Here is a 121896-nt window from a genome sequence, read left to right as displayed (position 1 = left end):
TTTGTATAGGTATCGGGCACTCGCGGGTATGATACGCTAAATATCTTGATTTATATATTGATATTTTTAAGTTCTGGAGATTTTTCTGAATCCTGGATGGGAAAAACATTCCTCATTGCCATCCGTTTAATAAGCGACTAGATTTTTTTTTTTTAATTTTTTTATATAGACGATAAGGACAGGTCGAATAAACGAGTAGTCACAACGCGGATAACCGGCTCAGATCTAACAGGCCAATCCGAATCCAAATTTGTGACCGTCAAATCCCAAACTCGTACCCGCGTATTGGCTCCGGGAAATATTTCGCCCCACGCGGCCACGCCCGCCTCTGAGCTCTCTGACGCCTCTTACGTACGGGAGCCGTGATCTTTTCTTTGTCCCGTTACTCCCCCCCCCCTCCCCCACCCGACGTTGAGGGCAATGACGGTGGAGTGACTGGAGTCCGCCGGCGATCCAGCGAAGGACGAGGTATCGGCGGCGTCTTGCCCGTCGGTGCCCAAATCGGAGATGAGCCCGGAGGACGAGATCCGTGCCGTCGCCCGCATGTTCTCGGACCAGCCCGTCCAGAACCCCGACCCTGGCGTCTGGGCCGTCCTTACCGCCATCTCCAAGAACGCGCGCCAGCGTCCCCAGGTATTCCCCATCTCTCTTTTTCCCGTCCCCTTTTGCGAAGAACTCCTCTAATCTTGGCCCTAATCCTGACCCTAACCCTAGTTTCTCTCCGCCGTGCATCGGCATTGTGCTGCGCTGGTACGCGTGCAGTAGCACCGGGAATCTGTTTTTTTTTTTTGTTTTTGTAAATTACTCGAACCAATCTTTGGTTCTCCGGAGATTCTGAGACGTGGCGGAATAGTAGAAAGTCGCTGCCTTTTTTTGACTACAATATGTTTAGATGTCATGCTATAGGTGCTAAAACTCTCAGCCAGCAGCTTTACTAACTATTCTCACGATTCTTGTGGAGAAATGGCAATCATGTGATTCGGTAATGAGTTTTGGATTTATCATTCCTATATTGATGCAAACATCGTATACTTGTTTTGACGTTAGGCTACAATCTTCATACCGTATACTTGTTTTGACGTTAGGCTAATATCTTTATACCATATACTTGGGGACTGACTTCATATAAAATCCGTGCTTCTGAAGGGTCGTATGCTTTCTCATATGCTTTTCTAACACTTCTTCAAAAGTTGCACCGTAAACTTATTTGGTCCAACAACAGTTGTTTCCGAGTCTGATGAACAAAGTCTGATCTTTCATTTTGTTCAAGGGGCAACCTTTGTTCCTCACACATGAATCAATCATCTTTATCAGTTCTGTGTTGCGTTTTCTCCAACTAATGCAACTTTTTGGCTTCCACAAGCTCACAGTTTTACTTGATCTTTCTTACTTTGTCAATGTTCGTCAAAGAACTATGCTTTAAAACTTCTGCACTATATTAATTGTCATCTCTTGACAACCCTTGCTGATGGAGATAGTTTATACAAGGGAATGAACATTCTTTTGAGTGCGGATGAGCATTGCCTGGGCCGATGTGTAGAGGATACGCGTTTCCAGATTGGAGCACTTGCAGTTAGTGCTAAACATTGCAGAATTTTTCGGGACAGAATAGCGGCTGCAGATGGAGGGCTGGATCCCAATTTGCCTGTGCCAGTTTTTCTAAAAGATACAAGGTTGTACTCATAATTGATTTATCAGATGATTGTATGTCTGTAAATTGATCTGCCCTAGCTTTGCAGCACAAATGGGACGTATCGCAACTGGACAAGGCTAAGAAAACATTCTTCTCAAGTTAGACTTCAGCATGGGGATATAATATCTTTTATTGCTCCTCCTCATGATGGTAATATACAAGAATTTTTCCCATAAAAGTTGCATTACTATTTACTAATCTGTCTTTTATTATTAATAACAGTGAAAACTTTTAATAGATCTCTAAGAACTGAAATATGTTTTTTTATACTTAAATACGTTGTTGCCAATCCTGATTTTGAAATTATAAACTATTTATACACCTTTACCAATCAGGATGCTATTGGCATTATGACCCAGTTTTATGTTTCTGAGATAGCTGGAGCCCTCCATGCAATCAGGGCACCTTTATCGATCTTTATGTTAAATACCAGGGAAAAAAATGCAACACAGTGAAACAGAATGAGGTGGACATTTAGATCATGTACATGCAGAATCATCCCCTTTTTGTTTCATTGAATTGATATGGTGAAACTAATGAATTTTATTGGATATTGTAGTTTGAGATCTTGTCAAGATTAGATATTTACGAGGTGCACAATGAGTTTTATGTTATAAAAATCAATTTTGAACCTCCTGATGCAATCCTAAAATGCTTCTAGTTGGACTGATGATACTGGAAGAAGATTACATAGGGCAGATGGAAGAGAAAGGAAGAGCTACCTGCATTTTGTCACAACAATGAATAATTAAAACACAATTAAATTAGTAATTAATTAATTTGTATATTGTCCGTTTACATCAACTCTACCAAGCGTAACCGGAATCCCTCTTCTATTCTCTTACCCTTTCTTGCTGTTTTCTCCTTTTTCTCATCCAACTTGTGAAGAAGGTTAGGAAGGGTTGTGCAGCTTGTCCCATGCAAACCATACAGAATCATATACAGGAAAAAAAGAGAAGAAGAAAAAAGAAACATAGACATGCTTGTGTACATGCCATTGGGGCTGGCTGTACTTGTTCATTTTCCACTCAGACCACACACAATAAGTGGAAAGGGAGCATAGCCTTTTGTGCTGCTCCCTTTTATTGTCCTAGTGATGATGATCTTAGTTCAACTAATGGAATCCAATGGAATTGCTTACTTGTAATTGTACTTTATAGTTGGATATTTGGGGAAGAAATCATAACTTAAAGTTATTCATGTGTGAAATTTTTGTATGATCAATCCTTTGATAAAACATCCCTAAATGGTTATGATGATGAACTTAATGATACAACCCAAACTATATGCAATATGAATCATGCCCCTCAGGATCTCAAATCATTAGGCATTCAAGAATGTAATCTTTAAGGAATCACTCCTTTATGCCTTTCTTGTATATATAGGATTATGTGAAGAGGGTTAGCCTTGGTATAATGGTAAAGTTGCTCCATTATGATCTGGGTACGATAATTTTGAAACATGAAAATAGCCTCTCCACATATGGGGGTAACATTGCATATATCTGACCCTCCCTAGTCCCTAGGCATCTTAGTTGCAGGAGCCTCATACACTAGGCCACACCAATTTGAATACTTGAGATAAATATTTTGTGTATAGTCACATCTAATTCCTAAAATGGAGAATGTTGATGATGAATTCCAAGTTCCATCCATAAACCCTCCTAGCCATTAAGGGCACCTCATTTGAGTACTATATGCAGCACTATGATTTGCACACCAAGCAATTTGACTAAAACTATCATGAACAAATTTTTAAATTTTTGCATAGAGAATATGTCACATACATACACTTAGTCATGAGGTGGATTCTTAACATTGACTTTTTGGTGAGAAACAGACCGGTTTGTCGGTGTGAGATCCTTCTTTGATGGGTCAAGGAATAACTAGTCGTTGTTGACCAATGGTCACTGTTGCAACGATATGCCTTTGACCTTATGTATAGCTAAGAACATGGTATGCTGTACTATACTGAACCGGGCAGTATAGGGTGTACCGCACCGGTTCGGTACTGACAGTCGGTAGACTGAACTAGCCTCGTACCGTACTGTTCCGATATAGTGACAACGTAGCACCGGTATGGGGTTTGGAACCGAGATAATGTACTTTGGCAAGAATGCAGGTGTTATAGCAATAATCATGACTTGCTTTGAAACTAATCAGTTAATCGCTGAAGTTGTCCCAAAAAATGAACTCTTTTCAGTTGCCCCAATAGGGGTGAAACAAGACATGCCAAGCTGAGTAGGCTGCTTAGGCTCAGCTTTCTATAAGAAAAGGGGCTCAAGCTGAGTTCCAGCCAAGCTTAACTGAGGTAGTCATGCTCGGATTAGATCTCATGAGCTGAGCTTGAACAATCTTGAACAAACTTCTTACCAAGCTAATTTGAGCTCTTATTTGTTTCTGCAAACCTTAACTGTTGACAGTCTTTATTAGTCAAACTTCATAAACTATCTGAGCATGTCTTGTTTCCTAGAGCTCAAATGAGCTTATACCAAGCCAATCCTGAGCTGTTCATGAACACCTTGAATCTTGTGCAGCCCAACAATAGATAATAATATAATGTGGTTGTAGGCTTTGTATCCTATCTTCGTGGCTTTGCTATATGCAGTATATACTTGCAACCCTAAACGTAATTTAGCTGATATGGGTGCTGATATATTGATGTGTTTTTAGGTGACAATTTGATTGTTAATATATTTGATAAAAGTATATGCTGATTTAGAATAAGGTCATCTTACCTGCTAACCTTTTGCATGAATTTGATATGATCTTCATCCAACATTTCTAATAAAATTTAATTTTTCCCTTTTTACCTTGCAGACTTTTTCCTATAAGAGTCATTCAACATAGTGCTCATAACTAAACCCTTCAAAAATGCGGCAGTTATAGTCTATTCTAATATTAAGCACATGTTCTGGAATGTATTGCATGAGGCTGTGGTCATTCCTTTCCATATCTCTCTCTCACTGCTATAATTACTTTCATATATTAAATAGATGAAACACTTCGTTTGGTTTTGTTTTGAGGAGAGATGAGAGAAGTGCACCTCCCATAATTAAGATTGTTGCTATGAAATTGCATAAAGCATAAAACATCTTTAATTAAAAATGGAGGATCACAGCTGTCCAATCTACTTATGCATTGCAAGGTGAGATCACAACCACTTACGATAACTCTCCCATTCACTGCACAGGCCAAACTCTTATGTCTTTAATATGCGAACATACTATATGGCAAATTAAGATGCCCTCACTTGCAGAATTGCTACCATCTTTTTTTTGTTCCAACTGATCTTGCTTTCTTGAGCTGTTGGATTATCGGAAATTTTGTATATGATAGTGGCTGTTAGCTATCTGGCTTCATTGATGTATTATTTGTATCTTCTGCTGTGTCATGGGCTTTCGTTAATTTTATATGGCTACCCTTGTTTTATCTTGTTTCTGTGCGTTACACAACATGATTCTTTTGCACCTTCTTAACTTGATTAATATCTCTTTATATGTTTGTTGTGCTCTTTTGTCTTAATTTTTTTTGTTCTTGTCATATTTTTCAGATAACTCTTATGCATTTGTATATCGAGAAGTGCAAAAAACCACTTCCTTAGCAAATGGTGCAGTTTTGAAAAGAAAGTCAGGTATAATGTTAACGAGCCACATGTATGTATGTAAATATGCTGCTTTGTCTGCTTTCTGATTCACATGCTTTTAAGATTGGGGAAGGCAATTGTTTTTTGGAAAAGTCAAACTCACACATACCTATATTCAGACACATATCCATCCATCCATCCGTCCGTCCGTCCGTCCATCCATCCATCCATCCTTTCCCTCCTGCATTTGCCACTTCCCAAATCTCCTTCCCCCTCCACTGCACCACACCTCCCCTTTTTCTACTACTTCCTTTGCCCCCTAATCATCCATGGTGTCTTTACTCCACCTGTTGGCACTCCCTCTCTACTGCTCTGGTGCCTGCTTTAGAGGGAGGAACAAGGTTATAAGGGGAAATCATGGAAGACAAGGAGGATAGGGGTGGTAAGGGATGGTATATGTGCCTTTTCGACGTCTATCTCCAATGGATTTAGCTACTATTAAGACTCAACCCTCCGATTAAAGTTAGTACTAGATTCTTTCCTCTTAAGAGAAGAATAATCCATCATGCAGACATATAGTACGTGTACACACGTGCAGACATAGATGCCCACTTGCACATATGCATGCATATATATGCACACATAAATATATCATGAAATCACATGTACACACCAGTGTTAAATTTGACATCAATCTATTTCTTTCTGGACTATATCCAAACCCAAGGTGGTAAGATGGAGAAGAAAAAGAGACTTTCCATAGTAATATCAAGAGTTTCTTTTTTGTCAAATCTAATTCTCTATTTGATAATAGGTCATGCTCTAACATCAATGAATCCTATGGTCCTCCTAAATGCCCCTCACAATGAGGTGATTTAGCCTCTAGTAAACAATGTTGGTTGTGGTGAGAGAAAAATGTGGGGCATCTTGAAGTTGTGTTTGTGGAGGTCCTTTTGCCAGACCAATTTTTTGTTTGTGATCTCACATGGGATGTGGGGTGGTAGGATGGTTATTTCTGGAGGTCCAGCTATACTTAGTGGACCCTTTCTCTATCATCTTAAGCTTTTGGGTTCTAGTGGTTAGTTAATAGGTTGTGGGATGTCAGAATCCATATTACTCTTTCACATTTTTTGATCATGGATATTACTCTTTCACATGCATCAACATGTGCTTCACCAACATTCTTGTTCGCGCCAATTCTGCTTAGAATAACAATATTCTCAGATTTATTGAAAGAAAAATCACATGAGAAACAATTATCAAACTATTCATGGTTTCTTCTTGGTCGAATGACTCTCCGAATTATTCTTCTTTGGTTGAATTGATTGAGAACCATTTTCGGTTGATGATTTTTACAACTTGTGCACAAAATATTTGCAACTTAGAAAAGAAAAATCACGGATTACAAATTAATAAATATTGTTGCTGGTGTGTTTTTGGTCTTGACTTTTCCTTTTGTCCCTTCCCATATATGGTGCACGTGTATATATTGATAATCTTAAATTCTTTTTTGTTTTGTTATTTTCATCTAAATACCTGAATTTTTTTGGTAAAATCTGCATTCTTTCAGATTTCTAGTTAGGCTGTTCTAGAAAATCAAACTTTTGATTATGTTTGTGCTCTTTGAGCTTAATTTTGGTCTCACCACTACTCTTTAATATATCTCATTTTGTATATGTAATCCTGAAGAGGATGTTGTTGCTGAAAGCAAGAGGCTGAAAGGTATTGGCCTTGGTGCACCTGATGGCCCAGTTTCACTAGATGATGTACGAAGCCTTCAACGGTCTAACACGGTATCCATCACACGGAATTATGATAACCCTAGTTTTAATCAAGAGAGCATGGGGATGATATTCTGTTCGAAATGGTTTTGTCTTGATTATTTAAAATATATGCAGGAGCTCAGGCAGCAATTGGAATCTCATGTTCTCACAATTGAGAACTTGCGTAGTGAAAATCGGGCATCCATTGCTCGACACGAAAATGTATGATTTCTCATTGTTCTCTAGCTCCATGTGACTTTTCCTTTCATTCTCATATGCACAATTTTGTGTGTTATTCTCGTATACACAGTTTTCTGTGTTGCAAAGTTACTATAGTTTATCAACATTCTCTGATCTTTCCACATTATTTTTAATTTAATATGAGCTGCACACATCTTATAAACTGAATTTAGTCATATTAAAACAAACATGGCATCTCATATGATTACTGAGTGACATGAAACTTTCCTGGCACTTGTGCTCTGAATGGGGCAGCATACAATTTTCTTGCATACAATTTTCTTGTTCTGATTGATTGTTTCTTAATTGGGACTTGTACATCAAATCTTGAATCTTGAATGGACAAATCTTGTCTTGGAGTCCAATTAAAATAACATTTCTCCCTGGAACTTGTTATTCCATTTATCGTGTGATTTGCATTAAGACTGCTTTAAACTTGATTTATAGCTATGTGGGTGCTTGCTAATTTGCTACCTGACATGGAGATACAGTCTCTAGACATTGTTTTGGTATATTGAGAAGTTATGACAATAAATTAGTAATGAGCATGCTGAACTTCTTATGTTAGCCTTGACACACTTATATATCAAGGACTTATCCATCTAAATGTACTTGGGAGATATTCCCAGTGGATGCTTTACGAGTGTCAGTGACATACTATGTGTGTGTGTTTGTCCCTGTTCCCCTGCTGCCCCACCTTTCTCTTCTTTCTTTTATTTTTTTATTTCCTTTCCTAATCTTATTTTTAACATATCTATGTTTTATCCACTATTGTTTTCTTCTTTTCTTAGTGTTTTTTCCTACTTTCCGTTACACTATTTTATATTTCTATTGGTGTGGATCAGGAACTGTAACTGTCATTTACTTGAGACCATCAATTTGTAACTCTTGAGTTTCTTTCTTTTTTTTCATCTTCTTATCTGATCTTCCAAGGTATATGGTTTCTTTTATTGCTTGTAGCTGTTTCATGTTCAGGAGGGAATGAAATATTTGTGCTCTTGTCTGCATCAGGATAAATAGAGATGCCTGTCCAATAATGAGCTGTGGCATGAGTATAAAGGATAATCCTCATATTTTAGGATGGGTATTATCGTTTTTCTGTCATGTTTGTGACAATTGTAATGTGAGTATGGTGACTTTTTCATTTTTTGAAAGGGCTACCTGGAGTCTATTTGATTTGATTTGCTTTCTATGCATTTAATGTTGTTATTCTTGGATAATCATAGTTATTTGGTTGTCTACTTGTACATTTTTTTTTATGTTAGTAGACTTAATACTTTATGTGAGCATGGCTAAAAGGTATTGTGATCCTTGAGAAGACCTTTTAAGTTGGATAGAAATACAATGAAGTTGTTGAAAAATCTCATGATGCTTAAAGAATAAAAGATGAGATAGCAATTCGGAGTTCAATAGAGAGAAAAGGGATAGTTACATTTGATTCCTGAGATGCGACCAAATACTTGGGGATTCCTTATCTGAATGAGAGTCAAAGGGATATGGAAAAAATATGTGAAAACACCATGAAGGCATTTGAACACCATTTTTTGGATTAGTTCAACACTCCAAAACGAGTTGGAAAGAGAGGACAGGCCAAATGGGAGTGGTCGGGAGGTGGGCTTGCAGCTTGTGGATTGACATCCCCCATCCCCTTAAGTGTATCTAGGAGATTCAATTCTCTAACTTTTTAATGGATATCTCTAGCTTATGAGTGAGTTCCTTTTGGAGAAGTATTAGCATTAGGTGTAAATAGGGTCTGTTTGTTTTTAGTTTGCAGATTCTTTCTTTGTATGTTTTTGCACACATGCATGCTGGATTTTCCTTTTTTTTTTTTTGGGGGGGGGGGGGTGGGTGGGTGGGTGGGTGGTGTTGGAGGCCACCACCAGAAGTGAGAGGAACAATTAAGAGTCCTGAGTGAGTAGACTCAAATTAGTTTTCATGAAATTTATGGCCCAGTCAATCTTCCTCTGTGCATGATCTAGCTAGCTATTGAAGAAAGAAAAGTAGTTATCTAGAACTTGTTGATGGGATGAAGTGAAAGTTGTAGATGTAAAATAAGATCTACCTGCACCTCCTGAAGCAGATACAAAAGCTAAATAAGCTGCATAATTCCTCCACTAAGTAGGTGAAAGATAGTGATTACCTCAAGGCGCCATTAAAAGAGGTCATTTATTGCATCTGCAGAACAAAATTCATGAAGCATTCTTTGAGGAGACAACCCAACAGCCATCTATCCAGCCAAAAATGATTTTCTTTGCTATTTTCAATCAGATCTGTTCAGAGACATCTGATAAAATTTGCCAATTTCAGTAGGAAATTGATATCACAAAAAATGGATTGCCAACTTCATAAACCTTTTCCATATGTGGGCAGACAATTGGATTAATTTTCGATATTCCACCCAAATCCCCCTTCACCAAAAGAGACTAATTTTTCCTTTTCTTAAGTAGGGATTATCAATATCAACATCATATAGTCTCTACAACCACTTCCTAAGAGGGTTATGTTTGCAACAGGAGATATGCTTGGAGCTTTCTCCTTGCACATGTACTAGCAAACTTTTGTTCTGAGGAATTAAATTATAGCCTATTAAGAAGTCTAAAAGAGATCTGATCGTGAGGAAACATGGATTGACTATGGCATGATTCTCTCATAGTTTTGCTTAGAAGCTTGGCGTAGAGGCTTAAGGACATCCACTTGAGGTGATACTTCTCAATTTATCTATCTTGTCACTTATGTTTATTATTTTTCCACTTTCGTTAACTTAAATCTAAAACTTTTGAGGCCATAAGTTTTTGTTTGGCCAGGGTAGAAGCCCCTTGATGCGGATTCAAGCTAGTTTAAGATAGTCAAATCCCCTAGGTGGTCCTGCAAATGCCTAGGTGGAATATCCAGGCTGCTAGGCATGAGCCTGAGTGAAAAGAGAAACTATTAAAAATCAACAAAATTGTATGTTTTCATATTTAAATCCTTAAAATCAATTAAAGCACATCAAAGAACATTTTATTGATTAAGGTTTCTTGTACCAGCCCGTGCTGCCAAGTACCGTAGCAACCCAATAAGGTACCATACGAGCACCTATGGTCTCACTTCCCGCAGCATACCATGTATCAGTACAGAGTTGTATCATATAGTCCCCAGTACCAAGACCGAAAATCTTAATATTAACAAAAAGTAAGTTTGCATAATTAGTTACTTTATTTTTGCTTGATAATTTTTCTGTTAAGTGATTTAAAATATTTAAAGCTCCTTAACATGTTTAAGCATCAATTAGCATCTAAGGGGACATGCTATTGATGGACTAAACTTACTTCTCGCTTGAATAAATACTTTTTTACTTAAAGAGGGACTTAATTAAAATTAAATATCTTCTTCATAATTTAACAAACCAGGTACTTGCTTGAGACGTGGGCAGTCCTTGGGCAGTGAGGCACCTACCTAGGCACCAACCTATGTACTTGGGCAGCTACCTTGCTTGAAGGCCTTGAAGGCGCTAGGTGCCTATGCGACTGGGTCGTCCGCATGCCTAGGTGGGACCACCATGTTCCAAGGCATTTGTCCCTGACAACCTTGAGCTAGAAAGGTCGAATATCTTGAAATTCTTGAAAATGATGGATGTTACAATATGTATGCTGCTATTTGATGTAATATTTGAAATATGAAAATTTTTTGCCCAACTTTTAATTTGAGGATCACATTTAGTGTCTCCCTACATCACAGAAATGATATTTCTACGTACTAACAGATTCATGACATGCACTATTTTTGTTGATTAAAAGTGGCATTTTGCAATTCCTGTGCTACATGAAACATTGGTCTTTGCTGGATATTGAGTTCCATGCAGATGGTTTTCATTCCTGATCTACATCTACTTTAAACGTTATTCTACTCTTTCCTGTCTCTTGGAGGGTTGCTGCTGTAATAATGACCAAGTAGCTTTTGCTACTCTCCTCCCTCGCTAAAACGGGACTAGTCATTTTAACTCTTTGGTACATGTTTTATTAATGGAATTGAACTCTGCAGGAGATGAAAGAGCTAAAGGAGGCGGTGTCAAATTCTTTTCTTGATCAAATTAAAGAGCTGCAGCATGTGTTAGATGAGCAGCAGAAAGAAGTAGAAATGCTCAACACATTGTCAGCCGAACTACGAAATTCAGTAAAAGATCTTAATGAAAGACTTAGTGCGTCCATGCAATCACGGGTTGATGCTGATGAGATAATTCAGAGGTACAAGCATTATGTTTGATATTCTAACATACAATTTTTCAATCCAGGTTAAAATTGCAGCCTTTGGTTTCTTTGCTGATTTAACTTTTTGCCACAGTTCTTATATGCATGAGTATCAGTGTTTGTTACATTTCCATCCCTGTTATGTTTATGAATTTTTATGCAATATGTCCTGACACATGCTTAGGGCAGGATGGAATGAGGTGGCTGTTTGTGTAATTATATTATCAAGTCCTGGGAGTCTTTAAATGGATGACAACCTTAAAAACGAGGTCCATGCAATATTTAAGGGGATGATTGAATATGCTAATACATTTTTTTTAAAAGTACCAGTGGTTTGTACCAAAAAAAGTACCAGTGGGTTCGTATTATGTAGTTAGCCATGAGAGAGTGCCGGTGTCACCAGTTTCTTGAAGCGGACCTGTTCATTTAGACTCCAGTTTTACTGTAAAATGACTAGTGTCATACACCTAACGAATTTACCTTTTTTTTTTGTTTCCTGAGTAGTTACGAGATTTCTTTTATTGTTTTGTTAACTTGTACTCTTCGCTATATAATTATTTGATTCTTTTTAATATCCAATGGTTCAGAAATTTGGCTCTCCATGCAGCGATTATCAGTTTATGTATTTTTTCTGTAGCATATATATTAATAAGGGTTTAGTGCAAATAAGATAGTTAGGAGAGGTTTGCATGCATTGATCAAATTACCTAAATACCCTTGCTTTTTTGCCTGTTAGTCTAAAGAGAGTTTTCTTGTAATTTAACTGAGTTGGTAAATGCACCCAAAAGAAATAGTTTGCAAGCTATGATGATATGATCACTGTGTTATGAGAATAACTTTGTTGCTTTCAAGTGCATTGGAATATTGGAAAGGTATTTAGATAAATTAGGTGGTGTGTAAACCTCTCCTCTTAGCCCTTTTGTGCTATAAGCCTATGAGCCTGCCCATGGAGGTGTTTCATTGTCTGTCTGTGCGTGCATGGTGGGTGCATTTGCATGATGTTATATGGTCGTGGATGGAGGAAGTCTTAAAGTTGTTTAGTTTTTCTACTTCACATCATGTATTCGTCACTTTGTGCATCTTCCTTTTCCTCATAATGACATTCTCTGAGACATGCTTGCTTGTGCCTCACATCGACTTCAGATCATTTTCTTCGTCACTGAGTTCTCCCTGGCAGCTACTAGTTCCCTTCCGTTCAATTTACTTGACTCCCTTTTCTACTTTCTCAACTGCACCAGCACCTTATTGCGCTGCCATAAATGATATGTACATAGAAGTTCAATAAATGTGGATGTAGTTCAAACTTCAAAGTGAAATTTAGGCCGTCAAACTATCATCAGTGCAAAAATGCTGCCAGGATGGTTGCTGCTCATGAACAATGTGATAAGAAAAATATGCAAGCTGTCATTTATTATGCAGTTAAACAGAAATTTGACAAGATGATTTTATTGCATCTCGTATACGGTTGAAAACCTGAAACTGAATTTGTATGCAAATTCAAAGCCAAACTCAACTGTGAATTCATTTTTAGATGGTAATGATCAGCCATTTCTAGAAATTAAAGATATTTTAAAAGCTAGAGCACACCTAAAGAAGATCATGCTTCTGTTAAAGATGATAATTGTTAGATGGAAGAACTACATTGTCAGATTTGATCAACACAAAAGTTGTGTATGAACCTATGTTAGGATTTAGGAAGACTTGTTCATCAATATAAGTATTTGGTGATCATGTTTCTTGTGATATTTATCTTTCAATCTATCATAGAACAATTGAACCAAGAGAATAGTATCATCGCATGATTATCTATCATGTTTACCGATCGACAACCATTTAATCCGATACCAATGTGTCTGTTTTCAGATCATATTTGGAGTGCCATCGGTTGGCAATGTTGAAACCTTCATTTATGAGAGTTAACATTCATAATACAGATTATTGTTTTTAGGGCTAATATTTTCCATATTTTACTTGTGTTTCTAGGATAGTAGCCTTATATAAAATAATCTATGGATTTTAGATTTGAACTTTTGAAGAAAAAGTCTAGTCATCTTAGAAGTATGGAGCCATTGATGTAATTGTACACCCTTTTTTTAATGAATACGGATGTTAACAAATGCTGGGAGAAGTGAGAATCTCTTTGAGACAGGAATGAATTTTCTAATTCATGAATTAATGGGTGAATATGTTAAGATGGAGCAAACACCTCTCAGAGTCCTAATGAATAGCGAGCAGTACCATTCTAAATTAAATATGATGGGTGAAACATTTTTATTTTTTAAATCTTTCTTTTTTAGAAAAAGAAATGGTGGGGCATGTTTTGATTTTGTGGTACTGATATTGGTACTTTTTTTTTCTTGCTATATTTTTCTGTACTAAGCTTTTCTTACATCTTTTTTTTGCTGAATCATGCAAAAACATAAAGCCTGACCTTTTCTTGTAGTCAGAAAGCGACTATATCTGAACTTGAGTCTCAGTTAGATGAAGAAAGAAACTTGAGAAGGGAGGAGCGAGAAAAGGCTGCAGCAGACCTAAAATCTGCATTACATAAAGCTCATTCAGAGGCTCAAGAGGAAATTAAGCGACAAGCTGATGTTTACACAAGACAACATAAAGAACAGCAGGAAGTCATCAGTAAGCTTCAGGTTTGTAGACTATTCTAATAATATTTATGTGATTGTAAAACAACATGTAGTCATACCAGTGAAGATATATTATAATATTATATATTTTTACAGTTACTTTTTTCCCCTCTATGCATTCTCAGGAATCAGAAAAAGAAAGTCGTTTGCTTGTGGAAACACTAAGATCTAAACTGGTAACTGCACTGCCTCCCACTTTCTTTTAACTTAACTGACATCCTGTCATGTTTATGGTACTGTTTGTAGTAATCATTTTCTTCTCTTAAATAGGAAGATGCAAGGGAAAGCCTTGTGATGTCCGAGAAAAAAGTGAGACAACTGGAAGTCCAGGTTCAAGATGAACAACTAACCTTAGCTAACTGTAGAAAGGTATGCTGAGCTGCATATAACTTTTATTTTAATGAGATTTGGAGATAAGCATGAGAAGGAATACTACTTCAGCACTCCAATTGATTTTAATTACTAATAATAAAAATTAAAATCATTTTTTGAAAATTAGGAAATGAGACAAATTTTACTCCTTGGGAGACATTACTTGAGCCTTGTCCTGATAGCAGAGCTGTTCACTTTAGTGGCTCAAATATATTTATTGTTGCTAATTGTAGCACTATCTACTGTCAAGGGAAGCCTCATGCTCGGTTATTTACTTCTATTGTTGAACAGAAATCAGAAATGCTGGAGTCTGAATTAAAAGGACTGAAGAAGGAACTTGAAAGTGAAAAGGTAGACATGGTATTTTGTGAATATATTCTCGTCTAAGGATTCTGATGGTACAGAGTTTTCCTTTTTACTGATTCATATAAGAATTTTACAGAGTTTTCTTTGTAAGGATCCTTTGAAATGGTAAGAGGTTCATTTTAAAGAAATATTACCTCATGCATGCATATGTAAACAGTTGCATGCATTTAATAACACCTGTCTGTTCTCTCATTGAGTTGGTCTTGGTATCACTGAATAGCAGAACCAGCAGGTTATATCTTATTCAATGATTTGATTGTCCAATGGAACAGCATGCTCTGAGTGCTGTAAGATGTGCAGCATGTCTACTCATGATATAGTGAGCCATGGTCCATGTATTATGTGATTCTTGGATGGGATGTGTATTATGCATTTCTCTGGATTTTGTAATTGTTCACCAGGCATAAGAGCTATGTCAGTCCAGTATATTTTTCACATTATATGTGAATATAATTGGCAGTCAGACATCTGTTTCTTTCTTTGTTCTCTTGAACCATTAAAAGAGATCAAAAAATTCAAAAAGTTATGACAGAATAAACAAACATATCCAGAAAAATAAGGAACGGTGCATTCTTGTTTTTTAGCATTGAAAATGGACCATACACAGATATCATAAAAAAAGAAACAGAATGGTAACTTTATAAAAATTGGGGGAATTAAAACATGAAAGATGCTTTCTTTTCCATGGTTTGCTGTTGAAATATTAGAAGAAAAGGTGAAATTGGACAACTAATGGAGATTGGAAATCGGAAGCTTAAAAAATACAGAAAGTAAATAGCAGCAAAATAAAGGAAATAGGAAAGAAAAATCTGTCTTTACTAATGGAGATTCCTTTCTAAATTCCTCCTTTATTCATATACTCTTACTTATACCTGCCATGACTTTGTCTGACACAGTTGGCTTTCTGAGCATGCACCATTGCTTATAACTGCCCCATACAAATTTTCCATCTTCATGGAATGTCCTTTCGTGAATGGAACATAACTACATAGGTAGGATATCTACTTACCAATATTGTGTTGTCATATTCTTAAAATAGCATATGATTGCACTTTCGGCTGGATCCCAGTAGACTTATCCAATTTTATGATTCAAAGATATACAAACATGGGGAAATTGCCTCCCGCTGTTCTTGCTCCACCCATGGTCTCAAATGTGTCACCCTTCAAGTTTTGTTTATCAGCTTTACAATGTTCTTTCAGCTGCACCTTACAAATATAGATGTCTGTGTAACACAAAGATAAGAATCATAGCTGTAATCTTCAAGCTTCATCTTATTGATCTTTCTTTGCTGTGCATTCTTTAAAGGCTCCATGTGTTGTTAGGTCTTCCCATCCTTTCTGACCATACTGCATTTTCCAGCCACTCCTTACAGGAGCCTTCTTGAATCTTTATTTCATGTGCTGATACACTATCATATGGTTCTTCAGTTTTTATCAATTTGTTTTCCCACTCTTCTGCTCCTTGTGCACCACCCCCTGACATGCATACTTTTAGACTCTATCCTTAGGTTTTACCAGGCATCTACCTTAGTTTTTTCATCTCCACCACTCCCATCCTACATGCAACTCAAGGAAATCTGTTAATACTAGTTCTGCTGATGGCCTAATTAACCATGTCCCCTAGTTGACCCTATTATGTTCAGGAGGCTATCAATGTCAATGTTTTAAGTTTTGGTATTAGGGCGTGTACTGGTACCTAAATGGTATGTTATGTTATGCCTCCATAGTGATACATGGTACGCTCGGGGAGTTGGAACAGCACCTATACTATGTGTTGGTGTGGTGGCATACTGAGCCTTTACCAGTAATATACCAGGTTGGTACAGAACACCATGCATCACCCAGTATCTTTGACACTTAAAAACCTTGATCAAAGTAATTTACATTGTTTATGATTTTTAGATCTCATTGATGCTTGTTTGTATTCATCTTTATTCATCATCTATTGTGTCTGACTAGTGAACCACTGGAAACCAGTCTCATCTTCTGCACACAAGTTCTGATCTAAGTTAAGATTATCCTCAAAAGTTGATGGTTTTAAATAGCTCGATCTTGCTTCTTCGAACCAAAAAAAAAGAAGTTAGATTTTGCTCATGCTTGTGATCTATTTTCAATGTGAATTCCATATATATCAAGTTTTCCATTTCCCATTTCCTAAATTATGACCACAATATGATTTTTCTTCCTCGAAGCTGATTTCTTTTTGTTTCAGGTTAGTCAGCATTCATGATTTTTTTAAAAGAAAAAATTGATGGAAAGAATTGAAAACATGGAAACAGCCTCTCCCTACGTGGGGGTAAGGCAGCGTACATTCAACCCTCTCCAGACCCAACAATATATGGAGCCTCATGCATGGGGCTGTCCTTTTGTATTCATGATTTATTTAATGAAGTATTTCATGCTTCTATTTCTTGTACTTCTAGATACCAATACAGGCTTGATATCTTATATCAAATGCCTGATACTTTGGTTGTATTGGTCATTTGCTGCTTTTCTTGTGTATATTGAGATGGATTCTTTTTTAGCCACATCATGATATAGTACAAATCGAGTAACCTTAAGGCCTAAATGCATTTCCCTTCTGTGTCTGAGAATTTTGTATGTTATTCTTAGCAGGTGGCCCGAGAAGAGGCATGGGCAAAGGTCTCAGCCCTTGAGCTTGAAATAGCTGCTGCGATTCGTGATCTTTCTATTGAGAAACAAAGGTTCCAAGGAGCGAGGGAAAGAATAATTCTGCGGTAATCATAGAAGACATTTTTGTTAAAAAAAATGGATACAGATTTTGAAATGTTCTTCACAGTAGTCTGAAAGTGGAACATTTTGTTTCTAAATCTGCATCCATTTTTGCACATACAAGTAAAACAAAACAAGATGATAATTTACATAATTTGCTTGCTTTTGAGACAGTAGTAATGCATGCTAAATTTGTTATAAAATTGAAGTGCACAATGAAGTTTAGCTATAGTTTTGACACATTCTCTTCCTATTATTTCTATTACAGAACAATGGGGGACATATAAACTGTGGTACAGCAGTAAATAGAAACTGTTCAAATTTGTCTTTCTTCATTCCGGATTTCTTATAATCATTAGCTCCTATATCCTTTTATTATCTAGGTGAAGCATGGCTTGAACTGATGATGATACTTACCATATTATATTATAGTTGCGTGGAAGCACGATCTTGGCTCTCTTTTGTTTATTTGAACTGTGAATCATGTGTTTCCAAAAATAAATGACAATGCAAGCTAATGCTTTCATGCGTGCTAAATTCAATGTGATAATGTGATGGATGCCAAAAGTCATGAAGTATACCATTGTACCCCAGCTGCTCTAATGAGGTTCCAAGGTGCACTGTTATCCTTCTAACAGCAAATTTTAGTAGAATTTTGTTCCGCCCTACAATTGTTTTCTATATTTTGCACCCAGAAAAACTTCAGATGTGTAATTGTTATTGCATTTTTATTATATACCTTTTTTTTTGGCACTGATGACATACTAGCCAAAATACTTCTTAGTTCCTATTATCAAAATATTATTCTGTATGGACTTAAAACACAATGGAGCCAATCTGTAGTACTACTTTTACTGTATGGTCCGCTGAACCATAATTGATATATCTAAAACCAGTCTAATAATACATGGAATTTGATGTATGTTGAGGTCCTATTGATGCTGCCTAGTATTTTGCGTACAATGGCAATCACATTCTTTTGTGAAATCAGGTGCCAATATGAGCTATGATAGTTTGACCTATAACACTTATATGGCTTATAGACACACACACATACAGACATGCATACTTCATTTGCTGCACGCACACACACACATATATATTAATTGTATCTCTACCTTGTTTGCTGCATGATCTGCCTACTGGCTGGTTGCAATTTTTAATCATTGATTCTGACATAAGTTAAAGAAAAACCATCTGTTGTTGAATGGACCTATGATACCATTTTGTTTGGTGAACTTTGATGTCTGCCTCACCATAGAATGGTTGTTTGGTCTTTTAGTAAACACTGTGCATGTTATTTCAATTTTTGGTTTGTTAGAAATGATTTGCTAGAAAATGATATTTTTCTTCTCTTTGGTATAGTTAATCTCAAATGAGTCATTCGAAGAGTGTCTCAGTTTTTCTTTTACATATGTAGAAATTTTACTGCTAATTACATTTGGCTTTTTTCTTGCATATAAGATTTACTTTAGTCCCTCTGCGACCCACTTATGGCTAACATAAAGGGTGACCCTATTGCTTAGGATATTTGGATTTTTCTCTATATAATAAATTACATTGTCTCCTCTGTATATGACCTTCTTATGGCTGACATCCAGGGAAACCCAATTGCGTGCTTTCTATTCAACAACTGAGGAGATTACTGCATTGTTTGCGAAACAGCAGGAACAGCTGAAGGCAATGCAGAAGACTTTGGAGGATGAGGATAATTATGATAATGCATCAATAGGCATTGATCTGAATGAACCAGCACTGAGAAATGTAAATGTGGCATTTGTCAGTCAAAGAGAAGAAGCAGCTCAACCGAGCAACAAAACGAGAGAAGCTTCCGGTGCTTCTACTCCAAAGAATGCCCAAACCATGAATGACAGTTCTGATGATGATGCCAGCACTACAGAGAAGCATGATTGTGACCTGGGAAGCCAAGATGGCAATACCCAAGATTTAGAATGCACGAATGCAGATCGATTGGTTAAAGAATTTGGTCCAGACATGTATGGTGTTAGCCCAGCAGTGGTTCCTGATGGGGAGCCTACAGACACTGAGCGAGTTCTTGGAACAGAAAGCCAAGCTGGTGATGCTTGCTTGGATGAACGAAACACTGCCTTGCAAGAATGCGGCAATCTGGGAGGAGACACGATGCAGCTTGATGATGAAGCCCAGGTCCAGGAAAACACGCAACCTACTGGGAAACTTGAAGGCCTAATTGGTGGTTGCTCCAAGTCAAGACTGGAGGATGCAGAGACTGGTACAATCAGGACTGCTGATCTTTTGGCCTCTGAAGTTGCTGGGAGCTGGGCAGTGAGCACAGCTCCTTCTGTCAATGGAGAGAATGAATCGCCATGGAGCATGGGTGATCCTGGAGCTGGTGGCGAAGACGCTGGAACTGCTGCTGCTACCGCTGCACTGTTGGCTGGCTCTGATGGCCAGGCAGCAAGGAGCCAGAGGAATGGTGTTGATGCAATCCCCAAGCTGAGAAAGGAACATCAGGTGCTGAATGCGATGATTGAAATAATTGCCCCTGATTTTAGGAAACAGTTCCAGGGTGGCAGAGGGGGAGAGAAGAATGAGTCCATGTCTGATGCAGAAACTGAGGGTAGCAACAATGGTGATGCATCTAATAGTAATACGGAAGATGCCTCCGAGGATGGTGCTGCAGATGATGACAATGAAGTGATGATTGAAGATTCTGTTGGGTGAATATGAAAATGGAGATGAGACAATGGGCAAGGTAATCATGGTTCAAGTAGGTTTTTTTTTTTTAATTGTAGATATGTGAATAAATTTTTGCCATATATGTAGCTGTCAGAAGGCAAGACTTTTTTTTGCAATGAAGTGAAATTTCTCATGCTTTCAGTGGTGTGTTTTGGCTCGACATAAGATGTTCCTAACCATTCAAAGTGAAAAATGGTGATGTATGAGCTGCAATTTTCAAGTATTCAAGCAATTTCAGATCTTGATAGTCAGGTTTGCTGGCTGATCAGATATGTAACAGCTCTAACCTAGGTTCATTTCTTTGGGCCCAAGCAGAATATATCTCGGTTGTTTAAGAATATATTGCCCCGGATTTGAGCTTTTGTTTGCTGTGAAATTATCATCAAATTTCTTCTCCTTGCTGCTTGTGATTCATGAAACTAATTCAAGCAGAAGGAATATTTGATCAGTCGCAGGTTGCATGAACTGGTGGAATGTACTATTTTACAAACTTTTTTGCAATATGTATGTTGTGTGTTTTACGTATGTAAGAGGTGCTCGTGATATAGTGCGAAGTCTTGCATCATGCACGGGGACAGCATGCAGCGAAAGTTATAAAAGAGACAAGTCGAAATGGAAGCAATCAAAACTTCAATAAACCAGTCCTAGGAACTCGGTATTTGGTTGTGCTCCGTATGTATATATGTAGGTACGAACATACATACATACATATTACATACATATGTAGGTATTTATATATGTATGTATGTATGTATGTAAAAGGGTGTTCTTCGAATGGTGTGAAGTCGGGCACTAGGATAATCTGCAATGAAAGTTGTGAAGCCATAAGTTTTTTTAAAAATGATCAAACATCAATAAAACATTGTTTGCCATGGGAGGGCAAGTGCTTTAAGAACAATGAATTTGGTTGTCTTTCCATGGACGCTCAGCTGTTGGGTTCGGTAACAGGGGTAGCCTACCTGCTTGCCTGATGGAAGTTGAAAATGATTTTCTTTCGGAGATCATGGCTTAACTAGGTCTCTAAATTCCAAACAAATCAGTACTACTACCTTATGCTACCATTCTGATGTAACAGTATGATGGAGTTGTAATTTTTTTCCCAATGATCAAGTCAGGACTATCAAGTATATTCGAAAAATTTCCATGCAAGTAAACATGATTTCTGCTCATCTTTTACCCTTCTCATAATTTTTGGTATTTTTTTGGGTATATATATAGCTCTATTTAGCAACATTCGAGTGGGTCTCCACTTAAATTTAGTTAGGTCTAGATTGGACAATAGGGGTCTCATATTGATGGTCCGAGTTGTTGAATGTAACCTATTATCTTTAAACAGCTTACATATCGAAAATCATATGATTTGGGAACTTCTAACCTATAGATAATTAAACTTTATTAGCCACCAAATCAAAAATATTATAACATGGAATATAAATACGTGGTACTTCAATTATTTCCTCTCTTCGAAATTTTTTAAGAGCTATACAAAATTGCATAACATTGCAATAGAATAGATTGGATAGTTGCGTATCCATAGTTATACTTTTTTGATAGATGCAAATTAGAAATATTTATCATATACTAAAATTTGTAGTCATGTCAAGAAAGTTTGAAATATGAAAATGGATTCAGATTGGATGGTATCCGACCATTTTTCACCCGTCAGTATTACTGAACCTTTTTCTTTTATCAGTAGATGCTGGCCTCTTGCTAGTTTACATGGACTCCAGAGTAAATTTTATTGTTGCCATGCTTCCATCTAGGGGTTCTGATTCAACAAGCTTGAATAAGCTGAGATATATCCAAAGGTCGATTATAATTCAACTCCCAAGATCCAAAACTTGACTCTGGATTTTGATCTGATCAGCCAATTCGATCCACTCACAAGGGGCACCAAAAATTTGGTGTGACCGAAACTTATAGTTGCTAGAATTTGAACCTAATTCCCTAATTATGAATATAATACAAGTAAAATCTGAAAATCAGTATTCATTAATTATTTTATGCCGTATTGTTCTAAACCAGACGGTACGGGGCATACCGTATCGATTCGGTACTGATAATCAATATAGATAGTGTACCAATACTCGATACGTCAAAAAAAAAAATCATAATGTACCATATTGATACTGTGCTAGTGTGGTACCGATATGGAGTTCAACAAACCTTGACCGATTTACATGCTTGTTAAAGCTATTTAAGCTATTTATATAATAAAAGTATAAAACTTCGATTTGAGCATCACACTTAGATGCATACAACATAACTGCGGTTATTTGCACATATTACACTCAAATAACAACAAAACAATTATTAGTTGGTGCCCCACAATCCGATCTAATCGTTAAACTTTATCAGATTATAATTGGACTCTCGACCAATATCTAGTATTAACCTTGAATAAAGAATTATATCATCCAATTCTAATTTTATCATAATTATGATTCAGTTCAGATCGAGACACCCTTATTTGTGCCACCTATTGTTGTATCAAAGGCAAGCCAAACTAGTTGACAGAAAACCACCTAACCTTAAAATTATTTTGGCAGTTACAAAAAGAATAACAGATGTTAGTAGACAGAGAATTCAAACAATTTTTTGATTAAAAAATCAACTTTCATAAGATAGTATGAGAAAACATTTGGCAGTGATTTTAGTTTTAAAATAGGAAACAACCAACACGGATATCCCAGTTTTACCAGAAAATTTATAGTCATAAGATCAACATTACTGAGAAATTTAGACACAACTATAGTCTGCTTTCCAAGATCAGCAAGAGTATTCAATGCGCTATATTAAATAAATTGCATAATTTCTCTCTCCTCTCTCTCTCTCTCTCTCTATCACTCTCTCAAAGCTTCATAAAAAAGATCATATACCTCAATTGACAGTTAGGCTGATGATTTCCTCTGTAGTGCTAGGAAGTATGAAGCACTTCCATACTACAATTTATCAGCGATTGATGAAGGGTCAGGGAAGATCCTTGATAAGAAAGCAATGTCCAAAATTCTCACACCACTCATAAGATAACATTTTAATGGTGAGGAGTATTGCCGGCCAGTTCAAGTCTAATCAGTTTCATTTGTGATTACAAGTCATACAAGTCTAATCAGTTTCATTTGTGATTACAAGTCATACAGCACTATTATCCAGTCATCAATTTACCAAACAACAGTTAAAAAAGTTGTCAAAATGCCAAGCATAATAAAGCATATGCTAATATCGACCCACCAGTATAAAGTCATCATCATCGAGGACTTGTACATCCTTATCTCCAACAAAATTCTCCCTTCCAATGGCCTCCACTATACCGACAAATTCGACCCTTCTTTCAAGGGGAAGAGGAACATATGGCAACCTGAAAACGGGTCTTATTACTCCCAGTTGAGCCAGAGCAGTGTTAAGGCCTATAGGATTTGGCTCACAAAACAACCAATCAATCAAAGGCATCAGCTTTGAGTTCAGAGAAGGATTTTTTCCTCGAAACATAAGATCATGCATCAGACCTGGAACAAGGTTGCTAACAACAGATATCACTCCATTCGCCCCATAAGTCCACCTAGAATCATGACATTCATTGTCGTTACCACTCCATATTACTATCCCCTTGTGCGTATACTCCTTAACTCGGTTATTTCCGACACATTCCTTGACACCTGCCATGTTAGGATTCTGTGAAACCATATGTATAACGGACGGAGGAATATCTTGTCCAGTTCTTGACGGCACATTGTAGATGATGGTTGGGCCCATGGAGAGAACAACCTCAAAATGTGAGACTAGTCCTTGGGTGGACGTCTTCCCATAATAAGGATTGATATGAAGGGCTGCATGCATGCCTACAGCAAAGCCCTGTTCGGATGCATGGATTGCCTCTCTTGTTGAGTTACTTCCAGTGTTCCCTATCACTTTAATTGACGTACCAAAGCAATTGACAGTATGCCCGATGAGCATGATGTGTTCATCCCAGCTCATGAGATGGCCCTCTCCTGTTGTACCTCCCACAATGACACCCCCAACACCATTGACAATCTGCATGTGCATCAGGGAATCATAAGCTTCAAGGTCAAATCTTCCATCAGGCAAATATGGGGTCTTGATGGCTGTGATTAATCTGAGGCTCTTAATGTCATCCACCGATGTCCTGAAGCAGCAAATACCAAGAGAATTATTAGGAGCAGAAGAATATGCATTTGGCCATTAAAGCCCTTGAATATTATGGCAACTCAAGGCAAACATTAATCCCTTGAACTACGAGGGAAAATGAAATAAGCGAATGTCAAGCTCCAAGACAGTATCTTCCAACAGACCTATAGGAAAACGAATAAATTGGTACATATCATGATCTCACAAAACTATTCTTCCTTCATCAGCTACAAAGGTATCTGATGATAAAGAGGATGTTAACCAGGTCTACCTGAGTCACCATAATTGATTGTGCTGCTTATGTTATGATCAGTAGAACTGTCAGATTGGGATCAATGATTATGCAGTTCTCTTTCACATAGAAGCATGATTATGAAACTATATTGAGAAGGAAAACTCTTAAACATGAAACAAGAGGGGGCAAGTTTATCCTTTTTGTCAAGGCAGGCAGGCATGCATGTGTCTTTGAGAGAGAGATTCCTATTGGTAGCATCGGAGCCTAAACCATATCAATGCAGAGTACACAACTGGCAATCAGAATTGAGAACCCTTTAATAATGATCCACAAAATATTTAAAAATATAAAATAACAAACCAAATGCTCTAAAGGTTTCCTACCACCATATCAAGAGAAAGCCAAATGGATCACAATTGTAGATCAATCGATCTGTAATGGCAAAATGCTTGGTAGTTCACATAAATTTAAACAGTGATCAAGAACTGCACATCTTGGAAAAGATGAGGACCCAGATTCCTGAACTTGTGCATTTCCAGAGCATAAAAATATTATTCCATTCCAATGAAAACTTTTCATTTTGTCTCAAGTTAATTCAAAGCAAGAACTTTTGGTTCTTAGATATTTTAAGTTGAAAATCATGATTGATGGTTTGGATTCCAAATATACATGACCTTCACGCAATTTAGACATATAAGATTTGGCACAAAGCCTACTTAATGAACAGTAGCTTGACCCCACTAGTTAATTGTAGCTCAAATTGTACAAGAGAAGATCCATACAATTACATGGTACAAGCAATATGGCAACAGATCTTTGTCTCATAAAGCATTAACCTCTCTTAAATTTTATATTTGCTCAAATTAAAAGAAACTGTAAAAGTGGACAATTTGGTGGATTGTGCCCTTAGAAATATCGCAGGAAGGAGAATTTTTTAACAGATAATGAAGAGAAAGAAATAGGAATAGGAAAATATCAGAATCATAGTAATGATGTGTCCACATGTATAAGATAGTGTTAGTCCCTTGGAAGGAAATATATGGGCAACTGAAACAAAATAAGGGTGAAATGGATCTCACAGATAGTTAAGTTGATCCATGCAAACAATAGGTGGAAAGAGTATATTATTGACAGCCACAATTCAGAAAAGGTGATTTACAGAATTGAAACAGCAATAAAATTGTTGTCTAGAAAATATAAAGCTGGAAGACATGGAAGGAAAGGTGAAGACAACCTCAAATGTATGATATTGAAAGGTAGGACCTACCCGAACAGCAGGAATAAGTGGCATGAGCGGAACTAATAGAAAGGTGGGTTGTGAATTACTCTGACTATTCAACATGGCTTGCATTGTCAAGTGGGCATAAATGCCGTAAAGGTGACTTGTCAGCCTCAATCATAGAGAAGGTAGAACATTTTATAAAGCAAATGGAAGTCAGGCATGCATGTCATGTTTGAAATTTATTCTTTGTATAAATTATAAGTTTTGAAAATCATATAGTGGAATTTGCCTTCCTAGAACCTTCAACTACAGTCTTTGATTCCAGTTGAATAGCACAATCACAAACCTTTAGCAGTTTAGTGGACAGACTGGCAGAATATAGTTAAATAATAAATACATAAGAAGACTAATCATTAACTCCATATCCTGGACAGATGGGAATATATATATATATATATATATATATATATATATATATATATTATAATCATAAATATATAAGAAGACTAATCATGAACTAATCATGAACTCCATATCTCCATGCATAAGCAAAACCCTAACATATTCAGCTAACCTGTTTTTATCTTCAAGGCTCCGCATAGGAAGATAATTTGAAACAACAGCTGCTTCTGGAGATCTCCATCTTCCTGTCCTGCATGTGTACATATATGGAAAACAAAATATTAGTTGAGACTTGGGAATATGCACAACCAGTCATCCATGCAAATGAACTAGAGCTGCACAAACTGTCTTGTAACAATAAATAGCCTTAAGAGCTTCTGCAGTCTCATGTAACCACTGCAAGTATTATGTCCATCAATGCAAACACTGCAGAATTTATTTTGGCTTCTGTAAACAGAACACAAACAGACAAAAGCTTTTATTTCTTCATGAAGAGCATGGTGAATCGCATGTAAAAGCCAAATTCTCCACCAGTCCATTATTATCATGTTTCCGTATTGGACTGGACAAGCAACAGGAACTTTCCTTCAGGTTTGCTATTGATGTAGAACAAGAAAAGAAAAAAAGGGCAGCAGTAAAAACAGATATGGAATAGGGGGAAGAAAGAGCAGCAAAACAGTTCTCAAACCCAAATATGTGTTTTTTCTTTTAAATTTTTTAAACCATGGTTAGCTTTCAAAATGAATATGAGGTTTGCAATTTACTCGTAAAATAGAACTTTATATTCAATATTTTTCCCCTTCTTGACCATAATTTTCCTTTTTGTTTGTTCATTCTGTCTGCTAATTGAAGATTTATCAACTGACATGCCCACATGGTTGCATTTCATTTAGCTATGTAACATAAATTTTTCATATTACTAGATTGGTTGTAGTTCTGGAACAAGAGTCACAACTTCATCTAACACCATTTACATCATGCCACAGCATAACTACAATGACAACTTCATAACCTGATTTTTGTAATAAGGACCCCAGCAAATTGCACTGAGTTCTTGGTGCTGAAGTTAATCAACAGATAGTTGATGCCTTCACCTAGTCAAGTATGCTTGAAGCTTGTTATCAATTTTAGCAATGTAAACATCCAAAACAATCAAGAACCCCATTTACTTCCATACAAATTTGGCAATAACAAAAATAATTTCCCCTCGTTCACTCTTTATATAACAAAACTGTGGATACACTCCAACACCTCCCTATCCACTTTGTTTTGTATGATGCTCACCACGATTAAAGTGTATCCTTTCTTTTGCTCCCTCCCATCTCATTTTCTAGAAGCCGAATGAATCGTGAATCTTGGTCATATAATCAATTGGAAGCCTAATCTTTTTCACTTAATCTAGTTTTGTACAAGAGACTTACAAACTCACGACTGTGACTAGTTATCAGCATTTCTTAGTTGCAACCTTATCTTTTGCACAACCAGGAAAAAAAACAAAAGACAAACAAGCTCCAAGAATCCATTCTCTTCCCTAATATATGAGCACATTTTGGTCATATAAGAAATATGTTCAATCTCTAAGAGCACATTTTGATCATCCATTCTCTTATCCCTATTATTCATGGATAAGATAAATCACTTAATTATCAGAATTTCTTATCCCTATTCTTAAGGATGAGCCTTCAGCAGCCTTTGGGGATCATCGGAGTTTTTTCCCACGCAGGGCTGTTGCCCTCAACAGCTCCCTTTCATGGGGAGAAGCTATTCTAAGATAGGTCAGTTAGGCATCCAATAGGCCCTTTATGAGAAAGTAGAGACCATGGGTCTTGTACTTTCATATATTCGTTTCGATGAGCAACTAATTGGTGCATGCACAACACAACTTCTGCAAGCTTATGTTTATCCCAAAAACACTGCCTTAGCTTGAGGATCAAATTATACCATTAACTTTGCCATCTAAAGTTGCCTATTGCGACATAGCTGTCATTTTGCTCCTGACATACATATGTGTCTTATCTAATTTTCACAAATTTATCATTTAACCTCTTCTTTTTCATATAAAGAATATTTCAAAGCTTATCAACTATACATTGGTGCTCATGTATTGCAAGAATTATGTCCTCCACTCTGCCCTAAAGGTCCTATAATGGAAGGATTAAAGTATCTCATCCATGCCAGGTCGACAGTGGCATGGTATGTGCCATGTTTGCACCATGACATGCCAGTCCCTGGCAGCATTCCCAGCCACTGATACAACAGTCTTCAAAACACGAGCACGCAGCCATGTTGTATGCCGACAAGGCACTAGCAAGATACATCCAGTCCACTAGCATGGATAACACTTTAATCCATGCCTCGATTAATGTAATAACACCTATAAAGCTTTCACTACCAACCTCCAATAATGCTCATATCAGTTCAATCCATTGGAAGCCTCTAAACAAAGCCATCTATAGCAACACTTCAGTTTTGGAGTAGTTATACACAAATGAATACTAGGTTCAACATCCTATTCTACATTGGTTGAGTTCCAAATTTGAATAGAAGTTATAAATACATGTGACCTGCCTCGAATAGTCTCAGATAACTAGGCAGACCCAACTATTGGGCATCCAATTGCAAGCTAGCATGGATAACAAAATGTAGGGCATATTTTGCTGTCCGTAAGTGAATGGGCGGGAACTCACTTCATTGAAGAGCTAACCGAAGTTAATTATTGTATGTACAAACCCAAATTTTCTCACAATGGGAACTCACTTCGGGCCACTTTGAGACAACCAAACGCCTGAAGTGACTTCTCGCATACCTGAAGCGACTTCATGTGCCCACTTAACGGCAACCAAACATGCGATTAGTGATTTTTCTTTCATTACTCGTGAATCTGAATCGTACATGAACTGTTGAGCCATTCCAAACATGCCTAATCCTATGAAAACTATAAAATCAAATTTTCACTAAATTTGCTAAGGACAAATTCATTGGACATTCTCAAAGTCTTCAAGCTTTTATTTCTATCTTGGTTTGAGGTATATATACATACACATACATTTGTACATAAGTACCATGATATATATATTATATATGGAGAGAGAGAGAGAGAGAGAGAGAGAGAGAGAGAGAGAGAGAGATCATCAATCTCATAATTGTACAGAAAGTCGTCTTAGTTGTTAGCACATGTGGCAGGGAAACCTCAAAGCATGGAGGATGGTTGTGCTATTCACTGTACACACACAGATTTGGAAGCAGAGGAACTAAAAATTTTCAGAACAACCTCTGTTGATAATGGTGAATACCTGGTAGTCAATCATTCCATCTATTTCTTTATTTTTCCAGGGAAGAAGCCCTCTCCTTGCAATCATGACATGATGTCCGGTGTTGTGCTGTTCGAGTAAACTTACTTTTAGTAGTTTTCTCTTGTTCTTACTTTATTTCAACCATCACCGTCCCACATTCTCTTGTTGAAGAGGTGATGCAACTTCCTTACCTTTTCTCTTCCATTGATGGTTGCTCATGGCCTCTAGATTAACTCGTTTTCCGATGGAGCTGAGAGTATATCACTTGTAAATATAATAAAGTTTCTCACTCCAAGACCAAACCCATTCACTTATGCAATTTCCCATTTTCACCAAGACAGAACTTTGCTCTCCAAAACCATCATATTATCCACAACATCCCCATCGCTCACTGATCTAACATCACTCCCTACAACATCAAACGAAAAACAGAGGGGGGAAGAGAAACTTCTAACCTTGCAGAGCACCTTCACACAGCAACCATCACATGCTACCGCCAGCAAAGATTTTTCTTTTGCCCCTCATTATCTTCCTTTTTTAAAAAAAAGAAAGGGCGCACTCCTCAAATAATCCGGGTCATCTAAATCTTAAAAGGATTAAAAATGTAATTTTTCTGCCGCACAGTGGAACCGTAAATCTTCAAAAAACAAAAAAGAACATAAGAGAGAATTTTTTTTACCATAAAGTGGAACCACACCGTGCCATGATTCATTGATTCAGTTCAGGACCTTTCAGTTCAATGGCATGAAAACATTGTGATCAAAACCAAAAACTAACCTTATATTGGTCCCGGCGGCCGGACGGCGAAAATTCAGGCCAAAGCTCAGCGCCGCGTTCCTGGAACCCAGCCCTTGGTTTATCAACAGCGACGACGCCATCCCCTCCCTCTCTCTTTCCCTTCTCGTCAAGTCGAAGACCGGAGCAAAAACCAAAAAAAAAAAAAAAAAGAAAAATCAAAAAGCTATCGACTTTCTAACAGCCAAGTGATCAAACAGCTAGGCGACGCGAACGATTCAGCGAGCGGTGATGGCTGTGGTGGTGGCAATACAGATGGAAACGATAATACTAATCATCAAGAGAAGGTTGGCGGCGGCAGCGGAGGAGGAGGAGGAGGAGGTCCGGTCCATGAGAGGGTTCTTTGAGGTGGCAGAGTCAGAGGTGGTGCACCAGGTAGAGAGAGCAGGGGAGGTGGCTTTTGGCTGTCTAGGGTTTTATTGGCTTTTGCAGCGTGTGGGAAGCCGCAGAGAACTCGGGTTGGAACAGCGTTTTGACGTATTAAGAAGAAGGGCCCCGCCCATGGGCTGCGCGACAAACCGCATGTGCTCTGGTGGTGGATTCTTTTACGTTGCAATATGTGGCTGATGGTGGATTAGGAGATACCTGATGAGATCCGGTCCATGTATCGCACCCGTCTTCACCGCACTCTGAAAGTCGTGCAATACGAAGATGCATCAGACCTCGTACGTAGTGGTGCGAACCATTTCTTATAATTTGACTAGAAAAGTAATAAATTTGCACTACTATTCCAGCATTAGATACGTTCTAGTGTTATGCATATGCCGTACGTGCATGCGAGGAAGAAACATGCATGGTTGTCATCACGTCGACCAAAGAGGTGATGGTTGGAATCCAACTAATGAATTCACTTAAAACTTTTTTTGTCTCCCTCCTCCAAGCAAGAAATGGTGCTTTCTTTTTCAATTAAACTAGCTGATGGCAACGTCTCAGCGTGGATGCAGGCCTCCAAGACCATGGACAAATGGTAGAGATGTAGTATGCATTATAAAATCGTGATTTTTTTAGCTCATTGCCAATAATATAATAATACATGCAGAAGTGAGACATTTGATGTCATCATCCAATCAAGAATTTCTTAGTACAATATTAGATCTGCAGATGTTATCTTAAGTTAGCTCACGTGTATTCTCTAGAAGGTATATATATAGGTATGGATTGCACTACTGCTTTATGGAATATAGTTTAGCAAACGGCTCATTAACTTATCCTATATTTAAATATAAAATAAAAAAGAAGACTTTAGAACTAGACTTTATGCTTAAAAATTTCTAAAAGGTGGTGATGGGTGAGTTCATGAAGGCTTTATGGTGGAGGAATAGGACCAAGGGATCTTTGCTTCAAAGCAGCAACCCCTTGATAATCCAAACTTTGCTGCATTGTGCCAGTAAATAGGAAATAGCAAGAGTGATACTACTTAATTTTCCTCAGAAAATAAGAATGCTACTACTACCTTTGAAACTGTACAAATGGTAGACATGTTTCGTGAGGACAATGAGGCAGCAGCGAAAGAAGATAAGCTGACGACAAGAAGTCATAATAGTATCGCAACAGCAGGTCACCAAAACAGGCATCAGTGGCTTGATCTAGAAATTTTATCAGAGAATCATCATCTAAAGAACAACACATAAGCCATGCAACCAACGCCACACTATACCAGCCTTTGTCACCAAAGTAATTGCCAATAATAATAAGATACATCATCCTCAGCAACCTGGTCATCCATGGAAGGCATGCAGGAGCTGTTTTAAGTTACATGTTACAGTGTTTCTTAGGGACAGGCCAAATTCAGGGAAATTCTTACACCTGAACAACAAGCTAAAACTTAGCTATTTCCTGTAACAGCTTGAAGCAGAGATTTCAGTTATGCAGGCTAAGCACCTCAAGAGAAATAAAACAAGTCTGCAAAGAATACTGCAGATTTGTTGAAAGATAAACAGTTATATAACTAAAATAATTTCATCCAGAAGAACATCTTTTTTTCTAAGTCCTCTCTTCCATGACATATAAAGCAAATGTTGTAATTACAAAAGATATAAAAAAAATCAATACCCCATATCCATATTAAAATCCAACAAACAGAAAAAAGGCATGTCTGAAGAAAAAAAAATATAAACGGGATAATCTGCATATGACCTCCTCCCAAGAAATCAGATTAACAAATGATCAAATTTCACTTCATTTACCTAAAATGGTGGAATAAATGCTTGGATGATACTTTCATTAAGTTCTGCCTTATAATGCCTTCAAGTTGTCTGATTCATGATTCTTGCCAGCACTGCTGTTCTGCTTCTGCTGCAGCTGCAATTGGTAGAGAGGGAGCTGTGCAGGTTGCTGCTGCTGCTGCTGCCCCCGCAGCTGAAACATGTGACGGTTGATTGAAAGTTGCTGATTCAAGTTGTTCGATGCACAACCATCAACCAGCTCTCCAGTAGCAAGTTTCAGTCGCCGAACTTCCGCAGTCAGTGCCTCGTTCAAAGCTACATGATATATTACCAAACAGTTTAGTTGTGGTATTCAAATGGAGGACTCTTATAGCGAAGCATCTATATGGTAGGGAGGGGGTAGGGTGGTACTGAAAATAATCTTGCAGATGTTCGATTACAAACATAGCTATTGAGTACATGTTGTGCCTCAAAACATGACATTATTCTATTCTGTATGTGTCTATATGTATTATCCTATTAAGTGTATGTATGCATGTAATAATCTTATGTCTGACAAATTTTAAGGTTTAGTTGTGCCCTATGTAGTCGACATGGACATGGTGTCATTATGTCTTGGGGTTGACATTCATGCAGGTAACTAAAATAAAGGCAGTGGCACTGGTAAACCAGGAAGCATGACATGACCTAAGCAAGCAGACATAGCATGTAACCAACAAGCTTTTGGTTCTGAGATTTGAGAGAAATGCAGATAGAAATAGCTGAATCAAAAGACAGAATTTTGGTTAAATTACTGAGAATCAGGGAAAAAAAGGACTTTTCTAGCTTGCTTAATTCCAAAAATGCTGCAGCTACTACAAATGTTTTTCAGCATTGGTCAAGAAAAGGTGAACAGATTATAGACAGCATGAGAAGCTGCTGGGACTGGAAGAAGTTCTCTCCTGACAGTCAGTGCACATATGGCTTAATCCAATTCAACTTTTATCCAGAAGAGGTTAAAATGGATCGGTGAAAGAAATTAGTGAACACAGCCCTAAGAATAAAAGTAGGACAAGCAGAAAATTCAGTTTGCACACGCAGCACTGAGCCTGTGACAAAATGCAAAGTAAATATTCAAGTTGGTAATCCACACTCTTCATCATGTTCTCCATATCCTAAGACATGTGGACCAACTGAATACTTTCCAACCTTGACTCATGTTCCTGTTAATTTTTTGACCACAGGACGCATCAGTAACAGCTAACAAATGTTTGGAGACTTCATATTTAGGTATTTTGAACATTGTGGTGCGTACTATGGATAATTAGTTTATATGTTTCTCCATGCATTTTAGCACCAGGGTATAACTAATGCAGTCATGCTCTGAGAACATCAAAACCACCATCAAGCAATAACAAGATACATTACTCATCTTTCTACTAATGCTTCCATAACTGCTATTCCTCACCATTGATATGACGAAGCAAACTAAGAAAAATTCGAGCAAAAACCTTAAAGAGCAATTTTCAGAAGGTCAACTATCATCAAGTCATAAAAGATGGAATAAGAAGGCTTCCTTTGGAAATCCCAGGAGAAAGAAATATAAGCAGGGCAAATAACTATATGAAGAACATATATATGCTGTATTATAGGAGAATAAAGCTTGCCCCTAGGCCAGGACCTATCTACATGCAAATGACTACAAGTCATGAGCTACGAGGAGGAAACAGAGACCTGAAAACAGGAAATGAGACCGAGTTAGTGAAATGGGAGAAGATACGATGAAGCACGCTGTAACTTTTGTCACATTGCAGCACAAAACAAACTAAGGGGGGTGATTAGAGGTGACAGATGACCCTTCCCCATAGGCCAAATGCAATTGGTAACACTACACATCAAGTATCAAGAATGGAAGTTCTATGAACCTATTAGGGAAGTTGTGCAGAATGTAGACCTTTGTACGATCAGTATAAAGGCCAGCATTATTATGTGGACAGAGCGCCTACTCAATTCTCCTTTTGTCCCTTACTACGAGTGAGGATTTGATGCGACAATGCACCTGTCACCAACGCATATCCTCTCGGATTACTACGAGTGCAGACTTGATGTGAAGCAGTGTCCATCACGAAAACTCAAGGATCAGTTTGCATTTGAACAAGATGTAAATAGAAATGAAGCATTTTCTCAAAAAACAAATTCGTTGGAGCTGAATGATTTTGGTTTGGATGATATGACGTGACTGGGAGAGGACAGCTTAATAAAGCCAAAACGTCGGACTGCTGAATGCAAGAAGATAAATACCATGGTTGGTTCTAGCTAGTTCTCACAAGGAATCAAAAGTTGAATGCCTATTGCTTTGAGTGGTGGTACAAAATTTAGCTGATATTTGATATCAGGTGAAGATTATATTATCTAAAGGGCCATAAGAACGAAATATAAGATTAGTAGACTCATACGTTGATTGACACCATTTTTCAAAGTAATCACCCTCTAGGAGCAATTGAACCATGTTGGGTCACATACAGTGCCTAAAATTTCAGTTGTTAAAATCATAAAATCAACTAAAGTAGGATTTATTTTTCCTTTTCTACCAAAAAACCAAACTAGGTTTTTTTAAACTACATTCTAAACCATACGTTGAACAATGTTATGATGCCTATTCCGTGAGTGCAAACATCCATTTTTCCTACTTTTTTGAGTAAACATCCACAAAGTTAATCATTATCTCTATTCACTCTAATTTCTGACCCTTCTAATGCAGCCAGCAAATACTACGATTAGCTGGATTAGGCCAAGCTTTGGCTCATAAGTGAAGAGTTCGACAAGCAAATAATTTTGCCAGAATTTTCCATGAATTTTTGTCATTGGAGGTAGTATCAATTTTTCATTGGGTTTTTATATTTGTAGTTGAGGGTGATCTTTGATGCAATGGTCATGTTGCTCCATTTTGACCTCAAGGTCACGGGATTGAAATATGGAAATAACTTCTCCATATGCAGGAATAGGAGACCCTTCCTAGACCCTGCAATGGCAAGAACCTCATACACTAGGCCGCTCTTTTTTTCTATATCTGTAGTTGAATAATTCTAGTATGTTTCATTATTACTAAGTTCTATTTATAGTATGATTTCATATTGAATTTAATGCCCAAATTGGGGGTCGAGTCCTATATATGCTGCTAGTGCATTGTATATAGGGGGTGGGCGAGTTTTACATATTAATAAAACTTCGGAGCGAACTTCCTCCATCCAATTTCCCTTCGTTTTTTGTGGTAAACTCTGAGCACTAATATCAGCGATCGAACCACCCTTCACTCTGTACTCTGCATTACCTTCCCACTCCCAATCCTAATTTACTAAGGTCCTTCACATGTCCATTCATCATTGCGACTTAAGAATTAAGACTTCAACATTTTTTTTTTATCAACTAGTGTGGTATCAATACCAAACATCTCTGGTGAGAGTCAGAGAGTATTATTACCATCTCTTAATTGTGCCTGTTGCTCCATGGCTTGAAGCCGAAACTTCAACTCATTGTTCTGACTTGTAAGTCCAGCAGAGTCATTCTGGAAGCAGATTAGAAGAAAGTTAAAGAATGCATCATATATCTCATATATTCGATCTGGGGTTGCCACTATTTTGGTTTTACCAGTAGTTACCAATAAAAAAAGATTCAGATAATTGACCTGTAACAAAGTCAGCTGTGCGGATAACGTGGTTGCCTCAGTTTTCAAGATCTGCACCTTGTGCTCCAATTCTGCGATATACTTGAACTTGCGTTCCTTGGAACGCGCCGCTGACTGCCGGTTTGCCAGAATCCTGACATCAAGAGAACAAAAAGCAAGCAGGAAGTTTTATCTCCATCCACGATCACTATCTCACTTCACTTCTCGCTTGCAAATAGAAAATCTACAGAAAGAATTAACGTATCAAAGCACCTCTTGACGCGCTTCGGATCCATCAATGCCATCTCAGCAAGCTTTTCATTCGCCGCGATCTTCTTCATCTCAGCTGGACTAAACTCCCCATTTCCAAACTCCAAGCTAAACACGTTCGATGCCCCATCTTTTAAGTTGCCGGTTTGAGCCGTCAGGAATCCCGGGGAAGGTGGCAGCTTCGGCGAGTCCTCCCCAAAGTTCAACCTGCCGATGGAACCATCCATCGAAAGTCTCATGCAATGCCGATTGCTGGTTCCAATGTGGCCGGGGTCGCCCGCCGCACTGTGCTTGGTCCCTTCCGTCGTCTCCACCAACGGGCTATGATGTGGCGGGAATTTGACTCCGCGACCACCACCTTCATTCACACTGCTCTCAGCTTCGTTCTCACTGCTATCGCCATTCGTCTTGGTTCCACTAGCCCTGCTATTCAAATCCTCGCGCTTGTCCTCGGAAGAATCCAGTGTATCCAAGCTATCCAAATCCAAATAAGCGTTGAACAAATCGTCGCCTGAATCTCCTTCTAGTTTCTTGTCACCGGCTCCCTTGGCATTCGTGCACCAATCCCAATCGTGCTCCAGCTTCACTAGCTGCGGCGCCGCCGCCGACGCCGGTGGCAGCAGAGGAGAGGTCGCCAGTGAGGATGAAGACTGGAAGAACGCGAAGGGGATCTCGCTCTGCGAGTGGCGGCGGGCCTTGGGGGGAGGGAGGCCATCCCCGGCAGCTACCGCCCGGGCAGCGCGGCCGGCCTTCGGGGGGAGCGGTGGGGAGCGGGAGCTGGCATCGTGGTCCTCCATGGAGACGTCGGCGGACACCAAGTCGGAGTGCGAGGCTGTCGGCGTGGAGTCCCGGCACGGCGGATGGCTCAGCGGAGACAGGGAGTCGAGAGAGAAGAAGGCCGGCTGAGAGAGAGACCGCGAGTGGTGGAAAGGGCCGCCGGCGGCGAGGGACGGCGGCGAGCGAGCGGCGGAGGGCGGGAAAGGGGAGAAGTGGGAGGCCCGGGGAATGCCGGGCCGGCGGCCGGGCTCCGTGCTGAGAGGCGGGCCCAAGTGGCGGTAGGGCCCACCGATTTGCGGGCCGTCGGGAACATTCCGCTGTGAATTGGAAATAGATAGCGAAGGATTTCTCCAGAACTGCCGCCGCGTTAGATCGTTTCTACCAGCATCTTCCATTTCTCCTCCTCTTCTATTCTCTCCTCCTTCACGTATCCAAGTTTCAGCCAAAAGTCTATAATAGCCAAAGGTGGAAGTAACATGAGCCTTGGTGGATGCACGGTAGAAATATTACATAGAAGAAGATAACAAAATTTAAGCAAGAAGGGAGCGATGGGTACCTGCTACTGCTAAAGTTACAGCATTGACGACCAACTGCAACTCGTAGAATGGCCTCGCGCTTGGTTGGTCTTGCAGTAGGTTGCTTTGCCTCTCAGTCGGAGAAGAGCTTTAGATAGACCGCGTGGGGCCCAAAATAAAGATGGCGTGAGCTTCGCGATTTGATGCAAATGGAGAAGAAAGGAAGCCCGTGATTGGATCTCCAAAGGAGGAAAGGAGCCCGTAATGACTTCCCTTCTTAGCTCCAGAGATGCAAGCATATTTTAACGTCGTATCTTTAGTTACCAAAAAGAAAATATCGTATCTTTTGGATTTTAGGGGGGTGAATCTCTCGAAGATGCAGCGATAGTGATACGGTAGCTTGGTGAGTGGTGGATTTCACATTAGATCGATGTGGGGTTTGGCATCAAGTAAAGATAGGTAATTATATACTTAATATCTTGTAGGGTGGTGGGTTTGATATCCTTCGGCTTTATTATTACAGAACATGGGCGCCTCGAATCGGTTCCCTCGGAGTCACCGATGCCATGCCGCTGACCTCGACGCGAAGGAAGCATGCATGTTCTGGGGACACGTGGCGGGCGGCGAGAGGAGCCGTCCTCGTGAATCTTCGTGCGAGAATATGGAGAGGGTGGGCCCCGGGGATGGCTTTATCTTTACCGAGGCTTGCGAATGTGCTGTAGAGATGGGAGGGAGAGGAATGGCATCCATGCATCAGGAGGTCCGTATGATTCGGATAAGAAAACTACGGATAAGGCAAGTTGATGCATGAGAATAAAAATAAGGGGGGCCACCTTAATTGCTGTTGCTAATGTGAGTTATGAGGCGGATTTAGATTGGCCCTACTAACTAAATATGTTGGATTATGATATCATACTTTTGAGTTCTCACATCTTTGATGATGGTGGAAACAAAATGAGCATGATCCTACGTGGATTGCCATTGAGAGGAGAAGGTATGAAAAATTTGTAAGCAGGGTTGTATATAGAGATTAAAAAGCTTTCACAGATGGAAGTTCATTATAAGTATCCGATCGCAATAAAATGCGTATATCTGTTTGATTATTGACCTTTGTATAAATGAATGCTCTAGATTATTCATTGATTATCTAATGGTTTTAGACATTTAGTTACTTTTAGATGAGGCATAGTTTAATCGGTCGGTCTATATGAAATCGAAAAAAGTTGGGAGTACATAGCTTGGTTCTGTGCTTCATGTGCAGTTATTTCGCCACTCAATATGCCAAAATTGTTTGTGACGCTTGGGCTGCACATCTAGTTTAGGCTAAAATCGGCCTTGTCCTACCCTAACCTCATTTTGGCCGGATTAATTTCTTCTTGTACTACCAGTCTACCAAAAAAAATTAGTATGGTTTAATGACACAAGAAATAAAATATCCAGACAATCAATCTGGGTTGGACTTGGACTGTAGATCTAGCTTGAGCTTACGCTGGATAATTACGCGATCTTGTTTGCATGTTTTAGTTGCAAACTTGGTTGGACATCTTCCATGGATTTCAACTCTAGCGTACAGTCAGATCCACAACGTATTTCTCTATGGAACCAAGACTGTTTCCAAGGGAATGGTTGGAATTGGTTTGTTACATAAACTCGAGAATCGTGCATGGGCCCAAACAAGATATAGGATAGGATTTTGGGAAGGAGAGACATTACCTGCACACTGATATAGTATTTGTATTTTATGATTGATGTTGGAATTTATTAATAATTATGGATTGAGTAAAAGGTACGATTCTCTTCTCCACCTCTTAACTCATGAGCCGCAAGCCCAGTCTAATCATAGCCATTGTGGCAATCACATAGAGTAATCATTGTAGAAATAGCCCTCTCCAATTTATGTACGAAAATGGAGAGGATCCCGACCCAGCCCTTCTCAGTTTCTCCAAAGGACATCGATCGCCGGGGTAATTCTGTGTGTTCCCTTTGAATTTTTAACAGTTTGATCTTTTCGGTCACCTCTCACGGGATTTATTTGTTATTGATCATTGTTTACAAATTTTTCTGGAACTTCACTGATTAAGTTTATTGGTAAAGTTCAAATTAGGGCTTGTGGAAGGAATTTTTGTTGATGAATAGTGGGCATCATCGCCGGCCAAAGTTGAGCTGAATCCATATGGTTTTTGAGTATCACCAAAGCCTATATAAAATTCTAACAGGATCGGATGAGATTTGAAAATTTGAAAATTTAGACGGGGCTACGCCGATGTATAAAATTTATCATAAAAGCCATATAAAAATAGATGGAAGAACAAATTTTCCATTTTCCTAGTCATACATAGTATCTACAAAAATTTTAGTTTAAATAGATGAAGTCTCTATATATTGCTTTACAAACTATGAACTTACAAAAACATCCGTTATATTATTGTGCTAAGTTCAGTGAAATGACAACATGCACTTCACAAATTCTCATACAATTATTAATATTAGTTAATACTTTAATACAATCTCATATAATTAAAATTATAATAATATAATTATTATATTGAAAAACTCATACTAGAATTATAGTTTAGGTATTTATTAGATTCAATGTTTGAAGTCTATCGCAATCTACATGGAATCCATCATTTTTAGCAAAGGTGCAACTTTTCATATAAATATCTAATTTAATTATATTGAATTTTTTTTTCTAAGACCTACAAATGATATTTCGTGGCCTCTTACAAAAGATAAAAATCCATTGAAAGCCATAACTCTAATTTAGCGACAATTTTCTTGTAACCTTTGAAAATGCATAACTTTTCACAGAATGATGGAATTTTGATAATCTTGAAATTATTCAATCGAATTTTTCAAGAACTAAAATTCATAATTCACATCCTTGGAAAAATTCTGAAAATTTTTAAGTCAAAAAATGATTGAAAACTATAATTATATTTTTTTAACATTCTTTTCAGTTTTGAAATTTTAATGATGGTAAGAGTCCTTCAGAATGATGCCTTATATCTAGCATAGGTATATTTTAAATAATTAAGACACTGAGGAAGAGAATTGCTCAGCTAGAAGTGAAAGCACATCTTTTAGAAGTGTAATCCAACGGTTAATGCTGCTTCTTGCAAGATCATGGCCACAAATGCCTCCCCCCGCACCTCACATGCCAAATACTATTGAATGTACACAGACCGAATCCGTTCCTTGGACATGGGGAGATAATGCCTGGTTCGATCAAAAGCAGGATTTATAAATTCTCCACCAAAATGACTAAAATGGCATTTTTAAGTTAAAATGAAGAGGTAGCATTTCTCAAAAAATATCCATGACTACTGTACCTGATTCATTGATAACACTAAAGAAGACGCACCCAATCTTTGAATTGTGGATCCATGCAAACCTCTACTCACGCCTTTCACGGCAATCTTCAAACCAGACTCACATCTTGCAGAAGACATCTATGAACATGATCACCTCCCATCCAAGGCCCAAGCAGGCCCTAAAAATCCCTGGAATAACATATATCAGAGAAAAAGTAACACCATATCTTAGAAGGAAGAAAACCAATTCTGCACATTGTAAACTTGTAATGTATGGATGAGGTGAAAAGGTCCTTGGAAAAACCTGCAGTCATGCATGTAATCCATTTGAAACATCCATCTGTCAGCATACTCTGCATTGAAAGCAAAATTACATACAAAAGCACTCCAGCCGCTAGATATCCTAGATTCAAACGGAATAAAATACGAACAATCCTGATTATATAAAATATTTGACATCAAAAAATTTGCCCATGGATCATGAACTGCAACTTTCATATTAATTCCATCCAGCATATGCTTTCTTGAAATACCTACAGGCATCCAATTCCGATGCTAATGTCAAAATCAATTCAGCAATAACTAAAAGTCAAAATTTCCATTGCCTCATCTTCCAGAAATTCCGATTGCTTTCGCTTTGATAACTTGGAAGGTCATGCATAATCAGGGGTAATGTTTATCTGGAATTCAGCGCCAATGCACAATTTCTTCGCATATATTGCAGTGTCTCACAAGGCCAGTAGTGTGAGAGGGAGCCACCTCTGAGGATTATTGAGGGTCCATCTTTCTTTTCTTTGATTGATCCTCTCCATTAACCTTGTTTTTCTTGGCTTCACGCCGCTCCCTCTTCAGTCCCCTTATGTCATTAGATAAAGGCATATTTCCAACCTAAACAAAAGACAGCATTCATGAAAGGAATACAAAGTGTTGATAATGATACTGGATATCGTTGAACTAATTATCGAACATGGGAAACTTGAATTTGAACCTGTTGATCCGGAATGTAGATTTTCCCTATCTTTCCTTGCACAATGTCGCTGCTCACATTTTTGATCTGCAGGAAAATCAAAGCATCAACCTTGAGGAATAAAAGTACTATGAAATCAGGTTAAAACTGCAAATAATGCAGCCTGTTTCAGAATAGCGGTAGCCCACCAATTGGTGTAGGATTTTGCAGAGAAAATTGGCAAAATATGCAAATGTGGCAGTCAATTTCTTGCAATCCCATGAAACAACCATTAGATCTTAGCCACAAAGTGCAAAGTTGGAAAACACACATCATGGGTTGCCCTGAGTCCAGTATATCCCATATAAAAAGAAATTAGGATTGAGGAACCATTTTTATTACCTTCTTCTTAGGCTGATCGGAAGCAGTTTTCATTGCTTCTTTCTTTAAGCTGTCATTGGGAAGACTGTGACGCCGAACTACCAAGTCCATGGATGGCCCAACTTCTACCAACTCCATTCTAGGAAGAGATGTGCCTGACCTTTTTAGGCGGAGAGCACAATGCATAAAGAGGATTGTAGTCGACGAGGTGGCTGTGCATACAAATACGCGGTCTATACCACCAAGGTTCAAATTTTCCACAACCTGCATGAGCCAAAGCCATGAATTTCTATAATTTGTTCCACAGAACCAAGTGATTGTGATAATGTAGACATGATATTGAAAGACCAACCTCTCCTCCAAAAAGATCAAGCAATACTTCCTTCAGGTGTTTTAACTCTTCAACACTCTCAAAGCCTTCTCCTATAAAAGCAAAGAAAGGTTTTGACCCAATACGTGGTGTTATTTTCTTGTCATACTCGAAGGACTCAATGGGTCTGAAGTTCTCCACTCCTACTTCAACAAGATCATAAACGTGATGATCATACATCCGCCCAAGAACTAGATTATTGGGTCTTTTCTTTGAATGAGAACCAAACTGCAAAGCAAATTACAGTAGTTATCTTTAGGAACAGGGAAGAATAATATGAAGAAATTAAGATAATGTATTTGAAATAGTTATTTTCATGCAATCATAAGGTCAGATAGTTCCCAATTAGCTACTAGGGGCATTCAAAAATTTGCATTCGATTTGCAACAATTTCTCTAGGCCAGATATTAATTAGGACTATTCCTTTGGATAATGAACTTCTTTTTGCGTGTGATTGTGCACATGCATGTATGCATAAGAGAGGGGTGGGTGGCCAATGTGGAAGCCAGAAGAAGAACATTCTTAACATTTTGAGTGCCGCTGTGCCTTAGTTGCTGAGATTTCAAAATTGACATACCTATTAAATTAAAAGAGTGACACGGGCTTACACAAAAGGATGACATCACCATATAGAAAATTGATGAAATGATGCCTGACAGAATGGGAAAATACAGTACAGTAGCCACAGGGAGAAAGTTCTAGAAAAAATTATTAACTAACAGTTGCTAATAGCATGTATCAAGGACCTTGAAATGCCACCAAAGGCCATTAACAGGTATTTTGCTCTTTCTAGCGAACTTGTGAATCTTATGATATTATAACTGAAGGAAGCAGGATAATGGATATGGAACAATCAGATGCATTTCAGTAATACTCACAAGACATGCTAGGCAATCTTGAGATCTGAGTTTTAAATGTTGAATTATGTTGCACAACAGTTGTTGACAACCAGAATTACATGAGAACAGTGATATAAAAACCAAATGGAATACAGGAATTGGAGGATAAAAGGACAGCATTTGTAGATGAAAAGATCTTTTAAAATGGTCTTTTGTACTTAGCTTACCACAAAGAGACTGCAGTCAGTTTTGAGAGAGAAAAATTCCAAAGATGTTTCGCCACCACTTTCAAAAGGTCTGATGTTTTCATTTTTCTTGGTGTAGTTTACAGCACTATCTCGTTTTAAATGATAAATCTGAGTTAACACAGAGTTCAGTAAGTTGCTGGTCTTGGTACCATGAAGAATGAGTGTTTTCTTGCCATTCTCAACCTGCAGAAATGCACAAAATGACCATCAACAATCAGATTCCCCTTAAAAATGCACCCATGGGACCGTACAGATATACCAAAGAAGACCATGCAAAGATGAAAACATTCAAGAAGAACTTACGAGTTTAGGGGCGCGCTTTTCAAGTGCCCGTTGAGCACGATGTGTTCTTGGAGTTTTTATTTTCAACATTATCAGCTGAAACCAAGAGGACACCAATTTAACTGCCTGAGAAGCATGTAACAAACTTGAAAAAGAAAGAAGACAAAAAAGATCAACAGAAATAAATAGTAGACTACCTGTTTCAAAGAACCTCAAGCAAACGAGCAGTGAATGCCAACAACTTGTGTGAAGGCAAAGAGCTTTTTCTTTTCCAGAAGTGCAATCAAGAAAACTTCTTCCCCAGCTTGCCTCCCAGTTCTTATAACAGCCGTGTGTGAGCTTCCAACCTGGAATTACTGACATAAGAAGGAACAACCGAATTTTAATCCTAATTGAGCATATCCAACATAACATATGCTGAAGAAGAGAGCAGAAGGAAAAACGAGCATGATTAAACATAGCATCCATGATAGCATTTTAATTCAGCTTTTCTTTAAAACTGTATACAAGTATCACATGACATGAACAGAATTATTAGTACAAGCTAGCACACCTAATCCATTGTTAATTTGCTTAGAGCTTGTTGCACCTAGAGGATTGCATCGACATTCAATTTTCCCTTTAGAATTAGAAACAACTTTTAGACAAGAGTAGATAAAATTATGAGGAGAATGAATACTGCACATAAGATGAGTAGCGCAGGGTGGTCAAGGAAGACAAGTCCCATTACATGTGAGTTTCCCACAGCATGACTCTATACGGGTGTCCACATGACTAAACATAAATACCAGTGGGATAGACCCTGAGCCGTACAAACAAGTCCGAAGGTCCCCTCCTGCCAGTCACCCACGCTTTGACATTTTCTTGAGTCGAATATACAATGAACACAACCCAGATATCTTAATCATGTAACAAACTTTTCTTGACATATCCAGTTTCAATTTTGTTGTAAATGATTTTTGTCGATGTCCCCATTTTTCTATTCCTCTAAATTTCAAGAGAAGCCTCAGACTTTTAATGTGAACATAATCCATTTGTCGAACTTGTCCACAAGTGCGGATAAGAAACATATGCATAAGGAACCAAATACTAGAAATTTTAAAGTGGAAAGACATTGCTCCCTAATGAGTTAAATACTAATTTTTTCCTTAAAAAACAAGTAAAACACTGATGCGCTTAAAATTCCTCTTGCATTCCCAAACTCCTCTCCATCAACAAATTTCATCTTTAAATAACTGCCTATTTGGCGTTCTAACCCCAACGTGAAGCCTTAATCCATTTGAGATAACTGCCTATTTCACAACATAGAAAAGCCTCCAACAGTACATCCAATTCAACCAAACAAGAATGTTGCACAATGACATGGCTGAGAAACTTGAGAAGCCACAATGAGAACCAGAAATACACCTAAAGATTCTCAAAATTTAAGCCACAAACACACAACTATGCAATCTATCAATTCAACAACAGCAGACATCAACTAGTAAAAACAATAAGGGAACAATTAATAGAGCAAGTACCAACTGGCCATGATAAGCAGCAACACAAACAGCAAACAAGTAGCACAAACATTACTAAAAGTAAATGTTCATATACAAGAAGAGATGCTAGCAAGACCACAAGGAATGGTCAGGGAAGCAGGAGGGGGCATAATCAGATTTTAGAAAAGGAAGAAAGGAAGAGAGAAAGAAAATTCATTCAAAATGCACAGGCACTCAAAAGTCCAGCCTCCACAGAGAACATTTAAAATATCTGCCTCCACATCCTATACAATTAATTTCAAGTACCATCTGCTCTGAAATCCCAAACAAGTACTCTTTGAACTTTCCCCCAGTGTAAACCTTATAAAGATAAAGAAGATACATAAAGATCTATTTGCAATCAATTACATGAATCACCTCCTTTCTAGTTGCTGTATAAAAGAAGTTCATATGTAACTTTAAAATCCAAAGTGGAAGGTTAAAAAGAAACAGTTACATATAGGAAATAGACCAAGAGTCTTCGGTGGATAAAACATTTTATGTTTATTCCATCAACCATAGGATCATGATCACCTTCACTGATCTACCTGCAAAAAGCTGCAAATCAAGAAATTGCTGACCCACCTCCCAACCTTTGAGTCAATATAATACAGAACCTATTTAACTAACTCATTCTCCAATCTGGTAACCAGTAAAGAAATTTTATCCATATTGACCCTTTTGCATGAGATAAATTTCAACCAGTGAAGGACAGCGCATAAACTACCCAACTCATGAAATCATCCTTTATACAGAACCACTAATATCATCCATAACCAGCATTATAAATGTCGGTATTGAAATATTATGAAGCTTAGAGTCATTTATATGTCCCATTGCCTTACGTGAACTCGATCTAATACTAAACAAACAAACAGTCATAAGAATATCAACAGAAAAAAATATACGGACATTGAAGTATCACAAAACTTAAAGTCAATAAAATGTCCCATCACCTTATAATATAAAGAAAACCACACATCAACCTTATCCACCTAACATCAAAGACCACTCAGCCCAAAAAACAACTATGAACTCACAATCAAATCAACCTCCAAGCTCCCTTCCCCTAGTTAATTGAGATCAAACTCAATCCCTAAATAAAATTTCTGGACACCCCTTAAACCTATGAGCAAACTGTATCTGTCAAATTGCCAAAGGGACCCTAGGCAATTGACACTCTTATAGCCTAGCCAATTGCCTAGGTGATTAGGCACAACCCAGGTGACCGAATTGGTACAAATTTATAAAATAATTTACACCTCCATACACTTACATTATTAATCAAAATTTGCATTTCTTACAATAAATTATCCATATTACATGAATCTAGTGTAAATTGCTAACAAATCTCTAACAAATCAGTTTTGCATGGAACAGAAATGCGAATAGGATTCAGGCACATGCCAAAGTATCTAATTTGACAAGATGAGAAAAAAGATACATGTATATGCAGGAATGTAATTTTCATTGATGTATATTTATTATCGAAATGATTAATATACATTTTTAAATATCATACATAAGAAAATATTAAAACATTTTATTTATTGAGTTCTTCCAATGTGCATGTTTCTCATCCAAACTTATCAATTAGTTTAGGTTTTTTTTGCATGTATACCTTCCAAAATATACAAAATTATATGAATACCCTCATAAATTTGTATTTTGCATATATACCCCCATAAAATACTTATTTTGCATGTATACGCTTTTCTTTCTTTCTTTTTTATATATGTACCCATGTCATCTAACATCGTTAAAAAATAAACGATTTAAATTTGAAATGACAAGAAAGTTTCATAAGGATACACATGCAAATAACAATTTTGTGAGGGTATTCATGTAATTATGCACATTTAGGAGGGTATGCAGTTAAAAAAAATAAAAATGATCAAAAATTAGTAAAGATAATTCAATTGTTCTTACTAAAAAATGATGGCAAAAAAAGATTAATATTATCATGTCACATGATCTCATGTTAATATCAACTCTTACAAAATGAATCATATTGCTTTTACGAAATTCTTACCTCAAATGCAAACAACTCGACATTTACGGATCACTAAAAAAATATTTTACTAATCGAAGCATCTATAATTAATTTAAATTTGATATACTTTATTTTTAAAAAAAATAACGAAGAATATATAAATGTCATATATTCAATAATGATAATTATATCAAAATCAAATGAAAAATAGTATTACTAAAATAATCACCTAATATTCTAACTTGACCGAGTCATGATCTTAAAAAATAAAATTGACATTGTGGCTTAATCTTTTTTTGAGTTGTTGATTCAACTGAATCATAAAACACTGAGCAAGTTCCAGCCGAGTTTTGATCTTTTTTTCTAATGAATTTTTTGAATGTATACACTTCTAAATATGAAAAATTGCATGAATACCCTTATAAAGTTGTTATTTGCACGTATACCCATATAACTTTTTTTACATATCTACCCATAAGGGTATTTCAATCATTTTAGTTTTAAGCCGCTTATTTTTTAACGACGTTAGATGGTACGGATATATATATGCAAAAAAAGGACATACATGCAAATAGTAATTTCATAAATCTACATTCTTGGCCAATCTCTAAAAAGAACAAAAGCTTACTTTTGACAGTATCATATTGGATCAAACGCTTTGTTGGCCTCCAACTTTCTAGCAATTTCTAAAAGCGAGAATTACAAAAAAAATGATGAAAGTATTCAAGCATTTGATGCAAATCCATCTCAGATACACACTCTAACACGGTTCTAGGAGCTGGACACAAGGGTCCAAGTAAGATAGTCAAAAATTCATTCCATATGGAACTTAAAAAGTATACATCATCATCATTATCTTGGCTAAAGTGGTAGAGTAAACATTCTTTATTCGACGTTTCTAATATGATAACGGTAGTAATGGTAGAACATTACTTCTATTAATGAATTACAATAAAAAGCATATGAAAACAGATGATAATACAAGAGAAAAGGTGTAGAAAATGAAACAGATAAGCTCTACTTTTATGAAAACATCGAACAAATAGAATCACATTAAATAGCTGCAAGACCTGTGGAAGAATCATTATGCAGCATAATCAGATGAAGATAACCATGAAGACAAACCCATCTGAATGTACATCGCAATTCCTGACTTTAACTGTGGACTAATATATCAAATCATTTTGGAAGACTGCAGAGATGTATCAGCTAGGAAAAGCAAAGCAGATAATGAAAAATTATAACAATTGCAGCACTATGAAATAAAAATTCCCATGCCGACAATAACACAATAGCACAGCAAACAGCTAATAACCTCAAACATAATAAACAACAGCTATAAAAACCAAACTGGAGACCGACCTAGCCAAGGGTCCTGGTCACCGGGTCGCTGACCAACCACTGGGTCAACTGGTTAGGAAAAAAAAATTATATAAAAAAATGCATAATTACGTATAAATTATCTTTAACAATAATTCATATTTCATAAATAAACTAAAGAGGCCGCTCATAAGCTATCTCGAGAGGTTCAAATAACAAATCCATCACATTTTATTATACAAAATGTAAACTACAAAGATATCATCAATGTTGCAAAAAGAACAAAATAATGAATCATAAATGGACGATGGATCTACATTGTAAAATATAAAGTACTCTTAATTGCCACATAAACATGAAATAATCATGAACCATCTATTGTAAAAATGTAACAAAAAAAAACTAAATCACCAATTGAATTAACAAATATTTAATATCTCTATTTAGCTAATAGACCAATCTCAAATTTTCTACGAAGGCATTATAACTAAGGAGTGTTGTCCCCCACAGTTCCACCTGTTCACGAGAAGAGAACATGATTGTTACTCTGTTAAAGATGGATATACCCGAGGGCGGGGTGAAATACCGGGAAGGATGGCGTGGAGAGAGAGACGCCGCCGCCGCCTTCGTTGCCGACCGTTGGAGAGAGACGGAGCTCAGGGTGAGAGCCCAGGGTTTTCGGCGGAGTCGAAAGAGGGATCGGAGGAAGGAGAGGGGGGTTTCGATTAGATGTAGGGATTTCTTTTTTTCTCTTTTTCTTTAGTGTTATTAAATTATTTGTAAAGACGTTTACCCAAAATCCACCGTAAAAAGATTCTTTAAAAAAAAAAAAAAATCCATTCAAGCACGTCAATTGTAACTCGGAAGAAATTCAAATTCGTTAAAACAGGGCGTTTAGAGACTCTACTCGCTTTGAGGTCGAGCGTTCGTCGCCGTTCTCCGTCGTCGGAGCGTCTCGCGGGGCCCTGTTCCACTGCCGTCGCCGCCGAGAGGGGAGATCGGAAGGGAGCCCCTCTGTCTTGCCCTAGGCTGAGGTCTGAGGGAGAGCGGAGGGTTTAGTTTAAAGATTTCCTTTTTCATTTTTTTTATATTTTATTTAAGTTTAGGTTCAGCTGAGTTGGTTGAATCGAGCTTGGGCTCGACAGATTGGACATCTGAGTCATGTGAATGTCGACTACTTGGGCTGGGCTGGGGAACGGTATATAAAAAAGGGCCGGCCCAGGAGCAACCCCTCTCATTGGATTGGGGTAACGAAATGGCAGATCCAAGTAGAGTCAAAACTTTTGATGCACGCCTCTCGTTTTCAGTTGGACGGATCCAGCATTCTCAAGTGTTCATGTGAGGATCCGTGCGGACGTGTGTTTAGTCTCACATCGGTTATTCGCTGGGTAGATCTTGGGTACTTATACAGGATCAAGGAACCCAAATAATAACTTCCGGCTAGCCATTCTGGGTGAGGTCCTGGGTTGTTACAAATGGTATCAGAGCGGACCCAGCCCATAACCTATGTGGACTAGGGGACACAGCAGCACGGATCCATTGGGGCTAACCACGGGCCAATCATGGTGTTTGTGATTAGATTTGAACCCTTAGCCTGACGAGGACGTTAGGGCTTGAACGGGAGGAGTATGTGAGGACCCGTGCAGGCGTGTGTTTAGTCCCACATCGGTTATTCGCTGGGTAGATCTTGGATACTTATATAGGATCAAGGAACCCAAATAATAACTTCCGGTTAGCCATTTTGGGTGAGATCTTGAGTTGTTACAGTTCATGAATGCCCACGTTTATGCAATCAGTGGTGCTGAAACTTATGAAGGGACCATTACTTTTTTTTCATTTTTTTTAAAATATAAAAGCTTTTATTTTTGGTCTTTGTTTCATTCTTTATTCCTCGATATTACTAGATCTATATGTAATTAGTATCTTCTATGGATGGTTGAATGGATGGTAACTATTGCTCCTCCCAAAATGGAAAAAAAGAGAACTCATTTGTGGAATCCTTCTCTATCCATGATTAGAGAAATAAAGGTAAATAAGTTGCTTAGAAACCTTTCTAATTCCTAAACAAAAAATAAAAAATTAACCAGTGCAATGATAGGAAAGAGATAGGGTAACTACAATAAAAAAGAATTGTTTTTTTTTCAGTTTTTGATGCGACGCCTATCTAGATGATTACATTCAATAAAATCAAAAAATAGAATATTTCGAAAGAGAAATATTGGCGTGACTCTTCTGCAACATACTACCTAAGTGCGCCACGATGAAGGATGCAACTCAATCGGCTGCTCTATCTGCCTCATAATGCACGCCAGTAATATTGAACGAACCACTGTTCGAAGCTAGTTTTCAAGTGTCCAACGGTAAAGGATAGTCGCGCCTTAACTAGAGCAGTATAGATGATCAATGAATCACTGCTGCAAAATCATCTTCGAGAGGGATGTGGTTAGCATGCAGGAGTTTTGCATATCGGACTCCGTGCCACCCTCCTCTCAACTCAACACTAGAAACAAAGATATCCATCAATTAGCCCTTTAACTACAAACCCTACTGTTCCTCTGCCTCCATCCAACATAAATTTGACCTTAACAAAGCTAGACAATAGGAGCTAGTATAGAGGCAATTATAGGCACAACCATTGGATGGTGGACACCATAGAGGTGGCTTGATGGTAGAAGTTGAAAAACAAAAAATCCATATAAAAATTTGTTATTCAGAAGATTTGGGCATGTTGAAAACTAGATCTCATTATAGTAACAGGATCCATGGGCCATTGGTTGAACTACAAGTCTGATTTTTCAAATTAAATACTCAGAGAAATTGCATCAAATAATACGGAAATTATACAAAACCAATATTGCCAGCTTTGCAATTTTTGGGTTCCGTATCTGGACAGAGATGGGTTTCCAAATATAGGCTCATTTCGGCTCATACTCCAACCCGATCGTTTTAGGCCCACAGAGCCCGTTAAGTAAAACCATCATCGGTCACTGGCCATTGGATCGCCCTCACACGCCGCTCGACGGCCTAGATTAGTATCTCATCAAAGAAGAAACCCTAGGTCCCTGATATCGCCGTCTCCTCTAAATATCGATATCCTCCTCCCCGTAACCTGCATTCGCTCCGCTCGCTCTTCCTCTCTCCCTACCATCTCTCTGTTTCTCGGCTGCCAACTTCCCATCCCAAAGATATTGCTGTGCCCGCTTCTTACGTGCAGCAAAAGCTCGTTTTCTCCTTCGCTCTCCACCATATTTTTCTTTGATCCGTTTATATAGCAGATAGTTGTATGGAGTGCCTAAATGATGAGCAGTCATTGGAAGGGATGCATCCAATCCATTGATTGGGTGTGATGATGCTCACTTTCGCATGAATAGGAAGATCTGATAGGCTTTCCTCCATTTTTCATCCTGTTGCACCTATATTATTTTTCTCTTTCCCCACTGCGTTTTTTAAAAAATTTCTATTTGTAATGTATTTTTATTTTATGGAGTCTGATCAATATGATATGTATAGTTTTATATGCAATAACAGCAGTGTGGATGATGAGAACATGAAAAAAATTACAGTTATCCCTGTCTGACAAGTTTACATGGATGCTGACAATGTTCGATCTGACACATCTCTGCTGTTTATTTTTGATTTTTTTTTCATATTTTTATGTTAACCGTAAACCATGCTTGAACTTTTATTTTTTTTGTTATTATGAATTTCCTTTTCAGTGTTGGTGAATGGCGTAGTGTGTGTTTTTTTTAATTTAATTTGTAATGCCAATGATGACAAGTTTAATGGCTGAAAGCAGGTTCTTTCACTTGCTTCTTGTTGAAAATTGCAAGAACTAGGACGGTCTGAGGCATAGATTTTCCGAATAAAAGAAATTGATATGTTTTAAAGAAATTTTGTTTTATAAAGAGAGGAGAAGTTTATATTTAAGCCTGTGATTGTTGATACTAACACCAACTATTCCAAACATTGATCCTGGAGTTATTTTTCTTCGTATATGGGATCAAGCAATCTCACCTTATGACCTGCATTGAGTACAGTACAGTCATGGAGTTGGCTATGGATTGTCTTTTTTGGTTCTGTTAAATTGTTTAGATTCTTCATTGAGGTTTTTCTGTTTTTGAAACCAGCGAAAGAGTCAGAATGAAAATAGAGAGAAATGAGGTCTGTGCACCTGTTGAAGACTTCTGCTATTGAAGAGCTTTGTAAGAATGGACCAAGAATATAAGATGATGCAAGCTCGCGAAGGATTTTATGCTGTAGGCTATAATTTGTTTTACTGTTTTAACTTGTTGCTCTAAACCTCTATTGGTATCTGAACTGCTTTTCCCCTGGTTGATGGTTTTGATCCTGCTTTTTTGTGGGAGAAATTTTAAACCTGTTTATTTTGATGCTAGAAGTAATAGGTAGTGCAGAAATATGTTTAAGAACCACCTCTTCACGACAAAGTTTCCCTCTAGAATCTAGCTATCATGACCAAGTCAGCTACTACAAAGTTTCCCTCTTTTTCTCTCTTGAATGCAAATCTTACATTCTTTGGTGAATTGAGATTGCATCTCTCTCTCTCTCTCTCTCTCCCCCCTTCATCATGGAATTTACTTCATGCTTCACTCTAGATAATGAAGATCAAACAATTCTGGTTAATTGTTGGAATTGGAGAACAAACCTTGGCCATCCAAGATATAAAACAAGGAAGCCAGATGCTTGGAGAGAATGTTACAATCAAGCAGAGCCTGCCCCCCCCATGTCTTTCTCCACAAGGGAATTATTTCATCTTTCTTACCTTCTGATAATGGCTGAATCTAGCCATGAAAAATTCTTGTCTATTTATTCTAAATAAAATGAAACGCATGTATTGTAGTATGAAACGTAATTGAACATAATGGAACAAGGCCAGATCTTCTCCCAAAATGAAAACGAGCAACTTCTCCAGACCCAATAAAGAGTAGGAAATTCACTTCTATGTTGCAACTTGGATTAATGGCCGCATCAGATGCCAGTGTCCAATGAGTTTGTGCTGTGGATGCGTACCTGTAACATAGTTTGATTGGGTTTAAACAATGGGGTCTGGTGCTAGGCCTTGCTAAAGAAGCCATATGATATCAATACTCCAGTATGAACGAGCACACTGAGCGGATAATTTGGTGTTCCACCTGGATTGAAGCAGAGGCTCGTTACTTAGATCATTCCTATAGTTGTTTTGTGGAAAAGAACGCTTATTAAACCTCATGAATAGTTATGGAATGGCATTTGAACCTCATGAGCTTATTAAACCTATTGTTGCTGTAGTGGAAAGAACGCTTAAACCTACTGTTGGGGGCATACGGTTTTCCCCCAGTAATACAATAATCCTGCCACCGGAAGACTACGCAGTCGACGACCCCGGACGGCGCCCGACCCCAGAGCGTCCGATCCCGGATCATCCGACCTAGAGGACTTCCGACCTCAAAGGCGGGTCTTTGTCGACCACCTGCCGCGGCCGTACCTCTCCGAGGTCCGGCCAAGGGCCATATCCTGCCACTGCCCCAGCATTTATTACACATGATCCTGGCAAATCCTCAGTTCACGCAACAATTAATGTGAATTTCCGGCCTACGCAACAATTAATGTGAATCTCCGGCCTACGCAACAATTAATGCGCGTGGCTCCTTTCATCTACGGATCCTCAGTTCTCCACGGCAAATCAGCTCGGCAGAGTCCTGTCCGCCATGATAAGTCTGACCCCAGCCTCACCGCCGACATCAATGCAATGATTCACCCGATCGCGTGACGGCTCAGGTCGTACGACGGCCTTACCTCCGACATCAGTGTAATTATTTACTTGTCCGTGCACCAGATCAAGCAACGTGCCGAGCTGTACGACGGCCTTGTCCGGTCACATCGCAGGTAAACCCCCCTATAAAAAAGGGGGGGGGGGGGAAGAGGAAGAGAAAAAAACACTACTGCTCCCATTTTCTTTAAACACTATTTTGCCCCCCTTTGACTTAAGCATCGGAGGGCCGGCGCCGGAAGACCCGGCCACCGGCTTTTCTGCAGGCACCCCGACAGAGGACGCCGCCCGCCGACGCATCATCACTCCCTCGCGTCCGCCGACAGCTCCCCCTCCTCGACGGACGATCGCCCCCGGGTCCAATTTCCAGCAATAGTTGGCGCTAGAGGAAGGGCCCGAGTTGCGATCATGAAGTTGAGAAGTAAGGGAGCCTCCAACATCTCCCGGCGTCCCCCACAGAGTCCTGGACATTCCGTCCAGAATTCACCTGCTCCGGCTGACCCGGTTCCTCAGGTCCAGTCGGAGCAATTCAATGCCCTGGTGCAGCAAGTCTAGGCCTTGGCGGCCGCCGTTCAAGGCCTGCGACGTGAGGAGGCCTTACCAACGCTCCCCCCGCAGGCCCAGCTCTTGCCGGAGTCCCCTCCCAACGGTCCGGTCCCCCAGGGCCAGAATCTTCATGGCTCTTCAAGGGCCAACAATGAAGGGCGGACCTCCCCCCGGAGAGAGCTGCCTGGGGAAGGTCCCAATGGAAGACCCCAACCCTCTGAAGCCGAATCTGCCCCAGACCACCGTGAGCCGGAGCAAACCACGGCGACGGTTCCTCGGGTTGGGGAGCTCGATAGGAAAGTCGAGCACTTGGAGCGCCAGATTGAAGCGCTCCACAGCAAGAAGGCAAGACAAGATGGGGATTTTGAGTTCACCACCAAGTCCCCCTTTTCCCGCCAGATCGAGGATGAGCCGGTCCCCTTGAGGTTCAAAATGCCTCAAGTGGAGCCCTACAATGGAGTCACCGACCCCCTCGATCACTTGGAGAGCTACCGAGCTCTTATGGCCCTACAAGGATCCTCGGAGGCTGTGCTTTGTAAGGCCTTCCCGGCGACTCTTCGAGGGACAGCTCGACTCTGGTTTTCTGGGCTAAAGCCGAGCACAGTATCTTCTTTCGAGCAACTTGGCAGACAATTTGCCACCAATTTTGCCGCCAGCCGACGCCAACGGCGGACGTCAGATTCCCTCCTGAATGTCAAGCAGAAGGAGGGAGAGTCCCTGAAGGAGTATCTGGACCGCTTTACCGCCGCCACATGGGAAGTTCGCGAGCTGGACCAGTCCATAGCCATGTCAGCTTTAAAGACTGGGGCCCGCTCTTATCGATTCCTTTTCTCTATCGAGAAAAGCTTCCCGGCCGACTTCACCGAGATGCTGGCCCGAGCTCGGAAGTACGCTAAGGCCGAAGAGGCAATCGCCTCTAGGCGAGGCGCAATCGAGCCCGCCTCAAGAAAGCAGAAGAAACGCCGCGAGGAGCGCGGCCGCCAAAGAAGCCGATCCCCTCGCCGAGAGAAGAATCTCCCCCGACTGAGAAGCCCGCCTCGGCAGCGGGGACAACCTCAACGGAGGACCTCACCATGACCAAGGTCCCCACCACGGCCTCGGACACACCCAGGGAGGTACGAAAATTACACCCCTGTCAACGCTCCCCGGGCCGAAATTTTGATGGAGATCGAAGGCCGGGATTTCTTCCGACCTCCACCTCCCATGCGGGATACGGGATTCCCGCGCAACCCCAGGAAGTACTGTCGCTTCCACCGAGACCGCGGACACGACACGGAGGACTGTATTCAGCTCCGAGACGAGATCGAGACGCTTATTCGCCGTGGGGTGCTCAATCGGTTCGTTCGGAACCGACGCGAAGAAAGGAGGCCAGTGGAAAACGCAGCACCTCCGAGAATCCGGATGACAACAGGCCCATCGCCGGCACCATCAGTGTAATCGGAGAAGCCTCGGCGGGAGGACCAGCCCAAGGAATTTCCCCGAAGCGCCCGCGTACTGCTGAAGTCATTTCGTTCTTGGACGAGGATTTGGAAAGGGTTGAGACCCCTCACGATGACGCTGTGGTCATCTCCATGATTGTCAATAAATTCGATGTAAAACGTGTCCTAGTTGACAATGGAAGTTCAGCCAACGTTTTGTACTATCATGCCTACCAAAAAATGGGGTCACCAGAAGGACAACTCCGAAAAATTAATGCCCCACTTATCGGGTTTACCGGAGACTCGGTCCCGGTCGAGGGCGAGGTCAGCTCTCTTGTTACGGTCGGCCTCGCTCCTCGAGAAAGCACTGTGAGGACGGACTTCCTTGTGGTCCGTCTACCCTCGGCCTACAATGCCATCCTGGGGCGACCAGGGTTAAATGCCCTCCGAGCTGTGGTCTCGACCCGACATCTACTCATGCGATTCCCCACCAACCGAGGAGTAGGCGAAGCCCGCGGGGATCAGCTGGTCGCCAAGCAGTGCTACATGGCGGCTCACAGAGTGAAGCAGCCAAACGAGGCGCCGGCCCAGGCAACGGGTCCCTCGTTACCCATAGAAACCCTGGACGCAAGGGATAATCCCTGGAAGAAGCAAGTGGAGCCTAGTGAGCTGCTTGTTCAAGTTCCCCTACGAAAAAATCTTCCCGAGCTAACTGTGCAGGTCGGCTCCGGCCTTGGCGTCCGCGAGAGGGGTCACCTCATCAGCTTCCTGCGGGACAATGCTGATGTCTTCGCCTAGTCGCCCGCTGACGTACCAGGAATTGACCCCGAGGTCATAGTCCATCGACTCCAGGTGAAGCCAACCAGCCGACCTGTGAAGCAGAAAAAGAGGGGCTCCGCCCCGGAACGACAACGGGCCGCAGCCGAGGAGGTAGACAAACTCCTCAAAGCCGGCTTCATCCGGGAGGTCTCCTACCCAGATTGGCTCGCCAACATAGTCCTTGTAAAGAAGGCCAATGGGAAATGGCGCATGTGCGTGGACTACACTGACCTGAACAAGGCCTGCCTGAAGGATAGCTTCCCCCTCCCAAGTATCGACCAGCTCGTGGATTCTACCTCAGGACATCAACTACTGACATTCATGGACGCCTTCTCCGGATACAATCAGATCCGGATGGCGCCGGAAGACGAGGAGAAGACGGCCTTCATCACCGACAAGGGCACCTATTGCTACAAGGTGATGCCTTTCGGTTTGAAGAATGCTGGAGCCACGTATCAGAGGCTGGTCAGCCAAATATTTGAGGACCAGATCGGCCGAAATATGGAGGTCTACGTGGACGACATGCTGGTGAAAAGCCAAGTGGCGGAGCACCATGTGGCCGATCTCAACGAAACATTCTCCAAGCTCAGGAGGTACCGAATGAAACTCAACCCAGCAAAATGCGCCTTCGGAGTCACCTCTGGCAAAATCCTGGGCTTCATAGTGACCCAGCGTGGAGTTGAAGCCAACCCCGAGAAAATTCGGGCGCTGCAGGAGATGACGCCCCCAAAGACAGTCAAAGAAGTGCAGCGACTCACTGGACGGATCGCCGCCTTGGGGAGGTTCGTCTCCCGATCGGCCGAGCGCTGTCTCCCCTTCTTCAAGATCCTTAAGCGGCCAAAGGACTTTCTGTGGTCAGAAGAATGCCAGCGGGCCTTTGAAGAGCTCAGACGCCTTCTGGCCTCTCCTCCGCTGCTCACCAAGCCTCAGCGGGGCGAGGTCCTCTACTTATACTTGGCCGTTTTCCCGACCGCGGTAAGCTCAGTCCTGGTCCGGGAAGAGGACAAGCTCCAAAAGCCAGTCTACTACATCAGCCGGGTCCTCAGGGATCCTGAGACCCGATATTCTAAACTTGAGAAGACAATTTTCGCCCTTATCATCTCGGCTCGGAGACTCCGCCCTTATTTTCAAGCACATACAATAGTCATACTGACCGACCAGCCTATGAAGCAAATATTGCAGAGGTCGGATCGTGCAGGGAGGATCGCCAAGTGGGCGGTAGAGCTCGGGAAATTCGACCTCGAATATCGGCCCAGGCCGGCCATCAAAGCTCAAGTTCTCGCCGACTTCCTTGTGGAATGTACCTTGCCGGACGACCCTGAGCCACCATCTGCGCCTATGGACGGAACCCCGAAGCAACCGTGGGTTCTATATTCGGACGGGTCTTCAGCTTCGGGGGGTAGCGGGGCTGGATTAATCCTCACCAGCCCAGACGGAGTGGTGGCCGAGCAAGCCTTCCGCCTCGAGTTCCCGGCCTCAAACAACGAGGCGGAGTACGAGGCGCTTATTGCTGGGCTTAAATTGGCGAAAGAACTGAAAGTGGAAGATTTGAAGGCCTTCAGCGATTTCCAGCTGATAGTGAGCCAAGTCCAGGGGGACTTTGAAGCGAAAGAGCCATCAATGCAAAAGTATCTTCAAAAAGTGCGGGAACTTACGTCCGCCCTAGGCTCTTTCAACATCCAGCACATTCCCAGAGCGGAGAATCTCAGGGCGGACCTGTTATCCAAGCTAGCGACCTCCCGCATGAGCGAGCTTTCTAAGGAGACGACGCTCGAATATCTTCGGACACCCAGCACGGAGGAACCCGAACCCACCATGTGCATCGACTTCGAGTCGAGCTGGATCGACGGGCTCGTCCGTTATCTCCGGGACGGAACCCTCCCTCAAGATGAGATTGAGGCTCGCCGGATCAGGCGTCAAGCTCCACGGTATGTCCTATACGAAAATAGGCTTTATCGTCGATCATTCACTTCTCCCCTCCTCAGATGTCTCCGCCCTTCTGAGGCGGACTATGCCCTCCGAGAGGTCCATGAAGGAATTTGCGGAAACCACCTGGGAGGTTGGTCGTTAGCCCATAAGATCCTGCGACAAGGATATTACTGGCCCACCCTCCAGAAGGATGCGACGGACTTCGTTCGGAGGTGCGACCGGTGCCAGCGGAACGCCAACATCCAACGCCGACCTTCGGCCCTGCTGACCTCAATCACCGCCCCCTGGCCGTTTGCCCAGTGGGGAATCGACATTCTGGGACCCTTCCCTCTGGCAACCGGACAAAGAAAATTTCTGGTCGTCTCCATCGACTACTTCACCAAGTGGGTCGAAGCTGAACCTGTGGCTCGGATCACCGAGCATAAGATGCGGGACTTCGTGTGGAAGTCCATTATCTGTAGATTCGGACTCCCCCGTATCCTTATATCCGACAATGGCCGGTAGTTCGACAACGTCCACTTCAGAGAATTTTGCTCTGAGCTCGGCATCGACCACCGCTTCACCTCGGTCGCCCATCCCCAGACAAACGGAGAAACTGAGGTAACAAATCGTACTATTTTGCAGGGACTCAAGGCCAGGCTTGACCGATCCAAAGGACAATGGGTTGAGGACCTGTACAACGTCCTCTGGGCTTATCGGACTACGTTCCGATTGCCCACCGACGAGACCCCCTTCAACCTGGCATACGACACGGAGGCTGTCATCCCACTGGAAATCGGCCTCCCTTCCCCAATAGTGGAGCATTACGATCCTGACTCCAACTCTTCTCGGCTCAGAAACAACCTGGATCTCGTCGAAGAGACACGAGAGGTCGCCCGGGTCCGTATGGCAAGATACCAACAAAAAACGGCTCAATACTACAACTCTCGGGTCAAGCCCAAGCTCTTCAAAGTAGGGGACCTCGTCCTCAGGAGGGCCGAGGCCTCTCGGCCAACTGAGCAGGGAAAGCTCGCCCCGAATTGGGAAGGGCCGTATCAAATCGCCCGAGTACAACGATCCGGAGCATACAAGCTGAAATCTCTCGAAGGGACCCCCATTCCGCGAAGCTGGAATTCCGAGAATCTACGAATGTACTACCAATAAGACCCTTAGGGGTTCAAGACAACCAAAAACACGGATTCGGTCTCCTTTTTACATATGATCCGACCATTCCAATAATTACAGTTATCTCTTCTAACCTTGGGTCGTTTGTGATCCCCAGATTCCTCGGCCAAGGTCGGGATGCCTCGAGGCTCGACCGTAGAGTCCCAAACTCCCTCGACCTCGGAAAGCGTCGCAGGTCGGTAGCGCGTTCCCAGACCCACCGACCTGGCGCACGATCCCTCGACTAAGGTCGAGATGCCCCGAGGGTCGACCGTAGAGTCCCAAACTCCCTCGACCTCGGGAAGCGTCGCAGGTCGGTAGCGCGTTCCCAGACCCACCGACCTGGCGCACGATCCCTCGACTAAGGTCGAGATGCCCTGAGGGTCGACCGTAGAGTCCCAAACTTCCTCGACCTCGGGAAGCGTCGCAGGTCGGTAGCGCGTTCCCAGACCCACCGACCTGGCGTACGATCCCTCGACTAAGGTCGAGATGCCCCGAGGGTCGACCGTAGAGTCCCAAACTCCCTCGACCTCGGGAAGCGTCGCAGGTCGGTAGCGCGTTCCCAGACCCACCGACCTGGCGCACGATCCCTCGACTAAGGTCGAGATGCCCCGAGGGTCGACCGTAGAGTCCCAAACTCCCTCGACCTCGGAAAGCGTCGCAGGCCGGTAGCGCGTTCCCAGACCCACCGACCTGGCGCACGATCCCTCGACTAAGGTCGAGATGCCCCGAGGGTCGACCGTAGAGTCCCAAACTCCCTCGACCTCGGGAAGCGTCGCAGGTCGGTAGCGCGTTCCCAGACCCACCGACCTGGCGCACGATCCCTCGACTAAGGTCGAGATGCCCCGAGGGTCGACCGTAGAGTCCCAAACTTCCTCGACCTCGGGAAGCGTCGCAGGTCGGTAGCGCGTTCCCAGACCCACCGACCTGGCGTACGATCCCTCGACTAAGGTCGAGATGCCCCGAGGGTCGACCGTAGAGTCCCAAACTCCCTCGACCTCGGAAAGCGTCGCAGGTCGGTAGCGCGTTCCCAGACCCACCGACCTGGCGCACGATTCCTCGACTAAGGTCGAGATGCCCCGAGGGTCGACCGTAGAGTCCCAAACTCCCTCGACCTCGGAAAGCGTCGCAGGCCGGTAGCGCGTTCCCAGACCCACCGACCTGGCGCACGATCCCTCGACTAAGGTCGAGATGCCCCGAGGGTCGACCGTAGAGTCCCAAACTCCCTCGACTTCGGGAAGCGTCGCAGGTCGGTAGCGCGTTCCCAGACCCACCGACCTGGCGCACGATCCCTCGACTAAGGTCGAGATGCCCCGAGGGTCGACCGTAGAGTCCCAAACTCCCTCGACCTCGGGAAGCGTCGCAGGTCGGTAGCGCGTTCCCAGACCCACCGACCTGGCGCACGATCCCTCGACTAAGATCGGATGCCCCGAGGCTCGACCGTAGAGTCCCAAACTCCCTCGACCTCGGGAAGAGTCGCAGATTGATGGAGCATCCCCAAACCCCCTCAACCTCGGCGGGCGCCATAGGGCTCATGAGAAGCCCGAGCTCCTCAAAAGTCAAAGAATGACTCCGGAAGTTGGCGAGGAGATAAGGCCACCTACTCTGATACGAGGGGCGCAATTTTGGAGACACAAAAGGTACATCCTATTTGATGCCCGCCTTGTTATATTTATCTACGTATTGACAGTGAAACCCCAATTGAAATCGGGACCTTAATCTGGCCAAGGTCGGATTGCTTCTACAAGTCGGTGTAAGATTAATCTCCCGTTGACCTTGTGCATGCTTCGTCTACCGACGATCTCCACCACAACTCATATAAACCCTTATGGGCAAGGGCCAAATTCAGCCCCCATGCCCAAACTCCGATGTCAACCTGTGAAGATAACCTCAAAGGCCGAGGTGTTCCTTACAGGCCCCAATCTCGCTCGCCTGAATCTCGGCAGAGTCCGAGGGCAATGACTGCGAAAAACCTGGCGACGATGTGACTATTGGCCTAAGCTCCCCTTTAGGGGACAACTTTCTTACGGGCCTGCGCCCCAAGAGCCAGGCTCAAAAGCTTGGCCGAGCACCTCGGTAGCGACCTATGTAGGTCTAGCGCGGCCCCACTTGGGGGCCCGAAGCCCGAACCCGGAGCCATGAGAACCTAAAAGCCAAACTTGGCAACCTCTGCGACCTACGAATCCGAGCTACAAGACTTGGTGAAATTTCCTAAAGTCTAAGCTCGGAGCCCCCCCTAGCTAGCGTAATCAGAGTTCGGACACTTATACACACCAGAAGAAAGGAAAGACATAGCCAAAGAACATGTCTTTATTAATATTATCCGAAGGCTCGGATACGAAGTCGAGAGTCGGCAGAAGTACCGACCTCGTTTCCGAGTGAAAAAGACAGAGAAGAAGAATAAATGTAGAAGTGAAAGAAAAAGCTTTCATTGATGAAACGCCAAAAAGCTAAGTACAAAACTAGAAGCCGGCCTTTTACAAAGTTGTAGGCCGACCTCGTTTACAATGAACAGAGAAAAAACCGAAGTCCTAAGAGGCGGCGGCTTCATTAGCATCACCCTCGTCGTCTACAGGAATGACTTGCGGGTCTTCAGTAGGCGCGGGCTCAGGGTCTGCAGCGGGCGCGGGCTCAGGGTCTACGGCGGGGGCCTCGGCTGGTGCCGCGAGAACAACCTCGCTGGTTTCACGAGGTATGGCCTCCGCCCTCGCCGGTTCAGCTGCCTCGGCTTCGACCTCAGCAAGGTCCTCCTCGGACACGAGGGCAGCGGGGATATCGTCGTCGTCGTCGTCGGGGCCGTACCCGAACCTCATCCTCGGACGGACCGTCGAGAGGTCGAACTGAGGGCATATCCGGGCCATCTGCTTCCGGAAGTTGCCAAAGCCCCGGAGGAACCCGTCCACAGTCTCCTCCTCTAACATATCGCGGAACTCTTCTGACTCCTTGAAGAGTTCCACGGCGTTCTCGGCCCGCTCGAGCGCCCTCTTCTCCCGGGCCTCGAGCTGCTCGATCTTGAGGCGGAAGACCCCAGCCTCGTACTTCAGACCCGCGACCTCGGACTGGGCCTCCCCCAGGCGCGCCTCCGAGGCACGCAGGGCCGATTTCGTCAACGAATGGGCGGCCCTCTCCTCTTCGAGCACCTCGACCACGGCGAGTCGCCCGGCCTCGGTGGCTTCCCTTCGCGCTTCGGCTTCGGCCAGCGCGGCCTCCAGCTCAGCGACCCTCTTCTTGGCTGGCTCCAGCTGCCGGCTGAGTCGTCGAGTCTCCGCCTGGCAACTTTGGGCAATAAACACCAGGGAGTCGACTTCATGGATACGCTGCAAAAGAGGAAAAAAGAAGAAGAAAGCAGCTATAAGTAAAAAGCAGGCAGTGTATGCATAAGTTAGTAGCCAATGAGAGGTTAAGGCAATAGCTCACCCGAACAGTATTACAGTAGGTACTGTCGACGATCTCTTCCAGCGACGCCCTCCGGAACTCGGCCCGGTCCGCTGGAAGCATGGCGTGCCGACATACCGCGCGCGCGGTATCGGCATCGTGGAAGGCCGAGCTCCCCTCAAGGATTGGGGACCCCGGCTCGGCTGACCTCCCCGCCTGATCCCTCGGGGAGCTCGGCTCGCCCGAGCTGGGGACCTCGAGGCCCCTGCTCGGCCCGGGCTCTAAAGGCCGCAGTCGGATCACCATCGGTCCTCCCCGCTGGGCGACAGGGGTAGGACGGAGTGGGGCTGCCGAACCCGCATCGCCGGTATCTGGCGCTCGCCTTCGGGCGTCCGCAGAGACCCCCGCCTCCGGGCCTCCCGTCCCGGCCGAGGTGGAAGCAGCGGCCGACTTCGACTTCTTCCGGGGCTGAGGGATGGCCCCGCCGGCCTCGGCCTCCCGCCTCTTCAACCGAGAAAAGAGGGATGTGCTGCTAGTCGGCATGTGGGGGATGTCTGAAACCAAAAATTTTTTCGAGTGTCAGACCAGTGTTAGCGAAAAGAAGAAATAGGTAAAAATAGGACGAGACAACTATTCTTACCCTCGGGGCGCGCCGAGCTCAAACCCACGCTCGCCAAGGCGCCCTCCCGTAGGAGCTCGGTTAGGTTGAATCCTTTTCCGAGGGCCCGTAGGGAGTCCAAGACCCTCAGCTCCCTCCCCGAGGGATCGGAGAGCCTGTTGAGAGTCTTCAACCGAGGATGCCCCCACCTCGGGTTGAACCCCCACGGCACCTCGGATGCAAGAAAGAAAAATTTCTCCTTCCATTCATGAATAGAGGAAGGGGCACCCTGGAAGAGCGACATACCGCCCCGAAAGGCGAAGTATAGCCACTCTGCATCCGCCGGGTTTTTCTTTAATAAAAAACACCGGCGGAAAATGCTCACCGAGATCGGAATCCCGTGCGCGAGGCACAAGGACAAAAACCCGATGATAGTTCTCCACGAGTTCGGAGCAAGCTGTGCTGGACGAGTTGATACTCCACCAGCAAGTTGTTCACGAACTCGTGAACAGGGAACCGCAGGCCGGCCCAGAGCGTCTTGCGGTAAATCGCGATCCGACCTGGGGGCGGCCGCGTCACCCTGTCTTCCGGCCCTGCAGTTTCGAGACGAAACCCGGGCTGGAAGAAGAACCGGGAGCGGATTAACTCCAGCTCCTCCCTCGATAAGCTTGACCCTACCTCCTCCGGACCAAGACCCATTTTTTCAGAAAATTGAAGTAAACTAAAAGATGAGAGGAGTAGGTAGGAGAAGAAGGGAAACCCTAAATAACACTGGGCAAGAACCTACGGAAAGAGTCGCCGGAAACCGCTCCGGGGACCGTCGGCAAAGTATCGTTGGGAGAGAGAATGGAGGTAGGGACGACAAAAGCAAAGGGCGACCAAATAGGACTATTAGGGCAAACTCGAGGGGCTTATATAGACCCCCCTGACGGCCCGGATTGGCGGGCTTAGTTTCCATCCCCCGTCCAGATCGCGCCAGGTGTCAACCTCGGAACCCGAGGCACCGCATTCACTCCGGATCAATATCCCGGGTACGCAACCGAGGCGCCGTCCCATCGGATCTCACGGCCTCATCATAGGCCCACTAAACCGGATCACCCTAAAAGACGAGCGGACATCACCTCCGCTCCCTTCATTTAATAAACCTCAGGGACACGTGGAGCGCCGAGATAACCCCAGCCTCCCAGATCGTTATTCCGCCAATATGAAATCGGAAACGTCCGACCTCAGATCATGCAACGTGCTCATTTCGAAGCGCGAAACGGCGTGCCTATTTAAGGAGGCGGTGTCGATTATAAGGTCGAGGCGCCACCTCATCGGGCCCGGGGAGCCTCGTTATGAGCTCGCCGTTCAAAGCGATCTCGGAAATCTAAAGGGCGTAATCATCATCATGGCTGCTTCGAGATACGTAAGGGTGCAGACCCCGTCATAAGTCCGCTGTATAAAGCGATCTCGAAGGGCCAAAGGGCGCAGCCCACACCATAACTACCTCGAAATGCCTAAGGGCGCGGACCTCATCATAAATCCACCACATGAAGCGACCTCGAAGGTTCAAAAGGCGCGGACTTCGTTACAGAAGCTTTAGGGGTGCGGGCGTGATCCCCTTCGACCTCGATAACCACGATAACAACTTCTACTTCCCACGTCCGAGCCTGCAGCTCGAACTCGGAAGTCGGGGGGTAGTGTTGGGGGAATACGGTTTTCCCCCAGTAATACAATAACCCTGCCACCGGAAGACTACGCAGTCGACGACCCCGGACGGCGCCCGACCCCAGAGCGTCCGATCCCGGATCATCCGACCTAGAGGACTTCCGACCTCAAAGGCGGGTCTTTGTCGACCACCTGCCGCGGCCGTACCTCTCCGAGGTCCGGCCAAGGGCCATATCCTGCCACTGCCCCAGCATTTATTACACATGATCCCGGCAAATCCCCAGTTCACGCAACAATTAATGTGAATCTCCGGCCTACGCAACAATTAATGTGAATCTCCGGCCTACGCAACAATTAATGCGCGTGGCTCCTTTCATCTACGGATCCTCAGTTCTCCACGGCAAATCAGCTCGGCAGAGTCCTGTCCGCCATGATAAGTCTGACCCCAGCCTCACCGCCGACATCAATGCAATGATTCACCCGATCGCGTGACGGCTCAGGTCGTACGACGGCCTTACCTCCGACATCAGTGTAATTATTTACTTGTCCGTGCACCAGATCAAGCAACGTGCCGAGCTGTACGACGGCCTTGTCCGGTCACATCGCAGGTAAACCCCCCTATAAAAAAGGGGGGGAAGAGGAAGAGAAAAAAACACTACTGCTCCCATTTTCTTTAAACACTATTTTGCCCCCTCTGACTTAAGCATCGGAGGGCCGGCGCCGGAAGACCCGGCCACCGGCTTTTCTGCAGGCACCCCGACAGAGGACGCCGCCCGCCGACGCATCATCACTCCCTCGCGTCCGCCGACAGCTCCTCCTCCTCAACGGACAATCGCCCCCGGGTCCAATTTCCAGCAACACCTACAGTGTGTTGTCCGGTCTACACCAATGCTGAAATGGAACGTAACCACAAAGAATAGCCATAACCATCAAATGTACTATCATTTACCCATTATCCCTTGCTGCAAGCTTTTTCAAATGTATTCCCTTCCAATTTCCATCTACTTCCCTTCATCCACAATTCTTAGAAATTAGCCAAGATTTCATGGAGCCCTTTAGAGAATTTTAAAAAGAATTCTGACATGTTTTACAGTGCTCTAGGTTTTAATTGACATCAAAACTTACAAAAACATAGAATTTAGCAAGTTGTGCATGTTTTTTTTCAGAATGGTAGATTCACGATCTCCATTGTGAAAAAAATTTGATCAGTGCTTACCATAAATGGCGATATTGTTGCTTAGGAGATGACTCCTGAAGTCAAAACAGCAGCAGAATTTTCCAGGGCATGAGAAAACATGCAACCTTGCAACAGAAGAAAAGTCGTCACATTGTTAACGATCACAGATGGATTAATAAGGATGGCTGAAGTTCCCGACAACAGCATCAAGCAGATGAATCTGATTTCCTAGTCAAAACAATTTTCCACATCTGAAATTCGGCTATTTCTTGATGCTTCTCCATTGACCAAATGTACATTTCACTGCAGTACATTAAATAATAACCTACCAACTATTTATTTTTTCCGAATGCCGTTTCCCATATAATTAAGAAATCTCTGAAGAAGATCCATCTAGCAATAATAATCAAAGTGTTTCTGTGCTGAAGAAAATACCACCTCATGGTCTCCGGCGAAATTAAATATATACAGATAACTTACATATTCAGCATTCCTAAATTTTCACTCCCAGGGCAATTGACATAAAGACAGAGTAACCAACCACCTAACATCAGCACACTACCCTTATGTTCATTAGATGCTGATCCTATGCTCCTCTGGAGCCATCATATTCCTCTAGGGGAACAAAAAAAGACTTGGCAGGGAAGAGAAAGATCAATCACAAAAACTGCTCTTTTCCCTACCCTAATTCTAAAAATCTAAGTCTCATCATAGTATTTACCTCACTTGATTGTGATATAGCGATTAGTTCCATGCTTAGCCCAATTGTCCTTGAGGTCCACTGGCTGCGAGAGATCGTGGCCCTCTGCTGCCAGCCGGCTGAGCAGCTTTCTGAATGCACCGCCGCTCATCTTGCGCCCTCCCACACGGGCATGCCGCTTGTTGGGCATTACCGGCAGCGGGTACATGGATAGTGTGGTGGTGCAGCAAGCCGACTGCCACCCTCCGTTCCCCCACTTGTAACACGGCTGGTATTTTCCTGTGCATGAGCAGACAGGCGTAGGCATTGTTGCTTCGTCAAAGGTGACCTGGTTCAGACCCAGATCCTGACCCTTCCACTCTTGATGCTTTGTCAGAGCTACCTGCTTGTTCAGATCATCCCCACCTCTGATTTCATTCCTCCACTCGCTGGCTGGCTTAGCAATAGTGACTTGCCTGTTCAAGTCTTCACCTCCACCCTTTCTACTCTTTCGCGGGGACTTTGAAGACTTTTTGGATGGAGAATTCTGGGCTTTGGTCTCTTTCCTTGGCCGTTTAGCCTTACGGCCCTTTGCAATGCTCTCGGAAGCTGTTGAGATGGGAAATGCCTCAGTTATATGCATCTCTCTTGTGTGGTTGTAGGGAGCATCTGATAGTTGTGGTGGTGAGGGGTGAATATGCTGAAGGTGTTGCTGCTGGTGGTGGTGAATGTGTTTCGTCCCACGAGGAGCTGTGCACCCAGGAGGGCATGCGGATGCTCCGTTACCATTCAAGCCATTCTCACGAGCATACTGAAGAGCTGCAATAGCATTGTCTCGTTCCATGATGGCATTATTCCGCTCGGCAATTGCAGCATCACGTTGGAGGATTGCCATGTCTCGTTCAGCTAAAGCAGCTTTCTTCTCAGCAAGGGCTATATTGCGTTCTTGAATAGCATTGTCACGCTCAGCCATGATGGCCATGATCTTTTTAGTATGGTTCTCCTTTAGCTGATGTTGAGGCATCATCCACTATCATATCATGCAAAACAGAATGATCAGAAGTGCAATCTAACCATTAAAACAAGGGTGGGGTATGCTAGTACAGTGTTGTTACAGCAAATTGTATGCGAAGTGAAAAATTTTAGGTACCCAACGCGAGGGAGTAATGATCTGCAGGTTAGGTTTAGTTTTCACAAAATCAAGTGATGCCAATACTTAAAAGGATTCACAACTCAAAACTGCAGCAACTCACACTCATGCTTACCGGGCTATTAACAATGAACAGAACTGAGCACATCTTTACATTTTAATGCAAAAAACTATAAAGAATTATGGATAACACTCCTAAAATTCATATCCTAAAAAAGTTGAGAGTCGCAAGGAAACAAAAAAATGGTCCAGAAAACACACCATTCTTGCACTCAAGAATACTTGTATCATTTATTTAGCCACAAGTTTAGGTCTCATTTAATAACACCCTTGAATATGTTAGAGCACCATCATGAATTTCATGAAAACAAAAATCAGTAATTACACAAAATTAGACAAAAAATATCACATACATCAGAAGATCCAAAGTCATGATAAAACAACAATAAGTAAAGATTCTTGGACTTCTATTTGTCAAAATTTCCTTCAGGCAAGACAAGGGGAAAAAATAAAGGTCCTGGCATGCAGGTTCTAACTTAAACTGAAAACCTATAGAGATCATTAGAGAACATTGAGATACTTGACCCAGGTGGCCAGGTGCACAAGGCAAAAGCAAGCTTGAAAAGTGTAAGATCAGATTAAATTGTTTGAGAGGATAGGAAGACTTAACAAAAACTGAAATCAAGAAGGATATGAAGAAGAATACCGGATGTAGGACATGGACTTGGTAAGGAAAAAATACCAAGATATGCTTCATTAAATTGACCATACCTGAATGGGATAAGGCAGGCTAGTTACAAACTTAACAACTGAGATTATGAACAGATAGAGAAAAGAATAGGAAAAGAGAAGTTTGCGCTACGAGAACATTAGGGCGTGGGCATTAGAATACTTTTTGGCCTGCAGTTTCAAGCTATAGTCACAGTTATACTCAATGACATGAGCACTAGAGCAGTTAGTAAGGAAAAAAAAGAGTGATGCTGAAATATCACTTCTTGATATGGTCGGATAAAAAGCAAATATGAATAGATATTTCTTCGTATATTTTCTTCATTACCTGTGCGTGCACTTGTTTATATTGATCTGTCTTGTGCCTCACGTTCTCCCTCTGCCCACCGTCATCCATATCTGCACTCACTTGCAGCAATAAACGTATAAAACTTCTGATGCCTGTTGCAGGTTCTGGGTATTGTTCATTCAGCAACAAACTGCCAATTAGATAGTTGACAGGCTATGTTTATAAGAGAGAGACACATAGACACACACAGAGAGTGAGAGAGAGCATCATTGGAGTAAAAACCGAAGAATGCTTTCAAGGAAAACTTATTAGCAAATGGAATAAAGAATTTCTGTGAAAAATGACTCGTGGGCTAAAGTTCAAGAGTTCACCATTTCAGTGAGAAGTCAAAGCTATGTTCCCCTTGAAAAGCAGATAAAAGTCTGACACAAAAAAATGCTTATGAGTAAAATTATTAACTCAAAATTGACTAATATAAACCAAGATAAACCACCCAATAGGATTAATAAATTGTGCTTTTTTTATTGCCATTTTTCCTTGAGGAGATTGGAAGTCAAATACATCATGGGACAGGGAACAGAAGGGCAGCTTTGGTCAGATAAAGTCTTACTCAGTGTTTAGCAACCCATGGACTCTTAATTGAAAAAAAACATCTATGCACTATGAATAATCATAATAAACTCATAAGTTGCCATCATTAGTGTTCTCAGAGTTATATTATGGCGATCCTCATCTTACTAATATTAAACTCATTAGTTAACTCTATTACTACAGGTTGATATCAATATCGGTTCCATTTAAATTAAGAAAGATAGACTGCAATCCATTTTTTCCTTCTTTTTTTCGTGAGATATTATTAGAATTTATCTCTTTGTCACTCCTAAGAAGCAGCTTAAATGTACCCAACAACTCTAGATTGGTCTCCACTGAAATTCTTTTCCCATATCATGCTTTTGCATTGTCACCTTAAGGCCTCTAGGAGGCTATCGCATATGCTGCTAAAAATGTGGCATGGATGAAAAGAGGCTGCACCTAAACTTAATTAAGACCTGGATGTGACTGACTTGCCAACTTAAAAAGGCTAATCATTGGGTATAAGTAATCTTAGATCAGATGGATAGGATAATATCTTTTCATCCATGTCGGAAATGAGACTGCAAGAGATTCACTAGGAAAGAATTTTATGCAATTAAGAATCTAAAGTACAGTTATGCTAGGTTTCTTATCTCGCCCAAATGGGGATTCTAGACAAGGATGGCAACATGCATGCTCATGACCATATATACTGCAAACGATTATGAGAACTCGGTATATATTTCTGCATGATGTTAATCATTGGATGTTTTCCACTTGACTTCGTCCTAGCCACTTTTGCTTGTCTAGCATATCCACATAAAGGTGAGGATCCACTAATTTCTGCCCCAGACTGTTTGAAATTAAGTTGAAATGGAATATGTGAGGTTAATGTCACAAGTGCACTTGGTCATTTGCAGGTGCCTTAGGTCTAAAAGTACTAGGTTTGCCTTGTTCTTTACAAAAAAAAAAGCCTAAAGACCTAAGAATGACAGCATTGACTTAGATCAATTCATGCGAATGAGAGTGTGAAATGATCACTGCATAGATTTGGAACAGCCAGTCTGTGATAGATAGTATGGGGCCAATGACACAAACCATGTTGTGGGAGAGTCATGTCACTCATGTTGATATTGAAAGAGGCAATTGTTGCCATAGTACATGAGAAGAGGATCAACTCTGAACAGGTCAGAAGAACAAGTTTGATGTGCAAAAGAGATGACAATATGAGAAATAGGCTAGGCATGAGAACTGTAAGGTGGTTAGAAGCAACTGTAGCAAACGACAAGCTGTGACTTGCAACTTAAAGGAGACAACGGAGATCAAACAAGGCAGTCCCAAGTAAGAAGGTCAGATGAATAAGGACTCATAAACCCAGTGCCAAATAGTTTTGATAAAGCTTGAAGAACGTGGTTATAAATTTAAATACAAATCGCATATGTGCTATATAGTACCAAGGAGGTGGCCACTTTTTCAAACCCTAATTGTTTCTTCATATATCACATCATTATCCAGGAAGATTATTCGCCATAATGATATTTTAGCATCTTTCAATAACATTTTACATTTGCTTCGATCTTAAAAGAGCAGATTTTTCCCATTTTTGTTTGTTTTTTTTATCTAGCATAGTTAATGTTGCACATTAGCAATTCTCATGCACATTTTGCACAGTTTTGGGTGTTAGAATTTTGGGTGTTCAAAGTATGTTCATTTCCTTGTGCAGAGCAATTGGGAATATTTTAGAGAAAAAGCAAAGGTCTAAAAATGATTTCCTTGAATGTCCGTACTGCATTGTTCGATGTCACTATATGTGACGTAAGCCCTTAATTATTGCAGCCAGTGGGCAAGTTAGTCACTTGTTAGCACGATGCCAAGATTAAAATATATATTTTATACCCATTTTTGATTAAGAACTTATCAAAAACAATTTAAATAAGTGTTGTGCCAATCTGTGCCAAGTGATGAAACTGGGCCGATAGTATGTGCCAGCCAGCATGGCCTAGTATTAGCAAGGCACAGAAAATATGCTTATCTTGTCCATCCTTTGCTATCAGGGACATAACTCTCATTTGGACATCATGGCATATAGCTTTCTCTGAACAAGCTTAGATAGAAACTATGATTTATTTAATGCTCAACTTACTGTGCATTTATAGAGACTAGAAATGGAATATTAGCGACTCACTAGCAAACAGATTCATTGCATTGATTGCTGGGTTATCCCTCGCATTAAGTTTCTGTATAAAATTACAAATGCACTAAATTAATATCATATGTTGAATTGTCATTATCCATAATTGCTACTTTAGAGGGAGGTAATGGCTTATTAGTCATTTCAAGCCAAATCCCACCAACTGAGGGACAACTTTGAAAGTCAACTTAGATGTTGGAGAGCAAGTTAAGTACAATCTCTTTGGTGAACCTATAGACAAATATAACCTTATGAGTTATGACCGTATCAACTATAAAGAAAATGAAATTTGAAATTAAAATATTAAAGTGAATGTTTTGTTTTCCTTTTTTTCAATACTGTTTTCTTTCTTTGTTTTTGACCCCGTTTAAGAAAAGCCATCACATAGCTAAGATTCTGCAAGATAGTTAGATATTGACTTGACTCTAGGGAAATAAAATTATTTAAATTCATGAAGCAGAGGCAAAAAGGTGTCTGAAACTATGAGAAAGGTACAACATCAAAACATTAATAACTTAGCTTTTGGAAATTAGAGTGAGATTGTTACATAAACCCTCTCCAAGGTTGAACGGGATATTGCAAACAGGATATAGCTCCAAGGTTGACTATCTCGAGGAAGAAATTCGGTATTTGGCATTGCAAATGAAGAACCCACTTTAAAAACTCTATGGAATCTAAACCCGTCACCCACAATATGAGTGCCTCCTTATTATAATCTTTTGTGAGCACCCTTCCCCATTCACACACTTGAAGCTAATCCCAGACCTAAGTGCATGTAAAATGCCAGTGGTAATGACCATGGGATTTAAATTTAAAACAAGATCAAAGAAAAATGGACAATAGGATCTAAAGTAGTCCTAGTAAGTTAAAAAATGTCACAAGATTCTTAATTCTTCTTACACAAAGTTATAGTATAATAAGTGAAGTTACAGAACAGATCGACATGAAGAAAGATTATAGAGAGTGCCAATGCAAAGTTTCTAATGCAGCCACATCAATATCATCAAAATGAGTTAAAAGTTTAATGGTTCATGTGGTAACTTCAGGATACACATGAGCAAACTTGCAATAATTATTAGCTTACAATTTAAAGACAGTTTCCATCTACACTTATCTGTTTTTCATTGTTTACTACCCAGAGCTAATAAAGAAGACGACGATGAATGTTAACCAGTCATTAGTTTTTGACAACCTAATCTCCAACGGTAGTATTAGCAATCTGATTTTTGAGCATTACAATCCAGAGAAAAGCCAACATTTTGCACACCTAATACTTTCTTACATGATATTCACTTAGAATTAACCCAATATGCACCAGATCGACAAGTTGTCAATTAAACTCTGTGTTGGATAAGTCAGCCCAAGTTCACGGGTTCACCTGCACTCCTATACAAGTACCAATAACAACAGTCTGGCCCATCTCCAAGCAAATCGTTTAGCTCCCACATAGCTTTAAGGTGCCATCATTCCCAAAATCCCTAAAGATATTTACATGAATCTCTGCTACAAAAAGAAAAGGCCCATGCATTAATCAAACACCAACAACGTCTACTCCCGATTTAATCCAAACCACAACCACATGAGAACCAATGAATCAGATCCAAACAGCAGATAAATTGGAAGCCAACAACGCGGGATTCAACTCAAGTTTCATCGGGTCCAGAAAACGCATAAAAGGTCCGATTTTTTTACAACAATTAACCATACATGAAGTCATCAGAAAGCTAAACAAAAGACATGCGTAAAATCCAGCAAGGAAATCATAAGTTTCGATACAAATAGATAGATAGAGAAAAGAAGAGGGCTAAGGGAGAAATCTTACCTCCGAGAGACAAGAGGGGGGTGGGGGTGGGGGTGGGGTAATCAAGAGAAGAAGAAAAGAAAATACCCCAAATTTCCTTTCTTCCTCCCCTCCTCGTCGTTCTCTTCTTGGGATTAATACCTTGGGGAAAATTGCTCCTTTCCTTCTTCTTTTCTACTGTTACTTTCTTTTGTTTGCTTCCCTTCGCTAGTTCCGAGTCTCCTGACCCCTGGGGTCCGCTTACCCAGCTCTCTGACGAACTGGATTAACCCCAGGAGAAGGGTTTGAATGCCCGGAGATACCACTCCTTTGTCCCCCAAGTCCCCAACTCATTTCTTTCTTTTTTTTCCGGGGATGAGGAAGGAGGCAGGGGGCTAGGTTCTTAATAAGAAGAGGGAAAGGATTTCCAGGCCTTCCTCTTGGGTTCACTCTGGATGACTGGGTTCAGACGAAGCCTTCCATTCCCTTGGGACCAGAGTTTGGATACGGGCCTAGATGTTAGGGCATGGGAGATCTAGTAAAGATTATGGTAAGAGAGAGAAGGGGGAGGAGGAAGTCCATTGGTTGAGCCCTCATGCCTTAGGGTTAGGGTTCCAGCATGGTTTGATTGATTAATTAGGGGTAAAAAGAGAGGAATCTAGCTAAGTGAATGAACAGTTTGAAAATTTTGGTCAAATAATTTTATTTAGGTCAGAGAAGAATGAATATCTGAAACATGCTTTTTCTATTTTACTAAAATCCTTCAAAAGTATACTTTCTTTAACTTCTTTATTCTGGTGCCAAACAAATAAAAACTTTTGCTTCACAAAACAAAATTGATTACATGGATTTTATTCAAGTTTGTTTTAGCTTATTTTCGAATCAAGCATGCCTTAATGACCTTCTCTAGTTACACCAAGGAATTGTTTCAGGCATAAATCCCTACGAACCAGCCAAAAGAATATTTTTAATTTAAGGAGGAAAATGCAAAATCCATCATTTACACTCTTACAATCTCTTATGATTTTTTTCTTTTTTATTTCCTGCTCACGTTAAATAACCCTTATTTGATTGGGCTCTTTTGGTATTGAACACAGTCTTGATCATGTGTATATTTCTCTCGTTTATATGTTGCATTCAGTATGGTACCAGAGACTAAAGGAGCAATAGGAAATTCTCTGAGTGGTTTTCTTGATAAAGTTAATGTTCCTTGTCCCTATCCTCTCGATTTGTTTCTGGTAGCATATGTTGTTCCACTCTACTGAACATTCTTTCTATCCATGTCCCAAGGCAATCTGAATCCTATTATCTGTAATGGTTGATAACTCTCATTATCAAGCAAGCAACAACTATTAATTTTACTTGAGGTCACATATTTATTATAACTATTACATACTCACCGTTAACAAGCCTTTTGGCTAGCATTTCTTTAATAGGTCCCAAGCGAACATCCAAATACTTGAAATTTTATCATGCAATAATCTCAAAAAATGATTGCATTTACTAAATTTAGGGTATGTTCGATATTGCTTTTGTTCTCTATTTTTGTTTTCAAAAATTCAGAAAGAAATGGACCAGACCGAGCAACCTATAGGATGAAACTTAGAGTCTTTTGATCTTTTGGAAGCAAAGATTGATGTCTTTCAAAAAGAGTGAAAATAAAAATAAGGAATGGTAGAAGTTTCATTGAAATACTATCTTCAACACTAATCCCTATGTAGAAAACTTCACTAATCTGCAAAGAAATATAAATATGGGAACACTTATGATTTCAAAGAAACCTTTGGGTTTATATTTCTTATTGCCAATGTGCCTAAACTAAGTTAGCCAGCATTCCTCTTCTCATGGGAGGTACCTAGAGATCAAAGCCGTCTAGCCCATCATTTTTTATAAGAGAAAAATTGCTTACCATGTTTTTCGGTAATCGACAGTTATCTTTAAACCTTACGACAAATGTGGTAATTGAAACATTTGTTTTGTTCCTCTATAGATGCATACTATTTAGACATGTAAGTGTGGAAAGCTTAGAAAAATTGAAAATTTTTCAATACGGTCTTGATCAGGGATAACTTACTATAGCTATGGCATCCCACATAATACTAGATATAAAGCAAGTCAATGGCAAAAGTATACATGACCATCATTTGAAATATATAACGCACGCAAAGTCAGAACTCCATTGTGCTGCATGCCCAAAATTAAAACTCCTCATATAAATAATTTCTTGAAAAATTATCCTCTACCTCTTAGTTTTTACACTATGACCTCATTTACAGTTTAAAGAGTCTGTATCTAACTATATTCTTAGAAATGCAAAAAAAAAAAAAGTTCACATAAAAGGCTATTGCTAGGGTATTATGAAGGTTGCACCATGGTTACATTTCTCAAAATGCATCAAGGACAAATTGTAGTGTTTGAATTGTGACTAAGATATTGCTAGCAGGTCAAGAAATCAGGCTATTTATATTTTATTATTCTATAGTTAACTATTAGAATGGCATATATGAATTCATAACAACAATACGATGACCTTATAACTTTATAGTGAAATAGTTTTATTTGTATTTAAATGATATTGTTTTGAGTACAATTGTATTTAACTAGTGCAGTCTTCCTTTACCTACTATAATGTCCTGGATCTTCTTAAAAAATTTGATCTTTCGGCATGTCCATCAAATGACGGACTCTCATCCTTGATCATTATTCTCTCTCAACTTATGAGATTCTAGTTTTATTTTGTTTTCTTGAACTATGAATAATGATACTTGGATTTTTTTTTTCATTAATGGCCAAAAAATTACGTATAGTTGACTCTACATAACTAGAACAAATAATATTAGCATCTTGAAACAAATAAGAATGTTAGGAAATACCGATCAGAACTTTTGAATGTTGTCATTTTAAAAGGTCATAGCGTATGTGCAGTGGCTATAAATTTTTGAAGTTAAGCACAATATATTGCAAGATTAATTAAAGAACTGGTATTATTCTAGATTTGCAAAGTAATTAGTCCTTTACGGATGCTCCAAGTTTCTAATGCCATAAAGTACACGACAAGTAAAAGATAAGATGACAGTTGGAAACCATTCAACATGATGCAAACACCAATATCAGAACATGTATTTTTCTATCATATGGATTGTGATATAATCTTTTCACTGATGTAACTTGCTTGTCTCGACAATTTATTTATTTATTTATTTGTAAATCCCCAAACATTTTGGTGCTATAAGAAAAATGAATATCATGCTATAATGAGTTGCTGATGTCCATTACGAATTGCTTAATTTCATGTATCTTAGATATAAGAGAAAGAAAAGTTAATTAACCATAGTGCACATGATATTTACGCTTAGCTTGCCTTACTTGCTTTAGATAATCAAAACTAAATATATTGAATGACAATAGATGCTAAAGATATGCTAGCACTTAATCAAATGACATGGCATATACCATATCTTGCCTCCTTAAACCCTAGGTCCCACATGTATCACATGCAAGGCCGGCATTAAAAAGAAATTGGCATTGCTTTTGCATTGTATCGATAGGGCTCTTGCATTCTATTGATAAAGCTCTTGCATCGAAGTTATAATTGGTTCAAAAATAGTAATTGATATGGCCTAGATTTGGTCTACCTATTATGGGCCGACACATGGCTTAGTAGGAGGCCAATTTCAATGGAACTTTTATTTTCAAATTGATCTAGATAGGAAAAGCGAAGAGATAGTCTCACTCTCAAATTCGAATTTTAAAGAGTCCAACTCCGATGGAATAGGAACTCTTCATCCTAGGTATGTAAAAGACGGGTTATTCTACACACTTCTTTTTCTCTCGTTGTTTCCAATACTTTGTCTGACTTAGACATCAAAGTGCCCGACTGAAGCCCATTCGACAAGCTTTTTTTCTTCCTTTTGTGTATAGATCAGCATTTCTCTATAGTAGATTGACACTCTATCTTCTATAGTAAGTTGCTCGGCACACCCCAAGCTTCCTTTTGTGTGCAGTTTGCCTCGCAATCTCGGATTTTAAAGAGTCTAACTTTGTATAGAACATAAACTTTTCGTTTATAAAAGGAGCTCAAGCTCCTAGGTATGTAGAAGATAAATTATTCTATGTTTTGCTCTCTTTTCTCTTGTTATTCCCAATATCCTGTTTAACTTAGGTATCGTAGGGCATGAGCGGAGCTAATCCCCCGAGCTTTTTTTTTTAATATATATTAGCATCTCTCCATGGTAGATCAACACTCCATCCTCTACATCAGATTGCTCGACACACCCCAAACTTCCACCATCATCGGATAGGATTTGGGCATCAATATTAACATGATGGCTTCAATCATTAATTCACGCTCTCTTAAAGTCATGTACAGAGCAATTGATTGTTCTTATAAGAGATGCATATCAATGGTTAAAGTTGATAAATTGTTGATTCTGTAATAAATAACAAGATACAACGAGGTTAAAGCATAATACATTTGTGACCAAACCTCAACCTTGTGGATCATGACACAACTTTCTACCGTTGCAATATAGCTTATCAAGAATCACTATGAGGTACGTACCGGAAGATTACTAATTAGCCATTATGATATTTAATTTTTGTTTTTTTTTCCAATTTTAGTTCCATTTCTTACTAAAAGAATAATTATGAAACCTAGGGTAAAAGCTATATAATCCATCAATCAGAAGAAAAAAATACCCCTCTATAATCTGGATTTTCATTATTAGTACAAACATAAGTTACAAAACCACTCTCACTAAAACCAGCCTCCATAATCCGCAGTTTGCAACCTTATAACCCGCATAAAATCCCTTTTAAAAAAACACAAACCCATTGGCGCCGGGGAAATCCAGTGTAATTGTAAATGAACGGTTACCGGACCCACAATCAAACACGAAAGAACACGTGACCCACTCAACTCCAGCGTCATGCAAATCCTTCCATCCTTGCCGTTGCCAAAAGATAAGAACCAAACGGAAATCCCGAAAGGAAAGTTTTAAAGAGCTCTCCTCGACATCCACCGTTCATTCCGACGGCACGGATGCATCCCCCACCCATTGGTGATCGATCCGTGTGCTTTTCTCTTCACCAATCACAGCTCGCCTTCCCCTCTCCCCCAAGATCCCCACTGCCCTCCTATAAATACTGCTTCCAGGTCCAGATCCTGCCATCATTCGAGTTCGGTTCCATTTCTCCCTCTGTCTCTCTTTCTCTCTCGCTCGCTCTCGTTTTCGAATTTGCCCGAGGTCTGTCGCGATGCCTGCCATCGGGAAGGCTCCGAAGCCGGCCGAGGAGAAGAGGCCCCGAGCCCCGAAGGTCGCGAAGGAGAAAAAGGCCAAGGTCTCCAAGCCTACTTCCCCGTCCCATCCCCCTTATTTCCAGGTAAAAAAATCCCGCCGTTTCCCTTCTTCTCGATCTCTCTCCGATCGTCTCCAGTTCCCAATTTGAAATTTTGGTTGTGAATTTTTTGATGGTGGTGTAGATGATCAAAGAAGCGCTTTTGGCATTGAACGAGAAGACTGGGTCGAGCCCCTACGCTATCGCCAAGTTCATGGAGGAGAAGCACAAGGGGGTCCTCCCGGCGAACTACAAGAAGATGCTGGCGATCCAGTTGAAGAACTTCGCCGGCAAGGGGAAGCTCGTGAAGGTCAAGGCCTCGTTCAAGCTGTCCGAGGCCGCGAAGAAGGATGAAAAGCCGGCGAAGAAGGAGAAGAAGCCGGCCAAGGCGCAGAAGCCCAAGGAGGCGTCTTCTGGTGCTACCAAGCGCAATGCTCCGTCCGCTGTTGCTGCAGCGAAGAGGAAGAAGCCTGCGGCCTCTTCCAAGGCTCCCAAGTCCCCCAAGAAGGTAGCAGGAGTTAAGAAGCCAAAGAAGGCGGCTCCGGCGAAGCCCAAGCAACCCAAATCCATTAAATCCCCTGCTGCGAAGAAGTCTAGGAAGACCGCTGCCTGATGCTTCTAGTTTTTGATATATTGTAAAAATTTTGGACTTAATTCTTCTGCTGTCGGTCTCTGTAAATCTCGCCTGCTATATATCTTTTCCCTTATGAATGAAATATAAGCAGTGCTTCCCTCCTCTCCTATGGCAGGGCTCTTCCAAGATTCTATCATACTCCTTATCATCTCATAGATTTTATATTATAATAGATTGATCGATATATTTTTTTTAGTTGCAAGACACGATGGTGATTGGGGGGTGATGTTTCGAACTTTAGGAAATGTGATCAAATTGGGTTCTCTTGTAGTGGGGGCGCTGTCACATTTTTTTCTGCAAGGGTGGAAAGGGAGTGTTGATAGTGTGGTTAGTCCGCTGGCTATTTGTGTACGATGTATCTGACCGTCTTTATTCTCTTGGCGAATGTTTTAGAGAGCATGCAATCTGCTGTCACTTTCTAAAATTGGTAGAACAGCATTAGGTGTGGTCTGTATCTCAACTCTGTCATGGGTCATGGTGGTGCAGTGCTGATTTTTTTAAATTATTTTTTTAAAATTAGAAAAATTATTAGATAGACCAAATCTAGTGGACCAATCCAAATTTTGGGGCATACGTATTTCTATCGTGAAATGGTTTAAATGCAAGGGAGAGGGGGAGGGGGGAGGTAATATAACAGGTGACAATTGGTTTGGTTCATTGGATGTGGTGCATCTAATAATTTGGCCGGTCCAAGAGGAACTGGGATTTGTTGTACCTTGAATATGACAATCTTGTAAACTTGAATAAGTCAACCATGCTGCAGGCAAGCTTGAAAACATAATTTACTAGTGTTTGTTTTAATAACTTGGTCTAATCATCCAAGCATTACATATGTGGTTTAGTGGTTATTGTTCAGGTTTACTGGTTGTTGTTACTAATTTTAACTTTTAACCAGGTTTATTTGGTACCTAGAGTAGTTTCCAACGGTTCATGCATCGTAAGCTGTGTGGTTAAGTCCTGAACTGGTTATTTGACGGAAGGTACTGATTTTGGTTTATCAAAAATAATCTTGACTGCATATATGAGGTTAACGTGCAGTTCTTATTAGAAAAGGGAATTAAAGATGTAGAACCATCCCTTTTTTCTTCTTCTTGTTTTTTTTTTTTGTTCGTTCTGAATCTAGGATCCGTGGAGTAAGGAACACTCTTGGTTAAGGTAGTACTGAGAATACCTATGACTCAAGGTCGGAGATCTATATGTACTTAATTATTTAAAATCAAATTTCTGGAGGTGTATCATCAAGGAATAATTATCACTAGAGCAAGCCCAAGTTCACGAGATATTACGAAATGTTAGTTTTTTTTTCTCTGTATTTGATCAGCATGTGTGGAATACTGGAATTGTTTGTGAAACATGAGTTGGCAAGAACAGTGACGGAAGATAGTAGTAAGATGGGCCAGGCAAACAACATCGATTTTTGTGTTAGTTTCTAGTTCTTCATGGCATCCTTCCATTTTGCGCTCCAAATACTGGTGAATCGATGCTCTCAACCGGCAAAAGGTTGTATCTGCCTTCTTATGTTAGTGACTCTTAAAAGGGTGTTGGTTGCAATTCTTCACAATTACTAATCTGTTCCCATTCGAGTTTCGCATCTCCTCTTTATGTCTTTGTCCACTTTGGTACTGAGTTGTCTATGATACCGTTAGAATTTTTTTTTTGATACATTGGTTGCTCACACCAGCTAAATTAATGAAAAGAAGACTATACAGTGGCAGAGGGACAAAAACATGTCGAGTTCAAAGAATCACTTCAGAATGTTGGGCAGCAAATGAGACGATTCAATCAGCAGCTCTGTTCGTCTCACGAAACACATGCACGATCTGAAAAGTACAACATTCTCTCAGCAACAGCCGAATGTCGCCATCCGAATCTCTCCAGTTGGAATCAATGGTGAGTGATTGAACTAGAGAGAAAAAGCATCATATGAGACTAGCTTGAATGGATGGTAAATGCTTTAACAGGACAAGACACGGATAGAGACTTAGAGAGATTTCAAACTCCATATTCTATATATGATCAAGAATGAACATCTAGAAACAAAAACTCTTCTATCAGGCTTAGGATGAGGTTGACGAGTTATGGGCATACAAAGGAGGTCTGTTGGGCCGACCAGCCCACGAGTTGGATTGATAGTTTGGAACTGCTGAATGGGAATATTTATTTTAGTCGGAATATACAGCTCGTATCAGGTAATGAGTAACTCTGTTTTGTGGAAAGGGTTTCAGGTCTTCACCCAAGGTGACGGTAATCCAAACAACGAAAGGAGATGTGAGGATCCATGCGGGCGTGTGTTTAGTCCCACATCGGTTATTCACTGGGTAGATCTTGGGTATTTATACAGAATCAAGGAACCCAAATAATACCTTCCGGCTAGCCATTTTGGGTGAGGTTCTGGGTTGTTGCAAATGGTATCAGAGCGGACCCGGCCCATAACCTATGTGGACTAGGGGACATTGCAGCACGGATCTATTGGGGTTGACCACGGACCGATCGTGGTGTTTGTGATTAGATTTGAATGGATTTGAACCCTTAGCCTGACGAGGACGTCAGGGCTTGAACGGGGGGTATGTAAGGACCCGTGCGGGCGTGTATTTAGTCCCACATCGATTATTCGCTGGGTAGATCTTGGGTACTTATACAGGATCAAGGAACCCAAATAATACCTTCCGGCTAACCATTTTGGATGAGGTTCTGGATTGTTACAAGAGATTAAGGAGGTAGGGCTCAGCTGCCATGTACCTCCTCTCCTATCCCCCACCCCTGCACGCTGTATTGTTCTCCCTCCCTCCCAAGTTCGTATGGGGTGGCAAGTCTAAACGACACCCCCTTGATCTTCCCTCAGTTGCAGTTGCTTGGATAAAATTTTCACTCTCGACTATCTCTATCTAATAAAGTATGTCTCCGTTTAAGTGGCTTACTTTTTCGCTAATGAGGTTAGTTTTGGTTGGTCATGCATACATGCATGCGTATACATACATTCGTATATAACACCTGCATAAATTATCATCTACCACATATATAAACGATTTTTAAATCCACACGAAAATGCTTCTTCAGTCGCATGAGTCGCCGATGGCGTAGAGATTTCGCATTAGTTTTTTGGGGATGCATTGCCTCTCAAGAGTAATGGAGATATTATAGGCTCATTCTTCGTGGGTAAATATCATAAAAAAATTGGTCCTTTTTTTTTTTTGGACCAACTTACTCATATTTTTATGTTTTTTAGATGGATAAATAAGTTTTTTTTTCATAAGCTGTTTTTACCTATTAAATAGGGAGAAAGTTTTACCTAGGAGGCGGCTAAGTTATTTTTCCATCAGCTGAAAAAATAAATTTTTATTTTGCTCCTAAAATATTCTTAACCCAATAATAATATAATATAATATAATATAACTATATTATAAAATAAAATAATATATAATATATAATATAATGTATATACTCTATGTTATATATATATATTCATATATTATACTATATATAATATAATACAAAAATATAATAATTATATTATACTATATAATAGATAATAATATAATATAATCTATCTATATAATATTATTATTCATTATAATATACATTATATAATAATATATATTATATATAATTATATTTTTGCAATAAGGGGTATTATGGGAAATATGGATATATCTAAGCAAATTATCGGGAAAGGTGCTAACATAAAAATATATAGATAATAGATTCTAGAGTTATTTTCTAATATATAAAAAAAATAAATAAATTATTTTTATCTAAATATTATTTAAAATATATTTATCCCAAATAATGTGGATTCCGGATAAGCTTTTTATCCTCCAAGAACGGATCCTTCGGGTAACCGACGACTCCTTAAAAATGGGACTGTTTTAAAAGTATTTGATTAGACAGAACTCATTAAGACCTGTCATGACCTCTTTTTTTTTTTTTTGTCTTACCTTTTAAGACTCGCAGGCAAGTGGCAACGGCACAGTCCCCCAGGTTGGTCTTCACGCAATAAATAATAAATTAAAATAATAGAGATTTAAAGTACCGATTAAGTAACGTCAGAATTTTGAGCAACGTTTAAAATAATGACCCGAATAGCGTTATAAAGGGCGTTATGGCGAACAATTTTGTTTCTCTTTTCGCTCCATGTAAAATAACAATAAAGGATAAAACTTAATAAATAGGATTTAAACAAATAATGCTACTCTCATGCAGGTAACTAGTTTTATTAAATTTTTTATTAACAACTAATGATAGCTACTGTTTGATGATGTGGTAAAAATGTAATAATTTATCCACGTGGGGCCCATGTGCAGTAACTGAATCCACACAGCAGATGCCACGTCAGCAGATAGCAGTCAAAGAGTTTTGAGGTGGGACAGAAGCGCAGGTATTGATTCCCGGAGGATCTCATAGGACATTCTGAAAGCAAATGGCAGCTTAATTTAGATAATATTTTATAAATTTAAAGACAAAGCTCTACACAAATCAAACAAACAACAAAAACAATATTTTATTTTAATCTTCAACAAAGAGAAAAAAATAAAACAAAAGGCTCAAAATAAAAATAATTCTGAAATAAAAAAATAATTTTAATTAAGAATAATTAGAGAGGAATAAATATTTGTTTAGTGAAAAATTAGTACAATTAATATAAATCAGAAAATACCGTGAAAACTCTTGAAGACAAAATTCTAAAAAGGAAATATCCTAAAAATATTATTGGATCTCTTATTCGTATGAGATTTTTTCTCTATTTTTAAGAACTTAAAAAATGAAAATTAATTTTATAAAAACTAGCTTAACCTTTTGAAAATATATAAAGTGCATCTAAAATAATTTTATTTTCTAATATACTTTAAATAAATATTTTGAGTATATTATATACTATAAAATCAGTTTTGGAAAAAAGAATGAAAATCATACCTCGTGCATTGTGAGTGCTGCTTATAAACTAGCTTCATTCATAAAGGTTGAATAGAAACTCGGGATCACAACTCCAAGGTACCTAAGATGTTAGTGATTCTCAATTATCCTTAGTTTGGCCAAATTATCTTAGATCAGCACTACCAACCTTAATTTTGCTATGTCTGCCATTTATCTCATAAATCAAGCAGGAGAGATCTTATCCCACCCCTTCTTCAATTACTGAACTAGACGGAAGAATTGCTTGTGAGAACTCTTTAGTTTTATATAATTTTTAGGCCAACAAAGTTTATCTTAGCTCTAGTTGGCAACCGTTTCCATTTGCAAGGTTGAAGTTTCTATTCTGGAAGTGATATCTTCTTTTTTTTTTTAACAGAATCAAATAGTCATATTTTGCACGCAACAGATTTCAAAATCATCGGATACCAAGTAGGGTTGTGGTAGAGTTACTATGGCCTCTCCTATCTATAAAAATTAAAATTAAAAGAAAAATTAACAATAAAAACAAGCAGTAGGGTATTATTCAATCTGAGATAGAATATGTTACCACGGAAATATATTTGGCCTTGTTCAGATACAAGATCCCTGTGGTTCCCTTCAATGGAAATGAAGCTATTCTAGCTGCTTGGGGCTTTTCTAGCTTTTTTATGCTAATCAGCCTAATCTGGAGTTCTTACTTCTTAGTAATGTGCTCAAAGGTAGTGTCTTGAGCTTGCTACAATATCGAAATCTAAGAAGATGATTGACAAGGAAAACTAGAAGAATGATGAAAATTTGCCTTGATCTTTAAAGGTATCGCTAGTTATGTGTTACGCATTCTCGAGCATCGATCCTATAAAACCTGATATTTCTAATTAAAGACATTGTTATCAAGTATCGATCCAAGAAAACAAAAGATGTTCAAAGGCATTGTTGTCTAATCTTTAAGGGAATTTGAAGAAAACATTCTCTTTATTGCTTGTATTTTGATTATAGGTCTCGACCAGCATGTTAGATCACCCCTACCTTCAAAGACCACAATGACACAAAAGATATGCTTCCCTAGCCTTGGCCTCATTTGGTTCTCATGTGTAATAGCTTCAAGCCAAAGTCTTCTTTTCACTTCAGCTCATCATTGGATTAGATAGTACAATTCTGAAGAAGCTCCCATAGGTCACTTTTGTTCTATTTTCAAAATGTTTCTTCCCAAGATTGGTTGTTTTAATTAATATCAATTTTCTACTTTGATGGGATGTGCCAAGGATGATTTTGATCAATTAATCACTTGCTCTGTTCTGTTATATATCAATAACTCCGACTTCACCCACAAGAATCAAAAAAAAAAAAAAATGTTAAAGGAGTCTTATAATTGATACAACATTAGACCACATAGAGTACTGGCTGCTAACTCGGTTCACTTCTGCTTTGGAATCAAATCATCCTTGAAGCCAATTCTGATCCCACATCATAGTGCTCAAAAATGTACAATGCTGAGCCTATCAATTGAAACAGTCTGACGAAATCCGGCATTGTTTTAAGCTATAGGTTACATTCTAATGCCTGAGCCAAGGGATGATGAAATTTCGAACATGTTCCTCATGTGCAACCCTATCATAGCTCCATATACTGCTCTGTGCTATGCGATCGATGACTTGTGCGAAACTATAACCAGATGATGATTCATTTCAATCAATTCTCTATGGCCTTTCCAATTGGCAAATGAGGAGCCACACAAGTAAAAAGTGCTCACATGAGCTCCCTGCAAGGAGAAAAGAAATATCTAATGCAAGCCAAAACGGGCGAGCTAACAGGATCGAGCAGGCATGTCTCCCAGGCTTTGGACTAAGTTGATCCCAGCATGCCATCATGCACGCAGTGGACCCTCGCCATGAGCTGAGAAAACATCCGAACCCACGCATTTGGCGGTGGACGTTCCATGCGGCCAGTGCCTGCAGCTTGCTCACTTGCGCACATCATGGCTGCTCGCTTACATTCTTCTGCAATCAAGTCACCAGTCCCAAGTGGGTGGCACACGCATATATATCATTCAAGCTTACAATACCTTCTTTCCCTCCCTTCAGCTTTCCTCTCCAGCTCCTTTCACACTCCACTGGTAGTAAAAGTTCTACACTCCATTCATTGTTCCCCCTCCTTCCTTTCCTCTGATTTCTTCTGATGTAATGATACCAATATCCAAGGTAAAGTTGCGAGGCCATTTGTATCTTAGATTTGAGACTGCTCGGCAGTTGAGAAACTAAGGACGGACTGACTTGGAGAAATAATGCGTGATGGTTTTAATCAAACAAAGAAAACTAAAAAAGAAGGGCGATAGCTATCTTTTTAAGAGAAATAGACTGGTAGAGTGTGTTTCTGTTGCTTCATGGCTGATCATTAGTGAACACATTTTTTGTTTCATTTAGTGGAAAGAATGTGGTAATGAGGCAATTTCCAAGGCCTACCTTTTTCAAATCTCTCAATAATTTCTGCCCATTATTTCATATAAGAGAGCAATCATAAGCTATGTCCAGAGAGAAAAGCTTGAGACTCACACCCCCCCCCAAGGGGTAGGAGTATAGATGAAGTTTCTGGTTTAGACAATCCACTTCATATTTTCTTTTTTCCATTCATTGTTTGTACCCCCTCCCCCTTTCACCAACCTCCATCAAGCATAGGAAAATAGCAAGCTCTAACAACATACCTTGAGCCCAATATCCCTGCCTTGTTCTAGAGAGAGGGAGAGGATTGTGATAGGGCCCTCAAGTATCCAACCTTTTCAAGCTTACGCTATGGTGTTGGTAACTTTTTATGTAAATCTAAATCTCTCTTTGGTTGGGGTTTTCGATTATGGCCATTGCACCCCCCGGCGCAAGAGGCCGGATCGGGTCACCGCACCGAGGCCCAGCGCCTAACGCGCAAGGTGGGGGGGTGGTGGTGGATGGTGGGGCCCGGGCGGGTGGCGCTGTAATGAGTTCGGTCAATGATGCGGTCCGCCGCATGATTGGAGGGTGCGGCCGACCGGGCACCATCCGACGTGGACGAGATGACCGTGTCTTCCCCCCGCCGCCCCACTTCCCCTCGCTTCGGTCCCTTTCCCTCCCCTCGCTCTGCAGTCTCCTCGAAGACTTTGGTCTCCTTCGGTGATGCAATCTTAACCCACGTTCCCTGAGAAAGAAAAGAAATATCTTTAACCCACATCCACCATTCAAATCACCCACGTTCACACCCTGGTGGCACCACTTACGGTTCCACGTCATGAAAGAGTGGGCCCATATGTCCCCAAAATTGTCTAGATTTAATTTGTGTTTCCACAATGGATCTTTTAAAATTCCTTACACCTATTTTACGATTAAAAGCGAATTTTTCTACAATGCATGTATTATATTTGCTTATCCCAAAAAAACTAAGAATAAGAAAAAAAATTAAGGATAAGAAAAATCTAACCAGATATTGGAAATCTATTTCGGCATTCTGCTGTCCAAATGGTTAAAAAAAATCATTTTTTTCTAAAATTTTTAGTTTCACATAATCTATTTTAGATAATAAATATATCCTAAATATTTTAGTTGGTAGAATATATGACTTTTGTGGCAGTAAGTCTTGGCTTAGCTAGTTCGCATTTTTATTGTTTGAAGGTCATTCAAATTCAAAATTAATATTTTTTATCATGCATTAAAAATAGAAAAAATGTTGCATTAACTTTGTCGCTCAAGCTAGTGAAGTTCTTGCTAATTGGACAGAGTGACCCGCAATCAAAATCCTACCTCCATCAAAGTTTGGGGAGTTAGACATATTCAAAATCTATTTGGAAGTTTCTAAAGAATTGAGTTGAAAATTTTATAGGATTTGTGAATTGGATCATTCATTTAAGCATGGCCCTATATCAACAAATACTACCCAGCCTAAATTCTACAAGAAGAAAAAAAGATCTCCATAAATCTTTTTTCTTCATGTAGTCTAAAAGTCAGGATCTGGGTTGGGTTTGGAACGACTTTTTAAAAATGCAAGTTAGATGGGCCAACAAACTCGATTCTTACAGAATTTTTAGCTCAATCTTATAGAAATATCCAAATAGACCCTTAGAAAGAGCTATCCCTAATATGTAGCTCATCACCCAGTGCCCTTTTATGCAAAAAAGCAAAAAAAGGAAAGCCATGGTCCATGACAAAGAAATGAAGAAAATTATGATGGTGTTGCATGTTTCAAGTATATACAAATACGATATGTGTGAGACTTAATCATCTATTTCTTCTAACTATATAGGCAAACTTCATGTATTTTCGAATAAATGAATGATAGCTTTATCGTGGACAATATGTATATCTAGCATACCACACCTACAATTTTTCCTTTTGGATTTTTATTGTTATAATTATATTGAACAAGTTTTTTCTTCTCCTCAATTTTAGCACAAAGAAGAAAATATTTCGTAAGCTTGAAAAGATAGGGGATACATTGGACGAGCATTGGATGGAATTAGGATATCAAGAAGGAATATTTCCCGACTTTAAAATTATTATTTTTATAATATATAATAGAATATGTAGTCTAAACACTACTTTTCTAATTGGAACTCGCAACCTCTCTCTAGGTACTAGCTAGAATAAGTGTTAAGTAGAGATCAGTGCCAACAGAGGAATCAAAACTTTGTTAGTTGACAATAAGTTGCATATATTTACAAATAAAGATTTGATACATTAGCTTATAGATTTGTTACAAATAATCGATGTGATGTGAGACTAAATACACGCCCGCACGGGCCCCGCATACTTCCTCTGTTCCAGTCCTGACGTCCTCAGGCTAAGAGTTTAAAACTATTCAAATCTAATCACAAACACCATAATCGGTCCATGGTCAGCCTCAATAGATCCGTGTTGCAGTGTCTCCTAGTCCACATAAGTTATAGGTCGGATCCACTTTGATACTTTTTGTAACAATTCAGGATCTCACCCAAAATGATTAGTCGGAATGTTTTATTTGGGTTCTTGATCCTGTATAAATACTCAAGATCTATTCCATAAATAACTGATGTAGAACTAAATACATATCTGCATGAGTCTTCACATAATCCAAATCAACGAAGTGACCAAGCTATATCACATTGGACAAATTGGGAGCTTTTGCCCAAGCTAGAGTTGTGGGAGTATAAAATCTCTTTGGTGGATCCATGTGGGGAACGGGGTTTTGGGAGGTGGTGGATACTTTATACCTCTTCAATAATATCGTATCTTTTGTTTATCTTGTACGTAAAGTACTTTCCTTTTCTTTCTTTTTTTTACTCTCTTTGTATGCGGTCAACGTTTGCTCTTTTTTTCTTTGTACCATAAAAAGGGGTACTTGCTAACTTCACCTAGAGTAAACTGAGACGTGTCCAGAACGGCCATGCCGTACATTGCGTTTGAGTTTCGTCATCTTCGACCTATTCCTTCTCCAACATACGTGTCGGGCAATTGTTTTCAGGTTTCGATCGGTTCGCTCACCTGGCGGATGAGCTCACCTCTCTCCCTTATGGGAGCCTTGTGGCACCCAAAGTCAGGAGAATAAATAGCTCATTTCTCAACTTCTTTAAGCAAGATGTCATCAGGCAATATTAACTAATAAAAACAAAAAAAAAAGCCATACAAGTTTATTAGGCCCAATCGATCCCACTTCTAGCAACTTAAATTTTTGAGCTGTAAGTCTATAACAAATGATTTTCGAGTCACATCCATTATACATCGCAATCTTTATTAGTTATGTGAATCTCATGCTGAAGGATATCAGAATCAAGAAGAACTCAGTAGGATCGAGTAAGATCTTGAGTAGAAGCCAACTATGACGATGACATCACGATATGGGTGAAGAAGAACCAGATAAATTGGCCCCTCTCTCTTGAGTAGGATAGAACTATGATGGAAACATCATGAGATTGTATGGAAATTGTTGTTAGTCCCCCTTTTAACAATTTAAGCTTTTGGACTATAAATCGGTCGTGATAGAAGGGCACACTTGAACTTTCCATTAGAGGTAAAATATCTTCCCAGTTCAATAGTGGTGATCAAATTGGGACACACTACTCACTGCCTCTCTCTCTCTCTCTCATCATTAACTTCATTAATACAAATGGTTATATTTGAAAATATATCATATTTGTTGCATGCTTTTAGAATATGTCATATTTGCTGTTTTAAAAATTCACATGCATAATATGAGCTTCCATTTAGTTTCCTTAGATTCAAAACACTAGAGGCAAGCTCTAGTAGTAAGACATAAAGGTTCTATTGATTGTATTAAATTTATTGATAAATCACCAAATATTCTATTGCAAAGTTAGGTGAAGCCAGTCATGTAGAATGAGCTAGAGAAAAAAAAAGAAGCAAATGGGATAATTCGTGGACATTATGTTAGTTATTACCCATCTCCCGTCAGTTCAATTATATTTTTCACGAAATACAATAATAACATGCAACCACCTAAGAATGGGTAAGACCACTTGGACCAAATTGAGTTAGCACCTTATTTTAAAAAATGCATACTAAATTTCATTCCATGCCGTTTGTCCATTGCTGAGGGTCTAAAACCAATTAAGAAGAAACTAAATCTAGCAACACAAGGCCCTTGAAGAGGAGATTACTCAAACCTTGCTAAGTTTGCACGCCCTGCAACATTGATGTTTGATTTATGATATATTAACAATAGCAACATTATGTATGATCATCTACCATCCTAATTTAACTTTGATTCAATTTGAATATGCAAGCGTACGTGGCCTCCTCCAATTGCTTTGATGGTATGGTAAATGCCTCAAATGTTATGCTAAGCTGCTTGACTTATGCTTGTATGTGGCCACAGGATTAGATCTAGCTACAAATTCTGGACTCCAACAATCAAATCCTATAACGAATCTAAGTCATCAATCCTAACATTGGCCCAGTCGCCGACAGGCCAATTAGCCGAGCCAGGGAAGGCGGTGACTGCACTCAGATTCTCCCATCTCTTTTTATCTCTTTCCACACGTGTTGGTTGGAGAAGAAAACGAAAAGAATGTCGTTGGCCAGCGTGGCAGAGAGGTGGACCTGGAGAATAGCGTGAGAAATTGGTAATCGATGGCCATTATTATCTCTCGATATCTAGTTTTGACCTTGGAGAGAGGTTATGGTCACTCGCCCGTGAGAATGATAACCAGTTGTCCAACCAAGGGAGGAGCAGGGAGGGCCTCTTATTGTCTCTTGACTCTTCCATGAGGCTCGAAAGCTCTAATCTTAGGCTTTGAGTAGGAGAGCTCGGTCCCAACTCCCAAGAGCATTCAGCAGTCCTTCGTGCATTGTTTACTATAACCTTAAAAAGAATAATAGCTTATGTATGTACTTGATTATAATAATTAACAAAAGAAAGCAATGGAGATATATAAGCTTACTTTGAGTGGTTCATTATAGTGGAATTAGTATTTGATGGCATGGATCATGACAAATACCTTATAAAGTTCGATTAGTATAATGTAGACTTCAGACTATGTATCACTTTTACTATTAGAAATTTGATTGAGTCGGTCTTGATTTCATTTTTTTTATAAATACAACCACTTAGTATGATGCCAAGAGTCAGCCATTTTTTCTCTACCCAATTCTTTAGTATTCTTCTTCATAGATTTTGATTGTTGATTGCTCCGAGATGTAAAATGCCGAAATATTTGGAAAGTCTCTTCTGTCTCCGGTCATGTTTATTGGCTAATGTGGTTTCTACTTCTGTTAGCTCTACTTGACTCATGTTGATGAATCATCCCCAAGTTCCATGACTTTTCATTGCTCCAATATTACTTATTTCATAATTCATGTATTTTTCTTGGAAGCTCATATATCAGCAATCTTTAAAGCTAGTTGTAATATCCTGGTGGCATCCTTCTCTTCACTCAATACAGCTACAATATTTTGATCCTCCTTGCTAGCAATTGAGCATATGCAAGCTCATTCCTGGTAGAAGGGCAAATCAACAAAATACTTTGATCACGAGGGTCATATTAATTGAAAAGAATACCTTTAGGGCAAACCTTCGAGAAAGTGTCATTATGTTTATCATGTTTCTATTTCCAAAAGTCAAAACTATTAACTTTATCAAACTCTTCCTCAAATCCATGGTGCTGCCATCACTTTCGCTCATTTATCTTTGTTGTTCTTTATTTCCTTTCTCTCTCATAACTTTTTGCTAGTATTCTTTTGGAGGCAGAAAATGAAATTCGACTATTTTTCTTTATTTCATTTTTTATATATATCTTGCATGCAATCTAAGTATTGAATTGAGTATGTATGGCCGTTTGTTTTCCTTTTTCACAACTTAAAAGCAACAGTTCTATTTGGAGTAGATAGGTCATTTGCTATGGAAATAAAATACTCCTCAACGCTTCCAAATATGGCAATCCCATCAAAATAGCCCTGTAATATGCAATTACCATAAATAAACATAGCATGTTTTTGTTTAAGAATTTAATGAAAGTGATTTTTTTGAGAATGGCATATTAAAAAGTAGAAATAATGCAAAACATACCCAAACACTTAGATATTAAATATATATTTTCTACTATCTAACACAAGGCTTTCCTTGTCACCTAAGGATGGGTATGCTAGAAAACTTGTTTGACATATCAATGGCAAGATCGGTATATAGGTGCCTGAACATGTAATACAGTTGGAAAAAGAATGATCGAAGGAAGAATAGAAGAGTAGCATGCGTCTAGGTGTCTTTACCTTTAAGGATTTTCGTCACCATCCCACCATCGTTCGAGGAAAATGAATTGAGATAGATTGTAGCTTGGGCTACGTTAGGAGAAATTTAAGAACAAAAAATAAAGTAAAGCCATGATAAAATAAGGTTCATTGACATGGATGCTGAAGGCTTCTTTCTCAATATTGTAATTTAATATTTATAAATGGCTCCTCATAACTAGTAAGATGGACGACACTACTCATTTTAGACGTATGTCCTTACTATTATTTACTATATGGCTCACTATTACCATACATAATAGGTAATTCTACTTCTTCTCTCGCATCATGGATAATGAGAAGATAGGTGTAATTACCACACTCTTCTCTTGTTATGAATAGTGGGCAGATAGGTGTAATTACCATCCTTAGATTTCACTCTACTAAGATCGTAGCATAGACCAATAACTCTCACTCTTTTGGATCTACTTCACATTCATTCAATTTGCACTCTTGATGTTTTGGCTTGCGCCCCTCTTGTTGTCTTGGTTTTTAGTGCATAATTGGCCTAGATGTGATGTAAACACTTGCCACTTGGGTAATGTTGTTAAGACAACTTTGTGCATACATTGTTCTTTTATTTGGCATTTAGCTTACTTCTATTGATCTAATTAGATTAAGTCATTTATATACTAGATGTTTTTGCCTTGGAAATGTTACTTCTCTAGATTATGTTGGAAAAACTCCTATTCCTGCAGTCCCTACCAAAGAATTACCTTTTTCTCGTTCTACTATATTAGTCTCCAAAGTTTGTAATTTCCTAAATATCCTTTAACCTGCAACATCACTTTAAAAAAATTAACTCTACATCTATTGCTGAAAAAAAAGAGCATCCGAACCCTACATTTCTTTAAAAAAGCAATTTTTATATTATAAAGGAAGTGAAATACTTTTGGATTTTAATCTTTTCTAATCTTTCCTAAGATATCCTAATTTTTCCCCAGATAGCCAATTGCCGCTATTGACCATTTTTTCCTGTGTGTCTCTTATGCCATGCCAATCGAAATTTAACATGAAACCACTTATGCCCTAAGATCACCTGCTATATATGTTTTTTAAACATAAAATTTAACATGATTTTGCAAATATATATGACAGGTTGTTTTCTCGTAAAAGAGAAGCAAACTGCTGGAAATTTTATTTTTTAATAATGTCCAAAACTGATAACTGAATCTTACCAAACTTAAAGATGATAAACAAACCCAAACCTTTCTATTACCAATATTTTAGTCAAATTTATGTCATGCAAAAGAGAAAAGAAATAAAAAATTATGATACGAAATTCATATGGCTTTAAGTAATCAGCTTTTCAACATGTGCTTAAAGCAAATGCAGGAATTCCAAAAAATGTTGATTCGGTTTACTTGAAAATGATTAGTGCCTTTGATGGACAGTTAGTTGTGTTCATAAAGCCATTTCCTATTGGTCTAATAGATCCAAATCCTCAATGAGATATGTAACCACCCACCAAACAAAGGTGATTATCACATCAAGTAGCAACGATGGGACATGCACTGAAGTCATTGTTTATCTTCAAAATTCTCGCCCATGCCCCAGACTCTCAAGTTTACCACCCATCGAAGCCGGTTATGATCAGATTACAACACCCAATATTTTAGGTGGAATGTCAACCATCAAAGAAGGTGGCAATATCAGCTCGCGCACATCATGCTCCCATCCATGGTTGCGCCCAGCTGCACGGTTCCCCACAACTACAATCCCAAAGAATTATCTGGTTGATGTCAAGATTATCACCTCGATCGACATGGGATGGCAGCCAAAAACCCTTGCATGATTAGGTAGCCCAAAAGGTCCTTTGAGAAGCATATAGAAAGGGGTGGTGGAGAGAGAGAGAGAGAGGGAGAGAGAGAGAGAGATGCTTCGGAGGGTGGTCGGGGTGGGGTGGAAAGAGGGAGAAGAGGGTAAGAGGGTGACGTCAGACACTGGGGGGCAGGTCCTTCATTCCATCAACCCACGCGCAATCGAAAGGGGGGTCCTCTCTTTTTTATAAACCCCCTACCCTCTTCTCTCGTTTCTTTCTCTTCTAACGGAAGCACCCAATTCCTCACCCCGTCTCCCCTCCTTGCAAGACCCCTTCCATCTCTCTCTTTATCTAGAAGAAGAGGCTTTGACTGGTTGTAGTGTTTTTCTTGTTTTTTTTTTGAGGTGAGTTTCGGCTGCTACGCCGAGTCCCCTTCATAACAAATGCATGGGGTGTAACATCTCTTTATTATTGCCTGCTCCAAGATCTTTCCATCTCTATTTGTTTGTTTTCTCTCTTTCATTCACAATGATGAGTCATCTGGTTTTTTTTTTTTCTTTAAGTGTCAATTTTCTGCAGTTTTAATGATCAAGGGCGCTTGGGTTTTGTCTTGGATTTGCGTGTTATGATGATGATCGAAGGCCATCTCAGACTAGTTCTCATTCTAGTATCAGAACATTTTCCTTGTAGGGTTTTCTATGTTCCGATTGCTTCTTTTATCAGATCTTAAAAGGTTAAAAGGGTTGGATTCCCAATTCTCTCTACCTATTTGCTCCAAGCGAAGTAGCTTTTGTTTTTTAGTGTCATGGTTTCCTTTTATGATTATCTTACAATTCTCAAAAAATGATTATCTATATTGTACAATTAACGATTTAGAAAACTTGGGTTGTTCCTGCTTACATTTGTTTGTCTTTTGTGGTTGCTATGAGGATTCAATCAAAGCTTTGACAAGGTTAGATCTATTATTTTTGTGGTGATTCTTTATTTCTGTATTTATGGTGTTAAAACTTTAGGGTTTCTGTTGGTTTTGTTTGTTTGCGTTTGGTGATCCAGGACACTTTAGAGCCATATGTTTTTCTTCGTGTAAGTAATATTTCACATCTGTATCTTTCCTTTACAAGGATGATCAGAAGCGGTAGATATCATTGATTAGAGTAGCATTACAGTTGCTGTTGCAATGCTGTTCTGATTGTTCTTTTCGAGCTTAAACTTTCTTGACCTCTTTCCACTAGGTTGATTTTTTTTTTTTTTTTGTAAAAAAAAAAGTGATCGAGGTTTGTTGATGACAATGGAGTTCTAGTAGTTCTTCATTGCAGTTACCCTTCATAATTTTTATTTTGTATTCTTAGACACCTTTCATGCATTCTTGAGATCTAGTTTTCATCGTAAGTATATCAAACCATCTTTGGCACAAGTATCTTAGTTTTTATTGATGGAGGACACACTATGTTGTTGTCTTCAGTTTCCTTCTTATTCATGATCACGAAATAAGAGTCTAATTTTCATATATACAAGTATTTTCCATCTTACTTGATCATTTTTGAAAAATTTCAGATCAAAGTACTAGCTGCATTTATATAATATCCTATCTCTTCTTATTATTTATAGAATTAAATCTGTTGATCCATCTCCCTCCAAAAATTCTTCTTGATGTTTCTTGTTATTCTCTCTCCTACGGATTATTCTCTTTCATTTTATCTCAAAATATTTGTCTCTCTCACTCTCGAAAAGAAAAGGAGAAACTCTCTCTCTCTCCCTTGATAATTCCAATAGTAGTTTCTCTTCTAGATCCAATGAGTTAGTCCACCCATCCTCTTTTCTCGAACAAACTGGTCTAGCTATTACCTTTTCCATTGTATGGCCTCTCTCTGTTCCTTTCTCCCTCGTCCCACGATCGATCTCTATCTCTCTTCATACTTCTTGTAATAATCCCTCTTCTAGACCCAATTATTCACACTATCCATCTCTTCCTCAAACAAATCAATCTAGCTACTACCTTTAACATGGTTTAGCTTTGCTCGTTCGCTCCTCTCTCCCTCTCATAGTTCTTTCTTGGAATAATGTCTTCTAGATCTATTCAGCCTATCCATACTCTTTAAACAAATTGCAGCCCCCTTTAATATATATTTTATAGCTTTTATCATCTCTCTCTCTCTATATATATATCTCGCGTAGATGCATAGCCAACCCAAGATGCAACACCAATACCCAAAGGATCGACACATTTAGACTTTCCTGCTGCTGCTGCTTCTGCTGCTGCTTGTTATTCTATATTAAATACCTGTAAAGTCGGCATTCGGAGTTAGTTATTCTACCGGGCCCAAGGTCCGCAGATGTGCCATGGAATTCCTAGACAAAGGGACAAAGGGGTCAGAAAGCCGTGCAGAGCTCAGTGTGCTCTCCTTTTTAGCTTCTCCTTGGCAGGCCTGATCCAAGAAAGAACCCACACCACCTTTTCCCCTTGGAACAAGAAGCGCATGCTCTCTCCTTGCAAACGTCAGCCACTTGTCCCGTGGTCAGGGGACCTCACCATTGGAGCCCTCACTCCCGTCTTTCTGTTCTTTTTTTCTTCTTTAGGTTGTGTTATCTCTCTCTCCCCCCCCCACCCCTCTATTCTATGTTGCATGAGGAAAGTTTCTCAGCAATTAGAACATTAAGTTGCATGACAGTGGGAAGCTGAGGACAGCTTTCTGATGAAAATTAAGTTTCTCAGAAATTAGAAAATTCAGTTGCATGACAGTGGGAAGCTATGAGAAGATAATTAAATAACCCATGGCAGTCACTTACTGATGAAATTTCTCTTTGCTAGGAAGAGGAGATCCGCAACTCCTGGCAAGAAATTTATGGGAACTGTTTCGCGAAGTCGAGCGATTTGCTATATCGTAATTATGTGGTTGTACTTATCAAAGAGCTTAGAAAATCTACATTCTACCTGTACATTTTAGATTTTCTTTTTCTGTCTAAAAACACATGAATTTTTGAACTTAAAAGCACGAGGTAAAAGAAATCTTTATTTTCTTTGCTAGCTGCTTGAGTTCTCGTATGGATACCACGAACAGTTCATTTTATTTGTTGGGCTTTAAAGTATGCTACTGTTGAAATTAATGTTGTATGATGTTAAGAATTGGTAGTTCTGTAATTTTGTTTTTCTAATCAGCTCCAAAACTAAATGCTGAAATTATTTTATTTTCTTGCTATTTTCATATTGGTGCTTGAAAGTAGAGGTATTTCCCTGTGGGGACTTCATGGTATTTCACTAACCATGATCTTAAGTATAATAACTATATGCAGTCAACCTTTTCCTCCACCCAGCAAGACTAGCACACAAATAAACTGACAGTAAAAACTTCATAGTTGCTCCTTTGACTGTCTTTCTTTAAGTGATATAGAAAATTATATTACTTGCAAGTTCTTTTTGTTGGCAGTGTATAGAAAATATGATTGTTAAAAATATAGGATAATTGGTGTGAGATTTTCTCTGCATATTTTCTCCTTATTCAGATCTCCTATGGTGAATGCTCTGCATGTGAATAAAAATATGCAGTGCTATTTTCTCTCTGCATCACTCTCCTTTTCTTTTATTCCCTTGTCTATATTGGAGCTATGATTCTTGGTGGACTAATGGAGCACATGTTCTTTGGAGAATCATTTCCACCATGTACCTTCAGGGGGACAACATCATTAGCTGGAACTGTATGCCTCTGGTTCTTGCTCAGGCCATTGCAGTGCCAGCTGCTAAACTTGAACCACCCTAACTCCTCTCTGACCTTATCGAACACACAGAACACATCATAACTCTTTTCTTCTCCAGGGCCTTGTGTCCGGTAAATAATTTCTCTTCCTTTTGGGATGCTGAAAAAGCCTGGTCTATGACACATGGCTTCATGTGGTTTGAAGAATTCTTTTAATAATGACGTCTGTGTGCTTGTGCTGTTGCATTGCCTACGAGATTATGGGTGAGTGGAATTTGATGCAGGTGATGGACTCCATGGAATCGTGTGTTCCTCCTGGGTTTAGATTCCATCCTACTGATGAGGAGCTCGTCGGCTATTACCTTAAGAAGAAGGTGGCTTCTCAAAAGATAGACCTTGATGTCATCAGAGACATTGATCTCTACAGAATCGAACCATGGGATCTTCAAGGTTAGGACAATATACAGTATATAAATCTATCTTTTCATGTTTAGAATAGTAGCTAGCTATACCTTTGAGCTTATAATAATTCATCATCTTAGTCTAGGAGTTATCCGTCCAAATTTTTTTGCGTTGAAGGGCTGGATTACTCCAGCCAGTTGTAATGCAGATGAAAACTGATGATCTTTTTCTTTATTATTATGGACTTAAAGAACGGTGTCGGATTGGATATGAAGAGCAAAGTGAGTGGTACTTCTTCAGCCACAAGGACAGGAAGTACCCAACAGGCACAAGGACGAATAGGGCAACATTGGCTGGGTTTTGGAAGGCCACAGGCCGAGACAAGGCCGTCCATGACAAGAACAAGCTTATTGGCATGAGAAAGACACTGGTTTTCTACAAAGGAAGAGCACCAAATGGACAGAAGACTGACTGGATCATGCATGAGTACAGGCTTGAGTCTGAAGAGAATGGACCACCTCAGGCACGCTCAAAAACAGACCTTCTTCTTCCTCCCTCGCTCATTTAGCTTACAAAGTAGGGTCATCTAGTAATCATTCCGAGTAAAAACACAACAGTTTAATTAACTTTACGTCTCAAACTATCCTTTCTTAACCTCCTACGGTATGCTCTTCAGATATTCCTTATGTCTTTGAGCCCCACTCGCAAAGGAAAAATCACTGGGTGGGAAATGTGAGAGACCCTAGTTGCTTAACCGAACCCCAATTGGATGGCTTTGAGCTAAAGACTCGAGGCATCTAAAGAAGCTTTTAATCAAGAGATGTGACAAGAAGCTTAGAAGAGGACAGTTGGTGCTACCACACTTTGGCTCAAAATACTTGTAAAAGGGCGGACTTAAGTATATTACTGTATTCAAACTTTGCACCAAAAGCTATCGTCCCTTTCTGTTTCCATGTTAACCGTTATGATATATGTGAAAAAGCTTCCATCCCACTCACAAAAAGGAACTTCATCTCCTTTTTCACTTTAGAACAAGACCATTGTCACTTATGTCTCCCTTCACACCTATCAAATAGCCAACTTGTCTCACTCCCCAAGGAGTATGCACTGACCAATATAGATCTCCTACACCTATCCTTGGTTTTCTTTGCAGGAAGAAGGCTGGGTCGTTTGCCGAGCATTCAAGAAACGAAGTGCCTGCCCAACGAGGAGCGCTGTCGATGTGTGGGACTCCAACTTTGGCTATGACGAGGCCAGCAGGGCGAGCTCCTCCTTTGCTGACCCTATCGAATACCTCCAGAGGCAGCCCGAGAGTCTCCTCTGCAAGCAGGAGACCGAGCTTGACCCCCTGAACCTCTTGCACTCAAACCAGTTTCTTCAACTCCCGCAACTGGAGAGCCCCTCCCTGCCCCTACCGAAGCCGCCTAGCCTACTGTCCGTGGCCGCAGAGAACGAAGACGAGGAGCCAACAAGAGGGTGCAATGCCATCGAGAAGGTGACGGACTGGAGAGCCCTCGATAAGTTCGTCGCGTCCCAGTTGAGCCAGGAGGATGGGTTCAGCGCCGAACGAGTTGTCTCGGATTTTGGTGTAGACGATGACTCGGACATGGCGTTGCTGCTTCTTCAGAGCGGAAGGGAGGAGGTGGGCAAATTGAACGGGTTCTTGAGCTCCGGCGGACCAGACTGCGACGTAGGCATCTGTGTATTTGAGAAATAACGAGCCTATATGGAGAGGTGCAAGTGTGGTTGCTCGATCAAAACTCGTTCTTTCTTTCTTCTTTATTCTATGTATGTTTGTGATTGGTTATTATAAGTGGGGCTTTCATGGTGTAGAGGAACAGTTGCTGCAATGAGCTTTGTGTTTTAGCTCCACTATCTCCTGCTGCTGTTACGAGTCTTGTTGGAAAAATGGGAAAGCAAAATTCTATGTTCAGGTTATCAACAAAGTATTGTCATATAAAATAACAAATACCTCTTACAATCAAAATAGAGATCGTTCTGGGAAAGAAAAATATAGATCAAAATAATGAACGCAATGAACTGCTAAAGATTAAAAAAAAGGCTTGCAAGCCAACAACAAAACACGAACTACAAAAGAACAAAGGCCAGGGACGTCGTACGGATTCTGGTTCATTGCTATTTTACACGGAGGATTCTGCAGGTGGGACAGCGTGCCGCGTGCGCTTATCGTGGGGGGTGAGGAGAGAGAGAGAGAGCATCTTCCATGGTTATATTTGTCTGCTTGCTTTTGTTGCCGGAGAAGCTATAGTGACCAGGAAATTGGGGGTCACGGGTTTAGTTTGGCTTGTGATATTAACCCGAAACTTGATCGGTTTCAAGGTTCTTTTTGTTCTTTTCTCAGAGGGAGGGAGGGAGACTCGGTGGTGCTATATACAGTTGCTCGTGTCGTTGGATTCAGAACCTCTGCTTGCTAAAAAGAGAGGATTAACCGTTGGTGAGAATCGCAGTCACGAGTCAGTGGCTTTTAAAACTGAAATTTGAACAGCTTTCCCTTCTCTCATTAGACACTCCAAAACTCGGATTAATTCTTAATGGTCTGCGCAAAATCGAGACATAAAGACTAGATAGGTTGGATTAGGGTAATGGAAGCTAAAGAACAGTTAAATTAGCTTGGGTAAAAGGACAGGGCTGCAGCTTCAGTTCGACTCCACCATGTCCAAGCAGTTTAGTTTATCAACTAGGTAGATTGTGGCATTCTTCTTTTCCAAGCGCCGGTATGTAAAATTTCGATGCTTACATTGTCAACGCTTTTGCGACGCTTACAGGCACCAGTATATTCATTAAAGAGCATCAAAAATTATTTTTTTTTTCTTGTAGTATCAGCCTCTCTGAAACATACTGTTGGGGGAATAAGGTTTTTCCCCCAAATGACACGAATGCCCCAAAGAAGCCGCACAATCGTCGACCCTGGAAGGCCGAAGTCGGCACCCGAACTCGGAACCTCCGACCTAAGAGAAACCCCAATGCCCGAGGCCTACTTTTGTCAGCCACCTACTACGGCTATACGTCTCCGAGGTCCGGCCAGAGACCGTACTATGACGCCCCTCCGGCATTTATTGCGCATGACCGCTGTGATCCTCCGGCACACTCCACAATAAATATGGATCTCCAGCTTACTCCACAATAAATATGGATCTCCGGCTTACTCCACAATGAATGCGGATCTCCGGCTTACTCCACAATAAATATGGATCTCCGGCTTACTCCACAATGAATGCGGATCTCCGGCTTACTCCACAATAAATGCGGATCTCCGGCTTACTCCACAATAAATGTGGATCTCCGGCTTACTCAACAATTAATGCACGTGACTCCTGTCATCTACGGACTCCCAGCTCTCCACGGCAAATAAGCCCAGCAGAGTCTAGTCAACTGTGATAAGTCTCTGATCTCGGCCATACCTCCGACACTGATGCAATAAATTCGCCTGGTAGCGTGCTAGTTCGGGTTGTACAACGCCCTCATCGCCGACATCAGTGCAATTATTCGCCTGACCAAGCACCGACCTGAACGACATGCCGAGCCGTACTACGGCTTCGCCCCGTTACATCGCAGGTAAACCGACCCCCGGTCTATAAAAGGGGGTTGGAAAATCGATACTGAGGACACGCACCGTTTACCTCTACTCTACACGATTTGCCCCCTCCCTGACTTGAGCGTCGGAGGGCCGGCGCCGGGAGACCCGGCCACCGGCTCGTGTGCAGGCACCCAGACGGAGGACGCCGCCCACTGTCGGATCGTCGCCCAGCCGCGGGAATCAGCCGCTCCTTCTCGCCGATCGCCCCAGACGGAGGACGCCGCCCGTCGACGAACCACCGCCCCACCGTGAGTAACCACCTCCCGCTCCCTCTCCTCGACCGAAGATTGCCCCCGGGTCCAATTTCCAGCAACAGTTGGCGCTAGAGGAAGGGCCCGAGTAGCAGTCATGAAGTTGAGAAGTAAGGGAGCCTCTAACGTCTCCCGGCGTCCCCCGCAAAGTCCTGGACACTCCGTCCAGAATTTCCCAACTCCAGCTGACCCAGGTCCTCAGGTCCAGCTGGAACAGTTCAATGCCCTGGTACAGCAAGTCCAGGCCCTGGCCGCCGCCGTGCAGGGCCTACGGCGCGTGGAAGCTTCATCGGCGCTTCCCCCGCAGGCCCAGGCCCCGCCGGAGTGTCTCCCCAACGGCCCGGTTCTCCCCAGTCAAAATCTGCATGGCTCCTCCAGAGCCAACAACGGAGAACGGGCTACTCCCCGTAGGGAGTTACCGAGAGAAGGTTTCGATCGGAGACCCCAACTTTCCGAGGCGGAGTCAGCCCCGGACCGCCAAGGGCCGGCGCAAACCACAACGACAATCCCACGGGTGGGGGAGCTCGACCGAAAAGTTGAGCATCTGGAGCGCCAGATTGCGGCACTCCACGGCAAGAAGGCAAGACAGGAAGGGGACTTTGAGTTCACTGCCAAGTCCCCCTTCTCCCGCCAGATCGAGGACGAGCCGGTTCCCGTGAGATTCAAAATGCCTCAGGTGGAGCCCTACAGCGGAATCACCGACCCCCTCGACCACTTGGAGAGTTATCGGGCCCTCATGGCCCTACAAGGGTCCTCGGAGGCCATACTCTGCAAAGCCTTTCCAGCGACCCTCCGAGGGACCGCTCGGCTTTGGTTTTCTGGACTGAAGCCGAACACGGTGTCCTCCTTTGAGCAGCTCGGCAGGCAGTTCGCCACCAACTTTGCTGCCAGCCGGCGCCAGCGACGGACATCAGACTTCCTCCTGGACATCAAGCAGAAGGAGGGGGAGTCCCTCAAAGAGTACCTGGACCGCTTTACCGCCGCCACATGGGAGGTCCGCGAGCTAGACCAGTCGATAGCCATGTCGGCTCTGAAAACTGGGGTTCGCTCCTACCGATTCCTCTTCTCCATCGAGAAGAGCTTCCCGGCCGACTTCACCGAAATGCTGGCCCGAGCCCGGAAGTATGCCAAGGCCGAGGAGGCAGTCGCCTCCAGGCGGGGAGCAATCGAGCCCGCCTCTAAGAAGCAGAAGAAGCGCCGCGAGGAGCGCGGCCGACAAAGGAGCCGGTCTCCCCGCAGAGAGAAAAATCTCCCCAGACTGAGGAGTCCGCCCCGTCAGCAGGGGCGACCTCAGCAGAGGACACTTCCTCGTCCGAGGTCTCAACCACGGCCCCGGACGTACCAGGCGAGGTACGAGAACTATACACCCGTCAATGCTCCTCGGGCCGAGATCCTGATGGAAATTGAGGGTCGAGACTTCTTCCGACCCCCGCCTCCTATGCGAGACACGGGATTTCCCCGAAATACCAGGAAGTATTGCCGCTTCCACCGAGACCGTGGGCACGACACGGAGGACTGCTTCCAACTCCGGGACGAGATAGAAGCGCTCATCCGACGGGGAGTACTCAACCGGTTCGTGAGGAATCGACCTGAGGAAAGAAGGCCGGCGGAGAATGTCGCACCAACCGAAAATCCAGGCGACAACAGGCCCATCGCCGGCACCATCAACATGATCGGGCGGGCCTCGGCAGGAACGGCCGCCCAGGGAACACCCCGAAGCGCCCACGTACTGATGAAGTCATCTCGTTCTCGGGACGAGGACTTAGAAGGGGTCGAGACCCCTCACGATGACGCTGTGGTCATCTCCATGATTGTAAATAGGTTTGATGTAAAGCGTGTCCTAGTTGACAATGGAAGTTCAGCCAACATTTTGTACTACCATGCCTACCAAAAAATGGGGTTGACAGGAAGACATCTCCGGAGAATCAATGCCCCGCTAGTCGGGTTTACCGGAGATGCGGTCTCGGTTGAAGGTGAGGCTAGCTTCCTCGTCACAGTTGGCCTCGCCCCCCGGGAGAGCACTGTGAGGATGGACTTCTTGGTGGTCCGTCTGCCCTCGGTCTACAACGCCATCCTTGGGCGCCCAGGGTTAAACACCCTTCGAGCCGTGGTTTCAACCCGCCATTTACTCATGCGGTTCCCCACCGGCCAAGGAGTAGGCGAGGTCCGCGGAGACCAACTGGTCGCCAAGCAATGCTACATGGCGGCCCACACAGTGAAACAACCAGCTGAGGCGCCAGACCGCCCGACGCGCCCCTCACTCCCCATAGAAACCCTCGATGCAAGGGACACCCCCTGGAAGAAGCAAGTAGAGCCCGGTGAGCTCCTTATTCAAATCCCACTACGAGAAAATTTTCCCAAGCTAACCGTGCAGGTCGGCTCCGGCCTCGGCGCCCATGAGAGGGATCGCCTCGTCAGCTTCCTGCGGGATAATGCCGACGTCTTCGCCTGGTCGCCCGCGGACGTGCCAGGAATTGACCCTGAGGTCATGGTCCACCGACTTCAGGTGAAACCAACCAGCAGGCCTATAAAGCAGAAGAAAAGAGGCTCCGCCCCCGAGCGATAACGAGCTGCGGCCGAGGAGGTGGACAAACTCCTCGGAGCCGGCTTCATCCGGGAGGTCTCCTACCCGGACTGGCTCGCCAACATAGTCCTCGTAAAGAAGGCCAACGGAAAATGGCGTATGTGTGTGGACTACACCGACCTGAACAAGGCCTGCCCAAAAGACAGTTTCCCCCTCCCGAGCATCGACCAGCTCGTCGACTCCACCTCGGGACACCAACTGCTAACTTTTATGGACGCCTTTTCAGGATACAATCAAATCCGAATGGCGCCAGAAGACGAGGGAGAAGACGGCCTTCATCACCGGACAAGGGCACCTACTGCTATAGGAGGTGATGCCCTTTGGCCTGAAAAACGCTGGGGCCACCTATCAGAGGCTGGTCAGCCAGATTTTTAAAGACCAGATCGGCCGGACATGGAAGTCTACGTGGACGACATGTTGGTGAAGAGCCGAGCGGCGGAACACCACATAGCCGATCTCGACGAGACGTTCGCCAACTCAGAAAATATCAAATGAAACTCAATCCGGCGAAGTGCGCGTTCGGGGTCACCTCGGGCAAGTTCCTGGGTTTCATAGTGACCAGCGCGGAATTGAGGCCAACCCGGAGAAAATCCGGGCACTGCAAGAGATGTCGCCTCCAAAGACAGTTAAGGAGGTGCAGCGGCTCGCGGGCGGGTAGCCGCTCTGGAAAGGTTCGTCTCTCGGTCAGCCGAGCGTTGCCTCCCCTTCTTCAAGAGCCCTCAAACGGCCGAAAGACTTCCGGTGGACAGAAGAATGCCAGCAGGCCTTTGAAGATCTTCGGAGCTTTCTGGCTTCTCCCCGCTGCTCACCAAGCCCCGGAAAGGCGAGGTCCTTTACTTATATCTGGCCGTCTCCCCAGCCGCAGTGAGCTCAGTTCTCGTCCGGGAAGAGGACAAGCTCCAAAAGCCGGTCTATTACACCAGCCGGGTTCTCAGGGATGCCGAGACCCGATATTCTAAACTTGAGAAGACCATCTTCGCTCTCATCATCTCGGCTCGAGACTCAGGCCTTACTTCCAAGCCCACACGATAGTTATATTGACTGACCCAGCCCATGAAGCAAATATTGCAGAGGTCGGATCGTGCGGGGAGGATCGCCAAATGGGCGGTCGAGCTCGGGGAATTCGACCTCGAATATCGGCCCCAGGCCGGCTATCAAAGCTCAGATACTCGCCGACTTCATCGTGGAGTGCACCCTTCCCGGACGACCCCGACCTGCCATCTGGACCCGCGGAGGAGGCCCCGAGGCAGCCATGGGTCCTGCACTCGGACGGGTCTTCGACCTCGGGGGGTAACGGGGCCGGACTTATCCTCACTAGTCCAGACGGAGTGGTGGCTGAGCAAGCCCTGCGCCTCGAGTTCCCGGCCTCGAACAATGAGGCCGAGTATGAGGCCCTGATCGCCGGGCTCAAACTGGCGAAAGAACTAAACGTGGGAGACTTGACGGCATTCAGCGACTCCCAGCTGGTGGTAAACCAGGTCCAAGGAGATTTTGAAGCTAAGAGCCATCCATGCAAAAGTATCTCCAAAAGGTGCGGGAACTCATATCTGCCCTGAATTCTTTCAACATTCAGTACATTCCCAGAACGGAAAACCTCAGGGCAGACCAGCTATCCAAGCTGGCAAGCTCCCGCATGAGCGAGCTTCCTAAGGGAACCGCGCTCGAGTATCTTCAGACCCCCAGCACGGAGGAATCCGAGCCTACCATGTGCATCGGCTCCGAGCCAAGCTGGATCGACGGGCTCGTCTGCTACCTTCAGGACGGAACCCTACCTCATGACGAGATGGAGGCTCGCCGAATCAAGCGCCAGGCCCCCCGATATGTCCTATACGAGAACAGGCTCTATCGACGATCATTTACTTCCCCCCTTCTCAGATGCCTCCGCCCCTCCGAGGCGGACTATGCTCTCCGAGAGGTCCATGAAGGGATCTGCGGAAATCACCTGGGGGGCCGGGCCTTGGCCCATAAGATCCTGCGGCAGGGATATTATTGGCCCACACTCCAAAAAGACGCAACAGATTTCGTCCGCAAGTGCGATCGGTGCCCAGCGAAACGCCAATATCCAGCGCCGACCTTCAGCTCTGCTGACCTTCCATCATCGCCCCCTGGCCGTTTGCCCCAATGGGGGATCGACATCCTGGGGCCCTTTCCCCTCGCCACCGGACAGAGAAAGTTCCTGGTCGTCTCCATCGACTATTTCACCAAATGGGTCGAGGCCGAACCTGTCGCCCGGATCACCGAGCAAAGGATGCGGGATTCGTATGGAAGTCTATAATCTGCCGATTCGGACTACCCCGTATCCTTATATCTGATAATGGTCGACAATTTGACAATATTCATTTCAGGGAGTTTTTGCTCTGAACTCGGCATTGATCATCGCTTCACCTCGGTTGCCCATCCCCAGACAAAACGGGGAAACCGAGGTAACTAACCGAACTATTTTGCATGAGACTTAAAGCTAGGCTTGAATCGGTCCAAAGGACAGTGGGTCGAGGACTTGTACAATGTCCTTTGGGCGTACCGGACCACGTTCCGACTACCACGGGAGAGACCCCCTTCAACCTAGCATACGGGCACTTGAGGCCGTCATCCCGCTGGAGATCGGCCTGCCTTCTCCCAGATGGAGCATTACGACCCCGACACCAATTCCTTCCTAGCTAAGGAGCAACTTGGACTTGTCGAAGAAAACGACGAGAGGTCGCCCCGGGTTCGCATGGCGAGATACCAACAGCGAACGGCCCAATACTAACAATCCAGAGTCAAGCCCAAGCTCTTCAAAGTAGGGGGACCTCGTCCTCAGGAGAGTCGAGGCTTCTCAACCACCGAGCAAGGAAAAGCTCGGCCCCAAATTGGGAAGGGCCGTATCAAATCGCCCGGGTACAACGACCAGGGGGCGTACAAATTGAAGTCCCTGGAGGGGACTCTGATCCCACGAAGCTGGAAACTCCGAGAATCTACGGATGTATTACCAATGAAACCCTAAGGGGTTCAAAACAATCAGGACAATGGACTCAGCTCCTTTTTCTGCAAAAATTTCTCTCACCTTGATAACTGTAATCCTCTTTTACTATTGGTCGTCTGTGATCCTCAGATTCCCCGGCCAAATCGGGATGCTCGAGGCTCGACCGTAGAGTCCCAAACTCCCTCGACCTCGGGAAGGATCGCAAGACGACGAAACGTGGAATGGAGCAGGATTCCTCGACTAAGGCCGAGAAGCCCCGAGTGTCGACAGTGCGTGCCCAGACCTCTCGACACTTCGAGAAGACGGGGTAGTACCTTCGCGGCCCCCCGTAGCGCCTCCTCAACTAAGGTCGGGATGCCCGAGGGGTCGACCGTAGAGAACCAGACTCCCTTGACCTCGGGAAGGCGCCGTGAGGGGTGGAAAGGGTGGCTCCACCTGGGGCGCCACGAAGTGGACCCCCAGGAGCGGTCGACGATCCCCGATCCCCGAAGCGAGCGATCCCTCGACTAAGGCCAAGATGCCCCGAGTGTCGACAGTGCGTGCCCAGACCCCTCGACACTTCGGAAAGACGGGGTAGTACCTTCGCGGCCCCCCGTAGCGCCTCCTCAACTAAGGTCGGGATGCCCCGAGGGTCGACCGTAAGAGAACCAGACTCCCTTGACCTCGGGAAGGCGCCGTGAGGGGTGGAAAGGGTGGCTCCACCTGGGGCGCCACGAAGTGGACCCCAGGAGCGGTCGACGATCCCCGATCCCCGAAGCGAGCGATCCCTCGACTAAGGTCGAGATGCCCCGAGTGTCGACAGCGGCGTACCCAGACCCCTCGACACTTCGGGAAGACGGGGAAGTACCTTCGCGGCCCCCCGTGGCGCTCATCACCAACAACAGGGTAGTACCTTCGCGGCCCCCCTAGCGCCTCCTCGACTAAGGTCGGGATGCCCCCGAAGGTCGACCGTAGAGAACCAGACTCCCTCGACCTCGGGAAGCGTCGCAGGTCGACAGTGCGTACCCAGACCCCTCGACCTGACGAACGATTCCTCGACCAAGGTCGGGATGCCGCCGAGGGTCGACCGTAGAGAACCAGACTCCCTTGACCTCGGGAAGGCGCCGTGAGGGGTGGAAAGGGTGGCTCCACCTGGGGCGCCACGAAGTGGACCCCCAGGAGCGGTCGACGATCCCCGATCCCCGAAGCGAGCGATCCCCTCGACTAAGGTCGAGACGCCCCGGTGTCGACAGTGCGTGCCCAGACCCCTCGACACTTCGGAAAGACGGGGTAGTACTTCGCGGCCCCCCGTGGCGCTCATCACCAACAACGGGGTAGTACCCTTCGCGGTCCCCCGTAGCGCCCCCTCGACTAAGGTCGGGATACCCCGAGGGATCGACCGTAGAGAACCAGACTCCCTCGACCTCGGGAAGCATCGCAGGTCGGTAGAGCGTGCCCAGACCCGCCGACCTGACGTATGATCCCTCGACTGAGGTCGGGATGCCCCGAGGGTCGACCGTAGAGAATCAGACTCCCTCGACTTCGGGAGGTACCACAGGTCAGCAAAGCGTCCGCGGACCCGCCGACCTGACACAAGACCCCTCGGCCAAAGTTGAGGTGCCCCGAGGTCCGACCACAGGGTCTCAAACTCCCTCGACCTCGCAAAGAGCTACAAATCAATAAGCCTCCCCAAGCCCTCTCAACCTCGGCGGGTGCTGTCGGGTCCGTGAGAAGCCCGAGCCCCCTTAAAGTCAAAAATGACTCCGCAGGTCGACGAGGAAGGGAAGCAGCCTACTCCACCATGCGAAGCATAACTCTGAGAATGAAAGAGGTACATTCAACTGGACGCCCTCCTTGTCAAATTTTATTTACATATTGCTGAACGGAATCTTAATGTTGAAGCCTTATCTCGCCCCAAAGTCGGGCCTCTCTAATGGGTCGGCTTAGGATCGACCTCCTAATTACATTATGCATGCACCGTTCGTCAAGTCTCCGAAACTGGTACAGAGGATTTCATAAATTAGTGCCCGACTTGGCTCTTCGACGTAAACTCCTACGTCCGGCTAAAAAGTGGTCCCGGCCACGAATGCGCCAGCCAAACACGGGTACCAAGGCAATCTCTGGAAACCCCAGCCTTGCTCACCGAAGCCTCGGCAGAGTCCGAGAACAATAACTACGAAAACCTTCGGTAATAACCTGCCTATTGGCCCGCGCTCCCTCTGAGGAGTTTGGAGTTAAGTTCGGAGACCCGACTAAACTCCCCGATTAGCGGCACATACAGACCTAGTCCGGTCTTAGTTAAAGGGCTAAGGCCGACCTCGACACCTTGGGACTTCCCTAAAGGCTAAACGCGATGACCTCCACGTCTCCCAAATCCGAGCTATAGGACTTAGGGAAATTTTCTAAAAAACTCAAGACTCGGAGCTCCTCTTCGTCGGGATGACTGGAACCCGAGAAGGCTAAGACGTAGCCCGGGAAGAAGGGCAACTTCGTTAAGCAGCCCGAAAATTAAAATGCAAAGCTAGGCCATCGAGGCTGTTCGCTAAGGCCCTGGCCTCGGTCACGACAACAGAGGGAAAGATGAACACGGAATGGCAAAAATACTTTTTCATTAACAAAGGGCCGGAAGGCCAATTACAAAATTGGAAGTCGGCCGCTCAAGGGCCGACCTCGGATACAATGAAAAAGAAAGAAAAATACGCTAAGTCCTAAGCGGCGGGAGCCACATCCGGGGGGTCGTCCGGCACATTGATGACCTCAAGACCTTCCTCCGGAACAGGCTCGGGGTCGGGAGCAGGAGCTTCGGGCACCACCTCCGGGACGGCGTCCGTCTCGGCCGCCAGAGCCACCTCCATGACGCCGTCCGCCTCGGCTACCCTCGTCGAAGGCTCGGCGGGGTCTTGCTCATATATTCCCGCCTCGGATGTCAGGATGGTGGGAAGGGCTCGCACGTCGGACCCCCAGCCCCGGTCCTCCCTCGGACGGACCGTCGAGAAGTCATACTGAGGGCAGTACAGGCGCACCTGCTCTCGGAAGTTCTCGAAGCCTCGAAGGAAACCGTCGACCGTCTCCTCCTCCAACATGTCGCGGAACTCTTGCGACTCTTTGAAGAGCTCCACGGCGTGCTCGGCTCGTTCGAGAGCCCTCCTCTCCCGGGCCTCAAGTTTGCTCGATTCGGAGGCGAAGGGCCCTCTCCTCATACTCGAGGGCCGCGACCCTGGCCTGGACCTCCCCCAAGCGCGCCTCCGTGCCGCGCATGGTTGCCTTGGTCATGGCGTGAGCCGCCTTCTCCTCCTCAAGCGCCCCCACCACGGCAAGGCGCTCGGCCTCGGTGGCCGCCCACCGAGCCTCGGCCGCGGCCGACACCGCTTCTAGCTCGGCGATTCTTTTCTTGGCCGGCTCCAGCTGCTGGCCGAGCTGCCGAACTTCTTCTCGATACCCGTGGGCGAGGAACGCCATGGTGTCGAGCTCGAGAATATGCTGAAAAAAAAAAAAAAAAAGAAGAAGCGAGGGTATTGTGAGTTGAAAGGCACGTATGCACGCTAATAACTCAGGAAAATTAAGAAGGGAACTTACCCGGGCGGTGCTGCAGTAAGCACTGCCGGCGACCTCTCCAGCGAAATCCCCCGGAACGCGGCCCGGTCCGCTGGAGCACTGCACGCCGCACATGGAGCGTGCGACCTCGGCGTCCTGAAGGGCGAGCTCCCCTCAGGAACGGAGAGTCTGGCTCAACCGACTCTTCTCGGAAAGCTCGGAAAGAGCTCGGCACGATCGGACCCGAGGTCCCGGAGCCGCTCGCCTCGGGGCCCGGGCAGGCCCGGGTCCTGGCTGCTGCGGCCGGGCCACGAATGATTCCCCCCGCTGGGCAAGGGGGGCAGGGCAAGGAGGGGCCGATGGCTCGCACCACTGACCACCCGCTCCGCCTCGGGTCGGCCGCAGGGGCCCCCGCCTCGGGGCCACTCATCCCGGCCGACGAGGAAGCGTCGTCCGTCCTCGCCCTCCTCCGAGGCTGGGATTAGCCCCCCGGCCTCGGCGCCTCCCGCCTCCTCAGGCGGGAAAAAGCGACGTGTTGCTGGTCGGCATGCGGGGAATATCTGAAATCAAAAATTTGTTAAGTGTCAGGCCAGTGGCAGTAAAAGCGAAAGACAAAGAATGAAAATAACGTAGCCGCCCTTACCCTCGGGGCGCGCCGAGCTCAGACCCACGCTCGCCAGGGCGCCCTCCCGCAGGAGCTCGGTCAGGTCGTTGCCCCTCCCGAGGGCTCGCACAGAGTCTAGGATCCTCAGCTCCCTCCCCGTGGGCTCGGAGAGTCTGTTGAGGGCCTTCAGCCGTGGGTGTCCCCACCTCGGCTCAAACCCCCAAGGCGCCGCGGACGCCAGGAAGAAAAACTTCACCTTCCACTCGTGGATCGAGGAAGGGGCGCCCCGGAAGAGTGACATACCGCCCCGAAAGGCGAAATATAGCCACCCTGCGTCCGCCGGGTTCTTCTTTAACAGAAAACACCGGCGGAAAAGGCCTACCGTGATCGGGATCCCGTGCCCGAGGCACAGGGACAAAAACCCGATTATGGTCCTCCATGAGTTCGGAGCCAACTGCGCCGGGACGAGCTGGTACTCGGCCAGCAAGCTGCTCACGAACTCATGGGTGGGAAAACGCAGGCCCGCCCAGAGTGTCTCGCGGTAAACCGCGATCCGACCTGGGGGCGGCTGCGTCACCCTGTCCCCCGGCCCTGCGGTTTCAAGACGAAACCCGGGCTGGAAGAAGAAACGGGAGCGGATTGTCTCCAGTTCCTCCTCTGACATATTCGACCCAACTTCTTCGGGACCGAGACTCATTCTCACAGAAGAATGGAGTAAAAATTAAGAGCAGAAAATGGAAGTTGGCAAGGAGAAGAAAAGAGGAAACTCTAGAGAAAACAGGAAGAAAACCTACTGGACATTGCCAGAAATTGCTCCGAGCACCGCCGGCAAAATTCGGTTGAGGGAGAAAACAAGGGAAAAAAGACGACGAAAATGAGGGGAAGCCAAACAAGACCTTTAGGGCAGACTCGTGGGGTTTATATAGACCCCCCTGACGGCCCAGATCGATGGGGTCGGTTCCCATCCCCCGATCGGGCTGCGCCACGTGGCGACCTCTGAGGCCGAGGCACTGCATCCACTCCGGATCAATAAATCGAATACGAAATCAAAGTGTTGTCCCATCGGATCTCGGGACCTCATTATGGGTCCACAGAACCCCATCGCCTCGAAGAATGAGCGGACGGCACCCCCGCTCCCCTCGTTTAATAAAATCTGGGACACGTGGAGCCCCGGTGTGGCCTCCACTCCTCCGAAATTATGACCCGGTAACACGAAATCGGAAGCGTCCGACCCCTGGTCATGCCGCGTGTCCGTTTTGAAACCCAAAATGGCACGCTCATTGATGAGCGGGAATTCTCGATTGTGGGGCCGAGGCGCCACCCCGTCGAACCCGAGGACCCTCATCCTGGGTCCGCCTCACAAACCAACCTCGGTAATCCAAGAGACACCGCCCCCGCTATAGTCGCCTCGAAAGACGTAGGGATATGGACCCCATCATTAATTCGCCGAACAAAGTAACCTCGAAACGCCCAAGGGCGCAGGTCCTACCACGAAAATTCCAAGAAACATGAGGGTGCGGACGAAGTTCGCCCCCCAACTTTAACGATGGACTTTACTTCCTACGTCCGAGCCCACAAGCCGCTCGAACTCGGAAGTCGGGGGGTAGTGTTGGGGGAATAAGGTTTTTCCCCCAAATGACACGAATGCCCCAAAGAAGCCGCACAATCGTCGACCCTGGAAGGCCGAAGTCGGCACCCGAACTCGGAACCTCCGACCTAAGAGAAACCCCAATGCCCGAGGCCTACTTTTGTCAGCCACCTACTACGGCTATACGTCTCCGAGGTCCGGCCAGAGACCGTACTATGACGCCCCTCCGGCATTTATTGCGCATGACCGCTGTGATCCTCCGGCACACCCACAATAAATATGGATCTCCAGCTTACTCCACAATAAATATGGAACTCCACAATATGGATCTCCGGCTTACTCCACAATAAATATGGATCTCCGGCTTACTCCACAATGAATGCGGATCTCCGGCTTACTCCACAATAAATGCGGATCTCCGGCTTACTCCACAATAAATGTGGATCTCCGGCTCACTCAACAATTAATGCACGTGACTCCTGTCATCTACGGACTCCAGCTCTCCACGGCAAATAAGCCCAGCAGAGTCTAGTCAACTGTGATAAGTCTCTGATCTCGGCCATACCTCCGACACTGATGCAATAAATTCGCCTGGTAGCGTGCTAGTTCGGGTTGTACAACGCCCTCATCGCCGACATCAGTGCAATTATTCGCCTGACCAAGCGCCGACCTGAACGACATGCCGAGCCGTACTACGGCTTCGCCCCGTTACATCGCAGTAAACCGACCCCCGGTCTATAAAAGGGGGTTGGAAAATCGATACTGAGGACACGCACCGTTTACCTCTACTCTACACGATTTGCCCCCTCCCTGACTTGAGCGTCGGAGGGCCGGCGCCGGGAGACCCGGCCACCGGCTCGTGTGCAGGCACCCAGACGGAGGACGCCGCCACTGTCGGATCGTCGCCCAGCCGCGGGAATCAGCCGCTCCTTCTCGCCGATCGCCCCAGACGGAGGACGCCGCCCGTCGACGAACCACCGCCCCACCGTGAGTAACCACCTCCCGCTCCCTCTCCTCGACCGAAGATTGCCCCCGGGTCCAATTTCCAGCAACACATACAACCAACACAATTTGCATTTGTAGTGCTGACATTCGAACAGATATTCAATAAACTCCTACTAATAATACATCTTTAGGTCACCTAGGAAAAGAAAAGAAAATTATAAAACACATCTTTTTTATATAGACCTCTCTGACATAGACAAACCTAGGAAACTTTGTAATAATCTCGAAGGGTCAATACCATCAAGGCCTATCAAACTAATACAATGTCTAAAATGAACATAAACAACTACCAAAAGAATTAATTAGAATTATTAAACTTATTAAGGTCCACCAACAGCTAGTAAAATAAAACCAAAACTATTAAGCTACTAAGAACCAATAACTCTAACCAAAAATGAAAGTAACAATTAGATAACAGATTGAAACCCAACCAACAACCTCAGACCCAAACATTAGTCCAACTCAACTCACTCAAATACAATCCAGAAAAAATAAATCATGAATTGAAAATTTTATAAATGTCATGCAAATTATAAAATTTCTAATGTCTTAATGTCTTATCCCACTTATCCTAGCCAAATGGGTCCAATTAAGGCCATCCCGATCCCGACCAAGCCTAATCTTCTACCCAACCAAGTTCGGGCCGAGGAATTTTATCGACATCAAACTTGTACCTCACTAGATAGATGAACAGGTCCAAACCTACCTCATACGATGTTCTTCACATGAGAGTCCTCACCCCCGAGTTTCCTCAAGGTCAATTTTGTTTAGTTCGTCTCCGACGGAGGTATGAGGAGAGGCACAGATTTTGTTATCAGAGATCCAGACGCCAAGGTAGTGGCAATAGGCAGTTGTTCGATATCTTCGTACCTGGTGCGAAGCTGAGGACTGCCTGGGCAGGCCTTCGACATGCCCGGCTTGAGTTACGAGCCAGCTCAGTCATTCTGGAAGATGACTCGGCCACGGTTATCGGTTAGATCCAGAGGGGTGCGAGGGGTGCCGGCGGCAACCATCCGTTACTTCGTAACATCTGGACAATGACGAGGGATGGAGAAGTCTTTCAGGCCAAGCATGTATTTTACGAAGCCAATGAGACTGCGAATTGAATGATACCCTATGGGCTAGAGATAAGAAGTTGCCCCGGTCACTCTGAGATATTATGTTTTCTAAATTTATTGAGTATATTCATACTCGTCAGATATGAGTCACCCGTTCGGGAAAAAAAAAAAAAAAAAGGTCCAAACCATAACTTGACTGAAATTCGAAATAATTTGATCTGATCCAACTGAATACATACTAATTGTATTGGTTATTTCCCATATCATATATTTGTACTCATCAACCTGATCAATCCAAACTTGACATGAATCCAGATAAATCCCACACCAAACCACTAAAGTTGTACATCTTTAATGTGATGCATTGGCAGCCTGTCCTCCTTGCTCTGTTATCGCGTAAATTAATTCCAGCCCAAAAAATAGGTAAGTTTCAACACAGGGTCTGCAACACCGAGATATATTGTGCCTGCCCTGAATCAATCAGGGCTCAAGTTTTATCGAACACAGGAGCGCTGGAAACGCTTTATTTCTATCAGGCCCCGAACACGCGCCACGGCCACACACTCTTTAGTGCCGAGCGCTAAAAAAAAAAGTAATGCCCCAAAAATATATTACAACCTCACGTAATAAAATATCATCTCAATTCATAGCAAAAAGCAAAATTGTTTCAATTACGAAATTTAATCATCCCAACCAGTATCAGTAATACTCTATCTAATCATCCTCTCTACCTGTGATCTCAATCATAACCATATACTATGCAACTTATAACACTGAAAAAGAAAAAAAAAGAAGGAATTGTAAGCTTTATAGCCCATTAAAAATCTCCACACATCCACACCAACACAATAATAATATATTTGAAAACTACAAGAAAATATTGTACTCATCATAAAATCACAAACTAATTATAAGTAATGCTTGAATAATCGATATAAATATATACATCAAATATCAATAGAAACCCGACCACTTAAAAGTGATATATCATACAATATATCTCATAAATCTTTAGTAGAGTTTTCAATGCTTTTATTTCATTTCTTATTAATTTAATCCGAATCAATTATTTTATCAAATTTGGGCCAAATCTCAATCTTATTTTCCAGCTGGTGAAAGAGCCCGTCAAAGTATCACATTTTTAGCATGTAATAGGGCCTGCCAACTATAATTCACATTTTTATCCTATAATAGGACCTGCCAAAGTATTACATTTGCAGCCTGTGACAAAGCCTGCCATAAGTAACGAGTTAACACAAAGTTCTTAATTATTCAATCAAGTTTACATCCACACATTAATTTTTATTTGGCTTTAAACCATCAACAATTGCATTTCCAGCCCATGACAAAACAAACAATAATCATATGGTTAATCCAGAGGACCACATCATTAGTCCTTGTTTATGTAAATGTAAGTTATGCTCATATATAAACTCATCATAATATCAATTACCAATAAATTGATAAAATACAATTTAATACCAAAACCATCATAAAACTATTCTTGTTTCTTACTTTTTTTAAATCATAACAATATCATACATATATAGGTACAAAATATCTACATCACGCAAGTCGGCATACAAGAATTTTTATGTATTCATTGACAACTATACAGACTAATCATCTGTCCCAGAACCCTACTCAACCTCTTCTTGTCCAACAGATTATTTTTCTATAAAACCTAGTCAACATTAAAAATTACTCAATGTGCCTGACAACCTACAACCCTCTAATGATCTACAAAAAAATTACCATCACATAGCAATCTAAAACTACCTTCTAAGCTCTTTTTAACTAAAATTTTCTCGAATCAAGCTAGAGAAAAAAAATACCAATAGAATAAAATAAAAGAGAAAAAAACTAAAGTATAAAATCTTGTTGAACTTCTTTCCAAATGACTGTAGTCTCGTACAAAACCATGACTGGCTGTTAAATAAATTAGTATAGAAAATATATGAGGACAGCTAGAGGACAATGTCTAATTATTTGAACCAGTCAACACAATAAAAACCAATTCATCTAATCAAAAAACATATATCCAATAAAAAAATTATCAATTATATATTCAATGGTGACCGAGAATAATCAAGTCGGTCCACTCTGACCATTAAAATAAAAATCTGACCATGATCGATGACCAATAAAAATTTATGATAATATCTAATAGTATTCGATGATGGTCTCCCTCTCTCTATAGTTGCCTATGGTCAGCAACACCCCCATGATCGACCGCCCATGGCGGTGTCAGTGGCACGCCTCGCTCGGTAATGGCCAACCGAAACGGGAGGAAGATAACCCAAAACAACGATCACGGAAGTCCAATTTCACATCAATCCGTGCCACCGGAATTCAAGAAAACGGTGGCCCAAAAGGAGAGAGAGCTTACCTTGCCTCCGGCAAGCTCTCCCGACCAGCCCGACAGCAAACATTCCGAGTTCTTCCTGCGGCAAGCTTAAAGCTCCAAATCTCTAATCGACAAACTCTCCGATTAACACACAAGGAAGAGAAGGATAAGTGCCTTTATAGACGAGGCTTGGCTCAAATTTGGTAAGCCCTGATCTCCCTCTTCTGGAGGGATCGGAGGGGGAAAACGGAGAAGGGGAAGACGAAGACTCCGATCAAGAGTCCCGCTCCCTGCTACAAGGCCAAACAGGCGCCGTGGCCCAGAGGCTAGCCCAGGCACCGGCCAGGTGCCATGGCCAAAGACCGGCCCAAGCCCAAAAATATGGGCTCTAACAGTTTCAATCCGCAGTACTCAACAATCTCTATATCGCCGATCGACAGAAAACTACAGAAAAAAAAAAAAAAATCTTTTTTCCGCAAAAATATTCAGAACAATAAATAACCACCTTCATAGTCTAAATTTCCAATCTTCTCATTACAGGAAAGCCATGTATATCAAAATTATTTATATAAAAAAAACTAAAAACTAAATAAGAAACCTAAAAGAAAGAAGCAGCCTTAGGCGCGCTCCGCCGCGATGCGGCGGGCAAGCTGGATGTCCTTGGGCATGATGGTGACGCGCTTGGCGTGGATGGCGCAGAGGTTGGTGTCCTCGAACAGCCCGACGAGATAGGCCTCGGCGGCCTCTGGAGAGCCAAAACGGCGTGGCTCTGGAACCTAAGGTCGGTCTTGAAGTCCTGCGCTATCTCCCGCACAAGCCTCTGGAACGGCAACTTCTTATCAGCAGCTCCCGTGCTCTTCTTGGTACTTCCGGATCTCCCGAAGCGCCACCGTCCCCGGCCCGGTACCTGTGGGGGCTTCTTCACTCCCCCTGTCGTCGGCGCAGACTTCTCGCCGCCTACATGATCTTTTTTTTTTCGTGCAGCTCTTGCGGTTCTCTTCAAAATTGATTCCATATTTTAATTATTTAAATATTTCCAGCAAGTTTCATTGAAATTATAGAAATAGATATTCTAATCATTTCCTCTTCTTATTGTCAAGATCCCATACTATGTGGGTTATATCAATCATCATGATTGGTTGTAGCAAACTGAAATTTTTTTTCGTGAAAAAAGTAATTATAGGCCCCATGAATCCAAATTATTATCAAGGAGCTAATCTAAACCTGAACTAAGATAAAATGTTGGATTAGTCTACTAGATAACTATGTGCCAGGGTGCAAAAACTAAATCTAAATACTAGGTTTAGTAGACCCTTTTTTCTTTTTTGAAAATGATAGAGGAAGTAAGGTACTTCCTTCATGTTTTAATGTATAAAGGATAAGTACAAGGGGCAACGATGAAGTATAAAAGTTTACTTGGACTTGTAAACTTTGATGTTTGCTTTTGAGCTTTAATTAGATCCTTTCGTCAATATGTTTTTCCAAAGGAAGGATGGGTAAACCTATTTGGGGCTCTTTTGGTTCGTGGGAAAATATTTTCCTCCTAGAAATATGATTCCTGGAAAACAAATTCTCAGAAAGAAGATGCCTAGGAAAGTACTTTTGGCATGTTTGATTGACCATGGGAAAGTTACAAATTTCCAAAGTGCTTATATTTGGTTGGCCATCACTTTTGGGAAATTATGTATAATTTCTATTATGCCTTATAAAAATTTTCTTTAATGCCTCTTTATTCTTCTTTTGCGAAGGTCTTTTGAAAAGTAAAATAGAGTGATTCCGCCCATGAAGTAACTTTTGCAGTTCTCATGGGAAGATTTTCCTGAATATGAAATAATTCCATGGAAACAACTTTCTCGTTTCTTCTTGAAAACTCCAACCAAACAAGAGGCATCTCATTACTTTCCTGTTGACCACACTTTCTTCATTATTTTCCGCGAACCAACGAGCCCTAGTGGAACCATCAAGCTTAAATACTAGGAGGAAGGTTTATAAAATTTTGAGCCTACTATCTCCTCCGTTCGGAGCAACTATGTGCCTCTAAGTTTGAGGACTTTTCTCTAGTCTCGTAAAGTTTTTGTGATCAAATATACAAAAGAACGTATACT

At 42.2% G+C, this 121896-nt stretch overlaps 8 protein-coding genes and 2 non-coding genes across 31 annotated transcripts; 5 read left to right on the top strand and 5 right to left on the bottom strand.

The window, feature by feature from the left end:
- The first annotated feature begins 299 nt into the window (after window positions 1-299).
- On the top strand, window positions 300-20669 carry LOC103699773 (myosin-7-like). Of its 3 annotated transcripts, none has more exons than XM_008781783.4 (13): window positions 300-633; window positions 1489-1673; window positions 1740-1843; window positions 5246-5326; window positions 6968-7071; window positions 7177-7263; window positions 11302-11504; window positions 13951-14152; window positions 14275-14325; window positions 14420-14518; window positions 14813-14872; window positions 17506-17627; window positions 19224-20669. In XM_008781783.4, the coding sequence occupies exons 1-13, from the start codon at window positions 508-510 to the stop codon at window positions 20323-20325; spliced, it is 2526 nt and encodes an 841-aa protein (XP_008780005.2). In that variant the 5' UTR covers window positions 300-507; the 3' UTR covers window positions 20326-20669. The 3 variants fall into 3 exon arrangements, with proteins under 3 accessions (XP_008780005.2, XP_008780000.2, XP_008780012.2); XM_008781778.4 differs by having other exon boundaries at window positions 17503-17627; XM_008781790.4 differs by lacking the exon at window positions 5246-5326 and having other exon boundaries at window positions 17503-17627.
- A 2725-nt stretch (window positions 20670-23394) lies between these two features.
- Window positions 23395-30896, bottom strand: LOC103699765 (4-hydroxy-tetrahydrodipicolinate synthase, chloroplastic-like). Its single transcript, XM_008781771.3, has 3 exons — window positions 30416-30896; window positions 26518-26595; window positions 23395-24484 (listed from the first exon to the last, which is right to left on the bottom strand). The coding sequence occupies exons 1-3, from the start codon at window positions 30514-30516 to the stop codon at window positions 23557-23559; spliced, it is 1107 nt and encodes a 368-aa protein (XP_008779993.1). The 5' UTR covers window positions 30517-30896; the 3' UTR covers window positions 23395-23556.
- Window positions 30897-32193: 1297 nt separating this feature from the next.
- Window positions 32194-37741, bottom strand: LOC103700111 (transcription factor RF2a-like). The gene is made up of 4 exons (XM_008782083.3): window positions 36515-37741; window positions 36263-36395; window positions 36058-36142; window positions 32194-32913 (listed from the first exon to the last, which is right to left on the bottom strand). Exons 1-4 carry the CDS (start codon window positions 37681-37683, stop codon window positions 32669-32671), a joined length of 1632 nt encoding a protein of 543 aa, XP_008780305.1. The 5' UTR covers window positions 37684-37741; the 3' UTR covers window positions 32194-32668.
- A 3792-nt stretch (window positions 37742-41533) lies between these two features.
- On the bottom strand, window positions 41534-50076 carry LOC103699751 (ribosome production factor 2 homolog). 6 transcript variants are annotated; one of them, XM_017840895.3, is made up of 9 exons: window positions 49924-50076; window positions 49059-49106; window positions 44381-44539; window positions 44205-44279; window positions 43881-44084; window positions 42797-43042; window positions 42466-42708; window positions 42106-42171; window positions 41599-42005 (listed from the first exon to the last, which is right to left on the bottom strand). In XM_017840895.3, the coding sequence occupies exons 4-9, from the start codon at window positions 44271-44273 to the stop codon at window positions 41886-41888; spliced, it is 948 nt and encodes a 315-aa protein (XP_017696384.1). In that variant the 5' UTR covers window positions 44274-44279; window positions 44381-44539; window positions 49059-49106; window positions 49924-50076; the 3' UTR covers window positions 41599-41885. The 6 variants fall into 6 exon arrangements, with proteins under 6 accessions (XP_026657754.1, XP_017696384.1, XP_026657755.1 ...); XM_026801953.2 differs by lacking the exon at window positions 49059-49106 and having other exon boundaries at window positions 41534-42005; XM_026801954.2 differs by lacking the exon at window positions 49059-49106 and having other exon boundaries at window positions 44205-44309.
- Window positions 50077-52544: 2468 nt separating this feature from the next.
- LOC113462082 lies at window positions 52545-52635 on the top strand. Its single transcript, XR_003384305.1, has one exon. It is a non-coding gene; the product is annotated as a small nucleolar RNA R38 (small nucleolar RNA).
- A 144-nt stretch (window positions 52636-52779) lies between these two features.
- Window positions 52780-52865, top strand: LOC113462087. The gene has a single exon (XR_003384308.1). It is a non-coding gene; the product is annotated as a small nucleolar RNA snoR20a (small nucleolar RNA).
- A 14724-nt stretch (window positions 52866-67589) lies between these two features.
- Window positions 67590-75419, bottom strand: LOC103699691 (barley B recombinant-like protein D). Of its 14 annotated transcripts, none has more exons than XM_026801945.2 (4): window positions 74872-75419; window positions 74428-74549; window positions 70325-70395; window positions 67590-69147 (listed from the first exon to the last, which is right to left on the bottom strand). In XM_026801945.2, exons 2-4 carry the CDS (start codon window positions 74495-74497, stop codon window positions 68161-68163), a joined length of 1128 nt encoding a protein of 375 aa, XP_026657746.2. In that variant the 5' UTR covers window positions 74498-74549; window positions 74872-75419; the 3' UTR covers window positions 67590-68160. The 14 variants fall into 14 exon arrangements, with proteins under 14 accessions (XP_026657746.2, XP_026657747.2, XP_008779973.2 ...); XM_026801946.2 differs by having other exon boundaries at window positions 74938-75419; XM_008781751.4 differs by lacking the exon at window positions 74428-74549 and adding an exon at window positions 70657-70707 and having other exon boundaries at window positions 74938-75419.
- A 4563-nt stretch (window positions 75420-79982) lies between these two features.
- LOC103699681 (histone H1-like) lies at window positions 79983-80909 on the top strand. Its single transcript, XM_008781686.4, has 2 exons — window positions 79983-80211; window positions 80312-80909. The coding sequence occupies exons 1-2, from the start codon at window positions 80086-80088 to the stop codon at window positions 80777-80779; spliced, it is 594 nt and encodes a 197-aa protein (XP_008779908.2). The 5' UTR covers window positions 79983-80085; the 3' UTR covers window positions 80780-80909.
- A 15506-nt stretch (window positions 80910-96415) lies between these two features.
- LOC103699674 (NAC domain-containing protein 37-like) lies at window positions 96416-102250 on the top strand. 2 transcript variants are annotated; one of them, XM_039122295.1, is made up of 4 exons: window positions 96416-96591; window positions 100164-100329; window positions 100533-100804; window positions 101435-102250. In XM_039122295.1, the coding sequence occupies exons 2-4, from the start codon at window positions 100167-100169 to the stop codon at window positions 101996-101998; spliced, it is 999 nt and encodes a 332-aa protein (XP_038978223.1). In that variant the 5' UTR covers window positions 96416-96591; window positions 100164-100166; the 3' UTR covers window positions 101999-102250. The 2 variants fall into 2 exon arrangements, with proteins under 2 accessions (XP_038978223.1, XP_026657744.1); XM_026801943.2 differs by lacking the exon at window positions 96416-96591 and having other exon boundaries at window positions 96605-100329.
- An 18025-nt stretch (window positions 102251-120275) lies between these two features.
- On the bottom strand, window positions 120276-120806 carry LOC103699667 (histone H3.3). The gene is given in 4 exon segments (XM_039116174.1): window positions 120276-120539; window positions 120542-120650; window positions 120652-120690; window positions 120693-120806. Coding segments are annotated over 4 exon segments (393 nt in total). The 3' UTR covers window positions 120276-120408.
- Window positions 120807-121896: the final 1090 nt, after the last annotated feature.

The sequence above is a fragment of the Phoenix dactylifera genome, chromosome 2 (assembly GCF_009389715.1).
Source record: "Phoenix dactylifera cultivar Barhee BC4 chromosome 2, palm_55x_up_171113_PBpolish2nd_filt_p, whole genome shotgun sequence".
Classification (NCBI taxonomy): domain Eukaryota; kingdom Viridiplantae; phylum Streptophyta; class Magnoliopsida; order Arecales; family Arecaceae; genus Phoenix; species Phoenix dactylifera.
Note: the sequence above shows the minus strand (reverse complement) of the source record. Positions and strands in the feature narration are given on the sequence as shown.

Excerpts from the sequence above, each read along its gene's own strand:
- LOC103699773 (XM_008781778.4), top strand. The coding sequence starts at position 508 with ATGAGCCCGGAGGACGAGATCCGTGCCGTCGCCCGCATGTTCTCGGAC. Across the intron at positions 634-1,488 it reads ACGCGCGCCAGCGTCCCCAG|GGAATGAACATTCTTTTGAG; the intron begins GTATTCCCCATC and ends AGTTTATACAAG. Across the intron at positions 7,264-11,301 it reads CCATTGCTCGACACGAAAAT|GAGATGAAAGAGCTAAAGGA; the intron begins GTATGATTTCTC and ends TGAACTCTGCAG.
- LOC103699765 (XM_008781771.3), bottom strand. The coding sequence starts at position 30,516 with ATGGCGTCGTCGCTGTTGATAAACCAAGGGCTGGGTTCCAGGAACGCG. Across the intron at positions 26,596-30,415 it reads GCCGCCGGGACCAATATAAG|GACAGGAAGATGGAGATCTC; the intron begins GTTAGTTTTTGG and ends GTACACATGCAG. Across the intron at positions 24,485-26,517 it reads AGCCTTGAAGATAAAAACAG|GACATCGGTGGATGACATTA; the intron begins GTTAGCTGAATA and ends TTGCTGCTTCAG.
- LOC103700111 (XM_008782083.3), bottom strand. The coding sequence starts at position 37,683 with ATGGAAGATGCTGGTAGAAACGATCTAACGCGGCGGCAGTTCTGGAGA. Across the intron at positions 36,143-36,262 it reads CACAGCTGACTTTGTTACAG|AATGACTCTGCTGGACTTAC; the intron begins GTCAATTATCTG and ends ATCTGCTTCCAG. Across the intron at positions 32,914-36,057 it reads ACAGGCACAATTAAGAGATG|CTTTGAACGAGGCACTGACT; the intron begins GTAATAATACTC and ends TATATCATGTAG.
- LOC103699751 (XM_026801953.2), bottom strand. The coding sequence starts at position 44,273 with ATGTTGAAAATAAAAACTCCAAGAACACATCGTGCTCAACGGGCACTT. Across the intron at positions 43,043-43,880 it reads CTGACTGCAGTCTCTTTGTG|TTTGGTTCTCATTCAAAGAA; the intron begins GTAAGCTAAGTA and ends TTTGCTTTGCAG. Across the intron at positions 42,006-42,105 it reads TCTACATTCCGGATCAACAG|GTTGGAAATATGCCTTTATC; the intron begins GTTCAAATTCAA and ends TCTTTTGTTTAG.
- LOC103699691 (XM_026801945.2), bottom strand. The coding sequence starts at position 74,497 with ATGTGGGAGCTAAACGATTTGCTTGGAGATGGGCCAGACTGTTGTTAT. Across the intron at positions 70,396-74,427 it reads GTACTTGTATAGGAGTGCAG|ATATGGATGACGGTGGGCAG; the intron begins GTGAACCCGTGA and ends AAGTGAGTGCAG. Across the intron at positions 69,148-70,324 it reads ATAAACAAGTGCACGCACAG|TGGATGATGCCTCAACATCA; the intron begins GTAATGAAGAAA and ends ATGATATGATAG.
- LOC103699681 (XM_008781686.4), top strand. The coding sequence starts at position 80,086 with ATGCCTGCCATCGGGAAGGCTCCGAAGCCGGCCGAGGAGAAGAGGCCC. Across the intron at positions 80,212-80,311 it reads CCCATCCCCCTTATTTCCAG|ATGATCAAAGAAGCGCTTTT; the intron begins GTAAAAAAATCC and ends ATGGTGGTGTAG.
- LOC103699674 (XM_026801943.2), top strand. The coding sequence starts at position 100,098 with ATGACGTCTGTGTGCTTGTGCTGTTGCATTGCCTACGAGATTATGGGT. Across the intron at positions 100,330-100,532 it reads CGAACCATGGGATCTTCAAG|AACGGTGTCGGATTGGATAT; the intron begins GTTAGGACAATA and ends ATGGACTTAAAG. Across the intron at positions 100,805-101,434 it reads AAGAGAATGGACCACCTCAG|GAAGAAGGCTGGGTCGTTTG; the intron begins GCACGCTCAAAA and ends TTTTCTTTGCAG.